The sequence below is a fragment of the Styela clava genome, chromosome 15, assembly GCF_964204865.1.
Source record: "Styela clava chromosome 15, kaStyClav1.hap1.2, whole genome shotgun sequence".
NCBI lineage: Eukaryota > Metazoa > Chordata > Ascidiacea > Stolidobranchia > Styelidae > Styela > Styela clava.
Genome location: NC_135264.1, coordinates 9,471,083 through 9,615,261, shown reverse-complemented (window position 1 = coordinate 9,615,261; position 144,179 = coordinate 9,471,083). Strand labels below are relative to the sequence as shown.

Genomic DNA, 144,179 nt, shown 5'->3' with positions numbered 1-144,179 from the left:
ACGAGGCACGTAATTTGATTCTAAAGTGAAACCGCCAATGAGGAAAAAGGGATGGTGTGGTGTTGTTATTAAAGTATATACCTAAGTTATTATCATAGTAATGTTTGTATAGTAAATTGTGGCTTTCAGTTCCAAGGAATATTACCTACTTTAAACAAAAATAGAAATAACTGCAGGAAATTCTTAGTATTAATTTTTAATTTTACAATATGTTGCTCATAAATTTCAGTAATTTATCACTCAATTGAACCTAATGATGAGATCTAATAACGAGCGTAAATTAGTTTTAATTAACATTGTAAAATTAGAGTTCTTTGCAACAATCAGGTAGTAAAGTCACCCAATCTCATAAAAATTAGTGCTCTTTGTTAGTGTTAATTTTATAATGCTTTATGGTTTGAATCCTGTCATGTATGGCCATGCGTGACCCATACATGAAATAACTGAGCCTTTTTTATTCAAATTCAAGGGCAACAGTTGATGGTGCAAATATGATATTCTAATTTATAGCCTAACTACTAAATCTTCCTAAATCTTCATTAATTAAAAAATGGATATATGTACAAATTGCAACAAAAAAGAAGCAATTAGATATTTTGAAATCATTGCTAAATAGTTGCGTGGGCTATTATATTTTGAATGCTGTACATTATGAATTATATATTAGCAAGCAAAGATGTAGTTGAATTATTCTGTATAATTTTACAACTTTCACTGAATAATGCTCTGTTCAAGCAGCACTGAAAGGTAAGGCAAGCCTACAGTTTGGCATTGCTCACCCACTTTATTCCACCCTTGGTGAGTTGGTAGGCAATTTTTTAACCCAATATTTTAACTGCTGTACCATGGTGCCCATTCACAGTTATTATGTAGTGTCATTTATTTCCTAATTTTTTTTTTTTTTTAATATTAGGGGACAATTGGTAATAGGTAATTTATTATGATGATTATTATGAAAAAATAAGAACTGTCATATTGGATTCCAAATTCATGAAATATTATGTTTTGCACTGAATTCTCAATCCAACAGATTGGCATAGCTACTGGTTTACTTATTTTTTATATCATACATCAATCACATTGCTGTTCCAGGTTGGAAACCTATCTGTCTTGTCAAACTCGCATTCTACTATATATCATCCCGAAATTTTATAAAGTAATGAAAAACAAAAAACAAAACAAACAAAAAATTTATTCCTAAGAATTGTCTATCTTGAGATATGTTCGGTCTTAGGTACAGAAATTAATGTGAAAGAAAATTAAGATTTTTGGTTTTTATAATATATGTGTATTGATTTATATTTCCCATTTTCAAGTGTTTGTTTCCATAAATTTTGCCTTTTTTGCACTAAATTTTGATTTAGGTTAGTAACTTTATCATTAAAATTTGGAATTATCATGAATATAAAATATCTTTATTTATATTTGCATACAAAAGTATTCAGATATGGACGTTTCATAGGAGACTTTTTTATTTTCATTTGAGTAAGCTATCCTATGTAGTTATTTAATCTTAGTATTATATTTAAAAAATATTATTAATCAATTTATTCATACACAGTAAATTTATCATTATTTCAAATGACAGGAACAGTTAGCACGAAGCCAGTAAAGGTGAACTAACATTTAAAGTTTCTGTTCCGTTCAATAGAACTCGAACATTCCATGTTTGCAGATTGTTTGTTGCGTATATTTGGTCAATATTTTTTGTCAAGTACTTAGAATATGCCCTACGATTATGAAAATATATTATTGACAGTAGTAGTCCCTCGAGTACCCATCTCGTGATTCATTATTATTGTATGACGCAAGTAGTTATCAAAGTGAATAATATAAGTCAATATATGATTACTAGTAGTACGGCTTATATAGAGTGGACACTTGTCATAGGAATATTTTTGTTCCTTTGTTCGCGCATCGTTACGGGTCTGTGATGCGACAATACTGAATAATAAAGTAGGCAATGCCCACAGTTGACTGTTTTCATCTCTTTGTAGTATACTTGGTCTTCATTCAGGGGGAAAAACATTAGGTTTCTCATTGTGTGTAGTGAAATGATTTTCTTTTATGTTCGTATTGGGTATCTGTCTATATAAGAATACCTACAGAGCCCTATATGGGGTTTTCAATACAAGGCTTGTTCACAAAATAAATACAGATCTTATAGTACTAGTACAGGTATATGAGGATGGTTTTTATTTAGTTGTGGTTACCGTATTTTCATTAGATATGCACTATGGATATTCAGTTTGTGATATTTTTTAAACATAAAGCAGGTCTGCGAATCGTTTTGCATACGTCATTTTATTATTGTTTTTATTGGAATTTTTAGGGTTGTATTTCTGTCCTATTCAATAATTTTGTCATTTTTTTCTGATTTTTCAGTTTCACTATTTCACACAAAAAATAATAATTATTAAAATAGAATTGTAAATATCCTTTATATATAAGTAGTGTTATTTAATATTTTGTAAAAATTCGTAAATTCGTCGTCAAATTTTTCATACAAGTTGCAACGCGTTATTACGCTTCTTTCGATAATGGTGATTATGAACAATGCTCAACTACAAGGACAGGATTATGATTCAATTTATCCACCAGACGGCGTCTCATTACAGCCGTTTCTACATCAGGTATGATAAATGTTGTCTTTAAACAAAATTGAAATTTTGAAAATAATTCTTCGGATCAAAAAAAAATGCTTGATTTTCTACAGAATTTTCGATACTAATCAAATAGCCCTCTTATTTTCAAAACATCTTTTCTGAGTGGCATTACTTTTTAATTCTATTTAAACTTACAATACTTCTTTGATTTCCCGTATTGGAAGCACAAATTAATATGGAAAGTACCAATTTGTTAGTATTGATATCCTGACAAATCTATATTATTAAAGTATGTTACCTTATACTGTTTTATTTAAAATTATATTAAAGCACTTCTATTACTTAAAGGAAATAAAAATGAAATTTCTTCCTTCCTTTCTGAAATTTTTGGAACTGATTGAAAAATATTTTAAAAACTGAACTTAAATTTTTTTGTATTTATCTCTGAAAAATCGAGAATTGAGTAACAGAAATTTTAAAATTGGCATGTATTCCAATTATACTTTTTGTACTCTCACCTACATCTGCAGCGCGATTCTTGTTTATTGATTTTCCCAATGGGGTTTAGTAAGTGCTTCATTTCTGTTTATCAATAAATGCATTTACTGTTTTAAAATGAGTTATGGTGAATATTGATCTTCTTAAATTTAATGAAAATACAGTTTTTATGGCTTTAACAGATTGACATATGAGAATTTCAATTGATTTTTTTAGGAAATTAACTCAATAAAATGAATTGCTATGTGTTAGTCAATCATTTGGCCCATTTTAACCAAAACTCTGTCCAGGGAGAGCCAAAATAGAATTTTTTAAATATGGTATTTTCTAAATTGGGTAATGTTCAACAGAAACCTGTAATATTCAATGAGAAATACAAGAAAATTACAGTAATATAAACAGTGATTTCATGGTTATTGTTATTTATAGTTTGCAGAAATTAAATGAAAGCTTTTTTGGTCATACCATTATACTGCAATTGATTATGAAAAGGATAATTTTTCAATGAAATTATTTCGACTTATTTCTAAAATCAAGATTCTAAAATATTGAATAATTTTATGTTAATTTAAATATTTGATTCAATTTTTTACATCCTCATTACATAAAACTTTTACTAAGAGAGTCTATATAGATTTTCTGTTTTAACATTCCAAAATGGGAATAAACTATTACATTATTTCATATTTGATTGATATTGGAAGGAAGAGTATTGGTTTGTGTCTATACTCAATTTCTATTCTGGCCTTTCATTTATACATTTCCTATGAGCTATGACAATTTCCTCATACGTGAAATGACTTTTATTGAACATGTCTGGATCAATGAAGTTTGATGATCCATTCGTTATCTACCATTGTCATGACCATCCGCCATGCTATGATTGGTCTGTTGTGTATACAATTATGATGTAATAATTAATTTTTTTTTAAAGAAAGGCGATAATTTGAATTTTTGAAATCCCATTTTATGCTTGCTAAAAGACTTATTCTTTGTGTTTAGGTTTCTGGTCGGGCAATCATGATGTGTTTAAATGAAACAACAGTCTGTAAACCACTCAATTTCAGAGAATATTATTTTTATCAATCACTTCCAACAGATATTCTTCAATATACTCCACAATATAAAGGTATCAAGCTAAATCATCATTTTTAATTTTTTTTCGTGACGATTTTCAAATACTAACTTGTTACAAGGCCATCGGGAGCAGACACTGTAAATATAAAAAATTTTTTTTTGAAGGAACAGGATCAGTCTGGTATGACTCCTTGTGAAGACCTTTGCTGTAGCCCCCAGAGAACTACTTCATGGCCCACTAGGTGTCTGAGGGCCCAGTTTACTAGGACAGCGACCTCTAACCATATTTTTTCCCTATTTCATCTTGACAAAGGCACCATTGCCAGCAAACTCGCGAGATGTCAAAATAATAATCTGCGTACTTTATTGACATAATAAAACAGTGTTATATTATTGTTTCCATCAAAACAAGGTTGATTCTGGTTTCATAAGAATTTTATTTCTCATTCTACATAACAAAAGCTATGTTCTGAAGCATAATACCTTTTTCATTCTTTAAACAATGACTAATTTAATTGAAATATAACCGATTGTCTGATTGTTTCTCATTGTGCAAACTGATTCAGTATTTTTGAATGCCATTGTATGAAATTCAATTCACCTTTTGATTTAGTTCAATTGAGTTCACCCTTTAATATGGTAGAATAGGGCCTGAGCTTTTATATTAATTCCTATGAATTTGTATTAATAAAATGAAATGACAAAAATTCATATGTAAAATGAGGTAATGCGTTTCAACTTTGTACTTCATCACATATAGTTTGATCCAGTGGTTTCCAAAGTTGATTGACCGGGGGCCAAACTAGAACCAGAAGAATATTCGTGGCCCGTGGGCCAGAAAAGGGGAGCACCCGCAAGAGGCAGATATCGGCATTAGTTCGTATAATTAAGATACCGGTATTATTGAATTGTCACGAATATACACATGCGTAAAACTGTGATAATGGCAACAATTGGCATTATCTAGAACGCAAAGAAAAAAAACATCAAGTTTTAAACTATTTCACTCGAGTTTGGCGGGCCATATTAAATTGTTATGCTGGGCGGCGGTTTGGGAACCACAGGTTTAATCAAATATGTTCTTGAGAATTATAGTTCAATATTTGTTAGCCTTCATTGGAATCCAACGAACTAATTATGGTATTTCTTATTAATGTTCCCAAGTATTGCTTGTTACTAATGTCATATTATTGAGTACCTTCGCGAAACTAGTTTCTTGAGAATATGGTGTTACTGAGTTATATCGTATTTAGGACGTTGTGTGGGTGTTGATAGTTAAGTCATTTAATTTAGGTCTATTATTATGTTATTTAGGTTTTCATTACTCTTCGAATCTGTGTGACTAAATGACAGTTACTGCCTTTTTATGGTATCATTATTAAAATATTCTGTAATTTTTTTTTGCTTTTTTGCTTTTGAGTAAAATCCATATGGAAAAGATAGTCTGAAACGTGACAAGTGCTTCCTTTTCTGTTTCATGTGCCCCGGCATATGATACTTATATTGAGTCATGATGGCTTAATTGGTTCTGAGTAGAATGCCCATACATGTTCTTATGTATGATAGAAGTTTATACTAAATTTATTAAAAGTTAAGGCCTTGGGAAGTACGATTTCACCATGTGATAAATATTATACTAAGTGAGTTTTGGATCACTTATGATAGTTATCTGCACTCTTGTTATAGCATCCTTGTATTATATATATACATAACTACCAGCGCAAAAGCATTGAAGAAGGATAAGTAGTTGATCCCATAGAAACCTAATTAACATCACATGCTAAAGATTAATTCATCAATTTAATTAAAATGATTCATGTTTTTTTTTCAATAGTGACGAATTTTATGAAAAATAGGATTTTTGATTTGTTTTTCTAAAATAGATCTTTTGTATATCATTAAATAAATTTTTAACTTACAGGGTTACACGTAAATTTCTTCTCGTGTATGATTAGACCTAAAAGTTTAAGTAATCGAGGACACTTTGCACAAAAGTTACAAATGAATTGGGTTTTGTTTTGTCTGGGTCACCCCTTATTTACAAACCACCGTACACGATTTACGTTACTACTATATTTTTATGTAAAGTTCAATTCGGATTAGTCGAAGTAATATTACAATATATTTCGCACAGGTGTAGTCAATGTTAACATAGAAGAAACCAAAGATGGAACAATTGCACTCACAGCATTCCCTTCTCATAATGACGAAAATGACCAAATTGATAAAAAAGAAGAAAATTCTCAACTTTCGTTAAGCAAAATAACAACGACAAATAAAAATAATAAAAACGTATCCAATGATTCATGTAAAAGATTAATTACGCAAGTACATTCTGCGGGAGAACGAAGTTCACGAAAAAGGTGTGTATATTAATAACGAAGGAATGAATTTTTTCTTACATATTCAAATAGTAAATATGACATTCTATATTCAGATTCGTTATTTTATAAAAAAAAATTGCAAATTAGACTGTTACGATCTGAGAAACTCAAACTTTTGTCCAAGACTATGCAGCCTTGCTAGTAATCAAAGTATTGAAATAAATTTTGATTTGTGATTCTTCATGTCTACAATTCTTGTAGAATTAAACAAAAGCAAACTCTTCATTTGTGTTTCAAGCCCCGGGCAAAAAATTATACTTTCGATTCTGATTTTATAGAAGATTATTTTTTATTATTATTATAGAATTCGACTAAAACGTACTGGAAGTCTCTGCATTGAACGTAGTGATGGAAGTCTTGATAACGATATTGAAAAATCAACTCAAAAACCAAGATTTAACCCATGGACGTTAAAAGTATATAAAGAAGGCCTGACAAGACATCTGCATAGCACAAATAAAGTAGTACAAAGTATGGACCACATTTTTTTTCTTCATCTGACGTTAGTCTTATGAACTGTTTTTTTATAAGCAACATACCAATGATAATGGCTGATTGGCTGTTGCCTGTTACCCTTACAACTGGTTAGATTCTCATTTTTAAATTCCTGTACACCTGTACCTGCGAAATGGCTGTTAATGCTCAGTTTAAATTATGGATAAATTGCCTGATAAAACAAAGTAAGTTTATCTGCCCCAGGTACATGTAAAATTATACCCTTTTAAAATACCAGGGTGTCACTCACAAATTATTTTTCTACATGATACAGAATAGTTTTGTTAAAAATATAGAATATGATTTCTATTATCAATACCTTGACAGTGGAAAGATAACTAAATCATGTGGCAAACCACAGCTTACAGTTGGTAACAGCTTATTAGTTCTGGTATAGGAATACCATGTAATTGTTAAGTTGATTGTACCTGGTTGCTAGAGAAATGAACCAGCAGTTGCATGAACCACTCCGCTAACTAATTAATTCAAGAATCCTCTCACACATGGGATTCAAACCTGCAAATCCTGGCAAGATATAAAATAGTGTGATGAAAAATATAAACTCAATGCCCAATGTCTAATAATTGCTCATTTGCAGAATGTATTTTACTGGAAAATGTGGCAAGTCGATTCAAATGTCCATGTATTTTGGATTTGAAGATGGGAACGAGGGTGCATGGTGATTTTGATGATGATGCCAAACGACAAAGACATCTGGAAAAATGTGCAAAAAGTACAACACAATCTCTGGGTGTCAGGCTTGCAGGAATGCAGGTACGATAATGCAGACGCATCATAGGTGGTGACATTATTACATACTGTTCACTGGGCTGTAGCTCATTGTTATTGTCCTGTAAAATTATGAGCCTACCAGCACTAATTACCTCAAATTTTGTGCCCATCCGATTTTACTGATGACCACCATGCAGAGGTGAATCCGTGTGTTTATCTTTGAGTAATATCTACACCTTCAATAATAATGGTTTTTGTCCGACCAATGTTCTACCATGCTTGTAGTTGTGTTGGTGTTTCTGGTTTAAATTGTTTCAGTTTGCTAAAAGTTGAAATGCAGTTAATTTTTCGGATTTCACAGCCCTGTCAATTAGTCTTCAATGGTTTCTCATACATATCTCTTCCATCAATAATATTAATTTTTATACAAAGGTAAGTAGTGCTTTATGCATTTCTTCTGAATAAGAACTGTTGTATTATCTAGTTTCGGTTTCAGGACACAAAGTTATGTTTCCTCATTAATTATTCCAATTTCATTTCCAGGTTTACAGACATGAATCTGGAACTTTCCTTTGTCGGAACAAATATTTCGGCCGATCTTTGACTGTCGAAGGTTTTGGAAAAACATTACGAGAATTTTTTTACAACGGATATAAGATGCGAATCGACCTTATTCAGCCAATTATTAACAATTTACGTTCCCTCATCAAAAAATTGAATAAACTTCCGTCCTATCGTTTCTATTCAAGCTCTCTCTTAGTAATGTATGATGGAATGAGTGAAGATGTGCAAAATTGTGGTAGCGATAAAATATCAGAAAAATCAAACAAAGATTTCAGCACCAAAGTAAGCATCATAGGTGACACTAACATAAACTTTTTCCAAAGAAATTAAGCCATATTGAGCTCACTATAGCTTATCTGTTTTCCTGATGCTATCGACTCTAACTGGATTGAATATCGAGTCAATCTTTATTTGCTGGCGAGTACCAGGGTTGGATGCAAGTCATGAAACGTCAATCACAGGTCAAAGGTTATTTGAGACCACTTGTTCAAGTCGATCATTCACTCATAAGTCAAATCGAGTTGCTGTTCTTTAGAGTACGGGTAATTGTAACAATCATAAACAATAAGGAAAGGATAAATATGAATGATATGACACTAAGAAATCAACCTTGTGTTATACCAATGTTATTTTGAAAGTCAAACTAGGATTTAATATTTTATTTATAATATTTACTTTACATTGGCATCAACACGGCCTATTTTGAGGTATTGCTGCAAAACTTTAAAATTTTTCCAATATAGCATTTAAAAAGGAGACTCAAATCAATTGACTGACTCGTCATGAGTATAAATCTGTATATGTAAGTAGCTCTTACTGTGATGGGTGTATTTTTACTATTGAGTGAGTATTCGTAGCTTTGCTTTGGGCAAAAAAGTTGATTGTCATCTGTTCATTTTTAAATTTTTCCTCCAGGCTTCTGACCAAGACGAAACTCTATCATCTAGAGAAGATGATGATAATATACAATCAACAGAAAATGAAGAAATTGTTTCAGGATCAGAATCTGTAGACGTTCGGATGATAGATTTTGCAAAATCGACGCATGGGAACATGGATGCCAGTATCATCCACAAAGGACCAGACAAAGGATACATATTTGGACTAGAGAGCCTCATAGAAGTTTTAAACAACATAATAATTGAAGATTTGCAGTAAATAATGTCCGCTTGCCATAGTGATTTAGACATTTTTGGTTGAACAAGTGTATAGAATGGTGTGCAACCTTTCTTGCTTGGTTGATCTGTTGCCTAAAATTGAAATATCTATATTATTATATTTGTATTGCATTCGTTTAAGCATGTAGTCAAGTGCAATATACGTTTCTGACCAAATTTGTGTGTTCCATCTAATAACTGAGTTTTGAGGGAGATTTCATATCAAAATCTTATTTGCTATTATAACTGATATTATGCATGTTATATTGTAGTTACTGCGAGTGAGGAAGGAATGATTTTAAGGAAGGTTACCGAGCTATCAAAACAACGTCATGCATCCAGAACCATGTAATGCATCTGAGCATACCAGTTCGCCGATTTCCCATATGGCTAAGTAATCTGAAAATCCTGTCCCACTGGTAATTTGGCTTTTGTGTGCTCGTGGCACTCTCATCTTTGATTTGATGCCATTGCGCTTAGTGTTCGGTACTCGTTTTCAATCGCACTCTGGTTTGTATCGGATGAGATTTCATATTCATCCCGGGTAAATGGAAAGCTCGTAACCACGGCGTCTCGTCCAGTTACCAGTTCGTGTCGGATATTGGATTAGTTAGCCAGTTATCTGTATCAGGTGGAACTGATAATATGGTTTAGTTGGAAGCATCAGCTTTGTTGGAAAGTATTTTTCTAGTTTCTGTAATGTAGTTTTGGTATTTTCCATTTCCGACTGTTTTGTAAGTTTATACCGTGAAAACGGAATTAACTGCTTGGTTGAATTGTTGGTACAGAGCGTGTTTATCTACAAAAAGCTATAAAAATTTAATCATACTGTGAACACAGTTATTTTATATAGGCGGAGGATGAGGTTAATTGAAGAATGATGAATACCTTACAGCAACTGATCTTACTCAAAAAAGCTCATTTTAGCCGTTCAAGATACAGCTTCGGTTCGCCATTTCATTATCTCTTGATTACATGCGGGTCCATGGCCCCTCTCAAAAATTTCAACGTTTTTTCAAGTGCAATATTGCGGCATTTGCAGTAAGACATAAATTTTTATGCCTTTTCCAACACCATTTTGCTCTATTTTTGAACGATCAAATAAACCAACGGAGATAGGTAAACATGCGCGCTTTTATAGCTTGGATAACTTCGAAGTCTAAAGAGAGATTCTTTAAGATTTTATTAGATCTTCTATCTGGCTTTGTTCGGAGCAGAAGGCACGAGTAAGCGTCGTATTACGTTATTATAAAAAAACATTTTGGAGGGATGGATACGCTTTTGGTTCGCGCCAACCCCCAAATTCCACCACTGTGGAAAATTTTGACACTGGTAGAAGGAGTCCAAAAGGAATTACGAGACAATATTTGCAATTTCAATTGCCTGAATTATCTTGCAACATATGGTCATGTTTATGTTACATTTGAATAATTCCTCTATTCAGTAGTCGTCAGAAGCAAATATATAATTGTTGAAACGTTTCGAACCGGCGGCCTTGGCCGTTGTCATCTTGCCCGGCCATAGCGTTTCATCCTTTTTCATGAAGAACACGATTAGTACATCTTATATTGAAATTTCAGTTCCGATACATTATCCTAGGCCAGGGGTTGCGACGGGCACCAAGTCACCCGTGAAGACCAGATGAGTCGTCCGCAGGTATTTTCCAAAAAAGGTCAATAGCGGCACCTATAAATAAGCTACATCAATTTAATTTTTTGGAACCTGGGAATAACACTATGTTAATTATTGTAACGATCATCCTGATTTGTATTTGACCACAGTAATGTGAGGGTCACATATGAGGGTTATTTATTACTCTCCCAATTATGACATCACTCAGATGTCACCTTTCACGAACCCGCGTTTTTTTGTCCGTTAGTTTGTGGAGCCGCAATAATATAATTATTGATACCAAAGAAAAATGACAGAAAAGCGAAAGAAAACCTACCATTTTCACGATGAATAGGAGATGGATTTAGAAAAACGAAAGAAAACCTACCATATTCACGGTGAATGGGAGATGGATTTATTTTTACCATCGTGAAAACAGCCTGCGTATGTCTCATTTGCAGGGCGATTGTAGCGACGACAAAGCGGAGAGATATTTCACATCTTGCCACACAATCTATTACGCTAACTATTCACTGGTCAGCGCAGTACAGGTAAGCATAAAAAGCTCGCGGTTTGAATCAAACTGCAATCCTATTTTACGAGATCAGTTTTTGGTTCAACCTATCTTTGTAAATCAACATTTTTTGACATGAACTTCACCAGGAACAAACACGGAACACGCCTCACTGATGAAAATCTGCAAGACTCGCTCAGAGTTACAATGTCAAGTTACACGCCAGAGTACAACGCACTGGCGAAGAGCATTAGACCATATTTGTCCGATTTTGGATTGCTCCCAGTTAAAAATAAGACATTCATAATTTGTTAAATGTGTTTGTAAATGTAACATTCGATAGTACAAGTCAAGTTCATTTTTTCTTAGGCTTGTGCAGGGTGTTTGTAAAAAAGCTTGTACATTGTGTACCTGTGGTTTCCTAGGATATTATTGTAGTGATAACTACATTTGAAAAAATCAATTCCTAAAATGGAAGTGCCATAGATAGTAAGTAATTTATTTGCTACGTTTGATTTTCTGAATAATCCTAAAGTTTATCTCAGTGTTTCTAATTGACTAAATACCAGTAATGATCAATATTTGAAGCTTAATTGAGCTAATTGACTTTTTTAGAAATGTGCATTGAACTAGTGGCCCTCGGCTTAATCTGTACCCAGAAAGTAGCCTCGGCTTTGAAAAGGATTGTGACCTTTATCCTAGGCCATGTGTTTTTTGATTGATGGAAGAATAAATTCTATTTATATCTCTGTATTATATAATTTATCATTTTGAGTATATGCAACAGATTTATACATAGTTTCATTCAATTAAATTATACCTTGATTAGGGCGAAAACCGCAGAAAAATGGATGTACTATTTTCAAATTTAGATCAGCGGTTATGGAACCGAGGTTCAACTTTGTGCAAAGTGGCTACTGTATTTTTGATTAGAATGACGTCTGGGACCTGCCCCTCCTGTGACATTCGGAAATACAACAAAAAAAATTACTTCTGCGTGCTCAGTTTAATATTAACAGAAGATGTATAATATAAAATCATGTGTGTATTTTTAACTATATTTATTTAAATATAAAAAAGAAAATAAAAATTATGTGAAATAATGTTCTGATACTGGTGGTGAATTCTCCAAAATGTATTTACCCGAGTGTCATGATCATTTTTTCACTTCTATGAAAATTGAACCTATCGATTAGGGGATTTGGCTTCGGCTTGCGATTGCAGGGCCTCGCGGTGTTGAATTACAAAATTAGAATGTTTTCTTTGCGCTTTTCAGCTTTTGATCGGTCAGATGATTTATATATTTACGTATTAGTGTAGAATTCGACGATAGGACTGATATAGTTTAGTTGACTTATCATTTCGATGTTTGTGCAGACACACTAGATAGGTTTCCTTCGTTTATTTGCCGACATTATCTGCCCATACCGGCACCGGTAAAATTTTTATTATCCCGTATTTCGGTATTTACCGCAAGATTAATAAGAAACTTACATTTTGGCAGAAGTTAGGAAAATAAGTGAATACATGAATATATTTACATTTATGTTATCAGGTTATCACCAAATCTTGAAAATCAACAAAATTCGGTCTTTAAAAAATATTTTTTATAAATGAACATTGTCATTTGTTTCTTGAATTTGTTTCATTCTTTTATATCAGTTATCAAGATAAGAGTGAGTAGATATGAAATAATTTATCACAAGGTTATCTTTTGTTTGTAAAACGGAGAAGATACATTTTTGTATCGAAACATATATCGATTTCTGGATTTCTAGTCTTTGTTAGACTACCGGTACATAACAAAATATTAAATTAATCATATTAAAATGTATTTTTAGGCGATGCTAAAATCTGAAATTGGTTATTACCTACAGACATAGCTGCATAGACTTGTTCATTCAAATTCATAGGGTCATCACTGCTTGAATAAAGATAAAAACAATTGGTTAAACTTGGAACTAAACTTACTGACTTGAGTTAAGCCAGTCATTACTGAATGACATTACCATTGAAGGCTTTTTTAGTTGAGAAACTATTTCCATTCTCCGATTCCAAGAATAGCCCCACATTGAAAGACGTTAATTATAAGTGTGAATGCAAATCCCTCATTTACGAAACTGCCTGGGCTGGTATGAAGCAACAAAATGCAAAAATGGCACTGCGCAATAAACTAAATGGAAGCACAATCTAAAAACGTCACCACTGGATTTTTGCATGAATATAGTTCGATTTATCGAAGGAAAAAGGTTTACTGATGCATTCGAAAGTATTGTTAAAAAATATGTTTGTGCAAAAAAATTTTGGTCACATGTGATGATTCATATATTTACCACAACAAACATGGTACGATCTTACGTGTCTGCTGTTGTGCCACACATGATAATCTTTTGCGGGATTCCAGCCGCCAGCAGATCCATGTTGTGTAATCAGCATTGTCATAGCACCCCATTCTCAGCAGGATATTTTCTGGAATAGAATATTGCAGTATTGATTAGGCAAATCAAGATACAGAAAGCGGTATTCAAATGGATTTATATAATTTTGGCTTGCTTTTCAGATACATATGCGCATATATATATAAATATTTCCCAGTTGTTTCACATTATTCCAGGAATATAAGTTTTATATATCTTCCCCGCCTATTTTGAAATTAATTTCCCGCTTGTGGATTAAAAATCTGTTTCTAATTGTTGTTTCGTATTCAATCAATAGGTAGTGTTACACACAATTTATACTCTTGTGTTTTCCAAATTTGAAGGTTTTATATTGTGAGCATAATTATGTAAGATATAAGTAGGGCTGGATATTTTTGAATAGCCGACGATTTCAGAATCGAATCGACTACTGTTGTATTGACTCTTTTAATGTAATGGGTCCTTGAGACACATAAATAAATGAAAACACATAATCTATCACTCAGACAGAGTGCTAAGTGTAAACACTCAGAAACTTTTTTCATCAATAACTCCTCGGAATAAAGAAAGAAGTCATATGTTGGAATTGCATCATAAAAATTTGACACAAAAAAAATGAAGGATTCAATTCAACCTGTGGGTGAAAAAAAAGATGGTGTTTCAAAATTCCCATCTGAATTGATTCGAATAACTTGATTGATAACTTGATAATTTGAGTTGGAAATTCCAAGCTCTACTAATCAGTAGTACTACAAATCTAAAATAGTTAAAATTCTTCCGCTCTTGCAAGAAATTCCTTCTCGGTTTGAATACCCTGCCCTGGATTATAATTTCATACCAATAATAGCCCTTTTCATACAGGATAATATGCCAAATTTCTGGGTCATTGACTATAAATAATAAGATAATAGTTCTAATTTATGCTAATCTTTTATTTCTGTTACATTATCCATCATAGGATTGTAGATATTTACTATCATTGATTGATTGATTGAAAAAACATCTGTCATTTTATGAAATCGCTTGTAGAGACAATAATTTCGTCATTATTAGAAAGTAGTCATACTGTTTTTTACTGTACTGAGTATGAGAAGACTAAATTAAGGGAATAGTTAGTCCTAATCCAAATAACTATGGACCTAGTCAAGTTGGACCACAGTCTTGGAATAAAGAATATAACTGAATATACAGGATGCGAAGTTAAAAAATTTAACACTTGAACTTCTGTTTGTGTATGATTGTCCTCAAAAGTTTCAGTTATCTAGGGCGCTTTGCACACAAGTTATGTTTTCTTCAGAATGTGTTCAAAATGACCAGGTGTCTGTTTTTGGGGTCACATCTTGTATATTTCTTCCTATAATCTTAATTTTATAAATTATATTATATTATTATGGTATATTGTTCTTTATGTATCCTATAAATGATCATCTCATGACTATAATATTTATAAAAAGACATATGGTGGTCTTAAACTATAAAAATAGGCACTTGAGTTTCAACTGTTCGTGATGGATATGTAACAAGTTTGGCGTTGCTATTCTAATATCAATATATTTATATTCGAGAGTCAGTATCTCAAGTTTTGAATGTGTGGAATTTGGAGTTTTAACTGAACAGGAGCTTTTTTAAACGAAAATTCTTTTCAAGAAAATTTCGTTTGAATCTTGAGATGGTGTTGTGTTGTATTTGTTATTAAACACTGGGAACCGAGTAACATAGAAATTTTTAACAACCAGTACTCCAGAAGTCTGATCTGGAGTTTGGTTTCTGAATCACTTGAAGTGCAAACTAAAATGAGCATTTAAATTACATTTATATAAATTCTGATTATGATTTGAGTATTTATATAATTCAATGCGTCTTTGTATCGGAATGATATGCTGCAGCATTTTCTATAGCTATAGTCTATCAATATTTAGAATTCAAAGTATGTGGCTATCATTCTAAATGTCGGTCAGGATTATGTATTGCTACATGTAAATCCCCTACAGAGAACAATTATTTGGCACACGCTTAATTTCCCTAGAGATCTTTTTCTGAACATTGTTCTAAATTAAAGGGATTGGACTGTATGGTATTTTATTGATGTTTGTACTAAACAACCATTTTGAAATTTTACTCTAGCTTGAACTATGATAATTTTGAATAAACGTGTCAATGAGAATCAGCTTGTTAGTGAAGCAAATAATAATTGCAATTTTTCTTTAATTAAGGTAAAAATTGTTTCAAAATGTCAACAATTTATGGTGGAAAGCTTTTACTCTTTCACTTGTTCTATGGGGCAATGGTCTAGGGCAGGTGTGTGCAACCTGTGGCCCGTGAGCCAAATGCGGCCCCAAGAGGGAAAATTGTGCGGCCCGCGAAACGAGTTTATAATTTTGTTTAATCTGGTACGTGGGAGTAATATCAAGTCTATACCGGAGTCCAATTTATTATCTATGTCCATGACGTTACGATGCCCTAACCGCTAGCTTGTGCGAAGCGAACAACCCATGTCATAAGATCAATGACCAAAATTTTTGTGCCTGCAACTACTAGAGAGCCTATGTTAAATAAAAGTGAGGCCCGCTGTTTCATCCAGTTATGATGACACCCCTGGGCTAGGGGGGGTGGAGCGATTCGTCAATAATCGCGGTATAAAAAATTGTTGATTGAAAATCGAAATTTATAGACTGGTTTGTTTTTTAGCAAATTATACGAATTTTAAAAAAAAAGGATGGATATCCAATGTTTTTGAGAGTGAGGGCTTTGTGTAAGCTTCTATTCACAATAGCGTGGTCATGCACTTGTCCATGTATTCAACCATTGATCAAATTGTTTCATCCTGATTTTTAGAGGAAAAAACAGGATATTTTCCTAAGTTTCTTAAATCGAAATGAAATTAGTCTTTGATTAATGAGATCCGATTTCTTTTAATGAGTCACTATTAGTACAATGTTTTTGGTTTTACCACATAATTATATTACTATTATTGCGGTTATTTGATATTAAATCTGAGTAATTGGGCCAAATTTTTATGTCCTTGATATTTGATATAACGTAATTACCCAGCTATGTAAATACTTTTTGGTAGGAAATGAGAAAAGAACTAATCATAGTGTGCCCACATAATTATTGGTGATAAATTGATAGGGATTAAAAATTTACTATGAATTGATTATAACATAATTAGGAAAATACAAATTTATTTGCTATGGGGTTATTTATTGCTATAACCATATCGCGTTTCTCAAAAAAGTTGCATTTAAAAGAAAAGTGGTCATAGGAATTTTAGTACTCCTACTGTGACTACCACACTATACCAATCATGCTCAAGCTTTATCATCGGCATACCGCTGCATATTCTATTCGCAACGGTATCACTTATTTCTATATATTGAAGTTAATGTTAATTAACACTTAGTTTCTAAAGCATGACCCCCAAAAAGAACCTTTAAATTTTTTAATTACTGATCAAAAAAGAAAAAATGATTTAACACTTAGTTTGTACATATTGTTCGATTAGGGATTAGAAATAGACCTCAGACTGCACCTGGGTAGGTGACATTATGGCCGTGTACTCGATGGCATGGTAACACCCAATTTCCTCATCCAGTAAAATTAGTTTGGGTTTAAAATAGAACCCAGTATCAGTCAGTAATTCTGATAATTTTTGTTCTATTTTAAGTATTCTATGATATGGAATTCTGTTTACAACTCAATCAGATATCCCTATTCTAATTAAAGACTAATTTTAATGAAATATGATATCTTTCTTTATATTTAGGGATCCTTTGTTTCATGTATGTAGTATACTACTACTCGCTGTTTACTGTTTTGATTTATGCAATACCGTACCATGTATGTTGCTTCAAAATAAACATATTGATAGCGATTACTAATTCTAATACATCAATCCCTTTTTTCAGTTTTATTTAAAATATTTTTAAACTTCTCTGTACTTTATTTCATCATAATTGTCTGTCATCAAAACAGTTTCCTCTAATTTCAATCTTGTTATAATCCCTCATAAATTACAAAATTCATAACTTCAAAGCTTTTATTACAAAACCCCCCAGGGGTAGTTATTACTGCATTTCATTGTGTCATCAATTTGTGACTTATGTTGTTGAAATCTCAAGAACGACATAATAGTTATTGTCTCGGTTTGAGTGAGTTGTGATAGAGTTAATAGTGATTCGGCATAATAGTTATCGACTCATTTTGAGTAAGATGTAATGAGTTAATAAAGATTTAAAATAGAGTTGAAAATTTTAGTAACCCACTTTTTTCAGGTTTCAATACAATCAAATAAACTTTTTTTTTGCCATTATCTCAAGTTAAGGTAGGATAATTTAAGTTAGATTTAATTATCAGAAAATGGTTGGACAATAACCCAAACCGATTTCTCATAATCGAGCCTGAGGAAGTCGAAACTAAAAAAAAAACAGTAGCAATGGCACCTTATTTTTTATTCATTTTGTCATGTTTTTTTCAAATTTTTTTCCTGATTTCCAGGTATTCAAAAATATTGATTAGGTTATTATTAGGCTATGAAAGTGATACTTGTGTGAAACAAAAGTTTTCAAATTGTAATTAATTACATTTTATTTGTAGCCTTTTATGGTTGTGCATTTGTGTCTTATGTGTTACTTAGAATGTAGTAAATTTGCCATAAGGTTGACTGGATTAGTATTAGCCCTGTTTATTCATCCTCAATATGTTACTAGATAGACATGCTACTCCAGATGTTGTTTTCTATCCTTTCATTGTTAAAGATTATAACCGTACATTGGAATCAAATTTCATTTCTGAGTCGATTGTATTGATTAGAATAGCAACTAGTCTCTTGAAATATGAACTACTGTTGCCTTTCGGTGTTCATGAATCGAGGTTGAAATTATTGTTACCGAGCAAAGAATGAACTGATTTAGTGTTAATCAGATAAAATCCCATTGTGATATTGTAAAGAGTCTATAAATATTGATATGCGACCAAATATGCACTTGTTCAATTTTTGAAGAGCTACTCTGAATTTCTGATTATGAACTCGAGCTCGCAAACTTTTCATTTCTGTATTCAAATCCCTAGCAGACTCAGATAATTTTCAAGGTATTTTATTTTGTATATTTTGTTTTATTTTTTCAAATTAAAGATTGTGGAAGATGAATTTGTGACAATGTGACAAATAGTTTTTTATGGAGTGAATGTTGTTACAGAAAAATGGTATTCAATGATAACAATTATCTGTCGAAATGAATTGTAATTTGCCATTTATGATCTGGATAAACCTGATATGAGCAAACTACGGCCTGCGGGCCTAATCCAACCTGTTGAGTAATTCAATCTGGCCCGCCAGATGCTGTCACAACTAAACTGAAACCAAATTTTGATGTTTTGGTTAAAAAAATAGCTCAAGAAATTTGTTGAGACTGTGATTAAATTTAGTTTTGGCACGAGGCGCATTCTTTTCCACTTTTGCTTTTGTAACAATATAAATATTGTTCATACAATGTAACTTTTTACGTCACACTCGCATTGCCCGCCAGTCTAGGTGGGCAAAATTTTTGGCAATTTGTTTAAAATCGTGCCCACCCCTGGTATGAACTTGTTAAACAATGCTTAGTCCACCACTTCAAATGTCAAAACAAATATTTCATTCATGAGTACTGTCAGATTTCAGATATAATAAATTGATACAAATAAAAATGAAACAGAGAATGTAAAAATTCATATTATTTATATAACATGATATTGATAGCATAATCTATTTTTTCACATTGTCTGCTTTCAATGTGTAGAGTGTAAATATTTTGATTCCTTATTTTTATTTTGATGCGTTGTTTGTTATAGTCTGAGACAAGCACCCATTTATGACTCAGCGCCTTGAAACCTTTTATAGTCATCATTATCGAAATATTCTCGAATTACGCATGTCTGAACACCAGGAAACATTACCTTCCTGTCCATCTGTGACGGTGTCAAGTTTTTAAGGTCTGCCATAATGACATCATATATTATTTCACCTTCTACGAAATTAGGAAGTAGAAATTTGATCAAATTTCTTTCAATACTGACTGTAATTACGCAAAAAGATTTGTAATGATTCTTATTTTTTTTGTAATCGAATTAAGCATTATGGAGTTGGAGATACCGAGAGATTAAAAAAATTAGGAAAATGTTTATGAAAATTGCCATTTATATAATGTCTATTTCCTCACCAGTAAAATGTTACTTATAATAAGGGACTGTTAGATGGTCATAATAATCTATTATTTTAAGTACATTCTGAAATAGGAATTTAATAAATTTTCTAAATTGGATCATGCTTAACACAGAACACATAGTATTAATTATATATTATTTGAATTTGAAATTACAGGAAAGCTGAAATAAACAATGTTTTCTATTTTTTTACAGTTTAACAAATTACATAAAGATCTTTTTTGCCATACTGTGTGAAACAATTGATCATTTTTTCAAATAAACTCAGTTTACTGCAAAATAAAATCTTATCAGAAAATAAAAATTAAAATCAGTTACAAGTCAAAATTTTGGGCTATCAAATTATGGATAAATAAACTTTTCGTAAACACCATATACTATTGTAGCTTTATACTCATATTATTGGAATGAAAAAAAGTTTGTACAGTATTTTTTGTTTTCACAAATATTATTTTTTCGAGGAAATATGTCAATAAACTATCTTAAAAATACTGAGTAGGAATATTTTAAAATCTTATAGTAGGCTATTACTGTAAGTTTAAATTTCTTGATGTGTAATTTTTGCAACTATGCTTGAAAAGTAGGCCTACTTGGTCAGTCTGAAAGAAGATAACTTACTGAATTATTCATTAAGTTATCCCTTTGAGACTATGAGTACATTTGACTAAAATTGCACCAAGAAATTGATTGTTCAATCTGAATCACGTCATTGAAATAATTGTATGCACCATGCACGGAACAAAATTGGTGGTTCTAATTTGGACGGATAATAAAGGACAATCTGGGTTATCAAAATGCTTTTGAATTTGGGAAAGGAAAATTTATTCTCATAAAGTACATTAAAATCGATTAAAAAGGGGACTTTAGGAAACTTTAAAAATGGAAAAAAAATATTGATTTTTTTTATTTGAGATTAGCATGTCCCATATTGTATTAGGCGTTTTTTGTTTGGTTTACTTGTAAATGTTTATTTTGGATTATTCAATAAGCGTGGGCTACTATTCTACCTGTAGTGATTCCCTTGCTCAATGGTGAATGATATGAGTCAGAAACCTGAAATAAACCTTATTAACATCAAATGTTCACAAATTTGAATTTGGATTAAAAAATCATTTCAAATCTATATTTTTATATAACAAATATGATGACACTCCAAACCAGAATTGTCAAAAGTAGCAGTAATAATTAGAAAATGTTATTAGAATTTACCATACTTAGGTAAAGTGTCCAATTCTGTTTGCAGTGCCTAAATTGTAAGGAACAGTTTCGGAACACTAAATAAATGTAATTATCATTTAAATTGGGTATTGATCTCTACAATATTATGCTCAAATTGGTGCTCATAATATAAGTAGCCTAATATTGGAATTGGAGTATGTGAACCTCTGAAAAATCTATAAATCAAATCAATGAGGTAATAGCAAGGTTGTTCTTTCCTAGCAAAAGATTGATCTAGGTCTGGGAGTGAAGCTCTATTATATTTTATTTTACATTAGTTAAATATCATATTTCAGGCAGTGAAAGCTGATCATAGATAGTTTGATGATAGGACAGGATTTACATATTTATCCCATGGGAGAGGAAAGTCGATGAGACAGTTTAGTCATATGGCAAACCACAGGCACTCGTCCGGTTACCAGTCCATGTCGGTATGTGATTGGTTAACCAGTTTTGTTTCAGATGCAAGGACTTGCATTCACAGCATGTTCATGAAGTCTTGTTATATGAAAATTCTGTTATAAAGTCAGTTCTCAATTTATCTTAATCAGGTCTGCTTTATTTCAATCAGAGTTCTTCCTGTATGCTTTTGTGCTCCTGGATTCGTATTCTATTCATTTAACGCAAGTGGGAAGATGACTAACCTATCTTATTTAAAAGTCTTGCTAGGTGTGATTTGTGTTAGTGTGCAGCAAATTACTCTTTCAAATTACCTATTATTTTATGCTGTGATATCAGAACGTTTAATATTTATGGATTCAAAATACAGGGTGACTGATAATGACGTTGTACTCTATTTTAGTTAAAAGTAGGCGGGAAAAGCAAAAGCAATTTTGTATAATGACAAATTGTAAATTGCCAAGCCATGCGGTGGCAACAGTATAATGTAGTATTTTATATATAATTAATATTCAACTACATATATTAATAAATCAGCATTGGGAAATATCCATTTTGCAGATTTAATATAGGAATACAGAATATTTTTCGATCTTAATGCTATAAATATTCAATATCGTTGATGCGACAAAAATGAAAAGCACCGTTTCATATGCATTGTGGTATTCTCCCCCTATTCATACAGTATATACAGGAAAGAGACATCCATAATGCCAACATAATGTTTTCATTCAATGTTAACCTCGGTAACCGTCGATGACGTTTTTGTTTCAACACTATAAGGGTAACAGTAACAGACTGTGGTTTACAACCTTCGCCATATGTTTTTGTTAAATTTTAGGATAAGCTTATATTATAGGATGAAAATTAAAAGGTAGCACTATTATTTGACAAGTCAATATATGATATAAAACTGTACATCGACTTAATTTTAGAAATTTAAAATCAAATGATTTCATAGCAGCATCCTAGTGTACCTAATAATTCTGAGATATCTTTGCTTGTGGACTATGACCTACTTGAAAATAGACTTTGCTAATACTATATATACAAAGCATATATGTATTACATTTCCAGACTTTGCATTCTTGAGAGTCTGGTGAACTATATTTATAGATATAAATACACACTGTAAGCAGGAGGCTTGCCAGTTGAAGTGATTAGATTTATATGGGTATCATGAAAATTTATATCCATCCCTATACAGAATCAGTGGTTTTCAAACGGTGGGGCGCGCCCCACAAGGGGCAGTTTTTTGAGGGGACGTGAAGCTCATTGAAAATAAAAATATTTGGTAGATTTGACTTGTCCACCTTATTTTGGATATTTACATTTCTTTATTTTAAATATTTACAATCCGTCTACGTATTTCCAAAATGTTTTTGAATAAAACATACTTTCACCTGACTATCTATTTTTGTAGCTTATTGTTATGTAGTTATTTTTGAAGTGGGTGCGAGACTTGACAAATTTTGGAAAGGGGGCGCGGCACGGTTAAAAACTTTGAAAACTAATGTGCTGAATCATATGAAGTACCGGTAATGAATTGATCAAAAAAGTCGAATTGTTACAAAAAAAGATTTTGGCATCACAAGTTTTAGGTAGAGTTGTTTGTCATAATAATGTATATTTTTTACGTATCTTTACTCCGAACAAGGCTCTGTATAAGCAGCCACTTGTAAGCGTAATGATCTACTATTTTTCTTTCAAGAGTATTAACTTAAATTAGAATAAAACAATTTCTGAAATACCATAATTTTTTCCTTTCAAACACCTGTGTGATACCAAATTAAAGCATTTAATATTTTCTCTTTTTTTAATGTTTAATTATTAATATATTATGCAACAGTACTAATCAATGAGCCACCATTTGTAACCCACTTCACTTGGTAATTGATTATTACCAATCAATAAAGCAGACTGACTTCTAAACAAAGGAAATAAGCTAACTAGTATATTAATGAGAGGAAATGGGCTCTTGCAATTAGGTCATGAATATTTGATCAAGATGACAATCATTTGTGAAAATCTATAATGTGGTACATGTTCAATTATTCACGATATGGGCCATCCACATCTATCGTATTGTTGCGCAATATTTATGTGAGGTCATAGGTCAGCATTAGATTGAATTTATGAATGACCATAGGTACTGTGAGTTCATGTGGAAAATATACTAAAATAGAAAATAAAATATTGAAGTATGTTTTATGATGATACATAGTTTATTTTAGATAGTCGGCCATATTTATTTAACTGTCTTATTGTAGGTTCAACTATAGAATAAGTTATTTATATAAGAAATCTTGTAATCACATTTTGTCTTTGTAAGATTGCATGGGTCTAGTTTAGTAAAATAGCACAGTTGTTCATATCATGGCGGAATATTTTTGGCTTAACTTAAATTTGATAATTCTGTCAGCTTAGTAGCCTACCTGTACCACAATTGTGTATTTACTTAAAGCTAGTTGGAAGATTAATCTTTGCTTAATCAGAGTGGAATTAATCTGTCAATTTATTTGCTTACCCTGCTTCTGCTACTTGTAGTTGTAATAGAATTGGCCATCAGTGCAATGAAACTGTATTTTATTTTCAAATAAATTGGTATAAAGACACATAAGAACAGAACAGATAAATATACTGTAGATTTGAGCTGCGCTGTTGATATTTTAGCCTGATAGCCAGCCCTCTGACATAGAAATCATTCAAATTAGGACTACATATCCATCCACATTCCTAATTGTTTTGGTATGATTTTGTATGTTGCATCCTAATAGCTCTGTACAAAAAATGCCATTTAGATAGCGTTTGGGGCCATATCCGTCTTTTTAAGTGTTTTGGTATGATTGTGTCTATGTTTGCCCCCATCTCCATACAAAAAAGCCATTCAAATAGCAATGGAGACCATAATATAAGATTGAATTTTATATTATTCGTTGTTTAATATGATACCCAAACATATAATATAAATTCATTTTTTTCGCAGATTTTGTATACATAGTCCGACAGTGAAATACTTTATATTAATGGTATTTTGAGATTCGTAACATCAAAGAGCGTGCGTACGCCTCGTACTTGTTGTAACACAACAATCTTGCATTAAACGGATACTACACTTGTATTTTTGGAGAACCCTGACAAGGGTTATTAATAAGAGAAAAGGTAATATTGTTTGTTCCATTTTTGTCTGTATTTTTATTATTTATTATAATTAATTAGTTAATTTGAATATTAATTTTGGCAGGCAAACCTTTTAAATTATGGTTTGAGTGGCTTTAAAAAATGCTAACACTGATTAATACATTTTAATGCGATTCTTATTAAAATTTAATGACTGTTTTAGTAGAAAAATGCCCCTTTGGACCTTGGTATAATGGCCAACCATGCTATTTGTGTCATTCTCCATTGTTTGCAATTTCAAAAGTACTACCTTAGGCAGGTATGACAGAATTTAAATAATTAATTATTACAAGTTTCAAAGCTGCAATATTATAAAGTATATTTAAAGTAAACAGTATGTACAAGGGCGAAATTCGATTTATGTATATTATGCCTGATGCCAATTTTGATTTAAAATGAATTTATTTGAAAAAAAAATTTAAATATCTTATTATAAAAGGAATATTTTGAATGAATACATTTTTGACAATAGTCGTTTCATTTTTGAAATCCATGTAACTCAGTACAAATTTTGTCAAATTGTACTTTTCATGCTATGTGATATCATTCAACTATTTCTATTTCCCCCCAAAATAAGCCATTATTCTCAAGGTTCAATGTTGAATTATTTATTGTTATGAATGTGTTTGTAGTATGAGCAGAATCAAAATCGGTATCCATAGCATTTCTATTTATGATTCATCCATTAAAATATCAATAACAAAAAAGCAAAACGTTATATTTTGTTGTGATAAAAGTTCTTTCATTTCAAAGTTATTTTCTGAATGCAATTGGATTTGAATTGGTTATAAATAATTCATTTGATGTTGAATGGATTACCTGACTACCTAACAAACCTACGTTTTGTTATTGTTACGGCTTATAAATCTGAATATAGCCAGATTGTTTAGAAATGCTTTGTTCAAAGGACGGTGTCAAATTTTGACGTTCACATTTACATTTATATAAAAAGAATGTAAAATGTAACTAATAAAATTTAAGAAGCCTTCATTTTATAACTCATCCTATGGTACTCTCGTAGTGTATGTACCGGGTTAGGCTTCCGTCCCTTTACACAACTTGATGTAAAGTAGGCGAACAAAATTAGTTACCTCCATATTGGTACACACACTTCTGGAGCGCCCATTCGACCGTCCATCATCATCGATTTGGGATTGATGAAAAATGACTCCTTTTATAATACACAAGAATACTCAGCTTTAAGAGGGTGTTTAGAATTACTGTTATTGAGTATAAATTTGAATTTGAATTCCATGATTGGCGATGCCGTACCAGAAATGTTTGTCCTAACAAAAATGGAAGCGCCTCCTAATTTAACGGGGTATACTGGTGGATGCTTATTCGGGGCCTGTATCGGAATGGGGAGTGTGATAAGCGTCAGATAAAAAAATAAAAAAAATTTTCATTGAGAAAAATCAAATTTAATTGTATTATGAGTTAAACTCAAATTTTTAATTTTTGAAATTCAGTCGATTTTGTCTTAAAATCACAATACCTACCCTACTAAAAGAAATCTTATTTTATACATTTTTGAGTCTATAACTCGTCATCGAAGAGTTTCAACACGTTTATTTCCATTTCATTATATGTATAGGAAATCTTGGTAATCAATAAAAAAAAAAATTTTCAGGAGAGCAAAATGGGGTGCGCTGTATCATCAGAAGATAAGGCCGCCAATGAGCGGTCCAGAGCTATCGATCGTAATTTACGAATGGATGGAGAAAAAGCGTCAAGAGAAGTCAAGTTATTACTTTTAGGTAAAATATGTTTTTTGCTGTATACCAGTAAAATGACCCATATTATCCAAGTATATTAAATTGTGTGATTTTTCAGAATTTTATTTCCGAAATTACATTTTAGCCTACCATATTTTATGGACTATAGGGCACACTTTAAATCATTTTTCAAAGCTCCATTGTGCGCCTAATGTATGGATCAAGTACCGCAATATGTTTTATTGCCTACATTTGAAACCAGTACAGGTACTGCTGTTTTATAATCAAACCACAGTTTTCTTTGAATAAAATACAATAACCATAAAAAATAGTATTAGAGTATTTTTTTGTTCAATGAGCTTGATACAGTAACCCGATACTCTTTAAAAAACCACTGTGTCTTATGGCCTGGTGCGTCTTATGTGTGTACAAAAAACAATCTAAGCAACATATTGCCTTGTTGGAGTGTATTATTAAGAATTTCAATATTTCGAAAATATTACGGCCTTCTATATATAAGTGGCTAAAGCCCTTTTTCGATGATTGGCTCTTGTTTAGTCCTTTGTTTAGATTAAACATGCAAAAATACTTTTTTTTCCAAATTTGTGAATTTTCTAAATTCAGTTTTGCCAAAAAAAAAGTGATCAATTCCTAGTGCCTTGTTTAGAAAAAATTGTAAAATGAATAAATTGGTAAATTATCACAAATTTCATTTTTCTAGAACAGAATTTTGGTGACTGAAAATAGGAAAAATGTCCATAAAACGAATTGATTGAAAATTTCTATCTATATTTATATTAATAGTAATCTTCTCAAACATTCGAAAAGGCTGGTATTTTTTTCCGATGACGTCACTTGAAATTTAATATTAACAATTTCATGCTGCATACGGACTTACAAGTTAATACCTCACATTGATCAAAACAGATTGTGCGTCCATGATGCGTATCTAATATGTACATGAATACCCAATGCACTAATCTATCTTTACAGATATGGATAAAGCTCTTTTGATTTATCACCGATCATAGATAAACTGTATATAAAAGAAGGATAATATCTAATGACCATGGTTGATAAAACATCAATTTTATTAATCAATATTTCCATTGCTTTAAAATGATTGGGGATTTGAAAATCAATATAGTATAAAAGGTTTTAAGGTATTGAATTTCATCAACCATAATAAAAGGGCATTACTGTTATTTCTCGACACTGATATAGATTATAAATGATCATGCTAAATGAGATTTAATAAAAAGGAAATAGGCTATTGATAAATTATTGGAAAAATACAGACAATTGCATATGTTTGATTTTTTTATTTTTAAGCTTGGAAAATCTACTTTTTATAGTACAAAATCTTGATTCACATAATAAACTTATAAAAATGACTGTAATTTTTAAAAATACCTGTCTGGTATGTAAATAAAGAATTGCTTCAACTTTTCAAGACTGTTGCGAAATTTAGTCAAATTTACGATCAAATACTATCACGAAGAACAACTTTGTAGCCTAAATTCACATGTAATTTAACAATATATAACCACAATTATGTTATGTTATCACAGAATATAATATCACAATTTAAGGAACACGGACTGGTATACCAAAATAAAATATTTTAGTTGCATACCATGAAATATATACTTATTCTGCGAATACGTTCTAAAATAAGGAAATAATTACGGTTTAATTTTTTTTTTTGCATTTGACAGCAATCAATACCTACTTTCCATATCTAATTGTGCCGTCTAATTTTTTTTGGCTCCAGGCAACTGATATTGATTACCGACAGTCACTAATCAATACTATTCGTCTTTCTTTTTAGGTGCTGGTGAATCTGGAAAAAGTACAATTGTTAAACAAATGAAGTAAGTTAGTTTGAAATGTAAATTTTCTGGGAATTCCCATTTGTATATTATTAATAACATGCACTGCTGTGAACCTCATTGTAAGGTTGTACTTTCTTGAACTATTTAAGTTAATATTTCATCATTAGATATCTTTCGATATATAATAGTACATTCAATCCTGAAAAAATAATTAATGAATTATACGAAATTTAAAAAAAAATTATGGTGCTCCTGAAGTATGCGCACCAAGATCTCGCATAACCTGAACCTTAACCTGGTACACAACCTGAGTTTTTTTAATTTTTTCGAGGACCATTAAGGTTTCAATTTTTTCAAATGACTTATATTACGTATATCATTATGCATCAGATATCGTGTTTCTAATTGACGTAGTTATTAAACGTCATCAAATTTTTCCCGATTATCAAAATGGTAACATATCAGTTTTCACTGAGATTATTTTGTTTGCTGATCAGTTGACAGGAATTTGAAATTCTCAATTCTTTATACTTTTTTGATGATAAGTACCGTAACTTATTTTAATCTATCTAGAAAAAAATTTCAAAAAATTTTGTTTTGAGAATATGAAAAAAAAATTGTGATTTTATGATGATTTTACTATCAATTATGGTTTTCATACAAAAACTGCTTTTGATTCAGGAAATGATAAATAAAATATAAAATCTTAGTGCAAATGTTGAAATTAAAAAAAAAATACTAAAAAACTACAAAGCTTTCTTTTGAACTGATTTTTTGATCAAAGTTTAAAAGTTAAAAATATATTCTTTCATCATTTTCTAAATATGTTTTTTTTTCAAGTTTTGTTCTTTTTACCTAAAGCCCTTGCTTTTGTGCTTCATTATTATTTTTGTCTCTAAAAATTTTGACTCGTCTTTTTCATACTCCTAACTCAAACACTTCACATTTTTCAGAATTATTCACGAAGATGGTTATTCTGAAGAAGAATGTATTCAATATAAAGCAGTGGTATACAGCAATACATTACAATCCCTTATTACAATTGTACGAGCTATGGGAAACCTTAAAATAGACTTCGGTCATTCAGATAGAGCGGTAAGTGTCATCAGTCAGTATGAGTAATTGTGTATTTTTATCTCAATCTTTCTTTAATTGGAATTAGATTGTGTGTGCTATCACTCATCAGGTTATCTTAGTTCAATTACACGATCTAGTCTCCCCTGTCTCTTAGATAATGCACGATCAGACCATGGTTAAACGAGGTTAATTTGCAGTGCTTTTTATACGCGAACGACTGCGTAATCTTAACTTAAATAATTTTGTTTAGGTCGTTTCCAAAAATATATAAATTTGGGATTCCAAAATCGTTCCAAGTTGTGCCATGCTCAACTTAATGTACGATTAGAATATTTAAATACAAAGTAGGCTGATTAAAAAACGTGTCATTCTGACTGTTTTTTTCACAGTGTTTTGTCCTCAATGAGATATGCTTTATTACTCTGACTCCGGCAAAATGAGTTCTGTGTCTGTCGTTTTTAAAAATTAGTGTTAGGTATGCTTTTATGGAGGCAATCTAAATTGAAAACGAAGCACAATTTCTATGTTATCTTCAGGATGATGCACGCCAGCTCTTTTCATTAGCAAGTTCACTTGAAGATGGTGAAATGACAATAGAACTCGGAGATTGCATGAAGCGACTCTGGACAGATAAAGGAGTCCAAGTTTGTTTCAGTCGGTCGAGAGAATACCAACTTAACGACTCAGCACAATAGTGAGTTATGGTTTTGCTTATGTCATGATCGTATATGTTTTCTGTCAAGTTTATTGTAGATCAAACATGGGTTATGAATAAATCTTGATTTTAATAAGCTTCATTCAGAACTAGGCTTGCACGTAATTGACAAAAATCAATTCCGTAATTACGGCCAATTCGATTACGTAATGACCCCGTAATTGCGATATTTTTTTCACACATTTAAATCCTATCATAACAACAAATTTAATCCACTTCTATTCCGAATGGGACATCGAAGTTTGGTTTTCATATTCCCGGCAGTACTACACGCCGGCGACAGATGTCAAAGACAAATATCAAGGAGTGAATTCAAAATAATTTTATTCTGATTTTTATCTTTTGTATTAGCTTTGATTTTTTTATCCACTTCATCACCAAATTTTATGCGATCAATTTTATCATTACCAACACTGGTAATATATTTAAGAAACGATAGTTCACTTTTTTAAAATCGTATTAACGTATTGATACGACTCTCGTGGTTGCTAATTTATTAATCAACTACAAGCGTATTCTCTCGTTTGATTATACTTTCGCTTGCCTCGCGACGAAGACTTGTTATTTCACCGTTTTTTACAATATCCGACTTTACTACTTAGTTAGCATTTTATAATAATTATTGATGCCGACTTATTGACGATATTCCGAATTCCATGCTTCATTTTACATTAAATCATTTCGCGGCCTAAAAGTTATAACATCATTTGCGATAAATTTAGATCAAATATTAATTATTTGCGCATAATTTAAATACCGTACTTATATGACATGCCTTCTCCGAAAATACAAAGTTATATCGCAAAACAATGCATTTTGTGACATTTATTTTGCACTCATGAAAATATTAATTTATGTTTCTAACTCAAGTCGACAATCCTATTTGCCAAGATTGACACAAGTTTGGTCGAGTGCCGGTGGTATTCGAGTCGACGATAAATCAAATTAAGTTGCCGCATTTGGTAAAGACAGGTAATCATATATTTGGCCGACATATTGCGAGGCATTGTGAAAAACATATTGAGCAATGCCAAGTCCGGACAGATATATAACGATAAAATCGGTAACAGAACATCAAGATTTTGTAATAGAAAATGGATCTCGCGCAGATTAAACACTGGAAATCCCGTCGTATTGTTGTTTCTCTGTCGTCTCAATCGCTTTACCAATGCCGAAAAGACTAAGTTGCGTTGGTTCATTACGCAATTTCTCTTCCGTCTTTATATTGCTGTTTGATAAGCGCGACATTAATTATCACGGCATTTACAAATAGACCATGTTTTATAAGATCTCTTACATTCTTTAGTCATTTCACCCGAAGAAGTTGAAACCAGGTGTGTTGACGTCCATCGGTCTCAACACAATTCTATTCCTTATCTACGGTTAATATGTACATTGGCCATCCTAGATAAGTTGATAATAGGTTAGTAAATGACGCGTTATGCCTTCCCCATCTGCCTAGCAAGAGAGAGAAAAACGGCTGCGAATACCGGAACTTCTTTAACTTAAACTTTAATTTTTTACAATCGACGAAATTGACTGCTCTGAAGAGAGCTCGTTTTAATCGCGAAAGCGCTCGACCAATAATTACGACTTTACGTAATTCGTAACTTCGCTTCCGTAACTCGAAATAATTCCGTAATTCCGTAAATCCGTAAATTACGTGCAAGCCTATTCAGAACCCATGTATATACGTAGTATAACGATTAGAAAATTTTTTGAATTATTTAGATCGAGTTACATAAATTTTGAAATTAACATTCTGGATAAATAAGCAATTTCATAAGAAAATACCTTTAATTTGGCTGTAGTTTTGGTATTAGATGAAAAAATATTGGGAAAAAATTATAGTCAAATTTTGGAATATGAAAAAGAAAATTTCTACTGTAATATGGTCAAAATATACAAGGTGTTCTCAATATATCTTAACCAGGTTTGTTTTATTTTAGTCAGTGTTTATTTAGGTAATTTCATTTCACTTATTATATTTGCAAGGGACAACAACCTGTATTATCGTCTAGATAAATTCCCTTCACAATATAAATAAATTCCAAGACTTCATGTATTAGCATGCATATTGCGTTGAAATTAATACTGTTTTATTTGACTCTGTAGCTACTTAGACGCGTTAGAACGTCTGGTGGCGCAAGACTACATCCCGACAGAACAGGACGTCCTGCGATCTCGTGTAAAAACAACTGGTATCGTCGAGACGCATTTCGAATTTAAAGACTTGCATTTTAAGTGAGGCCTTTGTCGTAAACGTATTTGCAAGCGGAATGGTTATGTTTCGAGTGATTGTTCGTCCTTTTTTACGATTCGTCTTGCATGGTGTCATGTATTAAAGAAATTTTTCATTCACAAAAAATGTCATATCTAGACTCCGCCTATCGCCGGGATTTTTCGAAGCCATTTTTTTTTGTTAGTCAACGTCCATCTTGCATGTTTTTTTTGTCGTTTTTTCATGTTCAATTTATTTGTTGTTATTGTTTTTTACTTGCATGTCGTCATGTTTTTTTGCATGGTTGTAGTTATCTCGATTCTCTCGAACGACTCACAATGAGACAGTACGTACCTACTCAACAAGACGTACTCAGAACGAGAGTCAAAACTACGGGCATTGTAGAAGTCCACTTCAGTTTTAAGGGACTCAATTTCAAGTGAGTACATGGTAAGAGGGAAACATGGGGCCGAGAGAAATATGAAAGACTAAAAAATTTTTTTTTGATGATTTTTTTATAATCCAAAACTTGAATTGCGAATTCTTATGGAAGCATTTATCAAAGCGTAATTCTGCGCTCAAACACTTCCTAGCCACCATAGTTTTTGGCACTTTATTGGTTACCTGTAACTGTAAGTAACTACACTCAGAGATTGATCTCATTTCTTTCTGAGTGAGTGCGACCTTGAGAAATTTTTTCAAAAAAAGTAAATGAATTACTAATAAATCGATAGTATTTTTAAATCCACAAAAGCAAAATTCAAAACTGGTCTTGTTCAATATCAAAATCACTCAATGGAAAATAAGCTCTTAAAATGGTTGAGTTGTGCATCGTCATTCAGTTTTACAGTTTATTACACTGTAATATTAGATAGGTATTTTACATATAAAAATAACCATAACAAGCAATCATCTTTTCTGAGGAATGTTAATTGGAATTGTGACGCAAGGGAGTTAAGTGAAATTGAAAATAAGTTTTTAGTTGGGATTTTAAACAATCGAATATATAATTTTTTTTTAGTTCTCTATTTTGGCAGTTAAATTAAATTTATTAAATTTTTTCTAATGTTTCCTCTCTGAACAGGGCTCTTACACAAGCCGAATTCTAGAATATGTTGCTGTTTTTTTTAAAAGAAACAGATAACTATTGTTATTAATTATTCAGCACCCACTTTTTATCTTAAAATTATGGATTATTTTTATGATAGTTTCCTAAATTTTCATCATAGCGTAAGATGCACTTGAAATTTGGGAAACTGAATTCCAAAAATGCACAACAGATTTTGAATTTTCGGGTATTTTTAATGTGTGGCAGTAATGTCACAGTTAAAAATCTTAAGATTTTTTTTAATATACATAATTTTTTTTACAATAGTATAGTAGTATGCTAAACTTCCTAATAAAGTACTTTTCCAAATACGTCCCAATGATGGACCGCACCTTATCGGTGCGTTCCATCATTGGCACATATTTGGTTGTCCATTAAAATCTGAGATACAAATAATTTTGATTTATTATTCCACCGGTGGTTTGCTTTACCAATACCCATGTAAACACTGATATATTTGTTCACTAAATTTTTAATCACGGCATTCCACTTTAGTTGTCTTAGTACTCATCCATATGCACAGTCATCTTTGCTGCCGTGCGGCAGTAAATTTTAATAATTGATCATAGGTGTAGTTAAATTTTGTTGTTTTGTAGTTAAAACTGTGAAACATGGGTAATCCCGAAGTATGTGAACCAATATGGCAGACACCGAAACGTAGTATGTGTACCAGGTTAGGGTTAGGACATAATTTTATTCCAATTTTCCCTATTTTAGTTCTATTACGAGTTCGGGGACAAGCCAAGTGACTCCCGTAGTATTTGTACCTGAAATTATTGCCTATCCCTAGCCTGGTACACATACTATGTTCCGGTTTTCGCCATCTTGGTTCACATACTTCGGAAGTACCGAATGTTCGGGAGTACATGTTATTACGAACTATAAGATTATCAATGTATAATATCTTTTGGTATGCTAAAGTTTTGATTTTTAATAAGTTTTTCAATTTTCAATATTTTGGGTCTTTGTTTTTAAAGAAATCATGATAAGGTTTCGAAATGGATTGATTTGAAATATTCAAAAATAAGTGGCCTAATGGTTAAAGCGTTAGACTTAACTGTGATGGTGTTGTACGGTGTAATCTCGGGTTCAAATCCCAAGCCCACCACGTCACCCATGTGTAATAAATTGGTGTTACAGTCCTTCCAAAATATAGTAATGGCTTATATATATCAGTGGCCGCTAGTGCATATTGCCTTGTTTGGAGCAAAAGGCGTATAAATACGTCACATGGAGGAAAAATGCAAAAAAATTCAGTCCTTCTGATAAAATTGTTTATATAGCATAGTTTATTTCTAAAATATTGATCGTAAGAAAATCAATAAAACCTTGAAGCAATTATCCACCCAGTAATTAATTTCAAAACTGTGTATTAGGTCTTCATTAGAACATTTTCATGGCCTATAATAATATACAAGAGACAATTTTGGATATGAAAATATATATTTTTGTTTATACTATACTAAACATCCGAATTCTAAATTTCAAAAATTTAAAGCAATCCAAATATGGAATTCAAATTTTCGTTCGATTGCTAGTATTATACCATATTTGCTATAATGAAAAACAACAAAAAAGCTAATTAATTTCCTTTTGGCAGTCAATTCTGCATTTGGTAATTATCTCGTTTTATTAAGGCTACTGTATTCCGATGTAGACCCAGGAAATAAGATCCTGTGAAATATAAAACAAAGCTTGGCTTTCTGTAATCCAATACCGTAGGGAATCGAAAACTGAGAGAAAACGTAACGCAGCTATCTGATAACCTAAACACAGTCCATGTATGTGACATTGGAATTCAGAGGAAAAAAAATCCCACTTTTTCGAGACTTCATAAATAATATATAAGTCTATCAGAAAATGGAGCTTACATAAGTGAGCAGCTGCTGCTTTATATTGTTGCAATACTTTACGGCCTTTTTGAGTAATTGTGGGACTACATGGTGTATTTGAAACAATATTAGAGACTAAGCATGTGCCGAACATTGCCCATGTATTAAGTATGTCTTAATAACATGATTTATCTACAAATCATGATTGGTAGTATCTCAACAAAATAATTTTTCCTTATTTGCAAAGAAGCTGTTTGCTTACGTTTCACCTGAATATTTGAGTATTTATTTAACGTTTTATGTTGACAAATATATTTTGGAGTAGCTAACAAGGCACAAGACATATTAAAACTATATAAATGTATCGTAAAATTTCTAATATTAGGCTAGGAACCCAATCGATGAATATAATAATGCTAAATATATAGATCGGTCTGGTCTAAACATCATACTATTTAGATGGTACAGGAATAAGGTAAAATATTCATTTTCTACTAAATTTTTGTAGTTTCAAAATTGATCTGAAAGAATCTACGTTTGTTTACGTACGTTAAAAATTACTATTTTATACATTTCTGAAGATTTTTTAAAAAATTTCTCTTTATTTTAATAATAGTGAACATATAAAAATATATGTTATTTTTTATCACAGTGTATATTGATTGGTACAGTAATGATCTATACGTTCTCCCGCAACATAAAATTACGCATTTGCCTCGAATTTTATTACTTCTAAAATGGAACATCCATTGCCCTCAGGGTATCCTTTGATTTAAAAATACTCTCCTTTTCAATTTTATGAAACCCTTTATGATTTGATTATATAAATACAAGTGGCAATCTTCTATTATATCCTCATGATTCCCTTGGTATATGAAGTTATTATTAACTGAAAAAGGACTATAGCCGTGTAATTAGTGACTTTGTTATTAATTTTACAACTCGAGAAAGATTATTTTCGTTTTTAATTTTTGTGTGGTCGTCTGTGTGGGTGTAATTTTGAGATTTTATTATTGTGGTCTCGTTTTAGTCTGGTGTTTTGATGTTTTTTTTTTTAAGTTTATTCGAGGGATTTTAAGTGTGAATATATAAAAATAAATTTCCTAAAATACAACTATAGTTAAATATTTCGCAATCTTCCGTGAAATTTATATTATCATAAATTTTAAATTTCATGCTGTTCCTCAATTGAGTATACATTAGAGATCACGAATCTGCCTTTTCAGAATTTTTTCCTATTTTGACGGGTGACAATTCCTAAAATTCTTCGATAACCAAACTTGCCTTTATAATAATACAACAACATGTTTCCATATATATTAAGCATTATCCCAACCTTATCATAAACTTGAGGCAATTTTCAAGTATAATGAAGCAACATTGCATCTAGAACTCGAGTTATTCATATAAATTTCTGAAAATTCTGAAAAATTTTTGAGCTCAAATATACCATACATGAGTATAACAAAGTCAAGATAACCTGCAAATGAAATATTGATACTGTACTTTGAAATTCTCAAATCTTTGAATAATATTTGAAACACAAATCTCCAGTTCTACGTAATACAAATTTAAACTGTAAAAGTAACTTTAAATTTCTGAACTCATTTTGAAATGCCATGTCTCGAGCTATCCAGAATCTGAACATTGCTTTTTCTTTACCCAATCATTCCTCTGCCCAAGGCCTGATGAATCAGGGATATAGAGTCGAACGTTTAAAATTTGATGTTGATGATAATTGCAGAGAACATTTTTTACAGAACGAAAGCATTTAAGTGTTTATTATTAAGTATTCCAAGCAGATAATTAGAAAAAGCTTGCATGTACCAAAAGTCTTCGTTCTTATTTTTTTTTCATGAGTCAAAATTTATGTCTGAGCTGAGTGTGAGTCAATTTAAGATCCCTCAAGATGAGTTAAATTTTGCAGCAAACCTAGAAGAAGCATGTCTTTTACAACTTGGATCAAATAATAGAAGCAAAACACAACAATTACTTTTAGTCTTCTGTTTAATTACTAAATTATTGACTTGAATTTAATCATTATACTTAAATATATTCCATGTCATAAATGCATGAATCAGTATTATTTTTTACCACTCTTATTCAAATTATTTATCATGGCGGAAGAAGCATCTTGTTTTTATTGTTTTTGTCATATTTATGTAACTAAAATTTTCATAATTGAGTCAATGATGGTCTACCATCGTCTTTCTAAGGTAAAGTAAAATATAGGTAGTTTATTAGGTCCATCGTTCCTATGAATATTCTCAAATTCGGATGTAAATGAAATTTCATTTAGTACAAATTTTAAAATAACTTTAAATTTGCCACATAATTTTTAAACCAAAAAAATTGAGACCATAGAAATAGAATGTTTCATGTAACAAAATATATTTGAGTTTATTTGACTTTCACATATAAAAATATAACAAAAATCGATGGTTAAAATGAATAGAACGAGCTTTGAATTTTCTAAGACAAATTGGTATTTCTAAATCGCGATTATTATATTATTTGCATAAAAAAAATTAATTTATCGTTTCCAGAATGTTCGACGTCGGTGGTCAGCGATCAGAAAGAAAAAAATGGATTCATTGTTTCGAAGGCGTCACTGCAATTATTTTTTGCGTTGCCCTTTCAGCGTACGATCTCGTCCTGGCTGAGGATGAAGAAATGGTAAGATATGAATTGCAGGATATTTTATTAGAAAAATTATAGTTATTCGAAATCATATTTATATGGTTTTATTTGAAATTAATTCTCTTTTTACAAAATAACAAATATATTTGCGAACTTTCGTTAGATCATATTTAACATAAATTTTTTCAGACAAGACAATATATTGGGTAATTTAATCAAGCAGTAAGTACTTCATGTTTTATGCATTCCAAGTTGTATAAAGATATCAGCTTGTTCATGGTCTTGTTCAGAGCAAAAACTGTGTAACAACCGTTTGGAAAAAATTTCATTTCTTGCCTTATTTCCTACTGAAAGCATAATTTGCTGATGGAGCAGGCCGATTTACTACGCAATCTAGGATGTTTTAATGATGCATTCTCAGTAAATATATAGGCTGTAGTAAGTAGGTGTATGCAGATGCTCGTTTATTTCCATTTATATGCCAGATGTTTTTGGAATATCTTTATCGTTCTAGGCATACGGTTATGAGTAACCACAGTCTGGTGGGTATTTCAGCTACCATAATTGAATCAGAGTTTCTAATTCCAATGCCCTACTAATCTACGGTCTTTATTCATCCTCAAATACACCATATTATGTAAAATTAAAATGTAATTACCTATACTATACTAGGGTGTTCTAAGTACAATGTCTGGGTAATTTGACCCAGAAATTGCTGAAATTGATCTAAAAATATCACATTATATAAAAAATCAATTCCATGAAGGACGTTTTCCGTTGGTGAAATTTCCTAAGTACCCTTGCAAAATGTGAATTTTGAATATTAAAGAGTTTTTAAACAGGGATGTCTTCTACTTGTTATGAATACATTGGTGAAAGGTTATTTTATAAATGGAATATTGTTAAAATTTTAGAGATTTTAGAAAATTTTCATTTTAAAAATTGTTAAATCAGCAATTTAAATATGATATTCGAATAGGAATAAAACATGGATTCATTAAATTTCTAAACCATCAAAACTCATAGCCTGGAAATTCAATCAAAATAATTTTTGTTTTCATATTAATTTGGGAAAATTGACATCAATTTGCATATCCGATCAAATTTAGGATGTTCATGAAGTCTTTTATATTGCAAAGGAAATCGATCGATACCATATATAAGATTTGTTATCCCTCACAGGTGTAATAAATAAAAAAAAATTTAAATAAATTAACATTGATTAAAATTAAACAAACCTGGTTAACATATATTGAGAACTGACTTCATAACAAAATTAAAATTGTAACAGGACTGAATCTTAGAGAATCTGAATCATCCTATACATGACCCTTGTTGAACCCGCATGACATATTTCAGGATTTTATTCATCCCATTGACGTAGTTTCAGATATTAATGGCATTGTATGTTTGCATAAACTCAATTCCATATTTGTCAACAATGTAGTATGCTTTGGTATCAAATACCATTCTCTCGTATTTAGAACCGAATGCACGAGTCTATGAAGCTCTTCGACTCGATCTGCAACAACAAATGGTTCACAGAAACCTCGATTATTCTTTTCCTCAACAAGAAAGATTTGTTCGAAAGCAAAATCTCGAAGTCACCTCTCACCATCTGCTTCCCAGAATATCAAGGTATGTATCGTTGTTGAAGGAATAAAAATCGGAGATGTTAGTACAATTTACTGATTATTTTTGAGTTTGTTCGAAATTTGTATGATAGTTTTATTAGTAAGGAGAAATGGATCATAATATTTTTGAAAATTCCATTTTCAGTAGTTTACTTAAGTTCAATTTTTTTTTTTGGGGGGGTAGTTTACCTAAATATTATCAATCTCTATCTGAGCTGATTATATAATAATAAAATTCAGTCAAGTCTTAATAAAGATATAAACATAATGTTGGATAAAATACTCTACCGCCTTCAATTCCATTTTCAATAGTTTTATTTAAGTTCAAATTTTTTTTTTGGGGGGGGGTAGTTTACTTAATATTATCAATCTCTATTTTAGCTGATTATATAATAATAAAATTCAGTCAAGTCTTAATAAAGATATAAACATAATGTTGGATAAAATGTTCTACCGCTTATTATGTTAATTCTAATTGAGGACCGTGTTGCCTATCCTATGTATCATACTGTATTATGGATTAACTTACTATAACGACTTCCTGCTGGATTATATTCACTATGTTGATACTTGATGGCTAAACTCTGGTTAATTTCCCGGATAACCTACTGAGTAAAATGATCCCAGTTGAAATAGGAATTTATATTTATGAGACTGATTAATCAAATGAAAAGCCACAATTTTTTGACCTATTATCAGTTAGTGCTGGGTATTGGAATAATTACCCAGTTATTTTTTCCGGATCCAGAAATTTCTTTACGACTAAAATGTGTTTTTGTGTAATTTTATGGATTAAAATTTAGTTTTTATAAGGAATTGTTATAAATTACATAATGCCAATTTTGTCAGTGTGACTGTATTTCTATGCAAGTATGTTTCATGGTTGGCATTGAGTATAATTGATTGCTATACCAGGGGTGTGCAACATTTTTTGTCGGTGGGCTTTATAACTAACTTCAGATATCTATTGGGCTACACATAAAATTTAGTTTGTCCATGCGAGAATGGAAAAAGGAGAGAATGCGGCTATTGCTTAGCCTTGCAGATATAATGACACCGGGCAAAACGGTGAAAGATTTAACGCAGCTACAAATTTATTATTTTTATTTTTACCCACGTGAGGGACTTTTTAAACAAACTGTCGAATTCGGATTTTATGCTTGGTGGGGATAAATCTGAGTTTTGACACGGCTACACTAAATGGCTTGGTGGGCCGGGTTGTGGCTCGCGGGCCAGCTGTGACACCCCGTGCTATATGGTAGGGAAGTTGATATACGAGTAGCTCGGTGGAATGGAATTAAGCCTGCAGAAGGACTCAGCAGATAATTGAATACTTGAAAGGAAGCTATCAAGATACATGCCAAATTTTAATTGGTTATTTCAAAACTGACAAATTTAAAAAAAAATTGTATTTCCGAATGAGAAAAATTAAAAAATAAATTTTGTTTTCAAATATTATAGCCTATGCTGTTAAATTTTTAATCTTACTGAAATCAAGTTGTTGCTACCGGTTCTTAATAAATTCGGAATTTTTTCAAACTTATTAATGACAAAGAAATTAAATCATATCACGCCTTTCTGACACCTTTTACAAGACTAATGTCTTAAGCGGAAGTTTGTCCATGCAGGTTATTATTAGATATTTAAGTCATGTGTCATGATATACCATAATAATACTCAGTTATGGTTATTATTAGCAAATTACGTGTCTTTAATATGGTCCAGGCACTGTGGTTTGTTGTGATAGGCTTCTACAAGCAGACCATACTATGACAAATTGGTTTTCACTTGTGCTTTTTATTATTTATAATAACAAAATTGCCTAGAGAATTCTGTTCGTAATTTATAAAATATCATTCAATCTAAGAAGCTTTTTCTGCAACAAAATCACAAAATATGACAAAAATTCCGATTTTATGCAAAAATGGTAAAATTGATAGAAAAGTCATAATTTTGATTTTTTTAATCTCCGAAACAGCAGTCATTTTGAATTTTGTTAATAAAAATGAATTTGTGGGACATTTTTAATAAGACAAGTTAGACATTTAGTATTCTGTATTTCATGCGGAATATTATTGTAATTTTAATTACTGATTTAACGACATAATTTTAAGACTAACTAGTAATTAGGAATATCCATGTCAAAATAATCAAGTCTGGAATTTTCTAATTTAGGTGGAACTGCAAAGTAAAATTTGTTGCAGCATATAATTATTTGCAAAAAATAAAAACTATAATTAGGATTATTTAAATTGTTCTGAAACATTTTTCTCCTAAATTCTGTCTTTGACAATTAAAATAATGCTTCAATCCAATTTCTGTAAAAGTGATGGAAAACCTGAACTTTTAAATTATTGATCGAGCGTCTGGAATGTAACTAAAGTAGTAGCGACAACATCTTTAGCGTTATACAATTATTTTGTTATCAAGTGTAGATTTGTGAAAAAACAAACTTGTTCAACAATAACGTTCAAATCTTGGCTGAAAAGATATAAATCAATCTTCAGTTCTCGATTACGTCAATTTGAGAATAAGATGAATGTAGATAAATTACCAATTTGCATATTACATGTCGTTTTAATGTTAGTGTAGCTACCAGACTTAAAAAAAACTTTTCCGCCAAAATTGTTCTCCAAATACCTACCGTATGTATGGAATTCACTGCTTTATATCTGTTTTCCTTATCGCATATTGACTCACCGGTAAGCTGTTTCAAATTTCGCAATATTCAGTATTTATGAACGCATATTGCGCAATCATAATTTCAGTATTATTTGGCCCTTCATTGGAGTCCATAGGTTCTGCCAAAAATCAGTCTTCTTCATGAATGTGTATTACTTTGCTCAAGTGAAAATTTCTTGATAAAAAAAAAAAATTGTGAAAAAATAAAATTCGTGCTATATTCCTGAACACAATTGGTGTATGCATTTTTCGATTGTACATAATTATATGCTGGCCCTGCTTCATTGGTCATGTTAAATTTGATGGCGTTTGACTGTGTAAGTTTTAATTTCGTCTTTGCATGGGGCGATCTGACAATACCACTAAACTTCTATATATTAATTTATCGGTAGTTCTTTCCACTCCTTAATGATCTGATCGTGAAGTTAAAAATATAGATTGTTAAAAAGTGTTGTTCATTAGATGTTTCATAAATTGACACCAACCCGGTGATTAGTAGCAATATCCTCTTTACAAATTGATTTTTAATATCCTGCTATGGTTCTTGATTATTGATATAAAATTGACTTTCAAATGATAAGGTTTCACTGTGTTACGTTTATTGTGATCATGCTTGAATTATGATAAAAACAGTATTGATCCATGCTTGCTCAGAATCTGTTCGATAAAAAATAGATTTGGATGTAGATTACTTATGGCCAGAAAAATCATTTGATATGGCAACTGTTTCTGGGTATTACAAATTACTGTTTTTCATTTCATTAACACAAAGGTAAATTTTACTGATAGAACAAAATTTGAATTATGTAAGGGTATAAAATTGTTTCCTACCTCTCGCAGGGTGAATTAATGCTGAATAGGGAGATAGGGGTGATCAGAGCGAAAGACGCAAATAATTGTATTAAAAATATTTTTTTTCATTTTGTATACGTGTTGCATTTAAAATGAATAGTATTCATTCTTAATCCCTTTTATCTCTTTTTATTGATTTTTGCAAATGTTCGATCTCTCATAATAAATTATAATATATCAAGAGGTTGTATGACCTTTATTGATAGGATTATTGCATTCAGATGCTGTTCTGTTCAATAGACAAATCTATAATGTTTGAAATTTGAAATGCTATTTGAATATGCAAATATGAGGTAGTCTGATATAATCATTGAACTTCTTTTAGTGACTTGTATTTTCAATATATGTAACTGCTTTATTTTTACTGTATTTATCTCCGAATATCATTCGTGCTTAAATTCCCCAGACATTTCTGTCAATATTCATTGATTATTGTCTGCTGTGTAATAGAATTTCCACATTTCTGGCTGACTTATACTTGACGTCAGAATGATTTAATGAAAACTATTGAATTTGAATTTATAATACTTGGATGTTTATATCATTTTCGGAAATTTCACTCAAATTTGCTACTCAACACTCACTCAAAAATTGAGGAACTTACTCAAAGGCAAGTTTGCAAAACAAATCGAGTTTCTTACTAAAATCTCAAATTTCCCGCTCAAAACTTGCTCAAAATTTGACGAACTGGTAAATCAAATGTAAAAAGACAAGACAGCTCAGGTTTATTTCTCAAATTTTGAAATTTTTTGCTCGAAACTTACTCAAAAATTGACTCTAGAATTATACGTATTTAATGTATATATCTTATTGCATAACTCCCTCAAAAATTTTACCAACAAACGCAGATGCAAGGAGGCAAAACAAACCAGGTTTATCTCGAATTCTCAAATTTTTTGCTCAAAACTCACTCAAACAGATTCTAAAATTGAGCGTAATTAATGTATATCGGTAGGTCTAATTAAAAAGTAGTTCTTAGATTCGAGTTATACAAAATAATAATATTCATAATTACATTTCACAGGATCTAACACATACGAAGAGGCAGCCGCTTACATCCAGCTCAAGTTTGAGGATCTCAACAAACGCAAGGACACCAAGGAAATCTACACACATTTCACATGTGCTACCGACACAAACAACATTCAGTTTGTATTCGACGCTGTCACTGACGTCATCATCAAAAACAACTTGAAGGATTGTGGGCTTTTCTGAAAAGTTTTGATAAGTAAATACTATTTTTCTTTTTGATATTTGATAAAATTTATTTAAAAATATTATTTCAAAATTACTTCTGATTAGCAAATTATTCACTGCTGGTGATTCCTGCTTGTCAGTTTCATTAATATGACCATTCTCAAGATAATTTTCTGATATTGTTTTTCCCCGTGTTCAACTCTAAATCTATTAGGTTTTCTCATATTTCCTTCTCTTTTTCAGGTAATTGTTGCCCTGTGTTGAAATGTTTCCACCTGTATGTAAGAACGGGTAGTTCACTCAACCAACAATATGTACTACAAGTCCGTTACTACTGCCTATATATTTTTTGCAGCAAAGATATTTTTCGATGTTGACATAATAAGAATTGAAGTGAATCGAGAATTCTGCTCAATTCAAACCCTTTATTTTTCTCAACATTTTTAAGTAAATTACATCATAGTCATTCTCCAGTCGAGCGAGTTTTAGAGAAGTTACTCATGCTCAAATCGAGTGAGTTTTAAAGAAGTTACTCACTTCCTTTCGAGTGAGTTTTAGGGAAGTTACTCATATTCCACTTGAGTGAGTTTTAGGGTAATTAATTACTCACTCTTCATTCAAGTGGGTTTTAGGCAAGTTACTTATCTCTACTTCAGTGAGTTTTAGGAAAATTATTCATTCTAGAGAAGTTACTCTTTCTCTACTCGAGTGAGTTCAGGAAAGTTGTCATCATACAACAAGCAAATTTGTGTCCACATTTTGACTGGATTTATTATATTTCGGATTCATTATTCTCATAAACAACTATTTTTTTTGTAAATACCATTGGATATTTTTTGCTTTTTTCTCCATTTTGTACTGTTGCATTATTATATGTGTCTCTCTCGCTATTCTCGCACGTTGTTGTCATCATTGTCGTTATTATCGTTATTCCCCTACCTGGCAGGAATTTATTTTTGTAGCTGATGCTGTATAAACGTCATCCACGTATTTGTACTTACTTATTTTTTACTTTTTTTTACTCTATTTGGAAGTCTACCCACAAATAGAATTTACGATATGATGCTAAAAAACCATTGGCCATAAAATCATGATAATACACGGACTATTCAATGCATAAAATCTTACTTCCTCAATTGAAAAAAAAAACATTGAAACATGGGTCGTATAATTTGATTGTCTTCATAAACATTTCGACTATTTTCTCGAAGTCTAGAATAAACAGATATTCAAAATAAGGAAAACCTCCATTTTTCAATTCAAGTGTTATTGTTTTTCAAGGTTTTTCCCTATTTTATTTCAGAGATCATGCCCATTAGAACGTACCAGTGTGTTGATATTTTAAGGCCTGTTATTTCTCTAGCCTTATATGAATTAATCTACTAATGGCAATAATGGCAATAATTAATTATTATGCTAACCTCTTTTTTTTCAAAAATGAGTTTTTGTCATGCTTCAATAGGCACTCACTCTATTGGTTAATCAAAACCAAGTTTCGTCTTGCTTCAATGAGCAATTGTCCTATTGGTTGTTAAAAATTCAAATTTCTGTTATGCTTCAGTAGGCACTCATCCTATTGGTTGATATATTCATGTTCCATATTCTTGTCTTTGTGGTATAGGACGGTGTGTAATTTAGTGTTTAGTACTCGTTTGGTGGTCAATCACTCCTTCAATGCTAAATTGACTAATTATCATTTCCCAAAAATTCCCTTTTTATTATCTGAAAGTTATCACATTATGACAATTTTATTTTCAAATTCAAAATTAATATGATGCACAAAAAATGGCAGAAAAAAAGTTTTTTTTTTTCGATATGGGTGCATGAGTTCGGCATTTTTGAATGAATTGGCCTTGAAACAAATAATTTTTAAATTGTTCGAAATTGTATTTAGTTGGGAATAGTTAGAAAGAAAATGAGCACCCCTGTCTCACCCAGATTTGAATTATTACCGTATGCATTGGACTGTATGGTAATGCCACGACTATTGCTCTCTACTAATTTACTAACACCTTTAATTAACCCAATATATCGTCTGTCATCTGCTTTTCGAGTTGCACCATGTTTATTCGTTCATGTCATTTCATTGATATGGTACGATTATTGTACAAAATTATTTGATTGATATATGTGCTTTTTCTGTAGCGTTGTTTCATAGTTAACTCGACCACCTGGTTTACAAGCACTTTAATATGGTGTGTGTTGCCATTCGTCGCACATTATAGGGAATAATGTTGGTTAAATACCTTTATCAGTACCATTGCTTTGTTGATCGAAAAAATTTCATATTGGCCGTATTGAGATTTTTATCTCTAATGTGTGAATATATTCGTTTTCTTGCCTTTGTTGCATAGAATTACTATAAATTTCACTAAATTATTCAATAATTTCAACAGTATAGATTTTGTCCAATGTTCTTAATCCTCTTGTCAATGTTAATGGGCAGGCTCTGTAATGCTGTGCGACTGGTTGTATGGATGGCTCTAACTTTATCATTTTATATGTCTACGAAGAAAATTGAAGAATACTTCATATTATGCTAATTTTTTTCTTGTTTTTACTCTCTTTCCGCTGTACCTTTTTGTCCCCCAAAATAGACAGAAAAAAAATTTAAAAAATATTCGTCCAGTTAATAATCTCCTAAAGGATTTGGCTCCTTAATCGATGTTTGTTATGGCTTATACTTCATTTATACTACCACTCATGGTTAAGGATACTTTTAAATATTTTTTCTCAATTTGAGATTGGTTTAAAATGAAATGAGTTTATCTTTGTTTTTGTTGAGGTTATATCAATTTAAGATATGTTTTTATTGAAAAACAAATGGTTATGGTAAAGAAAATCGCCGTTTGGAACTTTATTATAAAGTACTACACTCTCTACATCATGTATTGTTTGACCCACGTTCATCATCTTTTTTATTTATTCGTTGTGATTGTATAAATACACCAAGTGATAACCATATTTGTGTCTGGTTATGGTAATTTTGGTTCCGGGTCTGGTATTTTCCTGACCAGTTGATAGAATATGATAGCTGCTTTGAAAATGTTGAGAATTTGTGTCTGGTATTGGTTGTTGGTTTGGTTATAGTTGAACCAGTTAAGTCTGGTTTTGCATCAACCATTCCAGAAGGTTATTATGCTGAATATGAATAGATGCTAAGCACCCATTATACCAAGAAATTTGTCTGATTTGTCGCGAATGGTTGTTGGGTTGGGTTTATGCTGAACCAGTTTATTGGTCAAGAGATCTGGGATTGTTTTGAAAATTTATAAGTTAGGATATACTGAATATCGACAGGTGCTTAGATGCAGAGATACCGGTAATAAACTTTAACCAAATTTGTCTCTGGTATGACACGGCACGATTGGTTGTTAGGTTTGCGTCTGGTTTCGTATTATCCAATCAGGAGCTGGCAAGCGTAAAGTGGTATATGTGCACGCACAACTATATTGTTATCACAATTCTGAATATCGACATATGCTTGGTGTAATATGTCATGGATTACAAGATTGTTTGGTATTACTAGTCGAGAGCTTATGATGAACGGTTGAGGTGGACATAGGAAATCAATAATTGATTGGAGAGTTTATATATAATTTAAATTCTAAAATTCACGGGGTGGACAAATGCACGTAATCAGTGTTTAAATCCGGTTAACTATCCTATTTCGTCATGGAATGGTATTCCACCGCTAACAACAACGATCTCACAGGATAGCATTAGAGGATGTGGTTCAGGTTTTTGCCAGACGGTTATGTAGATTTCAATTTAGATGAAGGCCCATATATGAAATGCGTCTCACGTGTAGATTATCTACGGGGTTTATGTGGTACGATAGTAATCGTTCATCGATTTTTTCTAACGTTCAGAACCCGATCGATATTTTTTGAATAAAATTAGGTCAAAAATTTAGTCCTTCCCCCATGGGAATTTAATAAAACACCACATGCGCTGTCGCAGATGACTGAAATTTGAAATGGATGTTTATAAAAAGATATAAAGTTCATTGGTTTTATATTATTGGTGGTTGGGCTACTTGATAATACTTTTAAGAGGGGAACCACTTCTCTGGGGTAAAGAAACGAGTGACTGACTGCCTGTCTCTTTTTCTGTTCTTCGCTACATATCATGTGTGTTTATTTGCCTCAAAATTTAACAACATCTGCATAATAATAAATGAATTAAATAAACAAGATAACAGAGGCAATATACATGTGAAAGACCTGGCCTGAGCTGACCTAAGACGCAGTTGTGTGATACGTAGGCTACTATTCACATTATAACAGTAGTTCAAGACTAATGTTACATTATAATTGTACAATATGCACGAAATATCAAAGACATACGGTTAAAACTCAACTACGATATGTACAAATTAATAAAATAATCAAATAATGACAGGTCCTTGTCCCAGGTTCTGTGAAAGAAAGTAAGTATGGATATCTTCAATAAGTCCCACGAAATGGATTTGGCGCTAGATTTGCTAAAGGCCAAAATATGTCAACAATCTTATAAGTTTTGCCCAGATAAAAGTTCATATAGAACTTTTAACGTTGGGCTGTGGTATAAGATATATATAACCAATTTGGATGTTTGATTTGTATACAAGGGTTGTTACATTGTTCAATTTGGCTCCGCATCTATAGTAGAATGCACAAATAAAGAGAAAATAATGATTCGAAGTTTGTTATCATTACTAATCATTACGACCTTAAGGAGATCACGATAAACGATTGATTGGCAATCAGAAAAGAGTTAATTTTGTTGGTGCTTTATTTTATTTGTTTGGGTCGAAGAGACAAGACTGTTCAAAACACTGGAATCGTTCCACAATAGGATTGGCGTATGGTAGTAGTTGTATTACGTAGATGCGGTTAAACCTCATATTCCAGTCGAGGGTTCCCAGCTGCCTAATACTTGCAGAAGTGTTTCAGTTACTGGCACATGTATCCTGATGGCAAAATACCAAGCCCTCGGGTCAACATGTTCTCTCCCTCCCAACTCTTTTCTTTGTGGTTGTTGTTTGTATTATTATTTTTAATTACCGATTGTGCGCATCCAAGTTTCACTAATCCTTTTATATTTCAGTGTTTTTTTTTCCCTTGCAATATTATTCTAAGTTCCTAGCACCTATTCTAATGCAGTTAGATTAAGATCATCAATTTTTGGTTTTAATGTTTACGGAGTGAATTGGATCGCAGGTGTCGGAGTTGTGAAAGAAAACGGGAAATGTAATATACTAGTTAAAGATAATTACTTATGCAGTTAGGCCATAATATAGTATTAAAATACTGATTGGTGACAGCTGAACACGAAGGCGTAAATAAATGGATTGGATTGAGAACAAGAATATGTAAAAGCTAAAACAATTAAGAATCGTAAGTACAATGCATATGCATTATTATAATATATAACCGTATATCGGAGGTAAATATTGAAGTTTGGATCGTATTTATTCAAACTGATTAGACGCAAACAAGATTTTGACTTTGGAAACTATCGGGGTGGAACATTGACTTGTAGCTTGATGGATGTTGTATTAGGAACTCAGTTAAGCCATAGTAATGTAGTATAAGATTGGATGGGCATCGACTGCTGCCGGTATATCGGTACCGTTATGTGTTGAAATGATGACTTGTGAAGATCCAGACGGGGCTTCCACCACCATCAAGTCCATGCCTCTGAAATCAAGGAGTAATAAGGTAGCCTAGAGTGACACAGTCTAATATAGAATACATAATCACATATATATATTTGTTTCCAGGGACTCTCTATGTTAAATAATGCGAGCATTATGATTAAATCACTGTGTATCACCTTTTATATATCTTACAATATCAGAGTTTTTGGACGCGAAATTTTTATATGGATCGTTTTATTAGGTTGTTGATCTTGTTGGAATTTTTCTTTTTATTGTTATTGAAAATAACTACTAGACCAATTGCTTTGAAAGTTTCAGTTGCTGAAGATTCCCTAGAAGGCTATTACTTCTTATTTCAAAAATTTTTGTGGGCCCTATGGGATACGTGTTTTGTGTGCGATGATGTCATCAAAAATTTTGCACTTCGCGTTGCCGATAGTCTACTGTGGCAAATTGCATAACCGTACTATTTCATTTTGATATTCGTGTCCATATATTTGAGCATCGCTCTCTTGTACTTAGATATGGCAGTGTGGCATCAGTGGTTCTACTGCAACAGTGATTCCCAACGTTTAAAATCATCAACCAATTTTCACATCCCGTTTAAAATAATTACCGACATCGCACATTATTATATGATCCCCCAAATTCAAGACGGATAAAAGTATTTACTAATTTTGATTAAAGGGGATCCACAAAGTCCATGTATATCCTCAGAAGTGTCAATAGCACTGAAAGGTTGGGAACCACTACTAGAAGGTTCAATGTGCAGAACAACATCTATTGATGTAAATGCATTTAAATTCATATATTGAATAGTTGAATATGATAATATATACGTTTTTGCTTTTTCCTTTTCAGTGTTTTATTTAGCTTTATATTATATCTTAACTAAATATTAGTTTTGGCTACAATTTTCATTTATGCGGAGTGCGAACTGTTTTGGGATGCAAGCAAACAGACAATGTTGAACATTGAGAATTACAGCGATGGAGCAGGGAAGGCGATTTGGTGGCTATTAAATTAAGAATTCAGTTAGGCCATACTATAATATAAGATTAATGCCTGTGCCTCTGTGGTAAATCAAAGACATTGACGAAGATCCCATTTTGCATGTCCAGACGACCATACTGTTTTACAGGTATGCAATTTCTTGTGCAGCGTTTTTCCATGATTTTAATTCTGTTACTAAACTAAACAGCTATTTTGAAACGACCAGAATCTTTTTGGATCAGCATTTCAATTCAATTTATTACATCATGAGTGAGGTTGTCAGAATGAAATTTTTGTTTCCATTCGGGCTGAATTACTTAGTCTTAATATCAATATGTGTTATAATAGAAAAATCATTTTAAAATATATTCGGAATAATTAGCTGCAGAACCATCATGCTGAATCAGATATATAATAAATATAAAACAGTGAATATTAAGTCTCAATTCCTTATCATGCTGAATCAGATATATAATAAATATAAAACAGTGAATATTAAGTCTCAATTCCTTTTGTAGGCCCTAGTGCAAATGGAAGATAATGAATCAAACGAAAATTGGAAGTATGCATTGGAGAAATGAAAGACGACTGGTTGAAATTTTAAAGAACCCATCAGTTTGCACGGGGACCTGCATGGGCGAATTTAAAGATAAACCACAAGGAACGGCTATCAATGGTAAGCTTTTTGTATAACAAAATCATTGCAGTTCAGTCGTATATAAATATAGATACCTATCTTGCACTATTACTTGAGTAACGTTTACTCAACTCAAGCTAAAAGAACCATAATGATTAAATTATAGCATGTATTATTTGTAAATGGATGTGATGTTACCATATATTGCTATTTCGTAGATTGTCTCTGACTTGCAAGTCACCCGTTCACCCTTCAGCTTCAACGCCCACGTGAATGAAGATGCGTTAAAAATCTCTATGTGTTTTTATTCGTAAATTTCCACAACACACAGAATATAAATCTTATAACATTTATCCACACTCGCTTTGAATGGTTTACATCGTCTTCTATCTCCCTATCGAAAGATATCGGAGTCGTATTTATACGTCCATCATAAATCTTATTAAAATACTGTAAACGTGAGCTCGTGATTCACGTTATAAACAGAAACTCCTATTATCTCAATAAGGGTAATTATGTACATCGTACTGATGGGAACTTGGATGTAATTATTTCAATCAGTGTCAAAGGTCTTGAGAATATAAATTTTAATTTGATAATGAATGGATGGAACCTGTTATGTTCTTAAACCTGGTGTAATTTGATTCCTACGAAAGTCTTTGTTTGAATTTTGGGAAAAATTAACTTTGTTTTCATATTTTCAACATGAAATGGGGTACATTTGGGGGTTAGTTGCTATATTATCTCCCCATCTTACTAACTGGAAGTTTAAAGATTTGGCACCCTCTAATAAATTGAAAATATATAGAAAAATACAATACACAATGCTAAAATTAATGATATAGGTCAAAAAAAATATTTAAATGTATATGATCTATAATGAGACGAGACATTGAAGTAAAGAAGAATTTATAGAAAGGGTAAAGGTTGTAAAGTAGAATTACAGAAGGATGGCGTATTTTTATTTTAAAAATTTGGTTTGAACGGTTAAAACATATTTTCAATTTAATGTATTCCGCTACGCTAAAATACTCAATGCTCACATTATCGCATTGTTACGATTTTGTAGACCTAGTTGGTCAATATATGCTTGTCCCATGTCGGGATGAAAAAAACGCATTTTTAAGTTTATGCCATCTCAGGGCTTTTTTGAAAAAATAACGCTTTTGGATACAATTTTTGTTTAACGAGCTTATTATTTAACCGTTCTATATGACGGCTTTGTAAATAATTAAAAGTATGACTCGCTCGAATCTACTTTTAGAAAGCATTTTAATCCCAATGAAATCTATTAATCGAAAAAGGAATGCTAACCGCAAATTTTCAATAATATAAATATCTTGAAAGGTATTTGAAATTAGAATATTCAAAGTTTTACCATTAATTAATTTATAAAAATTGAAAGTCGAATGAAACGCCATGTATATATAAGAAGAAAAAGAAGTACTTTACCTTAGTATTAGTGGAAGAATGAAAAATGTCTGTCTCAATGAGAAGAAAAACCTGCAAATCATGAAACAAATTGTAGAATTACATGCTCCTGATCTGTATATCCATTAGGTATGCGCGAAAATATCTCTATTGTTTGGAATAGAGCGCGTAATTTACCGTAAAACAGTCCATAGAGTTCATTGTTTTCAACAGTTCGTTTTTGATTAGGTTTTTCACCTCGAACATATATCATGTTCTAAAAGAGTTCATTTCGATCGATGTTCAATACAGTCCATATTCATGATTTTAACGTTTCCAGAGTCCGTTACCATAGTTCAACTGTTTTCAATTGAGATTATTGTCTTTTCATAATGTTTCTGATTATTTCGGCTTGTCAGCAATTTGCTACTTCAATCGTTGTTCCAGGCAATTTGAATCTCCCCGACGTTCGTAAGTTGGTCGAATTTGATTTTCGCACGTTTTGTATAGACGGTTTCTGGGCAATTGTTGATAGCTTTCGCTTGGTCTGTTTTTTGGTTGATTCCTTCCAATTGTTGCTTGTTGTCCGTACTTGTGGTTGAACCCTGTTGATCTGCTCCGTTTCAGAAGGTTAATTCAAGTCGGTTTTGTCACCATTTATAGCATAGATATTGGGTAAATGAATGGATGGAACCTGTTATGTTCTTAAACCTGGTGTAATTTGATTCCTACGAAAGTCTTTGTTTGAATTTTGGGAAAAATTAACTTTGTTTTCATATTTTCAACATGAAATGGGGTACATTTGGGGGTTAGTTGCTATAAAATCACTGACAATTCAAACTTTTTCCGACGATATAATACTAATGATGAAATCACAGCAAATCCCTTCTTGATAGTGAGGCTCTAGTAGGAATCGTATTTCCAAACTTCCCATAGTGAATTCTTCGGAGACTGGATTTCAGACACTTGATGGTGATAATCGAAGTCAGAACTCAAGCATTTAAATTGCCTGAGCAGAGCATTCTGAAAACACTTAGTCCATTTTTTGGCCCAACTTGTAATCGATTTCAAATTTCCCGTACTTAAATGTGATTGAAGCATCTAGAATACCATTACTTTGTAGCTTTTCGGCACAGTGTACGATCTTTTCGACAAGCTGTGTTAGTGTGTTCAGCTAAGGAATTATATTACTTCTGATTTGCACCTTGGTGTCCATATGCTATAGCATTTCTCTATAGTCAAATACACTCCACTCAACTTGTAATCGATTTCAAATTTCTCGTACTTAAATGTGATTGAAGCATCTAGAACAGTGGTTCCCAAACTTTTTTGATCATCGCCCCCCTACAGTAGTTTATATAACTTCATCGCCCCCCTGCACTACAAAAAAATGTATAAAGTCAGAAACGAATATATTACAAACCAAAAAAGAAGACAATTCATAGTTTATAGTAAATTTTAATGAGATGGATGAGCTTGGTGTTTTTTATTATATCTAAAATTACCCCGTTTACTGATAAAAAGGCGATTTCGTTGTTTTGATAGCAATAGTAGCACGGCTGAAAACCCCTTTTTCACCATATAATAGGTCGGAAATGAAAAAATTCGGGGTTTTACCTCCTCAAAAACCGCCGTGTACTCTTGTCTTATAGCATTTTACTCCCTAAATTCACCCCATTTCACATTAAAATAATGAAAACAATGTTAATTTTCCATAACTTATAATAATGATTTTCGTACATCTAATCTATCTTTACGATATAATTCATTCCTACAGCCTGATGACCTGCACCAAAATATTTCGGTAAAATTCATTCCCGATTCCTCATCCTACCACGATCTCCAGTCCACAGAATTAATCAGCCATTTGTTTTTGAATTTATGGACTCGGATGTGGAAGAAGTCGTGACCGACTATAGGCTACGGCCCAGTTGTCGGCAAATTTTATGTCGCTCGCGGGACAAAATTCAGGGTTGCTAGTTTTTTGCGTGTCGCTTGTATTTTTTCAAAGTTAAAAACGGAACAGTGCGCAAAAACTGCGACAATTTGGGAATTCAACTCAGTCGTCTTATTAAAAAGTTATTACAATGACATTTAAGGTGACACGGTCTTGTTGCTGCATCACGCTTGACAGCTTTACGACGCCAAGATTGGAACATTTTCGAAAAAGGCATCCTAGTCCTAGTTCTAATCCTAGTTCTTTGCTTGTTCTTTGTAATGTTCATTTTCGGAAATATTTGTTCGCACAAGATACATTCTTAGAAAAATTAAGCATTGATGAATCTCTCGAATAGAATATGAATTTTATTTCCTTTTTGCATTGCAATATATTCGAATATTTACTGCGCAATTGAACCCCTGCCATCAGCCAGGGATGGCCATTACCGAATAATTCACTATTTCGAATACATTCGAAAATATTTTTTTCGAATGAGAAATTTCGAATACTTCGAAAATAAATTCAAGCTTATCTTATTGTATGGCGTAATTAGCATAGAATAATCAACGGGATAACCGTTACCTACAAGCTGGCTACCAGAAAATTTATATTCGCCAATTGCCGTGATATTTTATAGTAGTATGCCCTTTTTATTTTCGTAAGTACGAGAGTGCGAATCAACAGATTGTTGAAAGGTATGAATTAGAATGATAGTTTGAAACAAATACCCCATTTTACAGGTACCAACTCGCGAAACACTCTTAAACTAAGCACCGACAATTTTGAAATGGTAAAGTATAGAAAGAATTTTCCGCGGTAAAAGGTCGGGGAAAGGTTCATTCAGTGAATCGTCCCAGGCCAGATTATTTTACTCCGGCCGTATTTTGCTGAGCAATACGCAAACTACCGTACCTTACTGCGAAGACAAGTCCGGCAATCCTTTCGCGTGTGATAATTGCCCACGTGATTCAAGCCTGCGAATGCACACAAAGTTCAGAATTAAGTGCACCATGCTCCAAACAAAAACAGGTTTCGTGAAATCGCCCCCCTATCGCCCCCTTCGACTTTTTCGCCCCCCTCTGTATCGTTTTCGCCCACCGGGGGGCGATATCGCCCACTTTGGGAATCACTGGATTCTAGAATACCATTACTTTGTAGCTTTCCGGCACAGTGTACAATCTCTTCGACAAGCTGTGTTAGTGTGTTCAGCTAAGGAATTATATTACTTCTGATTTGCACCTTGGTGTCCATATGCTATAGCATTTCTCTCTAGTCAAATACACTCTAATTTATATTTAGGCAACTGGAATGGCGGTGCCTGTGTTGATTTAAGACTGAAGAGAAATGTCCAATATAAGAGTTTGATTTGTCTTCTTTGCTAGTATATTAATTATGAATTAATAACAAATGGCAGAATTGCAGTAATATTTTATGACTGGGGTCGCCATTTTTTGTAATGATGAGAATTAAAATAGTGTTAAACATCACGGTTCTAAGCATTGCTGTGGAGTAGCTTGACTTAGATTAAAATATATTTTGGCTGGTTACGGGAAATTTTGATGCGAACGCTGAGAAAACTCATTGCTTTTGATATCAACCACCATTGCTAGTCGAAACTCAAAATTCTTACCGCCAACTTTGGAAAGTTTGACCCTGGCTCCAGTGATAAATAAAATCAACTATAAATCAACTATCTTCGTTTTTGGCTGGACCGAGATTCGGACTTTCATCCGGGGCCCTGTTTTCAAATTTTTGCAAATTTTAAAGTTTTAAACGTAGTTGTTTTTTGTCCGCGGGCTACATTTCGTCGAGCTTTCTTTGAGTTGATGCGTTCTAATATTACCAGAAAGTTTAAACTGGGTCCCATCAGATTTGTTAAGAATTAAAATTGTGGTCTAACATACGATGGACCTTTCCCCGAGCATCGACTTTTTTGTTTACTTAGTGACCTTGGCCAATCAGCAAGATTCAAAAAATGACTTAACAATGCTCCTTTTTCGCATCCGCTCAGACACTTTTCTCACCCAGACAAGATTTTCAGGCGTGGTCGTAAACATCACCTCGTTTTCGTTTTTTTTTTAACTCTCTTCATTAGTTTTCGGTTGTGTTTGTTGTTGTATACGATGAATTTATATTGATGGTTTGAAACAAATACCCCATTTTACAGGCGCCAACTCGCGAAACCACTCTTAAAATAAGCCCCGATAATTTTGCAAAGGTAAAGTCAACGACTGGGTAAAGTATATGAAGATTTTTTGGGGGTCAAAGGTCGGGGAAAGGTCAATCGCGAACTTCTGTCTCATTCAGGTACTGGTTCATATGAGGAATGACGATAATCATCAATATGCTTCATGTGTCTGCTGTTCGACTTGCAGAGCTTTAAGACTATGAAACTGAGGATATCGAGACAGCACTTTCGGACGGAATTAATACCATTATCGGGTAGGTTTTTCGTGTTTTTCACCGAGGAAAAGAAATTTGGCTTAATCATATAGCGCACCACTTCCAGTTACCAATACATATATATCGACTGTAGGTGTAATTCCAATCTCCCTATACAAGGACATTATGGTAGTGAAACCCTTTGACGATGAGAGGTTACATAAACCAACCTAAGGCTAAGTGGCGTCCAGCACTCCTCTTACATAATTACGACTTTCAGATTCGCCCAAAGTTCCAGACTTTTAATAGTAACAGAGTCTAAATACTGATAGAAACCTGGGAAAGCTTACTGACTAATCACTAACTACTAAACTATTCATAAAATCTGGGGTTCTCCTCGGTAGAGCCGTAGTAAACATCAATTAGAACCTCGTCTAAGACTTGTCATCCCTGGTTTAGTGTTCGATAACGAATAACATGCTCGTCGTGTTTCAGGTGACGGTCTCAGATCGGAAAGCTCCATTTCTTCATTAGATTCTGTAAAAGAAATAGCAGCATGAGATGTGAAATTACGGATTTGTGTTGTAGAAAGTAAAATAGTGAAGTGAGTGGTGGCTTTATTTTTTGGCATGCCGGGCTTTCGTGCAATTATCAAATATATATATTGATGTTTCTCCATAGCCTACCCTTGATTACAGTAAAATTCTTGCCACTTGGGGTTCAAATGTTTTCCAATATTCCCTTTGAACGTCGTGCTAAGTTAATGCTCATGGTAAAAAATCCATGTGAAAAGCACCACTTATGACGCTAATTTTATGTGTTTATTTTGTTATGTCGTTATGTGTACAATAAACAACAGAAAATTTGGGATTTGTGTCTTGTTCCACTATTTCAAGAGCAAGGAGTTTACAAACCGCGGTTTTAAAAAAGGTGGGATAGGATGGGATTGGAATAGAGATGCGCTTAGCACGATGCGCCACACCGCCGAGCTAGGGCTGAGAGATGGTGTGCTCGAGTTAGAAGAATGGGACTTATCTAATGCCACGTAGCAAGTAGACACTTGGTGGGCAAGCACGTGGTAACCAGTAAAGTGTAATCTGCGGTTGATCAAATGGCGCCCGCTATTCCGTTGTTATTGAGGGTAGCCGGTCTCCCGGATAAAAAATTCGCGTCTCCTCATATTATCGACTCTTTTCCTCGTCCCGTAATTATTAATTACCGGATATCTTTTCTAAACCGGATAACGGCGGCACTCTTTCTTGGATTTTATTTGCTTTTCTCGTCCAATAAATAATTACGACTCAACATTTGAGATTTGAGTGATAAGTGAGTGTACAGAGTCGAAGGTTCAGAATCCGGTATCGCATTTTGAGATATATATATATATATATGTTGCAATCTGGGGCGTCAGAGATAGAGAAGGAAGAGTTTAGTTAGTTTTTGGTCCATAAAAATGGCGAAAAATGCCAGAAATCTGCAAAAATCTCAGGTCAAACTCTTCAAAATATCAAAATCTCGAAATTATCATCGATCAAGCATGATCAAGCATGACCATAGATAAATCTAACCACAAAAGTGTCATTTATCATCGGCCCATACATGGCCACACATAATATTTTTTTTTTTTTTGCCCGGCGATAAAAAATTTTTGGGCCGCGGCCCTGGGCTAGCCAGCTGCACGGCCCCCCGCCCCCACGCGCTCTTCCTGGCTGTCCACCCCGCCTAGCGCCTGCAGTCATCCACCGATATACTACTGCCTGTCTAACTATCCCAGCCACGTAAAAAGCTTTTGAAATTGTAGAGTTTGAAACATTTTATTTCGAAAATATTAAAGTTAAAGTTCACTCGGAAGTTATATTCACGAAACAAGAGAAAAAAAATATATCAAAAATTACACTTTACGTACGTAGATTGGCAAAGACAGTAAATTTATTAATAATAATAAAAAAATGTTAGCAACCAATATTTATTAAAAAATTAATGAAAAAGCACACATAGAACGTTTATCGCACAATAAACATAGTTGAATCAAATAATCAATAGCAGCTGGTGAGAGGGAATATTCATTTCAGTTAATACTTATCTCCATATTTCTGTTACTCACCCCGGAAAGTGCATGGGTAAAATTTATCTCACGCTAACAGACCGAATAAAATTTGTTGCGAGCTAGGCGGTGGAGTCTTAAACAAATTTAACATTGAAAAAACAAAGAGTCGGATAAGACTCCCGGACTTCGGCTTGAATTTTTGCTTGGCACATTCAAGTTTGTCACAAATTTCAGACCATCCGGAATTATTAAAATTAGACCAAGCTTCCAAATATAGGTTGTAAGGGAAAATGATTTGAATTTGTTTTCAACCCCACTGCACACAAAACATGCCTACATAACGTTATGCTGGGAAAAGCATAAATACAGTCGCATGGCCGTTAACCAACAGATGGAACGATCTGTAGTAAAATCAATATAAGAACATACAAGGTCATACTAAAGTAAGTTTGAGAAATCCCTGTATCCGAAACAATTAAACTGGTTTATGCCACACTCGAAACGTACTTGGACCGGACGAGAAGGCGTGGTTCGTCATATCTGCTATAAAAATCCTATCCGAAACGCACGATAATTTTTAAATATTGCAAACACATTTTAAATTTGAATCAGCAGCATCTTTCATCACTAAGCTCTGTTCACGTTTCTTCATGGGCACCTGAAATAAATGAATTTATTAGTTAATAATAAAATTGTATATGCTATAACAATATAAAAAAAAAACAGTACATGTAGACTGATGGCTCAGCATGTACGAAGTCGGGGTTTTTGTATTTATTGAGTGCGGGGGTAATATGGCGATAAATCTCGAGCTTCAACTGATCTAAGAAGACTTCATAAACAGTGAAATTGGTTAATATTATTCGCATTAAAATTCTATCTTGCGTTAATCCAACGTTATTTTCTGAAGTCAACATATGATTTAATGGCAGAGTCAAGTCGTGGGCGGGGTGATCAACTGGAGATAATATCATAATTAAACACTTTTTTGATATCTTGATAGAAATAAGTAAAACAAAGGATTCATTAATGTCACGGATGTATCTGCGCCGGAGAAGAACGTCGTTTTTTAAGATAGGGAATTTTACTTTGTTTCAAATCACTATATTATGATCCCTTAAAATTTGCACAACATGTGAAAGCAAGTTTATGTCAGAGCGACGCAACAAAATAGTTTTTACAATCGCTTTGGATTTTTTGTTCGAGAACTAAACGTTGAAAAGTTGACGAATAGACGAAACAAAGTTGTATTACATTGAAGATGAAGGATAACATACCGCCGGCTACCGGACAAAAAAAAATATGCATAAATGTTATTCTCAAGAACCTAAAAGTTATAGGGACATTATCATCTGGTAGCTGTTTTCCTGATCGTATTAAAATTAACAACTACGTGTCTCGCGTACATCAATATTTACTCACGCACAAATCTGCGGTCTCCGTAGCTCATGGCCAGTGTGTCCCTGCTTTTGATTTTGAAATTTCCTATATAATAGATAATAGAATGCAAGGCAAGGGTTATTACTAATTTGAGGAGAAAATTTATGTACTGAACTGTTAATTTTGGAGGAGAAAATTTATAACTGAATTCTGATTCTTGTGGCCCATTAGGTCAACATGGAAAATCACCCACAAGGTTATGAATCCGTGCAAAAGTATCTTAAGCAGAGATAAACATCTGCTAATTAACTTACTTTTTGTAATATTATTCGTAATGTAGCATTCCATCTAAAATACGCCTCTTTCATACTTTCATGGTTCTGCAAAAAATATAATTTTGGTAATTTAGTCATGGAAATGACCGTACCAAGTGAGCAATTTAAGTCCGTACATCGGTACCGGTAAGGCCAGACCTTGAGCGCCTAGCTCATCACCCTAGTTTGTTTGTTGAAAAATTCGATGGAAAAAGGTTCTACCGTACGCAATAAAAGATCTTGGTTGAAATATCGTGTGTCAAGAAGATTTGACAAAATAATTGAGCTTTTTTGCGACTTTTTACTAAGGAATTAAATTGTTGCGGAAAAAGCCAACACGGGCAGCAATATTTAGGCAGAACTACTCACAGACCCACTTCACGTCTAATTATAGCATTAGTATAACAACTTTGGAATAATATTACTCTATCTGGTATTGCCTCATGAGCCACCGGTACCAGGGCTGTAGCATTGAGAAAATTTCATTTTAATTTGGCCAGCTCCGAGTCATTTAAAAAAACGTATTATGGCTCCGATTTTGATAAAAAAATTTGACTCTGGCGCCATCTTCGATATTCGATAAAAGTCAATTCTTGATAACAAAATTGTGGTAAAAGCCAGTTTTCCAACTAACACACAAAACAACGAACTAAGATGAATATCCGGGTAGTTGACAAAAATCCAATTTAAGTATGAACAATCTCGTCATAACTCACCAAACGTAGTTTTGTCCAGAACAAGTGATCATTTAGCAGCCTTCTTAGATCTTGCATGTTCTCTTGATATGCCTTAAATATAAATGAAGCGTTTTAGACGAGTGTTCTACTAGTAAAAATCAATCATACACAAATTGAGCGAAAAAAACACATCTAAGTTAACTTGAAGTTAAGCAGTACTGATATTATCACCCTGAAACCAGGTGCACGACGGTTGACGCTTTGTGGAAGCGTTAGTAACATCACGTCCGTAACCTAGGTAAAGTAGAAATTTGGTTAGGTAGAAAAATTTAACTCCCAAAACTGGACACCCGCGAGGGGATCGCTGGACTCCCCGGCGTCGCGAGGGGATCGCTGGACTCCCAGCGTCGCGAGGGGATCGCTTGACTCCCAGCGTCGCGAGGGGATCGGTGGACTCCAAGCGTCGCGAGGGGATCGCTGGACTCCCAGCGTCGTGAGGGGATCGCTGGACTCCCAGCGTCGTGAGGGGATCGCTGGACTCCCAGCGTCGCGAAGGGATCGCTGGACTCCCGGCGTCGCGAAGGGATCGCTGGACTCCCGGCGTCGCGAAGGGGTCGCTAGACTCCCGGCGTCGCGAAGGGATCGCTGGACTCCCCGGCGTCGCGAAGGGATCGCTGGACTCCCCGGCGTCGCGAGGGGATCGCTGGCTTCCCCGGCATCGCGGGGGGATCGCTGATTTCCCGCGGCGTGGCGTAGCGAGAGGATCGCTGATTTCCCGCGGCGTGGCGTAGTGAGAGGATCGCTGGATTTCCCGCGGCGTGGCGTAGCGAGAGGATCGCTGGATTTCCCGCAGCGTAGCGATGGGATCGCTGGACTCCTCGGCATCGTGGGAGAATCGCTAGATTACGCGACTTAAAACAAAAGATTCCATTTACAGAACCGCGTTAGTGCCGTGTGTTTCGTGGTCCCTGTCAGAAATTGAGCAGAAAAGATTGGAAATTGGAAACAAACAACACCTCTTCACCCACTTCGATCAGTCGCCACCATCAGCTTTGGCATTCAAAACATCCATTTATCTTCACTTTTTTTCCCGTCGTTAGAGTTCTGTAATTAGATTTAAAAAATTATAAGACATCTGAGTTTATTTGCTTAACTTTTATGCTTTGCTAAGCAAAATATAGCAAGGTAGATGGAACGTGAATATCCAAGATAAAGAAATGCGAATACCCAAAATACGACGGGAAAGATCAAATCTAATAAATATTTATTTTTCACTTAGCTGCACGCCCTCTAAAAAATTGTCTACCAACCTTTGTGGGCGCGCCCCACCTATTGAGAACCACTACTAGAGAAACACCCCAAACCATTAAGCAATGCAATGGTACAGTTCATGAAAATTTTTAACAAAAATAATCAATAAAATAATATTCAGTTTAATTCAATAAACAACGAACCTGTCCAGCAGTTACAAAGATCAGTCGCGATCCTCAGCGGTGGTATTGCGAATAATCAACAGTTATTTTTCACTCTTTTCGTCGCTCTTGATACCTGTGATTAGATAAAAATGTTACAAAGTATATATTGTGTTTACCATGCAAAATAATCTCAAAAACTCACCGAGTAGTTCGAAATGAGAAAATTACCAATCAGTCGCGATCCTCAGCGATGGTATTGCGAATAATCAACAGTTGTTTTTCACTCTTTTCGTCACTCTTTATACCTGTGATTAGATAAAAATGTTACAAAGTATATATTGTGTTTACCATGCAAAATAATTTCAAAAACTTGCCGAGTAGTACGAAATAAGAAAATTACCAGTACCACCTCACTTCGACCTGGATTACAGGTTTCTTGTTGTTCAGCGTCAGACCTTGTGGTCGTCGCATCTTGATGCGCGATAGGAACACGCTTGTCGCTGCACCGCTGATTACCCTGCGCGGATAAAAACCCCGTGTGGGGTAATTATGATTGCTGGACTTCGATTGATTAAAAAAAAACTACATAACCCAATTGAATCATTACCGAATTTGTTATTTTCAGCCTTGGCGGGGGCATTGTACAAAAGATCCGATTATTGTCCCCCCAATATCTATGAAGTTTATACATCCGAAACAAAAAACCAATTAACTATTACCACACCGGATACGACCAGGTGACCGGCTCCAAGCCAAGGCTTGCCATATCTACCTCCATTTCACGGGATAAATATGAAAAAATTATGCTCTTCTAAACAAATGAAAAGGGTAACAAATCATACCGCGAAATTTGATTCGCAGATACCCGATGCCATGTGTATACACAAAGATTAACGTCACGAAAGACACGTAGCAAAACAACATTAATCACAAAATTAAATAGCATAGGAAGCAATACTTGAACATATATATATACACACAAACATATTACACACACATGGTGGCGAAAAAGTAGATAGATTAATAAATAAATTAAAATTTGTTCAAAAGACTAGTCTTTAGTTCTGAGCGGATGCGCGTAGCTTTGCTTCAAGCAAATCTCCTTAAAAAAATAATCTATTCGGTGGAATTATTATCTAAGATATTTAAAGGTAGGTTTTTCCATAGAAGAGATCTTGTCCACTGAATACGAAATATTTGGCAACGGTACAATAATAACAAACAAGAAATACTGCCGATAACACACTAATAAAGGCGGAGTTGACTAGTAATAACGTATAACTGGACCTCCGCCGACTGAAAACTGTGCTACTACCTGGTACAGACCAACGCAGAAACGACCTGAAGCTACCACGCCCTAAGTCTAAATGGACCACGCGCGCCAATATTTTTCCGAAGTCACAAGCGAAGAAAAAAGAGCATGTCAAAAAGAAACAACAGAAAATGAGCTGTTGGAACATAATAAAGAGACAACAGAACTGTATCTCACCCTGATAACTGAAAATAAAAGCGTGTTTCAATTATTATCAAATTGATCATTTTGTTTGTTTACTGAAGATCTGCCGGAGTAAATGAAATGCGGAATCGGAAGGATATCGTGAATTGTATTTACCCATATCATTATATTTTTCTATATAATTATGTCTACTGGAAGTTGTATTGAATATACCTTCAAAAACAAAATGTACACTTATAAGTGTTATTAATATCCGTATTATTAGACCTCCGTCGCAAAAACATGTAAGGATAAATAGTCTGTACCGCAGAAATCCAACTGATACTCTATGTATTTGTGCAGTTTTTGAGTGTTCAGTTCGATTGCAATTATTATACATAAATGTTAACTGTGTCTCAGTCAAAGTAAAAAGCAACAAATGGGTTACAAGTTACAACAAATTAATTTATAACATTAAAGACTTAAGATCAGGCACAGAACGGCAAAATACCTCTAACAAGAGGTCGGCCACTTATCCACCCTTGCGGAACAAGATTTTCGCTTACCAGCTTTCAAAAAACATTTTTACTCAAGTTGCTAATCATATCTAACTCATTACGAAAACAAATCCAATTGTTTGCTTTTGATTGAATATAAATTTTAATCATAATTACTAAATGATATTCAAAATCTTTGTGTTCATTTCAGCGTGTGAAACTAGAAGTGCTCCGAGAATACGGGACATGTAGGAATCAAAACACGGATTTTTCCACGTCGTCATTAGTTTGATGATTTCCAGTATCTTTCCACGGAAAACCGTTACAAACTCGCTGTGATATTCGATATAGCCACTGGTACTTCTCTCTAGGCGTCTCAAATTTGAACAGATGTGATCGTTGCATGCGAAGGTGTAAGCTAAAACAGATGAGAATTAGGAGATGAATTCACATTTTGCCAAACGCTCGACATTATAACGTGACCATTGTAGTAATCCAGCATTCACAGTAACTTCCAACTGCATAGCTCATGTCCGTTGCATGTACCACTACTAGTCTTGTTCTGCTTTCAAGGTACCTAGGCACAATACACACAAATGGTGGTGATACAATTTATTGAAATTTCTGTGTTAATAAACATAATAAGCACAAAAACGCAATCCTATATTACATGATATTTCATTTGATACCTTTCTATTTGAATAAGTTTTCGAATATGTAATGATTGATCTCCATTAAACACATAATGCATATTATATTTAAGGGGTAGCACGGGTACATGTCATCGACCAACATTCAAAAGGCATTATCACGTCATATCCTCACTCTGTGATGTCATAATATCTTACCATGGAAGATTTATGTTTTCAATGGTCATTTCCAAACTATTGGTTTTCATCCCGTGAATAATAAAAAAGGTAAATACAAAAAAATGAATACTAAAAAACTGCATCGAATCAGATTGACATTTTAAATCTTGATTCAAAATTATAAGAATAAACTTCCAATGCCTTTGCAATTTCGTAAAAAAAAAAATAGTATAAACACGGAAACTGGAAGACTGGCGTATATTATGTACAATTGGGCTAATACTGATTAAATACTGAGGCAAGGCAACACGAACAGAATAGAAATTCTTTTTTTTTTTTGAAGTCCATTGATAATATTCATGTTTCTTCATGCTATGGATTGATTATACAAATTATCTCCAGTATGATATGATCTAATTGAAAATAACTTGAAATCGTAGTTAATTTTACACATTTTTTACCTATAACACACCCTACACATGAGTAACAAAAATATGGAATTTTGTGTGTAGTGCGCTATACAAAAAAATGTATTATTCACTAACATTCAACTGTAATTTAGGGGATTGGAATCATTTCAACAGTCTATTCCTGAATAACAATATGACACAGCTTAAGCAAAAAATTGCATGACATAGCATCTATTGAGATGATTAATCAAAATTTACATTTATCTCAATTTTCCTTTTTCTCCGAACTTGACGGCGATGATGTTAACGTTGAATTATCAGTTAAATTTCCAGTATCTTTTGATTTAGTTTCAGTCGCTGGAGGTGAAGTTTTTGAAGACATTTCACGCCTTGGCATAATAGGTGAATCAGGTACTAGGGAATCTTGAATGGCAGATTTATAGCTGTTTCTGGAAGCACTGTTACGTGGGGCAAAATTGGGCTCTTGAGTATCGCTTTGTGTAACTTGCTCTCTAGGTTGGGCGGGTAAAGATTTTGTTTTCGATTCATAATCGTCACTAGGCTGTATGAAGCTAGGAGGTCGCCACATGGATTGAAGATTCGGAAATGATAGCCTGTCATTATTCAAAGGAGGTCTTTCAACTCCTTTTAGACTCAATCGACGTTTTACTACCGGGATTTTGGTTTCTACCGAAGTATTCGCTGTATCATTCGAATCGGTGTCATTATCGCTTGGTTGACTAGAAGAAGATAAACTTCGTTCATGTTTCTTCTTAATCGTGGATCCTTTTCGTGTGAACGAAAAAGCGTCTGTTATTCTATCTTTTCTTGGTTTAGGAACAACAGGTTTAGGGGTTGTTTCGTTGCTCGTTTCGCCACCTTGTGATACAATAAAACCAGGTAATGCTACGCCACCTACTGGAGAAACCGCAGGTTGATAGAAACTCGTATTCGATAAATTGCGACTGTGTAATACAGATGGCTGTCGACGTAAATTAGTCGTGTCAGAGGATTCTATAGATGGCTTGCTAGAACCAACTGGAGTGGAGACTGTCCGTTGCCGCATAGTGGAAGGTGTAGGAATGTTTTCAACTCTTGAAGATTGTACAGGAATATTACCCATTGCAACGTCCAATTTCTGGTCCTCACTACTTGGTTCTCTAGGTCTATAGAACAGAAAAGAACAGTAATGTTAAAATATGAAACTTTGAAAAAAATAAAATATCCCATGAAAGTCCGGCTTTCACGAGATTTCGAGTTTGAACCCAAACTCAAGAAGTGAATGGAAGCAAATATTCACATACTTATCATGTTCTGACGTTAATGTATTAGTGCTATTAAGACTTGTGTTTGAACTTCTTAATAACAATCTGTCCAATAATGAAGCAGCAGGACTCATGGAAGGTGATGCTGATCTACTGAGATCACAATGGTTTAGAAGTTTCAGAATTTCTTGCTCGGTTGGTCCATGAGATCCTGAAAGAATAAAATGATAGAAAAATATATATTAATTTTGCTGCAATTACGAAATTCGAGAGCATTTTATACTATTGCTGTAAACAATTAAACAAACTAATTATGATTGATTGAATGATGAAATTGTAAAGTTGAGGAAAAACATGAAATAAATAAACAAATACATGAACAAACAAATTAACAGAATACCTAAAAATTACAGAATATAAACAAATATTGATGATAAAAGAATATACAGTAGTTACACAGTATACGAAAGTTAAGGGCATTTCATCAATAGAGAGTTTTATAGCTTTGAATTGAAAAAAGGTCCAGATACACTATTCCGACGATACTAAATATCCAAGATATTCAAAATGGACACAATTTCCTCAAAATACTACAAACTACAACAGTGAATACTGCGGTAGTTGAACGACTTGATACTCGAACAATTCGATAGTCCACCAAAAAATTTTAGTCGAATATGCTGCGGTACCCAAACGCCTGAGCCTACCCCCGCGTGAAATGAACCACCCAAACCAGGAACCACGCATCTCAGCTGCCCCTGGAGCATGCAACAAGAAAGCGATGCTCAAATAATTGGACACAAAGACACAAAATCTGAAACTAAGTAGTACGAGTATGCAATCTGTCACAGTAGACTATCGGCATGGAAATCTTCACAACTAATGTGAAATCGAAATGCAACAGGGTGCGCAATTTTTGATAATGTCATCGTGCACAAAAACACATGCCATAGAATCCACGTTTTGCTAATATTTTGGGGTATTTTGGAATGAGTGAGAACGAATTAAAACAATTATCATTATTTCTTATGGAAAATAAGTTTTGGTAGTCGAACAATGTGGTAGTTGAACACTAATCTTGAGGGAATTATGTTCGACCACCGAGGTATCACTGAACAAACTATTCAAAGACCAACAGCTCAAACCATAGGTAGGCAATGCAATCCACAAATTCCATTCCTTCAGCAAAAGCAGCCCTTTATGTATTAGTGCCTCCCCCACGACTTGCCCATTGCCTGTTTCACATCAAATTAAAAAAAAACTTACTTGGTCCTTTTTCTGCAGAATGTTCAAGCGCAGTTGTCATATCCCATATTTGAATTGCACCATTGCTATGCCCAGTAAAGAGATATCTACGGGGTCGTGAACCCATTCTTGTTGATGACTCACATTCGTGAAGACAATAACAAGTTATCATAGATCCATCCACTGATTCAACTTCAGTTACTCTGTAAAGAAAGTTGATATTGTATCAGGGTTGCGGAATCGAGAGTTTGTCTTTTTTTTTTAATGAATTGTAGTTGTATTTTCAAACTACCAGGATCTGGGTGACAGAGACAAATTATGGGGGTGACCTCCGCTCCCCAAAAAAGAACAGAACAAAGTTGAAGTTGGAACAAGTTCTGGTGGAAACATACTTTTTGAGCAAAGTCTCCTAAATTACGGAAACTTTTGGGTACCATCATTAACAAGCAAAAATTTGAGTGTAAATAAATTTTCTTCATTCCATAGAATTAAGAAATTTACGGGTTCTATTCTTCGGGGTCAAAAAAATATTTAGTATTTTATTATCAAAATTGGGTGTATATTTTCAACAAAATATTTGTCCATACCTTTGTCCAGAGGAAGATAGTCTGACAAAGAGACGATCAGACACAGGAACAACCTTTTGTATAAACACTTGTTCTTCTTCTCGTTCTCCGTGAGGTCCAATGTCATTACCAGTACTATAACTTGCTGTCAACAAGAAAGGAATGATTGAAGATATGGGCATGAAGCTCAAAAATACAGCTAGATGTTAACAAAATTGTACTGGATATCATACAAAATTGTACCGAATGTCATATGAAGGTGTTCCCATGAATCAAGCAAAATTTGGGGCTAAATATTGGGCCTCATAGGGTCCACAGGGACCAAAAATTTTGCCCACTCAGACCGGCGGGTCATCGGGCCCGTAAGTGTGATGTCAAAAGTTATGAACAATATTTACAGTGTTACAAAAGCAGAAGTGTAAAACAATAAGCCTCGTGTCAAAACTAAATTCAATTGCAATCTCAACAAATTCCTTGAGCTATTTTTTAAGTGAAACATCAAAATTTGGTTGTGGCAGCATCAGGCGGGTCAGATTGAATTGCCCAACGGGCCGGATTTGGCCTGAGGCCGTACTTTGTCCATGTCAGGTATAATGTTTGGCCCCAAGACATGGAAATGGTTGCCGACCCCTTGTGAAAAAGTGTAAGAAACGACAATATGGGCCTACTTACAAAGCAGGTGATCAGCGTCCAGTGATATTACTTTGAAAGAAGCAAGCGGTGTGGATCCAGGTTGTGTTGATATCATTCCACGGAATCGTGTTACTTTCCATGTTCGTACATGATTGTTATCAGAACAAACTAGAAATAATAGACAAGCTGATAAACCAAAATCACACTCAGTCAGTTGATAATATGGGTATCTTATCAAGTATGTCATGTTGAGAATTTAAAATTACCAAAAGCTTTTTATTCATCAAGTTTGGACTAGAGGTTGGCGCATTGTGTTAGGAATACACTTGCACAACTGCACTTCTGATTACACTACAGGGGTTCACCGGTTCAAACCCTACAGAGATAATTATGTGCGAGAGAATTGCTGCCTTTTCGCTGCAGTAGGGTAGTTCATATAACCCTATTTCGGCTACGCCTTACTCCAGCATCAAGTGCATGCATCTGAAATGGCTAACTAATCCCATACCCGACTGGTAGCTGGGCGAGAAGCCGTGGTTCGCCATAAGATATCGAAATGAATATGTAAGCAGAGGTATAGATCATTCATATTCTATTGGACAATCTATCTAATGCGAATTATAATCTCTTGTCACGAACCAACTAAAATTAATCTAATTCATCTAAAAGCAAACCTATCAAATATTTAGGCTAAGATTGATTAGGCTAAGATTCAGATTGATTATGCCTAGTAATATTCAATGAAAGTAGAGTAAATCAAATTTTGAATTATATACAAAAAAAATATTTATCAAAAATTTCGCATAATCTAAATTGATGTATTTTTACTGAGCGGTGCAGCATACAATCCTGTGGATTCTGGCAAAACTGAAAACCGACTCCAAGACACTTCAAAACTAATTTCTCTGACTAGGGGATTGAAAAAAATTGGGTGCATGCAGGTATGGCCAAAACCGAATACTTCACTATTCCGAATACATTCTGAAAAAATATTTAGGTGCATGTGGAAAATTACTTAAATCACTATATCTTCATGCTGATCATATTTAAAACGACATACATACAAAAGTGATTGTTTTCTCTGTGTGTATGCCTGCCTTTTTTAATTGTCTACTGAGAATGCCCAGTCATCCAAATGCTTTTCAAGTTTCCGTTGAAAATTTTGACTTCTATAATCACAATAAAAATCTGAATCTGGCATCAACTCCAACTCAAATTTCCATTTGAACTCCAACAAAATTCTGCATTCAGAAATAAGATATTTACCTGAGACTAAGTGTTTTTCTGACAACATAACTCTTGTAACAGGACTTAGATGCACAGTGAAGGTTTGAAACAGTTGAAATCCTTGTCCCACTAGTTCAGGATGTTGAACTATGACCCTTACTACTCCAGATGCTGTTCCATATGCAACTTCTATCCAATTTCCTACAAATGCAGCTGTGAAGAATATACAAGTTTGTTCAATGTCAATTGTGAGTAATAATTATGCACATTTAGCACATAAAAAAAAAATTGAAGAAAAGATGGATACTGGGAGAGATGATGGGAGAATGAGAAACAAACTGGTCAAGGATTTGGTCATCACTATTGACACTCATTGAGAGGGCTGACTTTTTCAGTTGAAATTCATTTTTATATCACAGAAAATCACGAAACCAGTAAAATATCTCTAGAATGTGATGTTATAAAAGCGATGATTGTATTCAAAGTTAGTGTTTACATTGAAATTTTAGGATGTTTCCAAATTTTAGCTGCTTTTAAAATACAACACAGACCATGCTCTATAGCAGTGCTGCCCTTCATATATTTTATGCAATAAAAAATCAAATCAAATTTCAATCTCCCAATGGTGGGTAAAAGGACCACTTGTAAAATAGGAAGAACTGTAACAGGCAATCAGGGACGAAGTTGGGGGGTTGAGGGTCGTTTAAATTCTGGATGGTTATCGTCGCGCAACGTGCTATTTAGGCTGTGAACATCTTTATGGCGGTTTTTATTCTCCCGAATCACATATCATCAACATATGCATGTCTTGTTCTACAAGGATGATTATAATTAAGTTTTGGTCTGTGCACAGAATTGATAATATTTGATGCTCGTGAAACGTGATTCGTGATACTATATATCCCCAAGATGAAGAAAAATCACAGATAAAATGGGTATGAGAAGATACAGTATAATCAAACGGTGATGGTAATTAGAACAAAATCAAAATCAAAGTACAATAATTAAATAGTCATAACTGTCTCTTACTCTGACTTTTTGGTGTTAAATAAACACTAAGAGCTGTTATTGCATCGTTTGAAGAATCATGATAGAGTTCTGTTATCAATAAATCATTGTCTTTGAGACGAAGGGGAAACTTTTGCATATCTGAAACATAAAAAAAAAATATGAATTAATTTCAGTGATAGCCAAAATTGAATAAATATTATTTTTAAATAAAATGAGGAGTATATTGTAAATTGGTTCATGTTCAATAGAGAAATCAATAAAAATCATGGGAAAATTGAAAAATAGTAATAATGCAGGATATATATATCTTAATAACTGCTTCTACGTTTATGTATAATACAGCTGATAAACAATGCCTCTTTATTCTTTATAGTTCCAGAGGTCAAAGTATCATCAGTGCTTAAAATGACAAATTTCAGATAGAACTATTCTAAGTTATCCCTAAAATTAAGAAAGTGCTATACCAAATGAAGCCATTTCCTGAATGATTCATATAAGCAATTGTGGTACCTTTGGTTGGCTGCAGGGGAGTGTCTAGAGGTGGACCAAAGGTGCAACTGCCCCAGGCAGCACATCATTGTGGGTAAGTTTGTTGCTTAGTTTGATGATTTAAATAATAATCATGCAAACATTTCACTCTTACTTGACCTTCAATTTATTTATTTTTTCATGTATAACAACATCTATAATTTGTTTAAGCTAGGTATAAGGGGCATAATTATCAGAAAATCACCACGGACATCACAAACTTTCTCCAGGCAGAAAAAAAGTTTGACACACCCCATGCTGGATGATGTACTATGGGTTTAAGACTTTTTACAGAGTTGCCAACTACAAACGATGACTAGTAGAAATTTTGTACCTAGAATTTCAAAACTTCAAATACAAAACTTTCTCCAAATTCAAATTTTGGAAGAACACTAAAACAAAAAATGTTTATTTAGGCAGACACTGGTAGTTTTAAACTATATATGTTCAATCTTCCACAAACCTATATAATAAATGCTTCCATTTTCACCACCAAGCAATAAGAAAGATCCTGCAGTATCATGACTTGTGATAGGAACAACATCTTGAGCTTGCCAATGTTGAGAAACTGCATTCCAAACTCCTACTCGACCGCCACGCCCACTCAGAGCAACCAATTGGCTCCCAATAAAAAACAATGAATCCACAGTTGATTGTAAATTGAAGATACCTAAAACAACAATATTTTTGGGTTAGATTTGAATATCTTTTCATCTGGTGATAGAGTGACAAAACAGCTAAAGTCTTGTGCAAAATTAAAGCAATATTTTAATTCTGTAATTCAATATTCAAATTCTAATTTTAATTTTATTATATCACTCATATTTCTGAGAAAGATATACAAATTGCCTGTTATATTTCAATATTGTTTAAATTTGAGCATTCCAAATATTCATTGCATTATTTTATATTTAAATAAATTCTAATACTTTATTATAAAAAAAAAAAACATTTTTTCTATTTCCAATTTCTTCTATATTTCCTGATAACAGAAATACCCAAAATGCCATTATCTGATTTATTTATAGAATAAACTTTTCTTTTTGAAAATGTTATTTTCTTGCACAAAATGTGTAGCCGGTAGAATATGAGTTCCCTTATTAATAGTAAATATTACTATGTCAGCTTTAGGTAATAATAATAGATAATATCTGTATAGTCAGTTGTGATAGTTTCCCACTTCAGTGCATACTATTATTTTTGAAATAATTTTATTCCCATACCTATTTCATTTGAAGTTAATTCATCTTGGAAACTCCATAATCGTATATGGCACGAGTAACCAACGGCAACCATTCTGGCTTTTGAATCAGGAGCCATTCCTTGTACTTTAGCATTAATGGCGACACGCTCAACGATAGAATCAAGATACGGACTGACAAACACCTGAATAAATTTTCAATCTGGTCAATGGAAGATTTTTTTCTATGGCATATTCTACTCCAAACTAGTCTCTGCACAAGCAGCTATGGGTATAGAAGGATCTATTGAAGTTTGGAAGAAAAAATTTCAGACTCACCCAATTTATTACACCCAGAGTGAGGTGCTGGGCATTGGGTTTTAACCCGAGATTTTACCCTGCGAGAACAGCATAGATCAGTCCTATTGTATAATTCAATGCTACCACAACCAAACTAAATTATACTTTGATGTTTTAGCTAAAAAATAGCTCAAGGAATTTGTTGAGATTGTGATTAATAAATTTAGTTTTCCACTTTTGCTTCACTTTTTACGTCACACTTACATCACCCGCCAGTCTAGGTGGGTAAAATTTTTGGCCCCTGGTTGCCTACATGGTTCAAGTTACTGGTACTTATTGTATATATTTTGTGTTGAATTGATCACTACTGTGCCAGATTTCCCGACAGAATGATTGATGAAGATGATTTCAGTTTTAATAATTTGACAAATACTTTAGTATTCCTTAACTTTGTTCATTAAGTGTTCAAATTATTTGATTACCTGCGTTCTCCGAAATTTTAATGATTTTTGCATGCAAGAAAAAGGAATTTTAAGTAAGCTTAATACAATACCACTTAAAAATTGTTTTGTTCATATTTTCTGAATACAAAATAATCCAAATTACAATCAAAGACCATTCATTAATTAGGCATATTTGGAAAAATGGATATACAAAAATGATCAAAATAATAACAATACTGTATAGAACATACCTGATGCCAGCCGCAATTATCTTTCACTTTATAACAAACAACACAGTGAGTATAAGCGACTGCTATCCAACTATTATGTCCTGTGACAATAAGTACTTTGCGTGGATCTTGGATAAGTTGGTCTGCAATGAAATATTTTTTTATCAAAGAATGAAAATTTTTATGACAATAAAAAAAAAGATGGATGAACAAGGCAAAAGCGGATTTCTGAAATTTTCGGAGTTTCGAGCTTCAAGCACCAAAGTTCTTGTTGTTAAATCTGATATTCTTGGAGTCAAAACACCCATCAAAGTTGGGAGCTGAAGTCACTATTTTCGTTAACTATGATGTAGTCTCATGTCATGATGCAGTCTATTTATTTTCTCTGTATCAAATCCACAGTCCTGTGTTAATCGAACCTAAGGTCGGAGCAACTGTAAAGGGTCATTGTCTTATTGTTTGTATGAATTTAGAAGAATCATTACAAACCTGGGTCCACGTCTCTCCTTCCATGGGAATGGATTTGTGACTGGGTTTCACTGGGTGCACTGATCACAGGTGGTTTCAATCTAGAATTGGGAGTTGGAAAAGCTGGTTTCTCAATCATTCCATGGAAAAGTACGTTCCCACATCCAGAATGATCCAATTCAGCACATACCGACAGACGAGATACTGAAGAATAAAAAGCAAGAATATATTAAGGATAAAATAATATTTTCTATTGTAAACCCTAAATCAAACATGACGCCTAAGACCTAATAGCCAACCTTTAGCTTCACAAGCTGCACAAAATACAAGAAATGCGTTCTAAATGATGACAATTACAGGACAAATCAGTATAAACTTTTATTCTGGCTGTATTCAAAAAAGAATATCAAAAGAGTAAAATCAAAATAGATTTTGAATTGGGCCGTACTCACCAAAAACCCCATGAATAATGCCTGTCAATACATGAGCAATGCGATAAAAATTTTAGAATATTTAATTTTTTATTTTCAGAAATCAACATACCTAACGGTACAATTCCATAATATTCGGCTTCGTGTCTGAGTGATTCAACATCAATTCCCCGAACGTCAAGTTCTTTTGATCTCAAAAAATTTAAAATATGTCGGAAATGTCCTGGATCCCGATCGATGAAAATCTAAAAAATGACAAGATAGATAATAATTAATCAAACTTTATATAAAAGAAACAAACAAAGTATAAAATGATTACAAACTGACCGCTCCTGTTTTATCTTTGTATGATGATATTCTTCCACTTAGCAAGCTGGAAATACAAAAAAATTTTTTACAAGACAAAAAATTTCCAAAGTACAAAAAAATTCTAGTTATTGATTTGATTCAATGGGCAAATACGTTAAATTGCATCATGTGCAAAATGATGAATATAACTTTCCATTCAGGACATGTCAGGTATTCTAGACAGTCACTAACCATTGTTGATTGGGCTGAATTACAAGAACATGAAGAGTAAATTCTTGGGTTCAACCTCAAGTACACTACTTTGGACGGAGTGTAATATAATCGACTAAATAATGCATAACTGAAAAAGATGAGTCCTTTCATGAACAAAGTAATTTAGAGGGAAGTTGTACAAACACATGCCTCAAAATATTTTTCTGTAGAATGGATTACATTGAAGTATATTAGTAAGCATGTGAACAGCTTTGTGAAATGAAAAGTGGAAATTCATATATTATGAACAAGTAGACAAAACGATCATAAGAAAGTAGCTTGACCATTTCATGTTGTTCGATGGAAAAAATGTGACTAAACACTAGTATAACGGCTAAGGCTGTCTTGTTGAGGTTTGGGATATTTCCACTGAAAGCGGAAATTCTCACATCCATTACCTTATGTCAACTTTTTAATGGTCTAAAGATACACAAAAAGCATTAAAAATCGTGCATTTAAGTTTATTAGGCCTTCTTTAACACCTATTAAAGAAGACTTGCATGCTAAAATTTTTGTAATATATTTCCTGACTCCACATCCACAATAACAGCTGAAATAATAAAAATTAAACAAGTTACCTGCAGAAGAATGAATCTGGTATCCATGTCAGTGTCTCCCTTGATGTACAAAATCTGAAACAATTAAAACTAAAATGTATTCTTTTCTTTTTAGCTGACACATGAAACTGTGAAAAGGGCAGAGTAGCATGCAAAAAAATCACAATATTGCTGTTAAGTGAAATGCCAAATCCAAGTATCTGAAAAAGTTCATAAGTTTGCATTGATACTTTTTGTTAAAACGTCACAATGCTGTAATGTACCAGTCAGTATATCACTGCACTGGTGTTCAATCTAGATTTTATCAAAGCAGTGCATCTGAACATTATATATCTGGGGGTTAGTTTACTAAACGTCGTTAAGTACTTCTAGTTGGCGTGGCATAACCAGTTTTGCATATGTCATTTCTAACCCCCACCTGACTACATCGCTAGAGTTAGCGAGTTCGTCATTGTCGACGGAGATGCCATTTCGATTGATCATAGCTTTTCTTTGGCAAGCTCTATGACGTGATTGTGGCGTCGTAGTGACATAGTTTTTGGACAACATATTCAGATGGGGGTTAGAAATAACATATGCAGAAATGTTTGTGCCACACCAACTAGAAGTACTTATGGCATTTAGTGAACATGCACCTATATCTGACTATGACAGTAGCGGTATACCAATTAGTTCTGCAGTCACTGTGAGATTTTATCTTTCAGTATTGTTTTGAATTTGCGTTAGTGATAACCTTGTTTATGTGAATGAAATTACTTGCACCAAAGTCCGGAAGTCAATTAAAAGTTCAATAGAGCATTAGTAGACTAGAGCAAAATATTTTCACTCACCTTGTTCCACCAACATTAAGCGTTACGATCGGTGATACATCCGCAGTTTCCATTTTTGTAAATTAATATTTGGAATAAGCACTTGGAAATGGGCTAATTCTGTTTTTAATACATCCTCGCCTACGTAAAAGACCTTCCAAAAATCCAGGAAATTGACAACTGACTTCAGCCAATCCTTTACTATAAATACCAACACCTCAATGATAAATACATGTAGAAAGGGAGCCATCTTCCGGCCAATAAATAGGGCTCAAAGTATGCTGTAAATTTGTTTTTAGTTTGAGTAAAATTATAAATTTGGAACTTTAAATATGTATTTTAAAGTAAAATTAAATAAATTTTTAAATTTGATAAACAAACTGGCGATATTTCACAAAAACGAAAACGTCTTGTTGTGCCGTTGAATTCATGTTGTATCGTAGTACAGTAGTATATATTTACGGTTGTATTCATCGTGAATCGAATCAGCTGACCGTAGTAAACATACGTATCATTTGTAAGTGGACGTCGTTTCGGGCGGGTGTTTTGTCCTTCTTTACGTTGAGAAGCTCAAGCAATGGGGGGTTCTCAAAGCGTTTTCAGTGATGATGAACTACAAGAATATTCTGTGAGTCCTATGTTGTTATGACTTTTAATTTTATGTTGTATATGAAAGTTCAATGCAATAATTCATCTGTTTAGCATCTGGGATAATGCCTTGAGCTGGTATATTCGAGTTATAGAGTATAAGAGGGAAATAAATCTCACTCAATTTGTAGTGTTCACTGAATTATCATTTAATATGGTATTTGCTAGCTTTCCTATTACTTGGCAAACTTAGTTTGGCAGTACAGTTAATAGGACTTTTGTGCTCAGTAATTATTATATAAATTAGTCAAGTGGATGCAAAAAATTTTTTGTAGGTAAAGCACAGAATAATTCTTTTTTGAAAACTAGGAAATGTGCCGAAAGCAAATTATATACAATTTTAACAATTCAATTCCCAAGTCATGCCTTTTTTGTATAAATCTTTATGTTGTAAAAATATCCAACTATTTGTAAGCTATTGCATTGCATGCTTTCATTTCACATTGCTAAGTTATGTTATTGCATGATTCATCGTCAGTCACTTCAATGTCATGAATATTTTGGTTGCAGGACCTCACTTTTTTCAGCAAAAAAGAGATTCTGCAGTAAGTTTCATATTTTTTGTTATTGTAAATGTTAATATTATGTGTTCATCTCGTTCGCTACTTTGTGGCTGCATGGCAGAGGCTAAAGCAGATAGAATGAAATATTCATTGCTATAAAATAAAATACAAAATCCTCTTTTTTTTTGGAAAGGCTTGTATGCTTTCTCCATACCAGAATTGTATATGGTTTTCTATATTATAGATTTGAATACCTAATTTTTAAAGAATAGGAAATTATTGTGCCCAGCCAGGGCTTCAAAAAAAAATTGGGCCATTTGGTCACAAAAAGAGTCCCTAGCACTAGAACTTTGAAGTACCACTCATGATTATTATTTCTATAAGCTGGATTATACAATGATTTAGTCAATATATCAGTCAACATTTTTTTTAAATCACTTTGCAAAGTTTTCAACCTGACATTCAGATTTGATTAAACGGTACTCTTACTCCTGAAGTATGCACACCAAGATGTCGCATAACCTGAACCCTAACCTGGTACACAACCTGAGTTCAGGTTGTGCGCCATCTTGGTGGGCATACTTCAGGAGGTCCGATTAAACACCTTTTCTGAATATCAGCTAACATTTATTCATATCAAGTTTTGTTGTCATATCACTTATTTGTATAAATTATAAGTTTAACCAAACAATACTTTTAAATCCTCCATTTGGGATAATCTCACATTATTCATGGATCTTTGTTTAGTGTGTTCAAAAGGTTTGCAGAAGTTGACCCAGATGCTGTAAATCAAGATAGATTTGCAAGAATACCACTAGAAAAAGTTTGTCAAATACCAGAATTGAAAGTTAATCCGTTCAAGTGAGTATTAATTATGCAGTGATTCTTTTTATACTGAAATTTTCCCACTTTCTCTAACTGTTGTTTCTCTTGAGTAAACAGGCATTATTCTTAGCCAAGGCGAATATAGTATAAGCATCAAAAGGAAATAGCCAGAATGTTTGTTGAAACTATATGCTAAGTCACTAAATGGAAAGTTTCTGTAGTTTAAACTTATATGAAAATAAAGTAGTAGGGATTTAAATGAAGCATTTAGCCTGTTCCAAACCATATATTAGAGCCACTAAAATTTAAGTTTCTGAATTTCTAATTATGGGTAGGCATAGTTAATTTTTTTAATGGGGGAACGAGCTTGACCCACCACTGATTTTACAAAATATTTGAACAACAACAAGGCAGTGGGTGGATCCATGCGAGGTAAGACTCAAAATGCTGAGTTTTGGATATACAACTTCAATTAATGTTATTATCAAATCTCTATTGTAATAAGAAATTAGCCCATGACAAAATCTTTATCACAAAGTTTTTTTTTTACCTCATACAGTGATAGAATATGCAAAGTATTTTCAACAGCATTGAATGGAGATGGGAGTTTAATGTTTGAAGATTTTCTTGACATGATGAGTGCATTTAGTGATCTTGCCCCAAGAAATGTAAAGGCGGAATGGGCATTCAAAATTTATGGTAAGAAATTTATTGCCTATTGTATTGCTGTGGATGGTTTTTTAAATTTACTGAAATTCACAGAGATCGCATAGCTCAAGTAAACATGTTTGTTTCCATAATAAAAATGCGCTTGTGAGGCTGCTTCTCACACAAATAATTTAAAAGAATAAGAAAACATGTATATAATATGCCTTGCAAGGTTACTAATTCATGAAAGGTAGTTGATGTCAGGTCAGGCCAAATTTTCTTAATGTAAAAAGCCTACCGTAATTTTTTTCATGTTTTTTAAAGCAACTTTTTTGAGAATGGTACTAATTTTGTTAGGTGATATATGAATTTTGAAAATTCAAACACTCTTGTTTATGTCCAGAGCCTTGTTCAGAGTAAAGATGTTAAAACATCATGATTGTGGCATGTCAAGTCATACTGACCAGTGTTCAAAGGAAACCATACATTTATAGACACACACTCTTATATAGCAGTTTAGTTCGTCACTAAACCCCATGATTATGTGTCATCAACAGTTAAGTCAACATTGTGGACATAACATAATAGACTTGTTTTCTGGAGCATAGCGATGGTTTTATTGTCCGTTTCCGCACAGTTGGTGAAAAGGTTCAGCAAACATTGCCTAGCTTTAGAATTATTTAATGGGAAACCTATGTCTGTTTGTTCAATATCGGCTAAAAGTTTAAGCATTTTGAAGAGAAGTATCTGCTTTATATTGCTCACGCAGATGACAAAAACCAGACCGATTACCATTCGAAATAAATTATTTAAAACATTGAATATTTAAGTTGCAGAAGCTTTAGTAATATCATTGAATAGAATTGTTTGATTGTTGAAAATTTCGCATTTCCCTTGTAAATATATAAAGTTTCCATAATTCAAACAAATTTTCTGAATTTTACATATTATGTCACTAAGTTACACTTTAATAATCAGCAAAACTTATTTTTCAGATTTTAATGGAGATGACTTATTGGATTCTGACGATCTTCAGAATGTTGTCAATCGTCTGACAGGTTCTGATGATAATTTAACGGAAGAGGAGATGGATCAACTGATAAATAATGTAGGTGTTTAGTATGTTACATCAAAAATATTGACCTATTGACGATAAATAAATATTTAATTTTGTTTCATTAGAAATTGATAACATATTAAACAAAGAGTTTGTCTAGACTTGAGCAATAAAAAACATTCCTGTACATTGTATTGAGCATTATATAGAAAAGCTTATACTGGAATATTTGCAAAATTCAGTTTATAAAAAATGTCAACATATGTATGAAATAACGAATAAAATTTTAATAATAATCCTTTAGATTATTTGCTAAATGCAAATAGCATGTAATTTATATATGTACATGTGTACCCAATTATGAATGTTGATGGCTTGGTGTGATCATGTATGGTTTATTTATAGATCATGTTCAATATACGATAATTTTGATTTTGTCGACAGCATGGAAATTTGTGTACTATTTTTGGCTGTGCTTTATTAAACATCTGGTACACACAAGCTATTAATATGAGTAACAAAGGAGAAATATTAATGAGTTTCCTGTCTCTGTATATAACCATGATCTAACATCCTCTTCTATTTTGTATGTATTATAACATGTTGTAGTCAAGGTGGCATTAAATATACAGGTTTCGTAAAAGATCTTTATCATGTAAATTGACTTTGAATGTGTGAAAGCAATAATATTCTTATTATTTTATGTAGAGGGTACTTTTTTATTTCCTTCTCTAATCCTCAGATTGGAAATCTTATGTTGTTGGACATTATGCCATGATGCTTCCACTTGTTGCTTTGAAGTGGCTCATTGAAGCCATTAATCTATTGTCACTATATATTAAAGTGGCTTGGTCGGTAATTTTTGAAACCAGATTATGATGAGAATTTCACTCTTGTGGTGTTCAAGTGTTCTTTGAATTCTATTTTCATGCTATTTCATTCTTGTGATGCAAGTAGGATTAATGTTTAACCAGTTCTCATATCATACAAAATTTGTGAAAGTTGTTTTCAATACCAAGTTTATGACCAAACAATGGTTGTATCAGTGTAAAATGAGACTTCCGGCAGTAATTATATAGTGAACACTCCAATAAAATATGTCCACTGAAAAATATTCATGATTCATAAGTGTTTTCATGGACTCAAATTATAGTTTTTATAATTCCCTCAAAACAAGGTCACACAGACTCACTCAGAAGTAAAAGAGACTTATCTTTAAGTGAAGTTATCGGTAATCACTGAGGTGAAAAATATCATTCCAACTGGTGTATATATTGTTTCACAGATTGAATTATACATTAAAAAAAAAAATTGTTCAATTAAAGATCATACATACCCAGAAGTGAAGGAGTTCCAAGAGCTACCAGTATCATATAGAATTATATTTATAGTGGAGCCTCACATGGCAGTGAATGAGGATTGGCTTAAGATTTGAGCGTTTTAGTTGATACAATCAGAAAAACAGCTATGCCAGGTCATCATGCGAAAGGCTGATTACCTTTTCACTCATTATAAGCTAATAATACAAATTAAAAAAATATATATTATATCTACAGGTAATGATAGAAGCAGATCTTGATGATGATAATCAGTTATCATTTGCTGAATTTGAACATGTAATATCGAAATGTCCTGATTTTATGAAGTAAGTGTTAAATATTACAACAGGTACTTGTTTCCAAACAGACACATATCGATTTTCCATCATACAAAATTGTTTATAGAATATGGAAAAATTCATATTGACATTCGCCACTCATAAAGGCGTACATCAAGGTAGATTGTTATTTCCTCCATTACTTTTTGTGCATGCATGCATTTTGTGATGCATGATGGTATAACAAATAAATGGAATGTACCATGGCAGGAAGTCATCATTAATGCCTAGCAAATATAATCAAAAGACAGTGCATGCAACAAAGCGGTGATGAGGTCATATGACCCATTTCATTTCCTTGTTACCTTTTATGTATAAATAATAAAAAATATATATGGTGGGCTGAACATGTTTTAGCTTTGTATGACAATATATGTTTAAGCATACAACTATTATTGCATACTACTATGTTTTTTCTGCCTTTGATCTGATTGAGGTGGGAGAAATAATTCAATTCAAACTGGTTAACAAAGTAATTGGCTACGAGAGTATTCCTGTGACATATTTTCAAATAGTCCATTGCCTTTGATGTTTTTATATACCCACAAAGAGAAAACCAGTTTTATGAATAAATTTTGACAGTCTCGATAATAAGCAATTGCTTGTAACAATTAATTATAATCATGCAATTACAGAAATGTTAGAAAGTATTGGAAAATATTCCACTCTAGATATTGAATTTTTTTTTGAATTAGAAGTTTTCAATAAAAATTTCGATAACATTTGTTCAATGTGCTTTTATTTTAGTTCATTTCGAATTCGTCTCTGATGATACTTATTTATCATGGTCACCACTGTATAATGAAAGCACTTTATGCAGTAACAGAAGACAATCCACTTTCAATGCCGATTCCGCACATTCTTCAATTAACGGTGCCTTATACATAATAATTATGCAGTATAAATATATTTTTGTATATATTGTATCTCTCTTCAATACTTATTGCTGAATATGTATGTAGGTTTTTATCTCAAATCAAAAAAGTTTGTTGCATTATCTCAAAAATGAAAAAAAGTGTTGGCTTACTGTTAATTCTATTGGTTTGCTCAATGTTGTTTTAAAAATGTGCGTTGTATGATATTAAAAGGTAAATTGCAGCAAAGACTTTCAATAGAAACATACCCTATTTAAATATATAGCTATATATAATTGTTTGGGTAATTCATTCATATTTGTATCCTTGCTTATTCAATGGAAATCCTAACTCCCCGTCACAAAAAGCTGAATATAAATATTTTACTACCACTATAAAATAACTTGGCCATCTAAACATCAATAGCCTTCCTGAGATAATCAATTCATAAGAATACTTACTTCCATATAAAATAACAATCATCACTTCTATTAAATTTCAATTTAATTTACCTTTGTCAGTATAAGAGTAGCCTTAATATTATTTTCTTGTAGTTTTTTGCACATGTCCAAGACAAGTAAAGCGTACTCAAATGTTAATTTACCGTACATCTTTTACAATCCAATAACATAAGTGACAAATCGACTAATTATCCACTATCTACAATTCATTATTCTCTGATTTAGCTATTAATAATTTACTTCTATTTATGTACCTCACTGCTTATTTTGCACACTTCCATCATAGTAATTAAACCAGGGTAATTTTTCATTTATGCTCAAATTCTATTTGACAAATTTTACTTCTGAAAACTTTATCGCTTATAAATTTGTTTCCATAATCAGAATATTTTATATATTGCATGTTTGTCCAAATTTTATGAAAAAGGCTATGGTAGTGTCATTTTGATATTTGAAGAAAAACCGACTTTTAAATTAAAGAGGATTTCTAAGTAATTTTTAAAGGACGCGATGTGCACCGATTTCTTGTACTGTTCTACCATAATTACAGATAATATATAGACAGTTTTATGTCTGTCTATATTTGCGCAATACAGTTACCCGATTTTTCGCCTGTCACCTGATTTTTCAAATGATTCTGCGATAATATATATATTCATATATCGGCCGAGATTTTTTGCAATACATGACACAATAATTTACTTTAGTGGTTCCAACATAATTCTTGATATTGTAAAACTGTTTTATTTTGTGAGAAAAGTTTCATCAGCACTTTGTATTATATTTCTTCACCGTTAATAAATATTTATATTGCTTCCATATTGGTCACCTTTGATTTTCTTCACTAAATGTTTCTTGAAATATAATTTAGTTGCTATATTGTTTTATTCATAACAGGGACTTCTGAATGTGTTGTTTTAGCAGCTATCGTTTAGTCTTTACTGGTAGGCACACTAATTAAATAATGCCAGCGCGGCGAGATATTTCACAGCTTCAGAATGGTTATTTTCATCAGCCTATCGAGTTAGGATAGGATTTAGGATAGGATACATATTTATTGCGAGGTAGTGAAAAGCTGTTAAGACGGCTTAACCATATGGCGAACCACGGCCTCTCGTCCGGTTACCATTCCATGTCGGGTATGAGATTACAGTAGTTATTTGTGTTCGGAAGCATGGACTTGACTAGTATTCACTCGAATTCGGGTCTCACTGGAGTTTTGTGAATAAATATTACGTAGCGGGTAATGAGATTTATTGTAGCGCGAAAAGTCTAAATGGGTTCCAATGAAGAAAGATACTGGGAGATTTCAACAGACAACGTTCCACATAACGAAGCTCAGCATATAGGATCTCGTTATTCTTAAATTTTTTATAGAATCGATCAAACAGAGTTCTCGTGAATCTCCGGTTCAATAAAATTACCAAACTACTATTATGAATTACTAACTTATTGTTTATATTCCGGATTCCATTTTTGTATGGCACTGCCTAATAAACTGAGATAAAGATTTGGATGTTCTCCATAAAGAGCCATTTGCTGATTCAGATAACTCAGTATTTAATGCGTACAGAATCCCGTCATAATTACAAAAATGTAAGAAGGGTTAACAGCGATTTCGGACAAGATTTTCATATGGCGTGCCACGGCCCTCGTCCGGTACGCGATTAGTTAGTCGCCCATTATTTGTTGAAGAGGCATGGTCTTGACACCATGAAAGTTTAATAAAAATTACATCGAATAATCTTCAAACGGCTTAATTTGAAGAGGTGCCTATTGCTGTATTCCACAGAAATTCAATTTAAAACGAAGAGAAATTACAAGACAAGCTATCCGAGAGTTATTTCAGTTGGCATCGACGTACTTTCAGACATGCGACAGCTTTCAGACCTACGCGTTGTTAAAGTTGTTATTTTTCTATAACAAACCTTCAATTAACAAAAAACATTAAAGATTTCATGTCAACTTACAGGATTTCGAAAATGGTTTATCAACTCGTTATCTATGGCGACCAATCAGGACCGGGCATAGTCATACCGGGTGATATCGGTCGGAAACGAAACGATATTTTCTTGGCAACACTGGGCGGAGTCTATCTAAACCTGCGATGTAGTATAAAATGTAAGAGTAGGCCTCAACGAATATCATTTATCCTTACAGAGACCCAATCATCATCGAAAATGTCTGGACGTGGAAAAGGCGGTAAATCTGCTGGACGCAATCGTAAGTCGCGCTCTACAAGAGCGGGACTACAATTTCCTGTCGGAAGAGTTCACCGTCTTCTTCGCAAAGGCAATTACAGCGAACGAGTAGGTGCTGGGGCGCCTGTATACTTAGCCGCTGTCTTAGAATACCTGAGCGCCGAAGTTCTTGAGCTCGCGGGAAATGCAGCGAGAGATAACAAGAAAAGCCGAATCATCCCGCGCCATCTTCAGCTGGCCGTGCGCAATGATGAAGAATTGAACAAATTGCTCGACGGTGTCACTATTGCCCAGGGCGGCGTTTTGCCAAACATACAATCTTCTCTTCTGCCAAAAAAGAAATTGTCTCAGTCTCAACAGTAATAAATACTACGAGCAGCGTTATCAAACGGCACTTTTCAGTGCCACCCAATTTTGTTTCTTCCGAGTTTTCATTAGCACTATGGTGTAATGGTCCGGACTCTGGTTGGCTTCGTCCGTGTATGGAGTAGTTTTGCATATATTAAGATTTAGTGCCTAATTGCGTCTTGCCTCGTCGCAGATATTATAAAAAAACCTTTGTTCTTCTGAACATGTTCCTCATTTCGCTTATAATCTGTGAACCAGTTTGATAGGCTAACAAAGTTAATGCCGAGCGCTTTCGACGAAGAATTTCAGTCATGTGGAATTTACTACCTCGCGTGGCTGGCTTCCCTTGGTAGTTTGGGCGGCTTATTTCAGTGTTTGCCTGCGGCTTGGTCACAGCTCGAGCATACATAAGAAAAACTCTCGCCAAACGTCCTCCGATTGGTCAATCGATATGCCACTCTTGTCTCTTGCGCGGACGTCAACGTGACTATATCATCTTGTTCGTAGTTGGCAGTTCGTTAGTAACATTTTCTAGTACTGTATTTAACGGGCCATAAGGCACTTTATATATATTTCCATCAAAAATAGATCCTAGGTAATGTTTCCTAGCCAGTACCTCAACCAGAATCGGTCCTATTGTTTAATGAACAAACCTCTTACGCACGCAATAAACTACGTTGCGCCATATGTATAAATAGAAACCCAGTCAAGCTAATTTATTGACCGTGTGCCTTATGGTCCTTAAAATACGGTACTACCGCACACGGTTAGTTGTGAAAACAAATTGAGCGATGATCGCATACCCGACGTTCATGTACTTTAATGTTTATTCAACATAGCCTACCATTAAACAATTATAAAACATGAACAATGCTCAAATAGACGGCAACGAAAGTCGTACATTGGTACCGACAAGGCCTAACTAATTTTGCTGAAAAAATACTGGCGGCCAAGCAACACAGATGCGGTCTAGCAGCAAATATTTGATAAAATACCGGACCACATAGCAATCGAGAGAAAATTTGAAAAATAAAAGCAACGTCCCTCGAAGGACATCTTCCATCTTGAGCAGACCGACTGAAAATTTGAATTCGATTACGCTAACAACAGGAATTTAGCTAAAATATCCACAAACAACACTTCCTAACCAATTACACATTGTTGCAGTTTGAGGCATGATCATAAGTTTATAACATCTTACCGAACCATTAAAGTAAACGTAACCTTCGTACCATATATAACTTCATTCTTTAGCGCATTATTTCAAATAATGCTATTTGCTTTGGTTGCTATGAAACTGTATTACGTCATAAAATGGGTTGCCCGGTAGTAAGATGTTTGGGTAACGTACTGGAAAAGCCTGCTAGTTGCTAGTTCACAAATTTTACCCCATGGAGTATCGTTACTTCGTTATATTCATTTTCTGTACGAATGTCAAAGCGAAGGTATGCATATAACTTGTCCAGACAAAAACTAAATGCTCCGACTTCAATTAATATAAACCTCTTTTTGAGTGGTCATGTTGCTCAAGATACTGGCAAAGTACATAAATATATAATTCAACGCAGTAGTTGCGTGGGCATTATTTTTCTTGAGCTTCCACATTGTTACATGGATGACCTTTTAGCAACTGTAGGCTACGCAAAATGTTTCTGACTTCCACTTATTAATAAAAGGAAAAATGTATTTCACTATTTTTTGGTTTCAAAATGAAGAATTTATTCGCATTGTAAGGATTGTGGTTCATTTCTAGACAATTTTTGATGAGTGTACGAATCCACGTGTGGCGATTGTTTGTGTAGAGTTTGGTCCTCTGGATCAAGTTTTAGGTATTTAGATCAACCGACTCAGATGTAGAAAAAACCAAGTCTTGTATTATGACAAATTTAAATTGATTCATGTGTCCCATACTTTTAATTTGCAAAGTTTCTTTTTGATGTTACAAATTGCTAGTACGCCGAGCGTAGATGAACCACTTGGCGAGGTTAAACGTCAAGCATACTAAAACCCTTGGATTCATATCAAAAGGATTCAAATGAATCAATTATTTTGCTTATCGATGTATTTTTCAAATAAAACTATTTAGCTTTACATATTAAGGCGAAAGAGTCATTTTCATTAACAATTCGAATGTGAAGAAATTGGTAAAACCAAAACCAACCAAAAATTTCAATTGTTTTATAAACCGTTCGTTCTTGTCCTCAATAAAAGGGCCGAATTTTTGACGGCAAAAGCCTTAATTTCCGTCACGGTTTTATAGTGGCAAACTGATATCCATTCTCTTTCTTGCAAGTACCTTTTAATGTGAGACGTAAATTAGATTTTTATATATAGCTTTGGAAAGATAGGCATGATAGCAAAAATAATTTAACATTTTGCCTACCAATTTTCTGATGTGAGATTTCTACTCTCAAATTAGAATATATAGAACTGGAATTAGATATGAAAAATTAAGCAATTGATTTGTTCATAAGTACACTTTTTGAAATATTACAGAAATCTAACTTTACCGGTAGTACTTTTCAGCATAAATACGTCAAAATAGATAAGTGCAAAAACATTTTATAGAAAAAAAATTTATCAGGGTACTTTCGGCAGTCATCGTTTGATTTGCGTGTCGTGGACGTCCGCCCATAAAAAATATGTTGCCCACCAGGGCTTTTATCCGGTAAATCTACATCATGGAAGAACAACAAAAGGAAACTACAAAGGCTCCGGCCCCGTCCGGAACATCAAAACCTGCGCGAAAGCCAAGGGTGAAGCGTGATCATCCAAGATATTCGGAGATGATCGTAGCTGCTTTGAAGGAGTTGAAACAGCCCCGTGGAGCGTCTCGACAGGCGATTTCTGGCTACATTGCGGACAAGTTTCCGGTACCATCGAATTCTAATCGATACGTATCGGTTGCATTGAAGTCTATGTTAGCCAAGAATTCTCTAATTCAAACCAAGGGCAGTGGTGCTTCTGGATCTTTCAAGATTAACAAGGAAGTCGTAGCCGACAAAACGAAGAAGGCAGGCGGAAAGAAAAAGAAGGCAACAAAGAAACGCCGATCACCTGCCAAAAAGAAGCGCAAGGTTACCAAGAAGCGTGGCGGCAAAAAGAAGAGAAAGAGTCCGGCGAAAAGACGAAAGCCTGCCAAGAAAGCTAAACGTAGGCCCGCGAAAAAAGCTGGAAAAAGAAAAGCAAAGAAGAAGCCAGCGAAGAGGAGGTTGTAAACATGTCGTACTATATTCAAAGGCTCTTTTTAGAGCCACCCAATATTTTATAAAGAGTTTTCTGAACAAATCGGGAATATACGGTATATTTTGTGAGTGAGCTCTAACTTTTGCAAAAGTACAAAAAAAAATTGAAATTTTTGTTCCGAGACGAGTGAGACATTCGCAATAACGTATATCCTAAAAATATTTTAATCTTTGTGAGCCTAGTGATTTTATAACACAATAAATGGTTAGGTCGTTTCTTATGAAGCAAATGACTAATATAAGAGATGGTAATCAGAAAACGTACGCCTGGATTACATTTTTTACTGTAGTATGCATAAAGGAAAAGAACAATCATTCTAGTCCAGATATATGAAGAAAAATTGGACCTAATCATCATTAGGATTCTGACATTTAAAGAGACTTGTGATAAGTAAAAGCGTAGGCCTTGAAGCCGCAACACAGGGCAGGGATTCAATCCACTGTCATGTTTTATAGGTGTTAGGTGATCCTTAAAATCACAAATTATTACGGAGATAAAATCCTCAGTGAAAAATTTGTAATGCGGCCGATGTTAATTTAATCTAACTTGAGAGATCAATGCTACGAGTTTTCGAATTTAACACAGGGATTAATAGCGTCGGTGCACAATGCATCTAAATCATAAACATCAATTTTTCATGTTTTGTAATATATTTTATAATGGGCACTATGAATAACGTTCACAGACTATTGTTTGAACCCGTCCGTCCTGCACACTTATTGTAATAATTACATAGTATATGGATATCGGCTTTTTGAAATATCGGAGTATCGATATCGCGTTTTTTCGTTGGTATCGGTATCGGCGACAAAAGTGGTATCGGTACATCTCTAATTCAATCAAACACGTGCCGCTCACGGGTACTGATTTCTCATTCAAGTCTGCCACAGCGTTTGCGGGGATAATTTTTGGATATTACGACTAAACTAAAGCTGACAAGTAAATTATTCGATTTACAACTAATTTTCGAAAATACAACCGAAAACTGACAAATAACACGCAAAACTGAAAATGAGGCAATGTTTACATCCGTACTTAAATATTTGTCTGATTAAATTTCAATTGTTACATCAATGTTGACTTACTGCCGATTGGATCATTCTTACGAAAAAAAAACAAGGAAATCAACGCTTGGGGTACCACTCATGGGTGAACTGATACATTAGTTCCAGAATGTAGCTTATGGCCATAATGCTGTTTCAACGTTTATTTATGACATGATTCTGTTTTTCTGCTACATAGTTCCGGCAACTTCAGATTATATTCATCTAGTAGCGTACAGAAAATTTTGGGGAATATCCAATATTGTACTCATCCACGATAGTTAGCTCTACCCTGCTAGAAAATATATATAATATGTGTCCCATCCAGTAAAAAATTCAACGAGCTAGCTAATTCACTAACTTCTTTCAGTTCAAATATAATCATCAAATCAGGATCTAGTAACTTTGCTAAAAACAGGATGGAAAGTCTACTTCTAGTGCCAAGAGTACAGTGAATAATACATATTTCTACTGAGGCGAATTTCTACATGAAGCTACAAAAAATATATTATCGTAATGTGTTTTCACAGTTGATTTTTCTGTTAATGCTTCGTTCGCTAGTCTTGATCGCGGAACGTTTCGCTTTTTAGCACAGGGGGCGGTGGACCACCCTTATTTACTGCATACATTCCTTTGGCACCAAAAATCGCCCTCATTATATTAGTGGAATTAGCACCTCCACCCTGAATGAATGTAAAGTCAAAACATTAACAGATTATTGAAGATTTGTATATTGTACCTGCGCGACAGTGTATTGCACAAATACTAGTACTTGGTGGTTCCCAACCGGAGGCCCATGGCCTACCAAGGGGGCCACAGAGCAGTTTGAGGGGGCCAACAATGCCAGACGAAGAATCAACAAGGGTGCGTGAGTGCTAAAAGCCTTCAAAAGAGGGCCAAGAGCCATGAAAGGTTGGGAACCATTGAACTAGCCAGGTATTTTTTATGTTCACTCCAGTTGAGATAAGCCGATATAAGGGGGAGGTAATGTGGACAGTCATGTCCCGTGGTTATATTCCACGCCGGACTCGGTATTAGGCACCTATTGCATAGTTAAAAAAATACATGGTAAAGGAGCAGGCTTGTCCATGGGACGTAGTTTTCTGTCACTTCTCATCCAATAACAATTTATGCCTGTAACATCTCACGGGATGTTTCTTATAGATAAGCCTATGAAAGGGTCTGAGAGAAAAAAAACTTCGCGCAAAGGGTTGTGACATAGCAACAAGATATTAGTTAAACCTTCGAAATCACGATATGAGTTAACGGAGCAATAAGGAACCCATAGATTATTGCAGTGGTTACCTGGTACAATTAATTTTCGTTAATGTTCAATATAATATTCATGTACCGTTTTTTTGTAAACCAAACATAAAAACAAAAACAAACTAGAATTAGTACACCGCATTACTGAATAAAAACGTATAAATTTGTTATAAAAATTCGTAATCATAATGCTTTAATTTTACTCACCGCACCACCTGCAGCAGCTCCACCCATTGCAACATTGACTGCAATTGCAATTATAGCCATCAAAAGTATTGCTCCAAGTCCAATCAGCAACCAGTGCCACCATTCTAAATTATCAAGGATGGAAATATGATTATTCATAGAACTAACATAGGGTTCTTCAGGTACCTGTGGATTATGGGCAGATTATGCAGCGAATGCGGTGTCTTAAAAATATCGTGTCCCATTTTTGAAACACCCTGTTCTTGCCCCCTGTTATGAGTTGGGGGATATATATATATATATTGTGGCACAAATTATTATTAGGTATGCATATGATGTGAGATTCGTACAATTGGGACAAATGGGAGACATTTGAGTAGAGTCTAGTCAGTCGAGAGTACATCATAGTGTAGTAGTAAATCAAAAGAATTCATAACATCTGCAAAGTTGAAATTTGAGTTTGACTTTTGAGTAAGTTTTTTCTGGACAAGAAAAATCAAAAATATAGTCTGAAAACATAGAAATCCAACAAGAAATAAAATAATTCGTACCTAATTGTAGTCCTTCTGCAGGTGGCAAACCTGTTGAATTCAAAATATTTTCAGATTCAAGTTCTCGCTCAAAAAATAAATATGTATATATTCTGAAATATAATTAACATTCTATTTTATTACTGCACTGAAACTATTCAAAGGCGCTCATTTCATCAAACAGTTACCAATGGTCTGCTGCTAATATATATATATATATATTAAACATAATTCCATCGGTTTCACACTTGGATATATATCACTTAGCGTCATCAGTTAATTAATTCTGCAAATTTGCAAACACTTTGGCTTTTGTACATAATATGATAGGAGCGGCAACGTCTTACGCACCTACTGTACCAGTCACACTTTCTTCTGTGCTATTGTTGATGTTAGACGATGTATTACTAGACATGGTTGAGTTGTCATCTGTTGAAAAGAGAATAAAAATTTAGAAAGTGGCCTTATACTGTTGTACACACTAAAATCTTTCCATATATTTTTAATTTTATGCGATAAACCTGGAAATACAACGTGACGAACAAAGTTTGCAGTCAAATTTTCTTATCTACACATTATTTTTTCAAAACGGAATAGTACAAAACTAAGTTCAAGGAAGAGTAGCATACTAAGCAAGTCTTGAGTGAAAATTTAAATTAAATTTATTTTGTAATTCCTGGGCTTGAATATTCCAGTTTCATAATCAAAATATGTCCATAGTCAATATTTTTATATAGTCGGAAGCTGGAGAAGGAGACAAAATATTTGTCAACCCGCAGTCGGGGGTCATTTTTTTTTAAATTGTTTAGAGTCGGTTGTATATTATTCGCGACTTATCCCGCTTAGAGTTTATACGCGCTGGACTCTGACAAAGCCTGACATTCAAATATTTTGTTGATAATGTCTTTTCAAGGCCGCAATTTGGGGATTTGAGCTCAAGGAATACTGGATTTCATAACATAACGCTATTATTTAGATTAGAACTCTAACTTAAATATCCTACCTTCAGAAGTTACATTGGGCATCGTGAATGTCGTAGATGAGTTTGATGTTGGCTCTGCTGAAATTTGAGAAAAAAAATCTAAACTGATGTGCAAAATTTCATAATTAGATATTATATATAGATAGGTAGAACGTTTATATCAACATTGTACCAAACAGCATATTCTGTTGATTCTAACTCCCTTTATTGTTAAAGCAAGTCGCCAATAATAATAGCAGGAAGATATTTAAACGAACTGACGACGGTACACGATGAACCGACAAACCTTTAGGTGTGGTTTATATAAAAAACCGAATTATCAAAAAAAAAAGAATATATTATTGCGAGAATTCCTCAGTAAAAAATTGTTGCCAGAAGAGTCTCTAAGTGAGAAAAAGTTGTAAAGAATTCTCATTTGAAAATTTCAATGATATTCTGCATGCGGACAGTGGAATTCAGTATTTGGAGTAAAAATTTAGTAACAATATATAGTTAGTCACTTAATCCACGTTTGATATATATTTTATTTTCGCGTGACTTTTTATCTCGACATCTTCAATTCGCGATATATAATCCGCCAACATATTAAGTAAACTCTTTAACCAATGTGTTTAAAAAAACGAACAGTTATGTTACCTGTGGTGGCAAGCGATTCATCTATTGTCGTGTTTTCATCGCTTGCCGTTGTTGGTGTATTATTATCTGGAGAGATCAATACATGGGTTTATATGAGCACAGAAATAATCATTTTTAATAACAGATGCTTAGGTCGTGTTCGTACTACATACATCGGTACATCATTGTGACATCGGTACATTTAGAAATATGACAGGTTGCCAATTGCAAGCAAAGTACCATTGATTCCATTCATAACTTTTAGCGTGACATTGTGTGTCTCTATTGACATTGTCTCTATAACAAAAACATGCCTCACAGAGGACGCAGAAATATTTATATTATTTTCTACTTTCCCAAAAATTAATAGTCGCCAAAGCGCAATAGACTCATTAATTTCACTGTGTTGATTTAGAATGCCCAATGTGCAAAACAATCATTTTTTAAATGATCAGTGTCATACATATATTCTTTGTATATGTCATTACATTTATATTGAGTCAAAGGTGCAGGTTATATCATACTGACGAGTGGGGTTGGTAACGTGATATACATATACAGCCAAAAATACACGTAGCGCCAACTAAATATACATATAGCGCAAACTAGACGACATGCTTATAAAGTCAATGTCATATACATATACAGTCAATTAATATGGCAGTATATGTACATTTGGTTGGCTGTATATGTATATGAGTTGGCGGTGTAAGCATATTCTTGGCAGTATATGTATGGCACGTTACCAACCCTATCGAGACTATAGCTGCAAGAAAGTCCTACCTGTAGTTTCAAACGTCGAGGTTGAAGTTTGGTCTGAAAAATAGAATGAACCATAGAATTCAGTATTTAGTAATAGCAAAAAGTCATTATTCCAAATCAAATTAATTCTTATTTATGAATTTGATTAAAATGAAGAATGCTTTATTGCATAAATTGTTTTCAAGGCATAAATGAAAACAGCTGCCTACCTGTAGTTTCGAAAGTTGTTTGGTCTGAAAAATAGAATGAATCATTTAATTCAGTATTTAGTAATAGCAACAAGTCATTATCCCAAATCAAATTAATTACTATTTATGAATTTTGTTAAAATGAAGAATGTTTCATTGCATAAATTGTTTTCAAGGTATAAATAAAAACAGCTGCCTACCTGTAGTTTCAAAAGCTGTTTGGTCTGAAAAAAAATAAAAATAATTGATAAGGTAAAATTGTGTCCTGATTTAATATACCATATGGAATAGAAATTTATTTTTATTGAGAGAAGAATATGACAAATTGTGTGAGTCTGTAAGACAATTTAAGCGACTTAACACAAGACTAAATAATGTCTAGGCGCAGGTTTAGCAATAAATGACGGTATACACAAATACAAATACTAGTGTCCCACCTAAATAAAGATTCTAAAATTTGATTTTCAAAGAATTTATTGCTTTATCACTAAGTTACATTTCCACGTATTGGTAATTCTGGTTTATCTATGAAATAAGTAAGCTTATGATTATTTCATATTCACTAATATCATACCATCTTCAGCTGTGGTGGTCATTACTACATCGGCCGTTGTGGTGTCGATTTCTAAAATATATTTACTTTGAAACTGAGGATAAAAGACATTTGCATTATATTTATTCTGCATACGAATTTTAATATCACAGAAATCAGAACTCAAATTTAGACTACAAAGATTTCTCTGGCGCTCCAGAAGTGTGTGTACCAATATGGAGGTATCGCCTTCTTTACATCAAGTTGTGTAAAGGAACTGAAACATATGGGCAGGGGGTTTATTCACTTGGTTAACACAGACAGTCCTCGAACTCGTAATAGAAGTGGAATAAGGAACATCGGAATAAAATTATGGTTTAACCCTAACCTGGTACACACACTACGAGAGTACTTAATTTTTAACATAATTAACAAGCAATAAGAAGTATTATACACATATATTTTGTGCTATTCAACTACTGATTACAGTAGTTTCCCATTCGCTAAATCCTGTTCACATAGCTGGAGCGTCTTGTTGTTCATTACGAGTGTTTGGCAGATGGTTAGGTCTTGATAATTCCTAATACACTCTTTCACGCAACAGGAGTTTGTGGTGATTTGGTTGAAAGTCGATTATATACAGAAAAAAAAAAAAAATCGTTTTTACAAGTGTACCTGACGTAGTAGTTTCCTCGGGTAATGGCGTGGTGGTTTCTGTAATAAAATACATAAGAGAAATAAACAAAATGTGACCACGGAAAGTCAATCAAGATTTTAATACATCCAGATATATCTCTTATGCTGTACTAACTGTCTACATAAGATAATAATCCACATACAAATTCTAGAACGCGGACAAACTAATATATTGTATTATGTCAAATTTTTTTTATTTGAAGACTAAAAACACTGGAAATATATGACAAGCTCGCTCACCATCTGCAGTCGTATCTTCCATCGTCGTAGTAATATACGGATCTTTGTAAAAAAAAAAATTGAATAATTTCATTCACACATTTTGAGGAGATGTTTATTCATTTTATTCTAAATAAATCGCTTTTGTAAAAACATTCTAAAGAATGGTTTTGAACTTCAGGACTAAATACAGAGAGATACCGAAGTTTTGATGTTACGGCCATTAGGCTGGAAATAAGGCCAGATACAAGATCCCCCGGTCATTTGAATGCGTACTTCCGTAGTGTGTGTACCAGGTAAGGGTTATGGCATAATTTTATTCCGATTTTCCTTATTTTAGTTCTATTACGAGTTCAGGAACTGCCTGTGTTAGCCAAGTGAGTATACCCCCTGCTCATAGGTTACAGTCCCTTTACACAACTTGATGTAAAGTAGGCGAACAAAATTAGTTACCCCAATTTAGTGGACATTTTCACCAATGGAGAAGGTGTATTAATTTATGTGGGTTGTGTTTTCAACTCATCGTACAGTTATCCATATACATATATATATATATATACAACATCTTTTTACTGAGAATATTTGTGCGCATGGCGTTTGCTCACATTTACCTGTTTGAAAAATTTCATAAGTAGTTTGCGTCACTCCTGTGTCATACGTGGCAACAATTGTTACGTTATATTCGGTATCCGGTTGCAGACCTTCCATTTTGTAAGGTGACGTGACGTTAACAGTGACGTCAAATTTCACGGTTGATGTGCTATTTGTGTCGTTGCCTTGACCTGTTCCGAAGATGGCTTGAATTTCCAAAAGGTTTGCCTCCTTACCGCCAGTCCACTCAATTGTAATGTAATTGTAACTGACGTTTACAGCATCACGGAAAAGAAAAGGGTCGTCTTTATCTAAAAATTAGGCTCAAATTAAACGAAGTATTTTGAGGTACACAAATCTAAAGATTACTTTATTACAGTGATTTAAAATATTTTGCTTTTATAGTTTGGACATGCTAACACTAGGTTTCGTGAATTTTTTTTTCTCAAAATGCAGCAGCGATTGAATATATGAGGACAGAAATGCTCAAAAAATTAGTGTTGAACGAAATTAAATAATTAAATTAAAATATTGTTAAGTTGTGGTAAAATGCTTATTTGTCCTATTAAATCTCTCCAAGAAAAATCTGAAATATATCATCAGTTTGCAAATAAATAAGCGCTGCTGTAGTTCGCAAACAGTTTATTCGTGCTGTATTCATGTGGCTAATATCAAATCAAACTTTATAACCTTTTTTATTTATTTTATTTATTAAACGTGTAACTATACTACATCGACAAATTTAGAGTTATTTGAAATTCAGATACAGTGTAGTGTAAGGATGTAATATTGGTCCTAATTACACGAAGTGGTACAGACATTTATGTATAATTTCACATTTTCACCTGTGTGTAGTTGAAATCCTGCTCTATCACTTGAAGCGTTTCCAGCGTGATTGTAAGGAATAACTTTCACCAAGTAAAATCTTCCGGGTTTCAAATCTCCAACTTTTGCTTCCGGGTCAGGGGTCTCGTACTCTTGAATCATTTCTAGAGGCGTATCTCGATTGCTTCGTACTAGGATATAATAACCGACCGCACCCTCGTCTTTATCCCACTGTAAGGTCAAATTATTCTGATCGCGATAGGGCCAAGTGACACCCGTTGGCAATGAAGGCACTATAAGTTTATAAAAATAATCAATAGTATTAATTTATTAAATTAATTAAAAAAATGGCAAGAATCAATGAGTATACAAACCCATATGAAAATCGTGCTGTATCATTGCAATCAGGGCGGCCATAATTATGTAAGAAAAAACCGGAAAGTTAGATTTCAATTGCAGTAGCCTAACCTAAGGTATAATATGCCTTGAGTGCAATGTATTATGTATATACATGATTGATATCATAGAGAAGAATGTGGAAGTTCACTGTTGGTTTGGTTGATCAGTTTTGAGAAGGAGTTCGTTTATCATATAAAAGCAGTCTGAGAATATAACATTGTAATTTAAATGCTAGTAATTTCACTTTACGAATATATGATCAGAAGAACTCACTCAGCGAAGAAGAAACTGGCTTGAAAGTGAAATCACGAAGGACTACGGAAACATTTACAAAGTCTATACTCTATATACTTACATGTATTTAAAGATATTGGATTAGTTTTATCTTTTGGGTCGTCGTAAGGTTTGGTTGTTATTTGCAATGACGCTCCGATGTCCTCTCCGGCTTCGATTGGTGAAATTCGTACCTGTATTACCGTATAATATACAATGAAATCATCATGTACCTAAAAATGCCCATCCCTCAACCAACCTCAAACTCAGTGCTTGAATCGATCCCTGTTTCATCCAACGTTGCAGTTGTTCCACCAGATGTAATGAAATATTTCACAGCGTTCGATACACGTTTAAATGTTATCAATGATCCGTTTCCCTGCATAATTCCAGTCGAGCGGACTCCCGGGAATGAAAATAAATCTGAAAAGCGGATTTATACAACTGACTAGAAACTTAGTTAACGATCGTCAAATAGAGGCTCAAAAATACATGAAATATACAAGAAAATTAGAACTTCACGACAGACATTTTTTGCAGCTGGAAGTTCACGCTAATAGTTGTTATCACAATTTTCAAAGGAAACTATAAAACTATTAAACTAACTAAGCATTCTCAACAGACAAGTAGGAAGCTTGCATACAAGTTTAGATGTTCAAATTTTTTTTTTGGAGTTGAAAGTCGAGTCGGAGTCAAGAATTTTTCTCAACTATAATTCAGGAGTCGGAAATTTAAAGTCCGGTGTCAGTGACGGAGAGTTTTATTAACGGCTTACAGTTAGAAATTTGCTGTAATTGTCCCCCACTTCACGTCTCTATGTGCGACTTAGTAAAATCAATAAATCTCAAAATGAATAACTTCCAATGAAATTTTTGTGTTGGAAGTCTGAATCAAGTTCCATCGACGACAGCTCTCAGTTTTTTAAAGAGAAACGAAATGAAAAACTTACCGGTAGTATGTACAAATACATCTTCGTATCCAGGTGTCGTCGATGAAGCTTTTGAACTCAAGTATCGCGAATAAAGCTGGTTTTCTGATCCTGTCGGACACGATTTCAACAAATATTTTTGACTGATTGCACTTGCCGAATTATTTTCAAAGAAATATATATTTGATGACCCGATGCTTAAACCTGTAAACGATAAGCCCCATACGGAATAGGATATTTCAAGTAATAAATTAAAAGCACTTTACGCCTTAGATACCCTATGTTTTGTACGTGGGCCCATATATACAGTTTTCGTACGATCAATGTTTTATTTGAAGACATGAAGAAGGCTAGGTACAAAAGTTAAAATAGCAGCCAGGGTTACAACTTAATTGATGTAATTCCTATTTTACATCGGGGCCTAAAACAAGCTTTTTCTGATGTTATATCTTTTATTCAAAATTTCCAACGCGAACCCAGAACGATTAAAACAGTCGCTATTAAGACTACCGGCCAAGCAACGCATGGGGATATGGATTGTTACATCGGATCAGTGTACGAAAATACGAAAAAATTTAGAAATTTCACATGAAAGAAGCCTAGTTACAATTTAGTCGGCGATGAACGCAAATTACATAAATTATAACATCGCTGCATGCCCTCGACTATAAATCTACTCCTAATGCTTCGCCGCCAGCTAACTTGCAACTTCATTCATTCATTGAACAGTTGTATATTCAAAACTCCAACTCACCACTTCCAACGATCGAGAATTGTAAAGTTGTTTGCGGTGAAAATCCTTGTAGCGTCGCTGTTCTACTCATTTCATCTATTGAGTTACTAATAACGAACTGACGAGCGTCAAAAGATGGGCAAGAAGTTGTATTTGCAACGTCGTTGTACTGCAGCTGATAATTATCACCAGTCCTAATCAACGAGTACGCGTTCGCTTTCACTGTACAAAAAAGCGGGATTTATTGGCGGGAAAACTTGAGTGCTGTTCGGAGTTTGTCTGGGAATTTGATCTTAAAGATTGATGGATGTTCCCGAAGAACCGTCTTGCTGTTAGAGTTAAACGCTAAAAATTGTTAAATGCGTCTAGTAGGATTTGATCTATTAGTTTAAATAGCTTTCGAAGCATTCGAAATCAAACACAAGGCGCGGTGGTGTGGCTCATCGTGCTAAGCGTTAGGAATACGCTCGCCACCGCACGCACCTCTGATTACTCTGCGTGGGTTCGCAAACTAAGAGGCCGTGGTTCGCCATATGGTTAAGCCTTCTTATCGACTTTCCTCTCCCCCGGGATGAATATGTAAATCGTATCAAAACCTAATCTTATTATTTTGTGCTCATCAGGCAGAATTTGGGGAGTAATCCCAAATTAAACCAGGATAGATTTTTACCTCGATTTAATTAGAATCAAAATTCTGAATTATCCTAGTTTTAAAATGCGCCTCTTTTGAGACTTGTACTAAAACAATAAATATATGTTGCAAATATATTCGTTTTAGGAGTCCGTCGAAGTTCATAACTATGTTTCCAAAGACTCGACTATAGCACACAAACCTTGTATTTTCAAGGCACTTTGCCATTTCAATGATATTAAACCAAGGTTTCAAAAAATTATGGCTTACCGGAAGAAGTGACATCTACAAGGACAAATTCCCCAGAACCGTCTGTGAATTTGTAAGGCGCGAGCGATGGAACTGTTGATGAACTGATCAATATTTCGTGATGAACAACTGTTATTGATCCTGAATCTTTAGACTCAAATTGGAGGACGTTCAACTCTGAAACGTCTGCACCGTTTGATTGATAAAGGCCTTGCAAGGTACCAATGACACTGGATTCTCTGCTGATGTATGTTGCTGAAGTCGGATCGCTCAAGTCAACATTATACTGGACATTTTGATCAACTCGTGCAAACAGAGACAATTTCGCTAGGAATTGAAATAATGTATGCAAAATCGTTTGTTTAACGGTATGATTACTATTTTAAAGTTTATTCGATTTCAACTCTGCATAGCTAACAACCAGACAGCCAAATGCCGAATTGAGTAGGAAAAATCAATGATGAACTTCGAAAAAAAGTTTACGTTTTTTTATATCCTTTTAGTTGATTGTGTTAAATTATATAGTTTCTCAAATCATGGTTGTCATTTTCAACAACACAATAAATTGACCATCTGATTGAGGTTCCGATTCCGGGCCAATAGTTCATACTGTATGATTCGCAAAGCCTAACGGAAAAATTTTAAACCCCAATCTAGCTCCAGGCTGCTGACAACAAAATTTTTGAAACAAAAACTCTGCCATTTGTAAACCCATTTATTTTTCAATTTCTCGCAATTTGAAACTTGTTTCGAAATTAACTCCGACTTTGAGAGATTTGAATCAAAATTAATTCCAGTTGAAACCCAGTCCATTAATTCCAGTCGACACAGACTCCAGTTCGCATTGTCAATAATATATCCACAATAAAGCTTATTGACTACACAACGTTTAACAGCATGACGTACCAGTAGTTATTGTGAATGCTGAGCCATAATCATTATCCGGATAGCTGTATCCACCTGCAGCTATAACTCTTCCTCGTACTTCATATTGGGTATTTGCATCTAATTCACGAATTCTAATTCACAAAAATGAAAATCTTAGGTTGAACTACAATATAAAATTTATTGATCACTTTATCATCTTTTTTGCTACTCCAAAACCCTCAAACATTTTTATGCGAAGTTGTCTCAAGTTCGATTTCAAAAGTGGGTCTGCTGGTTTTATTCAATTTAGCTCAGAGTATGCTTAATAAAGTGTGAATTTAAAACTGGAAGGCTTATTAATAAATTACTGGGAAAAATATTGAAATAGATTCTTTTGGGCAACGTGGTCAAACGGATTCAGTAACTAAGAAAATCCGTAATTTTGTTCAGCTCCAAACAAAATGCCACTGGTTATATTGGTACATGCTTATTTGTGATGCTGACAATAGTGATGTAACGTTGTCTATCGTTACGTGGTTCTCGATAAAATTTTAGTTATGCTGATTTATAAATAAATCTGGTCTCGAAATCACCATACTCAATTATGCCAGTAAAGTTATTTATTGATAATATCTTACATGACTACTCTGCAGGCTTCTTCCGATTGAATGAATTGCTCATTTTCGGCCGGGTCTCCCGCCTTTTTATAGCCAATCTGGCATAGTGTAGAACCAGGAGTTTCGGTCACGTAAAGAACAGCTATCGTCGGTAATATCTGAGCTGGGCTGAGAATTAAACCCGAGGCCGCTATAACAGAAATGGGTCTTATAAGATATATATTTTTGAAGGCTTGAAAAAACATTTCAATTTTTGTCTCAATTTTTTTCCCAAGGATTCAAATAAACTATGGCCTTTGGGTTGTTAATATTTACAAAGAATTGGGATCTTAGAAATTGCATACAGTTTTAGGCACGTAATCATTGTATATTTGAATGAGAGGCGCAAATTGTCTTTACATGAAGCCTGTCGCTACAGTTAGGCAAGTTACTACGCAATATGATCAGTAAATAATTTGGTAAGTCCGTTACAACAATAGATATGATTTATCGTCGATAGATCTAAACTATGAATTATATGATAGCCTGGTTAGAATCCAAACGACGTGAAGTGACTCGTGATCAACGCGTCAGATTTGCGTCAGGAATTTTACGTCAACGGCTATTGTTACGTTAGAATATAATTATTGACGCTATATATGAGTCATTGAGTCCCTTTGTTCAAAAAGAAGAAATTAAAATTACTTTTCGTGACTAGAGGAATTTTCTGATGTATTAGTGTTTTGAGAAACCTCAGCGGCCAAATATGTATCAACATTGAAATTATACTCATTAGAAATGATTCATTGTTGAACTCCAGTCACATATAAGCAACTATACCATTCGTGTCATAAAATGAAGTGTACCTGTTCTTGCGACAACTTCACTTTGGTTTCCCACAATCTCGTTCAAAACTCCAGCAACCTTTACTTTATATAGGATGTTGGGTCGAAATCCATTCAGCTGAAATAAAAATAGAATTCGTACTACCATAGACTTACTACCATAGGTTTACTTTTGATAGAATATGTGGTCCATCAATGTTATTGCACCTTCGAACGCCCGACGGGTAGCAAAAATAAAACATACTGTGTATAGGCTATGGACATCGAGGATACTATAGTAAACAGCTGGTAATGCAGGCCTTTGTCAATGATAGGGTGAATAATCAAACGTGCTGTAAAATATGCCAGCGGAAACCATTCAAATGACGATTGACGTGGCGGGTTGCATAGTGACGGCCCACGGGCCAGTGGTTCGCCATCCTTGGTATATTTATAGTTTGTAATATCCAAAGAATCTGAATTATTTATGGTCAAACAAAAATTACTATGATACGTTTTGATTCTGTCGTTTTTAGTCTTTGATACGTGGTTTGATCGGCATGAGCCGTTTAAATTGACTGAAATGAAAATTTAACTGTCATGTTAACAAAAAATTTCAACCTGATTTAATGTTAACGTTGACGTTGTAGGTCCCCCAGCTAGTGACAAAATCCATCCGTTTGAATCGGTCTCATCATAAACAGCGTGAACACTAACTTCATATTTTGGTACATTTGCAATTCCTTTGAAAGTGACCGTAAGCCTTGTTTGTTCTCCTTTTGTAAACTGTAAATTTTCAGGAGCTGGGGGAGGTTCTAGACATTAAAATATTGAAAATAATAACATTATGAAATATTAACATGATATTCATTTGTGAAAATTTAACTCCGCATGACTATTTCGTATATATAATATATATTTTCTTTACGATCAATCCAATGCATTTTAGATGTGATTTTACTCGGTTGCTAAATTTAAACTGTGGCCATCGTAAACGTAGCTTACTTAGTTCTCTGTTAGAACAATGCTACCATTCACTTGATTCACAATGCTACGTTAAGGGCTTGCCATATAGTAGGTATTTTAAAACGTACGGACTAATAAAATATAGTCACCGACGCAGATGTATTTGAAGCAAGCATAAAACAGCGTATCCATTCAGTATTTTATTTGATTTTGAAAGTTGAAATTGGATTGAATTAGATCTTATTAGAATCCTTTTACTCATAGTTTGAAAGAAAATGTACCAAGTTAATTCTTCGTGTTTTATAATATTTTATGCAAACAGCTGTAAATTGTACCAACAATATATTTAACAGAACAATAAATACTCTTACCTTGACCAATAGTTAATTTTGCATAAACAAAAATCACGAAAATTCGCAAACTTGCAGATATCCAATCCATAGAATTGTTATTCTTCCTTGTAACTGGAAAAAGCTTTATTCTTTTTTTTTTTTGATTTATTTCAATCTTATATACAGTTTCAACGATTCGTTAGTCCGGAAAAAATTTTATTTCTCAATGCAACTGTTCTTCAAGAATATGAATAAATTTCAATATCTACAATAAAATGAATGCCGAATAAAAAATCTAGAATATTTAAATGTAGCTTCACAACAACTTTTATTCTCATGTTATGGGTTTCTATCAATCTCCAACTGTTTTCACCAACCAGATCATGTTCAAATATTGAATATGATTTAGAAATGGAAACTCTCATAAACAAACTTTTTAGCAAGCAAGAGAGGAGACAACTGCATCACAACAGCAATGCAAAATATACATTGCTGGCAAGTTACAGAATCCATAGCGACACTACTTCAAAATTCGTAAACTCCAAAATAAACGAACATTCCTAAAAGCTATTTCTTGACTAATATAGAAGTGTGATGTTGCGATTGTATTTATTCGAGAGCCTGAGATAGAAATATCACCATTGTTTATCTTTTTCTTTGAAATACAATCTATTGGTAAATCTCGGTCTCATTATAATCCCGTAATTATTACTTGGACATGTGACGTCGTTATTCCGGGAGAATCAAAAAAATTTCACACAACTCATAAAAGGTGCGTCCATCTTATTATAAGTTGGACAATAGAATGGAGTTACGAAATAAACTTTCTCAGAAATTTTATGAAGTACTAGTGCAATTGCCCCAACTTTCAATTTAGCGAGAACGCACGAGGTCATCAGGCAATGAGGCCATCAGGCCACTTCGAACGAGTTCCCTAGCCGGTTATAGTCGCGGTTGCGCATTATGTTCCAACGATTTTTAATTTTAGTTCAAATGGAATTTGAGTATTTTTCTATACGAAAATGTCAAGAGAGTTCGGGGTTGAAAAAAGCTGGTTTGACATCATCACTCATCACGCTAAGCCAAATATTTCATTAAGTTCACTTACGTTCCTTGATTGCCAAAAAATCTTCAGCGAAAGTTAGCTTTTCTGTCTTAGACTGACCAGCACTTGTCCCAAATGCATATATCCTAAATTTCACCAACTAGAAGTATAACGCTGTAATCATATATTTTACTCAGCTTGCTTTTAAAGGAAATACTATTATGATCCCTTGAAACATTGCTTATTTTTTCTACTCTTCATCAATTTCACCATTCTGTTCTTGTAAGGTTTCCCGGACGGTTTTAAAACTAACTGTATCAAATCTATGGGTATTCCATATAAATACAAACATAGATAGCCCATGGAGTCTCAATGATAGAAAGTTTTATAATTCATCATCTTCAAAAAATACAATTTTTAAAACAATAAGTGCTTGGATTTTCACATACTCATTTTTTATTTCCTCTTCTTGTCGTGAGGGGGATTTCCACAACAAGGCGAACTCTATAAATATTGTTTTAATTTATAATTGTTTTAAACGCATACCACACAAGAAGGAAAAATGTTTAATGAATAAATACACGCACACACACACGTTTAAAAACGTATTAGATCTAAGAAGCATATACTGTAATTTCGAGTCCGGCAACTGACTCTCGTCATCAACTTTTAAAAAAAAAATATTGATAATATACGATGATAACATACTTACTGTTTTCTGAAATCAAATATAAAGTAGAAGCTGACTGGCACACAATTGCCTCGATTATTGTTGTAGGATAAAAAGCGCAACATAGACTGATAATTCATGCACAAGGGGATAAAAATCAGTCTTGTGGAAGAATGTAAAAACAAAATACCCGTAGATAGTAGATACTGAACATATATATCATGGCCAGCTATCTTACCAAGATGACGTTTAGTTAGTTTGTTCTTGAAATTGAGATATTAACAAATACATGCATAAATATGACTCTTTGCCAATCGAATACAAAATCAAAAACCAATTTTTCTTATATACTGTATTAGGATTTCTGTTTTTCGACAGAAGGCTCATTTACTGTAGCGTAATCGCCTATAATTTAATCATCATTGTAATCTTTTGACTTATCATCGCTAACGACAGTGTCTTTAAATGTTCTAGTTGAAGGCTTATTCACTGTGGCATATGCAACTGTGGCATCATCCTCTGTGGCACCTTGTGCATTATCTCTATTTGCGGTGCCATCTTTTTCATCCTCCCCACCACTGACAAAGACAGGATTTTCTCTGCCTTGTTTGCCGTCTGCATTATTTTCAGGACTTCTAAATGTTGACGTTTTGTTTTTTCTTTTGAATTTTGAAGAATTTTTATTTACACTGGCATACGCCGGTTCATCCTGGTTTTCAGTCGAATTGTTAGCATGTTCAACCACATCTTGTCGTTCTTGTTTTGCTATTTCTTTGTTCATAGCTTCGGCATAAACATGCTCGGCATCAGACTCTTTGGTTACGGCTTCGGATGTGTCATCCACGTTAGCATAAACGTTGCAAGTCTCGTCAGTATTGGATTCGGGAGGCGGGGACGTAGGGGCATCTTGAAAAAAATTAATTTCTTTCTTTGGTATTTAATATTAATTTTCAGATTCATATTTAAAATTCATATAATTAAATAGTTGCTGCAAATATTTGTTGCAGAGCGCATGTCTTTTCAGTGTGATTGTTAATGCAAAACCGTTTTATCAAAAAACACAACAAATTTAAACCTCTTAACAAATCGTAATAAAATGTTTTCATTGGTAAATTTCCTATCATAGGTGAGTGTATCTTGAAGTGACCATAGCTAAATCTAGTGACGCACGCTTAAATACCACACACGAGTATCCATCTCGTGTTTGACTTGTGGGTCAGAAATATTTTTTAAGTCAATCGGTTCACTTGATGAAAAATAAGTTTTGTAAAAGATAAAATTCTAAAAAAAAAATTTTCCTCGTTAAATCTTCAGCAGACGATGATAATATTTACCTTGGGCTGATCCGTCAGAAAACGTACTTAAAATTGGAGCATTGTCTGAACTGGTCACAATGGGCATGTGGTCAAAATTTGAAGTTTGAGGCTCATCTCTTTCTTCCTGTGAATTGGGAATACAAAATATTTTATTATAATTCGAATATTTAACTAAAAAATTACAAAAATTATAGCTGGCATAGTTAGATTAAGATTATTCATAATCATGGCCCAGGTTTCACAAGTAACGAAAATTATATAAAATATTAAAAAAATCTATTTGTATTGGCATTGAAAAAACAGGAAATACACGTTATTTAGCACAAAATTCACCTGTTTTACTTCAATCCACAAATCGAACAAAAATCGACTTACGTCATCGCTTTCCGATTTGTTCATGTCGAGTCTTACAATTGGTATCTCGTAATTAACATTTCCGCCATTACCATTTTGAACATCGTAGAATCTAGAGAATATATTACTTTGTTTATATATCAATATGGTAAATGTACTAATTATAACTAAATACCAATATAGCTGTCTTACATTAACTGAATTTAAATGGTAAAATAGTAATATATATATATTTGAAACGAAAATTAAAATACAATCTATATACTATATATTGTGTGCTCGAAGGGAATTTTTGATGCATTTTTTCTCAGAAATAATTACGGATATGTGTATACGGAAATCAGCATTCTATAAACAAAATGAATATTGTTCTTGGTTGTCGCTATATTTGATATTCTTCAAATAGAGGCATGTTAAAATATTGAAAATGGCTCACCCAGTATGTTCACTAGATTTCTGTCTTTTTCTAGCAATCATAAAAATTAAAAGTGGAATTATTATTATGAGAAATCCGACACAGACAATCAACCACACCCACCATGGTATCTGAGATTGCGAATCGGGTGATTCTTCGTCAACTGAATAAAACATGATAACATTGTAACAGTCAGTCAGTCAGTAATTTATTTTTTCACATACCGAAAATACGAAAGTATACAAACAGTGAGGTAAAATAAAAATAATGTAACATTAAATCATACAAAAAAAAAAGAAAGCTGAATAAAATTACTAACAGAAATCAGCTTTTTAGGTACGTTTTAGCGACCTGGTGTTTTTATTATATATCACTCGTGGTGATGGAAGAGAATGACTCCTCGCACGCCTGGCGAGGTAACCACGGTAACGATCATACAGCGAGGATTTTCGTGTGATCTAACAGTTTGTCAGTAACGTTGTGGCAGGTGACTTTATAAGCATATACAACCAAAAACTACTTCATTTCAACATCATGTATTTGTTGGTAATATTCCTATTTTTCTTTGTTTAAACGCCTTTGTATATGTAAATGATTTTATTGGCTATATAGGCATAGTCGACTAATTATTAATGGGCGGTTACAAAATGAATTGACTGTATGTCCATATAATTTAATGACTTATAAATTTTTATATTTGCAAATATTTTGTCTGAACAACTTTCATACAAACCTTTGTAAATAACAGGTTCTGACGTCGAGCTGAATCTTCCTTGACTGTTTACAGCGCTGACTGTAAATAAGTATTGAACGTTTTTCTCTATTTCCATTGTTATATTCAATGAGTTGCCTGTAAAAATACATTATATATTCATATTTGATAAATGTCTAGTATAGAAGTAAATTATATGGTATACAGGCAATAGAGATTAGGAATTAGAGATAATCAACATTCGAGAATAGTCAACTATCATCAATTGTAGTATTTTAGCGTGTATCATATCGATGAATTCAATAATATTAAAGAATTATACATACCTGTTGTATTATACGTAGAGTTTGAAAGACTCCATTTTACATGAACAAAATATAAAACTCCCCCGACAGATTTTTCCCATATAACTTTTACTGCTTTTATTGATTTGGAGACAGCCAGCCCAATCGGGGGTTGAGGAACTTGAAATTAAAAAAAAAAGTTTTATAGCTCGTTTGTGGATGTACTACTCGGATTTTATAAATGGGTAAATGAAATAAACAAAAAGTGTTTAACCAAACACATTCCATAGATTTAATAGAGCATTACGACATTTATTGCATTGAAATATAAACTGTGTTCTTCCCAAATAAGACGTGAGTGTGATTTATACAAGAATAACATGGCAAAAATTAATTGATGTAGCTTGCTTATAAGCGCCGTTATTAAGCTTATTTTGGAACAGACCTGCGAGCAACGGGTTGGTGATCTCTGTTTTAATTGGTTACCTGTGATAACTGTAACGTTAGGAGTATCAGCGGTGTTCAAAAAAATTTTTGCTCCTGGTTGAATAACGGATACGGTGGCGAGAGAAAATTCGTATGATATTCCAGATTTGAGTGACTCTATTTTGCGGCTAACTACTGTACCGGCTGATATCGCAGTTGTGTTTCCAAATCCGCTTTCTCGATAATAAACCCTGATATATGAAAGATTAGGCGGTTTTATGTTCAGGTGACCTCAATAAACAGAATTTAGAACATATCCTAGACAGAGAAAAAAAATAACTTTTGCGCATAGTGCCGTAGACTGTCAGGTGCAATCATATATACACAAAAACAAGTTCAAGTATTAAATTTTTTTTTTCATTTACGTATAATAAATTGAGAAATTTATGGGTTCAGAATTGTTTGAACCCGTTCTTTATCGGGAATTCTTGAATAAGAATATCCAATTCGTTAATCGTGGACGCTGTCAAATTATTATTGTCGAGGTTAACGGTTCCAGTAGCATATTCCTTCCATGTAGGCTACTTATGACACATTAAACATTTATTAGCAACATTTAATAATGTGGATACTATTTCAGAACGTACATGTATCTGGTTGCTCCATGTTGTGCAGCCCATTCAAGCATAACGGATGAGGTAGTGACGTCATTGGATAACAATTTGGCGGGATTGCCTGCACCTGCAACGAAAACGCTTGGTTGTGTCGGTATTTCGGATGAAAGTAATAATGTGTTCATGATTGAAAGATTCAAAGTCTTTTTTTCATGAGATATGGGCCAAAATAACCAAAATATGCAGGTAAGCTGATCCTTTATATTATATCATATTACCAATAATGTGAATGCCGTAGCAAATACAGCGTCTCGACACTCCGTCAGTTTGTCGGTCTCGATAAAAATCCAACCCATTGAGACTACCGGTACGGTACCTTACTATTAGGGTGGGTTACATTACAGGACAAAGAAAGAATTAATAAATGTGTCAGAAAGGAAATCATAACAACTGTGCATAATAAATTGGATCATACCAAAGTTAGTAAAGTAATTAGTTTCATTTAATTGATTAGTTGGAGTGAAGCAATTTACAAAATGCGCAATCTGTCTTGGTTGGTATACTTATTAGTTACCTGTTTTTATCGATATTCCCGGACTGACACTCCGACCTGCTGAATTAACAGCTACCACTGAAATACTATAATCAGATCCCGGATAAAGATTTGATACTTTGGCTGATGTTGACCCAATCTCGATCTGTGTAGTAAATTTTATGATCATATCCATTTTCCATGAAAGATACGTATTTCGATTTGGCGATATAAGTTGTGCTAATTGCTAGACTGAGATATAGGATTTGGTTAAGACCAAGTTAAAAATTTAGCATACTCGAATTTTTTTTCAATGGTAATTACCGGTTAGCATCTCTGAATAATAACATCACATTTTTTGAAAAATTTTACTTCATAATATATATATGCCAATTAATAATTTTCTAAACCTATAGTATTTTCCGATAAACTTTAGAATGCCGAATAATTGGGACATGCTGCGACCCTATCCCAAAGGCGTCTAGCCGGCCTTCCATAAAAGCAAATGAATAATACCTATTCCTTTACCAAAAAAATGCGGAAGATATATATCTGTATTTAGTAGGCTACCTATTAGATGAATGGGTTTGTTTTGTGTATTCGTTACCTTTGGACCACCAGATGTTGAGCGACGACGTCTTTGCTTTGAAACTTCTAATTTCACCACAATAATATTGTACTCTGATGCACCTTGTGATGGGTTCCACTCAATTGAGAGGGAATTGTGGGTTACTGAAGTAACATTTACTCCACTTGGAGGCAAGCATACTAATAGAAAGATATACAAAAATGAAGGTTAAGAATTATACATATACGTTGTTTCTGTACTTTGCAAACTATTTATGACGACGCCAGTAGCATATCCAGTATTTGGTTGACAATGCCTGGCTGGGAAAGTTAATTCCGTTGCAGAGGTTCGCCATATCTATCCACCAAATGCATAAATAGATAATCGGATGTCCGGAACTCAAAAAATCTGAAAGTTTTTTACCTATAATCTAAATTAAAATGCTTTCAAAAGGTACCGACAAGCATTGCATCATTTTAGTGTTAAAAATATAACAGATAGCATGTTGACTAGTATATTGAAAACGGGATCGGACATCGACAATGTCAATTTAGCTTTGTTCAAATTCAAAAAAATGAAACATCTGAATAACAGATGCTTACGTGTTGCTGCTTGAATGGATTTCCATGGACTACTGGTCTCAGTTCCCAATACAGAAGTGCAGTTGATGGTATATTGTGTACCGGGCATCAAGTTTCCTATCTGAAGCGCTGTTTCGTTGGTTATCAGGTCTGTATATAAGCAACCATTAACAAGCGTTATTTCCAATTCGTTGAAAATATTACGTATTAGCTATGAGCTTCGGGACTGAGGTGTACAGAAAGAGTGTGCCGCTCTTATGGCACAATATCAGAAAAACAAAGATAAATTTAAAGTTGAGTACACATATTGATGAATTGCACATTGCTGACGTCACCTAATGTAATTTATGACGAAAAATATTTTAATTTCTAAATGTTTTGAAAGATCGCATTCAAGGGAGATGTTTCATACTAGGACGCCTAACACTAAATCCTAAAGATATTGTTTAGTATGGATTTAATGTCCCATAATTAAAGAGGTTTAATATTTTTTTTACTGACAAAATGATAAACTAATTAAAACCTTTACTACACGAAATGTCAGTATTAGTCGTAAATATTTTCTGAATTATAACCGTTATCTACAATTAACACCTACAGTAGGTAGGTTTCAAGTATTGTATCGATGCGTATCATTAGACAAACCTGGTTGAATTTTCCCGGGAGAAGTAACTTTTATCTTGTACATTTCCGCGCCCTTCATCGATTTCCAAGATACTCTTATTGAAGTTGTCGTAACTGCGCCTGTTTCTGGTGTTGGGGACGAGGGAACTATAACAGTATGAAAGTAAAAGAAATAGGGATGAAACAAAAGTAAGGCTTTATGAAAGGGTTTCTAAACCTCAAGGCTGCAGAGTCTAAAGTATTTAATAAAACCTTGACACCGATTTTCTGGGTACACCGAATCTGGTGTATTAACAATGACTCCGGATTCGGAATCTAGAATAACGAAATTTTGACAACCAAAATTTTATTTGTGACTTTCGTTTGGAATCGGAAAATTCTTACTCCCCACTAGTAGGAATTCAACTTTTTTACTACAACTCTGAGAAATTTTAAAATAGAAATCAGACTACATCCCTCAGAAAGAAATGATGAATTCCTAATTTTCCTCGTAAAAATAAAATAAAAACAATAATCACGTGTTTGAAATTCCACAACGGTGGAGTTGCTTCTTCGACCACCAGAGCCCATGGCTATCAGTACAATTAAATATTTCGTTCCTGGCACTAAATCATTGAAGTTTCCCGTGTTTGTTGTAAAGACCTTTACTTGGCCTGAACAGAAATAACATTTTTAAGAGAGCGCTTTAGTTGTTCAATGCGCTGCAACTGTTTTCCGTCGTTTTACTTTACTTCAAAAAATAAGAACACAGAAAGTCTATATGGCCTTTTTAGTATGTGTTTATGATGTTGTTGTATAGCAAATTGTATGATTCTTGTTTCGTTTATCAAAATACGTATGCTTAATTTATAGAAATAAAGTGCAGATTATTACCGTTCATTGTGATTTCACATCTAGTTGCCTTTGCATCAATATCCCACATCATTTTAAGGGATGTAGAGGTTCTTCCAAGTAGGATAACGTTACTGGGTGGCGGTGGTGCTGAAATGTAATTTATTATTATATAAAATAGTTATTATTTGTTTGATATTAGTTATTTCCAGTCCATGAATTTGAAAATGTTTAAAAGACATTGCTGTATGTTGGAAGTTTGCGTATGAACAGGCGAGATTTTGGACAAATTTAGTCTTTTCCTGAGTTGTTCGGATTAGCAATTTAACCACCTACCATAGGAAAGAACCAAATCCGCAGGGTGTTTGGAATACACTACACACTAAAGAATGTGTGCATATAACATGTTATTTGGTACGTGTAACCGATTTTGTGTACCAGTATTAGAGCAATCTGAAAATTTCAATTGATGGAAGTGGAGATTTGTATTACAAGTATAAACAACATGGACATGGGCAACATACCTGGATCTACAGTAAGTGGTTGACTGGTGGGACTTTCTCCGGCGCTAGATATTGCAGACACTCGGACGACATATTTTAGGTTCGGATTCAAACCTCCTATTACGGCATAGATATTGGAGACAATCCCGGCACCGGTGATTCCTTCATAGTAATACAATAGTTAGTTTAATGTGCGCGGTGACATAATTACGGATTTAGAAATAGCGAACTCGGTTCTTATTGAATTAAACTTAAGAAATGAAAGAGAATCCAAATTTTATATTGGAACGCGTTGTAATTATAGTCGATGCTTATGCTATGAGTATAATATTTGCATAATATTCTTTTGCTTATATTTTTTGCATTTGCGCTTTACAACTTAAACATTATGATTAAAGCATACATCAGTATATAATATTGAGTTATTTATTCCTATTTTAACATTTGTTTTCTGACTTACCAGTTACGGGACTACCACCAGTCAAAGTTACCTCCACCCTGTATTGCGTAGCACCTTTTGGTGCGCTCCACGAGATATATAAATGTGTGTTATTAGCGGAACTAGTTTCAATAATAGGATTGCTCGGAACTGCAAATGAAAGAAGGATAATTGTATTTATATTATATATATGTAATGACATTTATACTTAATAATTTTTGAGATTTTTTTTTAGTTCAACTCCCATTCATGGTATGTAATTGAGTACTAAGTCGAAGGGCACAAAAAAAGTAATATAGGCGAGGAAATTTTATTTAATTTCTTTTCAATCGCACTCATGTATCGTTAGTTATTGATATATATATACTTAACCAGACTTTGATAACAGGCTATATTCTGAAACAATGGACACGCAATAATACAAAATCCTAACAACGAAGCGAGCAAATGATTTTTAAATCTCAAAAGATGAAGTGAAATTTCCATTCTGAGGATTGCAAACAATGTTAAAGAATGTTATATTCCAGCAGTAGGTGTGTTTACAAAAAAAAAACAAAAAAAAACGTGAACATTCTAATCCAAACCAATGGCTTCATGTGAGAAGAGCAGACTATACTATACTTGTTTCGAATGTAGTCTTGGCGATTCCACTGAAACCAGCTTGATTGTGAGCTCTTACTGACACATTGTATTTTGTTCCGGCCGTTAGATTGAAAAAAGTAGTGTCGGTTCCGGTTTTCATAACTGTTGTGTTGTGTCCTAAACATGTATACTATCTATGAATTACATGTTTATGCATGTATCATAAAAATATATCATGAATATGTAGTCTTCTGCAACACGGCTCTTTACAAACATACACTCGTACGTAAGGATCAAATACATTCGTGAGTATTGTGACTATACAGTATATGAGAGATAGTTCAACTACTATTTATTTTTGTTTTAAAAATAATACGCAAAAAATTTATTCAAAACTCGAAATATTCTAGGTATTTTACTACTTTTATTTTCCTATAAAAAACATCTTACCTTCTAAATTTACCATGTAGTAATCGGCTCCAAAAGTCAAATTCCAGCCAATTTTTAACGAATTTTGTGCGACATGTAAATATCGCAGATTTGTTGGCGTACCAGGTGCTGAAAATGTTCATATTTGTATTTACCACTATTAAACCTAAACGGATGGTTTTACATTTGAATATTGCCAGACCGATTCTGCGTGATCTTAATTTTTTGTGGTAGTTTGTCTAGGTATATGTTCGCTTTGAACAAGAACACGAGCAGACAACACGTAAATGTTACTTTAGCTTATCTTATAATATCCATGTCAATCAAATTGTTCCACATTAAGAAAGAATAATATGAACTACCGTGCTTCTCCAAAAATAGGACGTAGTTACCCTGAAGATAAGACCTAGCCTGAATTTTGAAAATAATTTTAATATAAGCCTTCCCCATAAAATAGGACCTTTGATCGAGTATATAGCAAGAAATCTCTCCTACACGTATTAAATGATTAATAACCTATGTTTTGTAGTTATTTTGACTAAAAACGTCTTATTTTTTTTAAGTAAATGGATACCGGTTTTCCTATTTTGTATATTTAAAATCTCGTAATTTTCTACTTCATAATTTTGTTTTTGATAAATGGAAATATGAGGCCATTCCACGAAACTAAGAATCATTGTTATTTTTCGGAAAAAAATTGAAATAAGACCCAGTCTTACGTTCGGGAAAACACGGTATTGAAGATTATTTGAACCAAATTTCCCCAAGGATCGCTTTGTCGATTTTTTCCTAAATAAATGTGGGACTAGTAATGTTATCTAGCCATTTGCATACTGCATAATTTTAGCACTGATATACCTACCAGTTAGCTGGTAAATTGTTTTCGTTGGACCGCTTTCTCCTTCTGAATATATTGCATAGACGATAATGGATTGATTTGATCCTGGTTTTAACCCGGTAGCCAGCAAGTGCGTAGTGTTGCTTTCTAACTTTGCTGAAGTCATTGTCACCTGTAATGTTATGTAGCTAATTATTATTGCAAATTATGAAACGAGAAAAATATTGTAAGCAAGTTAAAAGACTGTAAAAAAATTAAAATTAATTCAAATTCCGGCTCGACAAACGAACGTTTACAAGGGTTGTTTCATGCCGACATGAACTGGACATATAGACTGTTTTAGTAAACTGATGTTCATGTCGTTGTTTTTGGGCAGAAAATCAGTTCAATTTTGAAATTACTAGATCGATATCTTTCAAACTTTCAATAATTAAAAGATGAAAAAAGTGTATTTCAAACGGATATAGCTTCCATATTTGACCCAACGGTCTGGGCCCAGTTGTTTTGCCCAATTTTGATATTGTATTTTCGAAATTATCCCACATTGTGAATTTTGGGTTCATCTGTTTCAGCAAGTAAACTAACCTCAGACTAAAGTTGAGGGGTGTGTCATAGTTATGACACGTTATAACAGTACTTACTATGAATTTGATCGCATCTGTACTCCCGCTCCAGCTGATGAGAAATGATTCGCTTTGTACTGAAGTTACGGTAACGTTCTCGGGAGTCTGGAACACTGAAAATATGAGGAGTTTTGACTTTTCAGATCACTAGAGAAAGACACCACCGTAAACGCGGAACCACCCACCTAGTGAAATCGAAATGATGTCGTATGATGCTAAAAATCTAGCCATATATATATATATATTGCAAATAAGAGTTGTAACTTGGTATAGACCAAAACATGCCTCAAGAATATTGCATTTACAATCAAATTTTAAATCAACAGTTTCGTATTGTTTGTTTGCAGTTGCAAAAGATCATTGATCAAAAAAAGCGTGCAACTCAAAAGTAATCTTTTTCGCGCGGAATGGTCATTGCCTATGTGCATGTCTTCCTCACCAACTGTGGTCTTCTGCGGTGTGTCATGTTTGAAATTTGACAAGAGAGTGGACATATACCCCCGAATATATGAATTAATTCGAACCTACCCGTAAAATATTTATATTTATCTTGTCCACCAATGCTTTGTCCTGCTGAATTTACTGCAAAAACTTTGACAGTGTATCCTCTATTAGGAAGTAGATTTTGAAATACCATCGATTTATTCGTAGTAGTTTGAGAACGTTGAACTGCACCTGATAAGATAAATATTATAATAAAAGTATGGACATTATTTACCCGTAGGGTCATAGATATTTCAGTGATGCACATGTATAGCCAATCTTGTCGCCCTAATGTTTGAAATGCACATGCCGAATTTATTTCTATTTATTAGAAAAAAAAGATATAATCAGTGGTGGGAATTTTTTTGTCAGCCGGTTCCATCACACAAATGTCATATTTTTCAGCCGGTTCTGTTACAAACGTCATGTTTTTTTCAGTAATGCCAACCGGTTCGCTGATCTCATAAAGTTGCGTGAGACGGTTCTATAGAACCGGTGCGAACCGGTTGAATCCCACTACTGGATATAATCAAATAATAGCGCATTCTAAAGTAATATTGTAGTTTCTGTATTCCAACATACTTGGCTTGTACTTCATATTAGACAACAAATTCAATATCTTAATTTGATATGTATATATATATATATATATATATATACGTATAACTTTATTAAAAAATTCGCCAACCTTCCAGCGTAACTTTGTAAAATTCTGCACCAGTAGTTGAATTCCAAGCAATAGTAATCGAGGTTTCCTCTTTCGCTACCAAACGCAAGTTTGTGGGGGCATCAGGAACTGGAAAAAGCAATATTTGTGTATTAAAAGTTTTGGTCTACAAATATATAAATAGAGTATTCCTTGTAAATTAAAGGTGTTAACATGGGATTACTGTGGTTAAATATTAAAGCGTAATCATTATCATTGCTACTACAGGTATCTAGGTTTCCGAATCAGAAATTTTAGCTATTATTATTTTGGACACTGAATCTACAGGGCAATTTTTATTCCATCGTTTTTGTCTGACGATCTTTTAAGAAATCTTGGTGCTGCAAGGCGCCATTGTACCGTTACTGATACGCGACGTTCCAGTCTGTATAATTGAGCTTTGCTTTCTTGGTAATACAGAGCATATCATAAAAATCACGGATGTTTCTGTCATAGGGAAAATATACTATATTCAAAAATAATATAGCAATTCTTGCTCAAAACTTAGGTCGTTGAATCCACAAAATGGTGCATAGTGATAGCCGTGATACCCAGTAGTCTGCCTTAGTGATAGATAATTATACACTTCTGCTTGTCAGCTGTATGGTGGCCCATCGTTGTCACGCGTAAAATTGAAAATAAAAATAAAAAATAAAATAAAAAACCGATAATAAAAAAAATTTTGTGAAAAAACATAAAAATAATTGAAAAAAAATGAAAAAAAAAAATTAAAATTAAAAAAAAATAAATAAATGAAAACGAAAAAAAAAAAAAAAAAAAAAAAATTAAAAAAAAAAAAATTAAAAAAAAAAAATTGAATAAAAAGAAAATAAAAAGGTTGACAACGATGGTCCGCCTCGTGGCCCATCGTTGTCACGCGTTTTTATTTTTAGAAAATTTGCTTCTGCTTGGGACCAACGTTGTCAGGCATAATCCTACGCGCACAAATGTGTTCCCTGGGTTTCAAACTCACTACTGATTTTCTTGAGCAATATTCAATATGAAAATGTTCTATAAATTCTCCATGCTACAAGTTCAACAAGAAGTAATATATTTATAATAATGATAAGAGAATATAGAATTGAATACGAAAATTCGGAAAATTTGTTTTTACGTGTATAAGGTAATTTGGAGAATGCTGCTTAACTACTCAGTTGTCTGGACACTCGCGATGCCGGTACCGTACCGTCTTACCAAATACCGGTAGTCGGTTATAGTCGCTTTGCGTCTGACCGTACCGGTAGCCATACAATCACTCATCATCTCCCATTCTTTCACGAGTGATTGCATGGGTACCGGTACGGTCAGACGATACCGTACCGGCATCGCACGAGTGTCTGAGCAGTTAAGCAGCATTTTTCAATTAAATTACCTTCTACACGTAAAAACAAATTTTCGTATCCAATTCTATATTCTCTTATCCTTATTATAAATATATTGCTTGTGGTTGAACTTGTAGCATGGAGAATTTGTAGAACATTTTCATGTTGAATTTATTGGATATTGGTCATGAAAATCAGTAGTGAGTTAGAAACCCAGGAAACACATTTGTGCGTGTAGGATTAAGTCTGACAACGTTGGTCCCAAGCAGCATCAAATTTTCTAAAAATAAAAACGCGTGACAACGATGGGCCACGAGGCGGACCATCGTTGTCAACCTTTTTATTTTCTTTTTATCCAATTTTTTTTTCAACTTTTTTTTTTTTTTTTTAATTTTTTTTTTTTAATTTTAATTTTTTTTTAAATTTTTTTGTTTGTTTTATTTTTCAATTTTTTTTTTTAATTTAAATTTTTTTTTATTTCTTTTTTTTTTCAATTATTTTTATGTTTTTTCACAACTATTTTTTTATTTTCGCTTTTTCATTTTATTTTTTCATTTTTTTTTAAATTTTACACGTGACAACGATGGGCCACCATACAGCTGTTATACCTGTTATTTGTTGAACTGTTTCAGAAGGTTCACTTTTTCCTTCTTCATATATTGCAACTACGCTGAAATTGTATAGAGTGCCGGACGTTAGTCCAGTTACATTAACAGGTGAAGTAATTGAAGTAGCGTTGGCGAGAAAGCTTCCGTATGCGCTTGTGACCTCAAATAGGAAAGACAGAAGTTAATTTCTGAGAAATGACAAGGCAAATTGATGACTGTATTCAATCAGCTGTCAATTAACCATGGCTGTGGCGTCGGAGTTTGAGAAATTGATTTCGGAATCGCCAATTATATATATATATCTCGGAACCGAAGTCAAACATAAGTTCCTCTGAATTTGAGTCTTTCAATGCTGAACAACAAAAGTCAATATTTTTGATAGAAATTTGGTTTACAGTGTTCGGAGCTGGAATTATAGTCTAAAATTTTTATCAATCCTCAGGATTCGGAGTCAGGTTTAAATATTTTGCCACTCCGACCGACCCTTGCAATCAACTTAACTGCTTACCACAAAATTTTTTGCGTCTGTGCTTCCAATCCAATTAACCAAAAATGAGTTGGTTGTTACATTGCTCGTCGTTAGGTTGAGTGGACTTTGGAATACTGAACACAAATTAAACCAAAATAAAAGAAAGTAGTGACGAAGTCGTCGGTATGAATCACTTGACTCTCGTTATATTTTAAAGTTTGTTCAAATAAATATATTGCGTGTATATATGGCTTTATAGTACAGCATAGCGCTCGGGGTTCTGCTTTGGACCTCCAGGCTTTTTATTTCATTGATTTGTATTTTCGATTCAAGCCTCCGCCAATAAAGACTCACAACCTTTGTGGCGGAAGTAGGTTGAGTTTTTATGAACAGCGTAGGTTTGGTTTCATTTATCAGTCGAAAGAGTAATTTCCTGTTTTATGAACAAATATGCTATTCCCACTCAATTGTATTCAGATGAAAGAAGAAAGATTTATCAAATATGCAGTTTCCTGGTTTACCTTATTTGAAAAATTACGAATTATATAAAATGAAACTATAGTGTATACTGCCAAATAGGCCTTTTTGTTGATTTCTGACTAAGAATTGTATGCGATATATCGTTTATAAACATTCCAACTATAAACTGGAAAATTATTAACAAACTTTGCTAAAATTTAACACTTATTGGTAACTAATGACATTATTGACAATTGAATTGCAACATACAGATCTGAAATATACCAGTTGATTTATAAATATCGAATAAGGCAGTAGTTTTACTGGTCAGTAAACATTTTGAAATCACGGTAGAAATGCTACGATGGACGAGAAATGGTGATTTCTTTTCACACTAAAGAGCTTATATTCCCATCGTTTACGTCAGAATACTATTGCCGATAATTTGGTATAACATCATCGAAAGTTACAGAAGTCAAAGTGCCAAACGTTAGTCACGAATTTACGATATTGTTGCATGAGCTAACTAACTTTGGCAGAAGGGTATTACCGGTAAAATGACGCAAAACCCTCTCGTTACATAGTTTTGACTAAGATTTTTTTTGAAAAATGTAAATATTCCAAGCAGTGTGTAGCTCAAATAAGAAAAATACGGCCTTAAGTCCCTAACAGTCAATAGAATGAACAAACTTGCTATAGAGTGAACCAACCTGTGAAAAATTTTCTGCTAAATCCAGATCCTTGCCCCGCGGAGTTGATTGCGTATATTTCTACATCGTATCCCTTGTTTGGAAGCAAATTAGGAAACAATGCTGTAGTCTGAGTTGTGTTTATGATCACACCTTAAATAAAATTTACTATTAAATTTTCATGATATCATGAACGTACTCTCCAAGGATCAGGAGAGGTACACTAATAAAAACTTCAACTTTGCAAAATATCATTTTTTCAGATTATTGGGCGAATCATTTACCAAACTTGTTGTTTAATTGTTGTGAAAAAGACGATTTCTTTGCAACTCGAGATCCTAATTACTTGAAAGATGGTTGAAACTGCTCGAGAGCTATTTATCTTATTTCCAAGTTTGCCGGGAAAGTTCATTTTGACCCGATATTCGCCCAAATTCGACTAAGTTTGCCTAAATTGCATCACCACATAGCAATTTGCCACGCTATTCTGTCATTCTTTTTGTAAATCGCGGTGTTCAGCATAATCTTTGCTCTTTTGCATAAAAATGCTAATAGAGAATAAATTCAAATGTTTGAAATTTTAAATAAGTAACCTGATATAGTAGTTCTGTAGATATCTGCTCCAACTACAGACTCCCAGGCTACTCCGAGTGAGGTTTCTTCCCTGGATATTAGTGCCAGATTGGTGGTCTTGTCAGGAACTAAAATGATGAGATAATATGAAGTATAACAACACATGGAGTCAGATTCAGTAAAACTTTGTAGCGAAAGTAACTAGTATGCGCGAAATGAATGAAAATAGAAGACCAATTTCAAAACTATTGTTTTTTTACGAATACCGTTGTGCAAATTTCCTGCAAATTTATTCATTTTAGCTGCATATTATTTCATGTTGACTTGCTGAAAACTTTATGTCAACTGAAAGTTAACGTAATAATTACCAAGCGAGGTGATTTTCGACATTTTTTTTGAATTATGCATTACTAACGAATGTACCTGTAAATTGATAGTGAGTTTCCGAGTTATTGCTATCGCCTTCGTCGTATTTTGCAAACACAGTAATGTTATATTTCAGCCCAGGCAAAAGATTCTGTATATTGACCGATGGAGTACTCGAATTAACGTCTTTAATAAAGTCAGTGCCGTTTGACATTCCAACCGCCCTAATCTGTAATAATGTATAAAAAGATATGAAATTGTTGGAAATATAATGTAAATGTAACACGCAAATATACCGTGTATGAATTGGCTCCGTTTATACCGCTCCATTTGATGTCTATCGAGGTGCTTGATACCAATGTCGTTGATAAGTTGACGGGAACAGCAAAATCTGTATACGGAACGTAAGATGTTCATGTATATTAGATAATTACCTTTTAAAATATATTAAAATTTCCAGCTAATAGCCAATTGTGTATCCAAATTGCAGACTTATATGCAAAGCATTGGTTTATTTCAAAGTTAATTAATAATAATTGTGATAAAAACACTATAAATAGTGAATATTGTGTGTGATAAATAGCCAATAAGAAGGCAGCCAACTGGGAAATTTTTGTATCGGATAGTGTGCTTAATCTGCATCGATGAAATACCATAAACGCATTTTAGTTACCCGTTATAACTTCTATCACTGCACGATCGCTTTTTCCAGCAGCGTTTCTAGTCGCAACTCCGATTGTATATTTTGCACCTGACAGAAGGCCGGTGAAGTCAGCAGACAACAATGATGTATTCAATGACTCAATGACTCCTCTTCCTGGAATATTGCAGTCAAGACTTAAAGGTAGCAGGAAGTTAATCATAATAGGCGGATATTATTCTAGAAAGAAAACTTACCGTTGATATCTACCAAATATTCTTCAACCCCGTCCATCGAATTCCATTCAATGATCGCTGTGAACTCGCTTTTAGATGAGATTCGCAAATAAGTTGGTATCGCAGGCACTAAAAACGGCAACAATAGATTACTATTTTTATTCAAATAAATACAACAATACTTTAAGGGAACCCGCCAATTCAGGTAATATATATTATATGTAAAGAAAGAATCGACTTCGTACTTCACTACTAAGCATATACGTGGCACATATTATCTAGTACAGTGGTTCTCAAACGGTGGGGCGCGCCCTACAAGGGGCGCGTAGATAATCTTTTGAGGGGACGTGAAGCTAATTGAAAATGAAAATATTTATTAGATTTGATCTTGCCCGCCTCATTGAGGATATTTGCATATCTGTATTTTAGATATTTACGTTCCATCCGCGTATTTTCATCGTGTTTTTTGAATGAAACATACTTTCGCCTTACTATCTGTTGTTAATATTATCGTTAGCTAGTCATTTTTGAGGTGGGGCGCGAGACTTGACAAATTCTAATATGAAGGCACGGCTTAAAAAGTTTGAGAATCACTGATCTAGTATGAAATCGATGAGTGGAGCGACGCCCCAGGTCTGCTCGTGAAAATGCCGAGCCAACTGGCACCCCGAGTTTATATAACCGGTTCTTTTTTATTTACTCCCAGCAATATACATATATGTTGGCGTGTTTGCTGGTTTTTAGCTTTTTTCAGACTGTCTTCAACGGGGCCAGTTCTGACTTTACTGCAAGCTCGCTAATTACCAACCTTGCATGCTTTCATCAAAACATTCGGCCGGATATAAAACAACTTCTTGACGTTAACAACTTAAAAATGAAGTTGCCGATAAAGCTATATATATATATTTTATCGTTGAACTATTTATTTACCAGTAATCTGGCTATCTGTGAACAACAACAAGGACGATTCATCTAACTGTATCGCTGTTACATTGATAGCATAAATTTTTCCAGGATCCAAACTTGAAATCAAGAAATCATTGGTGTTGCTTTGATAAATTTGTCCGGTTTCTAACACTCCTATATTATAGCTGAAATCCGTTGATTCGTTGTCCCATTTCAGCCTTATTGAATTGTTTGTAATGTCGTGGAAACTCCAGAATTCTGTAAATATTATATCATAGTTGAACCATAGCAATATAATACAAATTTAACAACAAGTCAATTTGATAATTTATTTAGTTAGCCGTAAATACACATACGGCCTGAGCTCAATTTCAATTAGATTGCATGACCAATATGAAATCTATTAGGGCCGTCGGCACGTTGAAATCGATGTTTTGCTTCCAATTCTGCCATAGTTCTCAGAGGCAGTTCCGAAACATCGCCAGAATTCCATGTTGCACATATATATATATTGTAAAATGCATTCTGACATATGGCTCATCTCTTCCTAGTAATTATTGATGAAACAAGTTTCTTAATGTGTGTGACAGCGAACTGACTGAGTGATACGTTTTCAGTAATTTATGTGTCTGGATGACCTATTGGCCATTACAATGAAAAAGTCGCATATAATAGGGTTGTTGTGTTAATTTAGACATCATCGAGATGTTCGAAATTCGATTCCAAAATAATATCCGATCCTATTCTGAAATCATCAGGTATTCGAAAATGCCCAGTCAGTACAGGCTCTACAAATCCCTACGTAACTCTGCTCGAGAGATATATATAATATGTTTATTTTACTATTACTTATTTCACGGACTTATAGTATGATTAAATTTAATGACATACGCAAAAGACAGATTTTGATGTTTATTTAGACGTTAGAGAACATTTATTCTGAATTTCAGTCAGAAATATCTTACTTGTGCTCTTAATATTTGAGAATTCTGAAACTCCGAACGGGTTCTGAGTTGCTACACTGACATTATACGTCATTCCATCTTCAATACCACTGTTGACAACAAAAAAATTTTGGTCTGTCGTGATTTTCCACAACTTTGTTTCATTGCTTAACTTGATTATGTAACTCGTTGCATATTTTTTATATCGGTACGACACCTTGAAACTGTTTGAACGAACGTCAACAATACGGATTGAAGTAGTATTGGGACTTCCTGTAAAACAATGGCGTCCATTAAATATTTCTGTTAAATCTAAAAATAGCATTAATAATGCAAGAGTACATTGCTATATGTATATGGACACGAAGGTTTAATGACTACCGCTATTTTACAAAAAATTCCAGGTATCATATAAAGGTGTGTACCAGATGTCATGTTACAATGTTCCATCCCTTGAAAAAAAAAATTTAGGGGTGGAATAGAATATACCGGTAGTTCAGAATATAGCCTTCCAGCTACTCTTTTCATTTTAAGTAATCGATCACTAGTTGCGTAGGAGTCAATGTTTCACAAATGCAGCATCCTCATCAGCAATTTAGCGAAGCAATTCATAGGTTGACATCGTGTCGATAACCTTTTTTTCACTTTGAATATATAGATGATTTGCTGGGATTTGGTGCAGCGAAACCAAAGCATATCTCAAGACTAAATTCCATGCTGTGGTGAAGTTTACCTGAATAAAACTCATAACAGGTTGGCGAACTTGTCCCTTGGGTCCAATCTGGATGGTTTATTGTATAAGAAACATCAGCACAATATTCCTTGGATGCAGAAAGTCCTTCCAGTGTGGCCTGAATAACAAAATAAAGCTTTTTATTTATTTTGAATTGGTCAAAACTTGAACACCGACATGGTGTGTTCTATTTTATACCAAAGCAAATCGCATATTCGAGTCAAAATTAAGATATTGAATGGCAATATAATTGCAAATAGAGGTATCTTGTATGGAAGCGGCTGACTTCCCTTCTAGAAAATGTATATCCTCATAATGTGTTTCAGATCAATATCTCACCTCCACATATCTTGAGCTATCCAGATTTCCTAAATTGACCTCACTAACTCCGTCAATCAAAAACTTATAAGAATGTGCTCTGTATATTGCTCTCATTTTGAGAATTATTGATTTCTTATCTCCCGATACATCGTACGTAATTTTGCTGACGTCAACCTGACTCGGGCCTGGTAAATAAAAATGTTTTTTAAAATGAAAAATCGCCAATGCCAAGGATAGTGCATGAGCTGGACTTTTTTGGTTAAAGCGGCTTGGAACTAAATTGTCATAATAAATTGAAAAATTCTTCCCACCAGCCAATGTCTATCATAGATAGCTACACAGCGTCAAATATGGCTAACGCCTATTATTTTTCAAAATGACAGACATCATGATATGACTTATTACAATTTTGTCCAACTTCCATGTGTCAAATGCACCCGCTTACAGCTTGGGTAAAAAACTTACGCCAGAGGCCTGAACCCAAGTAATTTTATATGTGTGTATTTAATAAAGAAATTATGGACAATTTAAATCTACAAATCATAACAAAACAATAAAATTTCGCCTTGCCTGTAGAATGTACAAACGTATCCTTGTATGCTAATGCGGCTTCGTTTCCCAAAAGTGCTCCATGTCGTCGAGAGTACAGATAACTGGACTTGTCGCTCGACTGACACATTTTTATCAGATAATGTTGGTCGATGCTGTATAAACTATTTGGTTGCATATTGGTATATATGCTTCCAGAGTGAGGATCAAAGAGTTCTAGAGGTAAACGTAATAGTTGATAATTTATAAACCTATTAATAAGATCTCGACAAGATAACTGTTTTCAATTATATAACAGTCGAGAAAATACTAGATTATATATATATATATATTTGTCTCGTTGACAACAACAAAAAAACGTAGCAAAACGATGACTAGATCTACTTCCAAATGATGTTTACTTTTTTATGTTGAATTTTAAAAGTATTATTAAATATAATGTAGCATATGCGGGACTGGTTAGAAATCACGATGGGTGCGAAAAAATGCCACGGCTCCCGCTCACAAGCCCGCCATAACACCATACACTTGATAATAAAAAATAATTTTGATAATAAACAAGAGAGTAATGCTCAAATATATGAACACGTCCATCAGAGCGAGGCAGTCCGTACTTTTGACGCTACCGGTACCTACGGCGTTGCTCGCCAAAGCAAAGCAAGAATTTCGCTACCCACCACCGACGTTCGATGAGCACGTGATCAAAAGAACAAAAAGAAGAGTGCCAGAATAAAAACAAATCCATCACGTTTCAAAAACGAATCCCACAGTGCTATTAGGAATATTTGAAATAAATAAAAGTAATAGCCTTCTAGAAAAAAATTCATCTACAACCACTGAAAATTTTGAAGAAATTGGTCTAGTAATCAAAGAGAAAAGCGACTTTTTGAGTTTTCCACTAGGTGTCCAAAAATAATGCAAAACGATCGTTATGTCCAATGACGTGTCCAAAAATACTTATGTCGTACTTATGTCGTTAAATTTGAAAATCGTGTTGGTATCTGTGCGATGCTCCGCAGAATTAGTGATTAGATTGATAGATGATGACTTCCCATCATTTCGATTCAGGGTGAAACTTCGCCAATCGTTTGTATTTTCTGTTCCACATTTCGCTACATCATCGTGTAGATGAAGTTGTAATGCTTTTGTCAAGTCGCCGGCATCCACATATATTCCATATTGAGTGTTGTTATTCACTGAAATTGAATGGAAATTTGATGTTTTTTTTTTAAATATACAATGCCATGAGGTAAATCAGTGGTTCCGGAACTTTTTCATTAAATTTCTTCTTTCGCGTATTTGGAAACTCCTCATTCCTACCTCACCATGTATAAAAACTACTTTATTTATTTAATCATTGGTGGATTTTTAGCTAGTGTTATGCGCAAGTCGCACTTTCGCTTTTGTACAGTTCAAATAATTTATTATATGTACATAAATGAGTATTATATTAATAAAAAATGAACTAAGGATATTGAAAAACTCGGGCAAATACAAAGCCAAATTTTTAGGAGATAATACTACTCTGTATTTGTGTAGTTTTACTAATTTACTAATGTTGAATAATTATTCAATATTATTGCATTTGGTGCAAAATGTGTTAAAGTCAGAGTGCGCGTATCACTAGATATAGATTTCTTAAAATTGAACGAACAGCGGGAACGTCACACATAGTGAAAAAGAACAAAATGCTCCAAAATAGGCAAAAGGAGGGATATGTTAAAAAAGGGTTGGCAACTACTAGACTAATGGTTAGCATATGATTTGTAAGTCGGTTCACATACAGGATTTTATCACAGAGACACATACGATTCTTACCATCAGTTACCACAACCGAATTTTTAATCGTTGCAGAATTGTTCAGTTGAAACGTAGTGAGATCCGGAATTGCTGTTCCATTCACGAATATTTCATGATGGAATAAGACGTCTGAAGTGGATTTTATGTATTTTAACTGCTTCACAGAGAAGACTTGTGGTTGTATTTTAACATATTCGTCAAATAGAGTTTTTTCCCATTCTTGTAGCTTTGCTTGATCAACAGTTAAAATTGATTGTCCAAGAAGGACGACACGACCGAACAATGAAAGTTTTTCTGTAAGAGGAATGAACAACACTCGATCAGTAAACATTTATGATGCATTTTTGCTCTTGCCCTTCGCTTGAAAGATGCACAACCACAGCAAAGATTTGATTATTTGATGATGCTATAGACATCAATCTTACTATTTATAAAAACATCGGCTATATTTATTCTATTATCTGTATGATATTACAGAAATGAACATATTACTTGTAGTTGCTGTAGTCCAGTTACCATAGGGGCTTTGAGTCTCACTTAAATACGAGAAATCAAGTTTTGAAACACGAGCTCTTATTGAATATGTAGTGTCTGCGTCTAGATCTTTGTAGCTACAAGAAAACAAATATTAACTTCAAAAATTAAACGTTTCTTATATACACTATGTTGAATATTCAACATATTGGTTCGTCTCTCAACTAAAAAAATGCATATACATTATACCACTCGATGCTTGAATAGAAAAAGATTTACACAACAGCATAATTTGTCACGTTAGAATAGATTATATGCTTCAACCTGAAAAGGGTGGCTTTGGATATTTGTACACCGTCAGCTGGTATTTATCCAAAACTTACTTGGGTCGACGGTGTAAGAATGCCTATCGAATTTGTTTTTATACAATTTAGAAAACTTTGGGCCATTCTGTCAATAAAGTCAAGGCTGTAGTGTATAATATAAGCGTGTATAGTTATTGTGATTCCGTTCAACCCTATTTCTATCCGTGTTGCATCAAATTTGATCTGATATTGCTTAGCATTTTTATAAAAATACTTCAGACTAAAACTGCAAAATTTTCGTTTCATACATTTTGTAAGTAGTGTTGACAAAATCCGCTTGTGTGACATTTGTTCGTTGGTTGAGTAGCTGAATACTCCATTCTCTTGCTCCCGCGATAACTTCCAAGAATGCAGTAAATACAGTTTGAGTAGGCTCGCTTACAATCACTTGTACACCTGACGGATCTAGTAGAAAATAGTCATTTTTATTATTATACAAGCACTTTGCACATGTACAGCAAATTTATTTGTGAAAATAAGAATAATGAATGAAAGAAGATTCGTGTTTTTCAGTGAGCGCTTCGCTTCGTTCATGCGCCGGAAAGGTTAGTTATAGCTGGCTGTTTGATGAGTATTTTTACATCGATAGTTTTCATGACTTACATGTTCTTGCCTGAACTGCTTCAGTGTAGTTGCTCACTGATCCAGCGGAGTCACGAGAACGTACAGTGACGTCATATATCACGTTGCTCTGGAGCCCAGTTATCTGAATAAGGATTTTTAAATATTTTGATGAGATTGTGTTGTAGTATATTGTATTGTTATATCCAAAATGCCCTGAAATTTTTTTACTTCCGCCTATTCATTTCAATGATACCATTGACTCAAAGTATGAGGTTAATTAAAGCCTTTTTTATTTGCATATGAAAATGTAGCTAACAGAGAACAGATTCATTGTCGGACGTTTACACAAAAATTCGGATACATTTCATTCAACTGAAATATTATAATTCATTTTGATGCTCAATTATGAGTTTTTCGATGTATCGGGTGGGCCAAATATTGGTAACAGTTAATAAAGATTCAAGTTGATTTCCGTATAAATAATTAAATAGTATTTTCATATTTTTCCGTTAATTACAAGTCATCATTGTTGACGCGATATATCATTATGTCGAAAGACGAGGAAATATGTATCTAGCCAATAACTCAGATTGCTTAAAGTGTGGTGGCTTCATTGACCTAATTAGGTAAACACTTCCCAACAATCTGCTAAAAAGTTTATAATATTGCATTCATCATAAGACATCCCAAATTTGGCGCCACCAAAAATCACATCAAATACCAAATTTGAGCATAAGAAGTAGCTTACATATATTTCCAAAGCGGTTGAATATCATCAGCGATTGAGTCATTTATCAGTTCATTTACTAAATCTATTCTGCAAATATCATATATATGAAAATGGCTTTAGACTTTAAAAAAAGTGAACGGATGATGCCGTGATGAGTCATTGATTGAATTTAACGGATTGGATTGAATAATGGGAGTATTTCAAAAATTGTAGCATATTTTACAGTTTTCTCTAAACTAAATTATGTCTCGTGTAGTTTTGTACCACAGTAACTACTGAACGAAATCCAAGACTGATTACCTGAACGGCATTATCCGATGAATTGACAAGGTGAATATCTTCCGATAACAGCTTTGCTTGAACTTTGACTTCGTGGGAAATCGCAGTTGTTGATTGGTTGAAATGAACACGGAAGGTGTCGGTGGTTATAGATGTCACGGTAACATTAGAAGGAGGGTCTGTTAAATGCCAAAAAGTAACGAAATACACGTAAAAAATTTAGAAGCATGTTGTATGCTTCAGGAATATTCATGTTTGAATTCAAGAATCTATGCATCTGCATACGTGAATTAAATTTAGCCTGCCAGTCATTTGGGATCAAATCTTCGCAAAAGATTCTAATTTAGAGCTTTTTATTTCTGAATTTCTCCATCAATTTTTATTCGCTTTATCGGAATGTTTCTGAAGTTGATGTTTATAATTTTCGTTCGAAGATATGCACCGTAAAGTACCGCATGACTACCGTTATTATTTTGGTCAGAATTTATAGTATATATAAATTGAAGCTTCATTGTAAAAAAATCAACGCCACTATATAATGCCGGAAAAATTTCAAAAACAGACATTAATTTACTAAATCAAAAAATGTTTGAATTTGTAGCTGGAGATTACACGTTTTGGATGCGAGACCACGCCATAAGGAAGGGTAATATCGTCAAACCGTGGCAGGTCATAAGAACATTTTTTTAAGAAAAAAAATTCTGTGAAGCCTCTGCTCTACATATTAATGAAGCATTAGGCCTATAGAACAAAGTTTTCGAGATGACGAATAAAGATGAGCGTTTCAACTTTGTGAATCACATTACAATAATAACAACTTGTGATCTGCTAATGTGATGACAACGTGGGCGCAGTTCCTGCTTTTTTGTATATATCGAGATGTATATATGGTGTTAAAAATCTTAGTTATATTTTCTGTGCTTTACCAGTGTTTTGTGAAGCCCATATTGGGATAACACACATCATGTGGGCTCAATATAACACTATCTCAGTAATATTATATATGAATGAATAACTGCAGTGAATTGGACCAAGTCTGGAGAATATCACCATATCAAAGACTTCCGATCACACCGTTATATTGCTGAGTATACTGATTCATTTTACGATATTCATATTGTTTTGCCCAAGTTTGAACGAATTCGCCCACTCTCAGCATTGTATCTTTGATATACTCAGCAGCGGCATCAAATACATAATACAATGTCAGTATGATCTAAACGGCAAAACCTGAACTCGTACGGCACTCCCGTTCTTATGCTATTGTTATTAACTGCCTATACTGTTGTGTGATGTGTCCAACCTAACATTTTCATATCGCGGCTCATAATTCTGGCAAATCTGGCCTCACATGGCCTGTTAAGGTAGTGTTAGTTCCTTCCGCTAGCACTTTCAAAAAACACCTTTGATAGAATATTTGGCGCTCCAGAAGTATGTGTACCAATATGGAGGTAACTAATTTTGTTCGCCTACTTTAAATCAAGTTGTGTAAGGGGGCGGAAGCCTATGGACAGGGGGTATATTCACTTGGCTAACATAGACAGTCCCCGAACTCGTAATAGAACCAAAATAAGAAAAATCGGAATAAAATTATGGCCTGGTATACATACTACGGGAGTTCCGAATATTAAGCTAGATCATCGACTCACATGTACCAATACAGGAATGACTGTTATTTGTGTCTAATCGCACTATAGCAGTTGTTCCAGATTTGTGGCGAGCAGAAAAAAGATTACCATTTTTCTTCACGAATTATTCAGCTGCAAATATGGTTTACATTCCACCGCGAATAAAAGTGCTCACAAACTTCGTAATGATTAATTTACACTGTTGCGACTGTGTATGTCGATATAACATAAATAAACTAGCTATCTGGATAATAAACCTTCCTAATGCATTTACTGTGTGTCCAAAGTGAGCCGACGTTAAATACTATGCTTCAAAATAGGCTACACTCTTATCACAGATGGAAACAATATTTTCTACTGTATATTAAAACATAAACGTATTATTTTAGAAATTAAAAAACAAATAAACTTACCTAAAGCGAAAGTAATGCTTGTAAATATCAAAACTTGAAGAAAAAATTCATGTAGAACCATTTTTCCGCCGTCTATATAGTCGCTTCATACATAACTAAATGCCACAATATTGATGACACTGTTTCCTTATTGCACATATGACTTCAAATTTATGCAATTACCTTTCTGCATATTGCTGAATACAGCTGCACGAATGAGATTTTCAAACCGCCCACCATCGTTTATATTCAACTTATCCGTTATCAATCTATTTCCTCATGCCAGATTTAACATATTGTCTAACTGAAGGCTGTTAGTTATATACAGTAATTTACGTTTCTAGTAATTACCACAATAGGTGTATATTATACGCCTGTCCTATGAAATACCTGACCAATGGCGCATGCTTGGACGACATAAATTTTCACATTTATATCATCAAAAATCTAAAACTTTGCATTATTTGATCCACAAATCACCTGCGAATGGGTATTAGTCACATCAGGATACCATCATAACTCGATTTATATGATGATATGTCGCTTCCTGAAAGGTGTTCTTGAAAGTACATTCAAGTTCCCAAGCTTAGACCGATATTGCCTTGTGTATTAATTTCGATGGCCCAATGAATCCAAACATGGGCATGAATAAGCTTGTGTATGCATGAGTATGTTTGTGAGGGCGACTGCGAATCACGGGCATGTTGTTTACTTCAACTCGCTTTTACGCCTTTATTATATTGTGCTTTTTCAGTATAATAATGCGTGGTAATTTATCGAACTGAAATCGTCTTGAAGTCTTCATATTAGGTTTGATCGATAATAGGGTACCAAAACAGTACTATAACATTACTAATCATTGCGTCAGCCAGTGGCGTAGCAAGACTCTCGTAAACGCAAAAATATGTGGAAATGGCACTAAAAACTCTCGGACATAAGCTAAAACAACGCTTTTTTTTTATTTCGTCAAAGAGCATAACATGTCGCTATTAAATGGCAATGGTAACCTAAAATTTGCCGTTTATCTTGGTTACTTCAATTTTTATCATACGGGCTTCTTCTTCTGCCCCTTTTCTGCGTTTCTGTGCCTCACTGAGAGGTTTTGCTTTCGACATCATTATGACAGCCTTCGTAATTTTACCGGTGCGATCAAACCACAGGACGCGGAAAATCGACTCCCTGACATTGTTACGTAACAAAACTATTTGAGCAGAAGTAACATCAACGTTATAAGATGTGCATTACTGGTTTTGCAATGCAGCTTTTGGTTTTGCGGCTTAAATTTCTAAATTCTAACCGCTTGGGCCCCTTTGTGCTGTGGGCCCTCCCGCGACCGCGGGGGTTGCGGGGGTGGATGCTACGCCACTGGCGTCAGCAAAATAATAATAATTCTAAATGTACTGGAATAATATTGCTGATTTAAGCCATGGTTTTCAGGCCGGGCTTGGGATTATATTAAGCAAACGTTGTTTAAAAGTCATCACTCAGTAAAATAGGTCTATATAGGCTACTTAACTATGATTCATACCTTTATTGCTTAAGAGGAAAAAATGATGTACCGATGATACATACCTGTTGGAGTCACATTTGTGAGTCAGAGCCGAATTTTTATATCGGGCTTGAGTTTATGTAAAGCAAACGTTCAAAAGTCTATTCTTTGTATCCCACTGACGTTAATATGTTCATAAATACGTTTTATTTTTTCCATTTCCAGTCAGTTTAACGTAATGTGCTTGTGTCAAGTTTAAGATTTTAATGATATGTAGAACAATGCCTCTCCACATTTCACTGGTTTCATATAAGGTAAAATGCGTGATGAATGTATAAAATGCAACTGTTTGTTCGAATATAATTCAGTGAAAAAGAGAGACATCCGTGCTTCGATGTTTTAAATTTCTGATATCTATCACCCACTAGCGATTTCTTTTGAATCGACCATTGGTTCCGTTTTGCAGCTTCGCCATGACTGACCATACGATGGGTTTTCACATGCTAAGCCCAGATAATTGTTGCGATCACTGAAACGACTCGGTTTCTCCAATAAACAATGAGTTTAGTTTGGATTTGATTTATTGATATTTGAGGTGTATAGAAATTCCTAAACATCTCGATCTATAGCAGGAGTGGCCAACCCGCGGCTCGCGAGCAGCATGCGGCTCCTGCGTCGGTTTTATGCGGCTCTTTTCGCCTAGGTTATTTTGAGGGAAAATATTTTGCAAGCTACGATTTATCTTACTCCGATTAAATATATTATAATTTTTCGTGCATTGTTCTTTTAGGCCGAAGATACATGAACGGCTTCATTCCCGCAATTGTCCATTATTATGCCACAATCAAATTCTTTGTTGTGAGAACGTTTATTGCACTACAAAACTGTCGTAATCGTATCGAAAAAGAAGTTGGGTGACAAGTGCGCAGTTTATCGTTCGAGTGAAATAATTGGAGTGCAGATGAAACGTCACAGACTACGTCGTCGACTATTCAGTTAATTCTGAGACGGATCGTTTGAAGTTCCCATCTAGTCTCAGATGAGGCTGCAACTGAGTGGAAAATGATCGATCTTTATGGAGAACACCAACTGAAATGCGTTTTATGGGAAGGGATCATTGACCTATGGCAAAGCAAGCCAATTTCACATGAAATCAAACAATTGATCTGTTCTGACTGACGCATATGTGAAAGAACTGCTTCGATTAGCTACTACGTCACACGCCAAGCCATATATAAAAAGCATTGTTCAATCCAAGTAGCGCCAGAAGTCCCACTAAGAAGCATGCATGACAACAAATGGCTTGTAAATTTCTGTCCTAATCATGTTGGTTAGTGACATTCACAATAAACTAGCATTCTACCTTACTGACCTCACTTCTACCTGAATAAAGGTATATCTGATGTTCATGTGTGGTCTCGTTTACAATGTGGCTCTTCGTGGTAATAAAGTACGAAATGCGGCTCTCGGTCTCTGACTGGTTGGCCAACCCGATCTATAGGTTCAGCCGCGGATTGCCTGATGTGTGGATCACTACAATAATAACGCCAGTCATAAACAGCATTAAGGGGTTCAAATAATAGTAGGCCTATATAAAACATAAAAATATATATACTACATCGTTAACACGATCTTTGAAAAAGGTTATTTGCATACTTCATCAAATTGCTCAAAATGCCGCTAAGAAATATGTGTAACAATACGTCGTCAATTCTTGGTTTTGTGTAGTTTTAAAATTATTTGGTGGTTTTATCTCGTTTTCCATTTAATGCCCATAGAGGAATTATGACGTCATAATATATACCGTATTGATCGCAAACTGAGGTACGAGAGTATTGCTGCCCGATGTAACACAATCATCTTTGCTATTATTTCATTCAATAATTAATTACCAAATGCCTTGCAATAAAAAAAATAATCTAAGCCAGGTTATCATTAAATATTTAAGGTACATGCAATTTGCGGAATTATTTAATTTTATCCGGATGTCATAAAATAAAAATATTAAAGCAATATCAGTATTTCAGGAAAATTTAATTCCATCAAAACGTACAACGTTTCATCTTTGTTCTCATATAAACCGTGGATACATATACAGTTTGGCATAGGAAGGTTTAGATTGGTGGTGATCGAATTACTTTGCACTGTTCCATAATTTACTGATTTTTTCTTATTGTATCGGTTATCTGCAATGACATTGGGCAGGGCATTCGCTTCGGAGTGTTGTCAATAATAGTTTGAAGATTGACATGGAATATATTGCCTGGTTTGCAGGAGTGCTGATGACATCATCAGCATTTGACAAGCAAAAGTTTTAGGAGTTTATAAATATAGATTTAATTAAGATATTCTAACAGTTTTATTGTTTAAAAAGGGAGTAAGTAGAATTCAAGACGATATTATATTTGAAATGCCTATTTATTATTGTGTTGTGTATATGTGTAGCATGAAGTATATTGCACTTTTAACAATTTGAGTATTTTGCGCTAGGCAATTTAAACAAACAATCCTGAATCCGCATAAAATAGGCATTTAGTTATTCTAATGGACTTGGTAAAATCAAGTAGTGAAGGGAATATGCGAGGGATTGGTTAAAATAGCGAAAATCAATGCCATAATATTGATATTTCAGCTTGAACATTTGTCTTCTTCCGCTACTACACGGACGGTAGTTTATTAGAAATTATTCCACAGTCTCTTAAACATTACAAATTTCACAAAGGCGCTAGTATTATGACACTCTATTCTGTGACCAACCCGAGTCGTTTCTGAGCAAATTGTTATCGATATTTCTCCGAACTATTCTCAGCATCATGATTCACATTGGCGATTAAATTGATGGCAAAGATTCCAGTATTAAAGTTTCTTATTCTTAATACTTGTCATTCTCAACAACAATATAACCTGGTATTAATATTTTTTTCGCAAAATAAATACATTTTCATTTGCCTCTCGGCAAGAATACTTTTAATATTAAATTGAATATTTTTGTCAGACAATCGCGCAAAGTTACAGTAGCAGTATTAAAATAAAAACATGGATTAAATATTTGTAATATTTGAGCATTATTTCAATCATGTCTTAATTTATGACGATAGTGATTATATCAGTTGAAATATTTCACAAACAAAATTCAGCTATTATTTTCATTTATATAAATTACATAATTCCAATTTTGATTGAATGTATTCTAGTATTTAATCACATTGTGAAAGGCTTCGGGGTATGATATTATGACGACTTATTTGTGAAATCATATTTTCTCCATATATTGAAAGTATCCAGTTTCACGTGTTGACATCAACGTCAGTCACAAGTAAATTTAGTTGTGATATTCATTGCTACTTCGACAATAAAGTCGAAACCACAAAAATATGATTACCTCAATTACCAATCACTGATAAATCTATATAAAGTCTTAGCTTGTCAATCTAATGGTACTTGAAAATCTCTTTCAAGAGCACTCGAAGAACCTCGACTTTGCTTTAAGCAAATTTGTATTAAATATAATATTTTAAAGTTGTGTAAATCGGTCAGAGAGTGTTGTATTGAATCGTATTTTAAGCTTGAGATGAAGTGAAAGCTTTCTATGCTCGTAGAAAGGAATAGATTCACCGAATACATTGTTTCACAAACGAGAAATGCACAAATATATGGACGCGATAATCGGCGAACAAGAAACAACAATAAGTAAATACGACAATTCAAGTAAAGGAAATTTAAAGTCGATTGGGCCATTATTTAGTAAAAGGCGTCCCAACAACAATAACAACAAGATAAGCCCCAAGAACAACAATAAGAATTTAGCAATATACAATTCGAGTGTAATAAAGTATTTAATCATTGGTATCTTCATTAACCATAACTTCTCATTTCCTATAAGCATCCTACGGTTGATGGCTGATATCGTGAAGTGCCATAGTTACCAGTAAATTGATTCAGAATTTCTGACCTGCATAGCACAGCAAGCCCCGGGAAACCTAAGAAAAGATAGCAATCCTGTAAAAATAAACGTGAGGTTATTGAAAATAGCAGTAACTGTGCCTGTTATTGTTTACGAGATGAGTGGATCACAATGTTCTGACTACACTAAAGTTAGTCACGAATTTATCACGTCCCGCGTAAAACTTACAAAAATTCGGATTTCTCATGCTTTTTTCATTTGTATCGATTACTGAAAATTGCCTGCGGAGCGTAATTCTTAAGCTGTGGTTTTAATTTTGACCTTCATTTAGAAGTAGAAGAATGGTATTTCGGAATCGTTTGTCACGTACAAATGTACGCCTACTGTATTATTAATAGTAGAACATCATATTATTATTACCAACATCTATTCCAACCTGGATTATGGGCGTTTTCGTCATATTAATAGTTTTCTTTATGTATAATATATACATTTACTTTCCGCTACGGAATCCTAATTTAATATCTGGTTCTGTTGATCTTATTACGGTGGATTTATTCCCGTTGTGTTGCGTACGGATAATCTGACTCCGGTAGAATGTCGACTCCGAATTGACGAATAATTTGACTCCCATTTAACATTAGCAACCATACACACTTTCTCCCTATTAACTCAAAATTGTCATGCCTCACCATTTGTGCCGCGCCTCTGAGTTTTCTCGCAAGAAGATTTGTGAAGAAAATCATGTCGAAAGTATAAAAATAGAAACTCATAGTAGCCTTCACTGTTAAATCATAATCGGTAAATTCATCCCGATTTCTAAAAAAAATATCTTATCTTAGTTTAATTTTTCAAAATGAATAAGCGAGTATTCAAGTACGTCATTTACAATTGATAATATAAATGATCAACAATATTTGTTTATTATAGTTAGAACTTTACTTGTTTTTTTACTTATTTTGTGATGGATTTAATTTGAAAAAATTGTTTCAACTCCTGAGACAAATTTCCATCACAAATACTCATTTTCTAGAATATAGGTCGTAAACAATGATTTTTGGAATCACCAAGACAAACCGCAAAAGTCTGGAAAGCGTCTCGTGGTTCTGAATAGTATAACGAAGCATATGATCTTTGTATTACAATGTTCTTGATTGTGATTTGAATATAGAAATCCAAGCATTAAAAATTATGATATTTTGAACGTGATTTAAAACTATTGTAAAAGATCAACTTTATGTATGAATAGATATACACCTTAAAATGATACTTTTTCAATATTTATCATTTCATAGTTTGTTGCTGAATAAATATCATATGACATGCTTTGTAAAATTTCCAAAGTCCAAATTTGTAAAATTTCCAAAGTCGTCAGTTTACTTCGTACCTAAAAGGGTGGAATAAAACAAACGTTAGTAGACTGTGTTTAGCTTGTTGTTGAATAAATATCATATATATGATATATATGCTTTGTAAAATTTCCAAATTCCAGTTTACTTCGTACCACGAAGGGTGGAATAAAAAGTTATTAAACGAATTCCATAGAGCCCATAGAAATGTTTGATGTGAATAAAATTAATGGCCTCTAAATAGCAAACACAATCTTCAACCACTGAAAATTCTTAAGTAATTGGTTTAGTATAGTTAATTAAGGTAGCGATTTTTTTCATAACATTAAGAAAAAAATACGTAATGGCAAAATCATAGGTCCGTTTCCTGTTTAAAAACGATGAACAAACAGTAACATTTATGTGTAAACATACTTTGTGAATATTCGCATTCATATCTTAGAAATTCTCTAATATAAGCGTTCACGTTGAAACTTCAGACATGTTTTTCAATCACGACTTAATGTGTGTAACACTATTGAGAGTTTTTACTTTGGGCGTGTTCTTGGGTATTCTTGGTATTTCAGATAAAAATAAGTTTGTATAATCATTAAAAGAATGTGTAGCAACACATTTTCTCGGAATTTAGAGTGAAAAACTTCAATCATTCTTGTGATACATTTCCTTTTAATTAAAGCAAAATTATATAGTCTGCGAATATGTATTCAGTTGGATATCAAATAAGTCACAACTCACAATTACAGAAAATGAAAGTGTATACTAAGGAGGGATTATTATCTATATTTAGTTGGTTACGGCGAATCAGCTCAATACAGTATTATTGCAGCAGCTTATCGCTTAGGATTTGGAGTCAAGATTTGGACTAGAGCAAAAAATGCGATGCTGAATGCTAGATTTTGTGTGATTGAATAATAAAATTAGAGTAATATTGGAAATGCATCTTGGGTATTTAAAAAAATTATTTAAAAATAATGATTTGAAAGAAAATATAAGCAAAAGCAACAAGTTGTCATTCAAACGTTTAAAAAAAATTACTTAAATCCGTTAAAAAACATAAATTAAATCCGCAATTGGAATGTTATGTTCCGAGCATATAATTTGAACCAGAAAAGTCGATAGGTCACAGGAAAAAACTAAAATTTGGCTTTAAATAGCACATTATAAACATTATGAGGCACTAATCAGTATTATAGTCTTACCAATTCATGTTCCAATTCAGCTAAAAATTCCATCAAGTTTAGAAAGGTATAAACACAAAATTTTCTATTATGGAAAACGTTTAGCATTCTTCAAATCACCATGATATGTAGTAATCTTCAGTCTGTAAAGGAAATGGTCATCCATATTAAGTCTGGACACATCACGCTTATGACGTCACATCATGCCGGCCACTCGTGCAGGAACCCTGATTTCGTATTAAACCTTGAGTGACTTGAGCATGCATTTAAGTTCGTGACGCAATTTCTCGCAATCATTCGATGTGATATTAACAAGGTTAAAAATAAATAACATAACCGTTGTCCGACATTATTCCGCCCTATAATTAGCAACGTGAAAGCTTATATTCTTAAACAAGATTAGATTCACGTTGAGAGCTGTTACAGTTTAGGGCTTTAAGAAAAAGGTATTTAGTCGGGAAAACGGGTTTGAGTCGTCAAGAAGTGGACTAATAGATCGCATTGATTAGTTGTTGTTGGGGATTTTGTTGTTGTTGCTATGGTTGAGAAAGTATTGACCGTTCTTCGCATATACTGGAACAATCTATTGAAACAAAACGAACAAAATTTTTAAAAATTACACCGATTTTTCACCCAAAGAAAATTCTGTTCTAACGTTTATTTTTATTTTTTTTATAAAATATGGGAACACTATATTCCGTTACGCTGTGGTCTGCATTCGTCTCACTAATCCACCGATATTTTCAGAAAAATCGGTGTTCAGGTGAGGTCTCATTTCACAGGTACCACCTATTTGCTACATTTGTGCCAATATTATTGACAATGCTCTCTTTGTTTGGAGTTTGAATTGCCAAGATGTGAAACTTACACAATACGTTTTGTTTATTTTTAATATAGGCGCGGTGTGTAATGTGCTCAGTTTAGAAAATATCAAGCATGATTCAATTCATACTTATCCATTCTTTGTTTATGTGTTTTGATCCTGCGATAAACAAAAACGTGTCTTTGTAAATAAAATATTTTGAGATGATTTTATAAATATACAATAAGCTAAAATAAGTTTTGTCAAACAAAAATTATTACTGTACGAATTAACTTGATATTAGAAGCAAAATTTACCAACCTAACCCTCTTTAATAATATTAATTGTAAGTTAATTGAAATATTCCATTAAACAATATTTGGGTGTCACGTCAACCGCAATCTGCCGTCATTCGCTTTTAGATAGTCAGTGGTATAACTTGCATCACTTCTACCGTAAAGGATTTGGGGCCTTTATCTGAGCAACCTTGTATGAAGAAAATGTTGAATACAATTCAATTCATATATGATTACCGGTCAAACGTTACTCATTTTTTAATCCGTAAACCCCATTGATTAAATACGGTCACTGTCAGGTGTTTCGCAATACCAAAAAAATCCTATGCCGTATGCCTTTGCCGGAAACATCATAAAATTCCGTATAATTTCGTATACATTGGTATGAATTTCTGTATCCAGTTACCAATTACCAATTGTGCTTTATTGATCGACTCGATGCAACGGTTTTATATTTCAGCATCACGAATTAAGCTGTCAAAGCGTGATGTAAGCGTGCAACGAAGATGACCAAATCATGACGTCCTTTGTTTCGTAACAAATGATTGAATTTTAAGGTCAAGGGTGACATAAGCTGTCTTTAGATCAGTTCAAATCGTCGCTTCGCTTTCTCATTATTATCTGTATCTCTTATTATAAATTATTCGATACAAATCAAGTGGATAATATTGGATTTCGGAAACCAATTTTGATGTAATTATTACTGTATTATTTCCATAAAAATCTTCATTTTCGGGCCGCCGGCATTATTCGAAAAACGTTCAAAGAGTGAGTGAAAATGACAATATATAAATGAGAATTGGGAAAGAAAGATTTAAAGTCATTTTACAGTATTTTAAGGTATGCTAAGA

At 33.6% G+C, this 144,179-nt stretch overlaps 8 protein-coding genes and 2 long non-coding RNA genes across 16 annotated transcripts; 6 read left to right on the top strand and 4 right to left on the bottom strand.

Moving 5' to 3' along the window:
- Window positions 1-2,369: 2,369 nt before the first annotated feature.
- On the top strand, window positions 2,370-9,690 carry LOC120334103 (inositol hexakisphosphate kinase 1-like). The gene is made up of 7 exons (XM_039401555.2): window positions 2,370-2,633; window positions 4,107-4,233; window positions 6,316-6,544; window positions 6,870-7,036; window positions 7,659-7,834; window positions 8,336-8,638; window positions 9,272-9,690. The coding sequence occupies exons 1-7, from the start codon at window positions 2,541-2,543 to the stop codon at window positions 9,512-9,514; spliced, it is 1,338 nt and encodes a 445-aa protein (XP_039257489.2). The 5' UTR covers window positions 2,370-2,540; the 3' UTR covers window positions 9,515-9,690.
- Window positions 9,691-24,851: 15,161 nt separating this feature from the next.
- LOC120334104 (guanine nucleotide-binding protein G(i) subunit alpha) lies at window positions 24,852-47,528 on the top strand. 2 transcript variants are annotated; one of them, XM_039401557.2, is made up of 10 exons: window positions 24,852-25,038; window positions 26,687-26,813; window positions 28,603-28,645; window positions 29,560-29,701; window positions 30,220-30,377; window positions 32,930-33,058; window positions 38,106-38,235; window positions 39,684-39,837; window positions 44,392-44,595; window positions 44,808-47,528. In XM_039401557.2, the coding sequence occupies exons 2-9, from the start codon at window positions 26,696-26,698 to the stop codon at window positions 44,580-44,582; spliced, it is 1,065 nt and encodes a 354-aa protein (XP_039257491.1). In that variant the 5' UTR covers window positions 24,852-25,038; window positions 26,687-26,695; the 3' UTR covers window positions 44,583-44,595; window positions 44,808-47,528. The 2 variants fall into 2 exon arrangements, with proteins under 2 accessions (XP_039257491.1, XP_039257490.1); XM_039401556.2 differs by lacking the exon at window positions 32,930-33,058 and adding an exon at window positions 32,514-32,642.
- A 2,241-nt stretch (window positions 47,529-49,769) lies between these two features.
- Window positions 49,770-58,439, top strand: LOC120334154 (uncharacterized). Of its 3 annotated transcripts, XR_013468999.1 has the most exons (7): window positions 49,770-49,945; window positions 51,070-51,349; window positions 51,720-51,764; window positions 51,808-51,877; window positions 57,355-57,405; window positions 57,495-57,629; window positions 58,065-58,439. It is a non-coding gene; the product is annotated as an uncharacterized LOC120334154 (long non-coding RNA). The 3 variants fall into 3 exon arrangements; XR_013469000.1 differs by lacking the exons at window positions 57,355-57,405; window positions 57,495-57,629; window positions 58,065-58,439 and adding an exon at window positions 56,487-57,212 and having other exon boundaries at window positions 51,720-51,877; XR_005568419.2 differs by lacking the exons at window positions 49,770-49,945; window positions 57,355-57,405 and having other exon boundaries at window positions 51,071-51,349; window positions 51,720-51,877.
- A 938-nt stretch (window positions 58,440-59,377) lies between these two features.
- On the bottom strand, window positions 59,378-64,917 carry LOC120334657 (uncharacterized). 3 transcript variants are annotated; one of them, XR_013480610.1, is made up of 8 exons: window positions 63,803-64,915; window positions 63,605-63,707; window positions 63,442-63,535; window positions 63,016-63,091; window positions 62,027-62,098; window positions 61,311-61,376; window positions 61,039-61,101; window positions 59,378-60,274 (listed from the first exon to the last, which is right to left on the bottom strand). It is a non-coding gene; the product is annotated as an uncharacterized LOC120334657 (long non-coding RNA). The 3 variants fall into 3 exon arrangements; XR_013480611.1 differs by having other exon boundaries at window positions 63,004-63,091; window positions 63,605-64,917; XR_013480609.1 differs by having other exon boundaries at window positions 63,605-64,916.
- Window positions 64,918-65,931: 1,014 nt separating this feature from the next.
- LOC120333753 (SH3KBP1-binding protein 1-like) lies at window positions 65,932-78,220 on the bottom strand. Its single transcript, XM_039401108.2, has 15 exons — window positions 78,029-78,220; window positions 77,220-77,273; window positions 76,408-76,453; window positions 76,193-76,325; window positions 75,671-75,853; window positions 75,203-75,324; window positions 74,252-74,414; window positions 73,492-73,698; window positions 72,519-72,638; window positions 71,529-71,702; window positions 70,302-70,430; window positions 69,651-69,774; window positions 69,085-69,266; window positions 67,858-68,029; window positions 65,932-67,719 (listed from the first exon to the last, which is right to left on the bottom strand). Exons 1-15 carry the CDS (start codon window positions 78,079-78,081, stop codon window positions 66,819-66,821), a joined length of 2,763 nt encoding a protein of 920 aa, XP_039257042.2. The 5' UTR covers window positions 78,082-78,220; the 3' UTR covers window positions 65,932-66,818.
- Window positions 78,221-78,313: 93 nt separating this feature from the next.
- LOC120333754 (calcium and integrin-binding protein 1-like) lies at window positions 78,314-85,526 on the top strand. Its single transcript, XM_039401110.2, has 7 exons — window positions 78,314-78,635; window positions 79,166-79,200; window positions 79,906-80,019; window positions 80,543-80,682; window positions 81,627-81,739; window positions 83,245-83,333; window positions 84,093-85,526. Exons 1-7 carry the CDS (start codon window positions 78,585-78,587, stop codon window positions 84,112-84,114), a joined length of 564 nt encoding a protein of 187 aa, XP_039257044.2. The 5' UTR covers window positions 78,314-78,584; the 3' UTR covers window positions 84,115-85,526.
- Window positions 85,527-86,840: 1,314 nt separating this feature from the next.
- Window positions 86,841-87,224, top strand: LOC120334567 (histone H2A-like). Its single transcript, XM_039402072.2, has one exon. The coding sequence runs from the start codon at window positions 86,841-86,843 to the stop codon at window positions 87,222-87,224; it is 384 nt and encodes a 127-aa protein (XP_039258006.2).
- Window positions 87,225-89,870: 2,646 nt separating this feature from the next.
- On the top strand, window positions 89,871-90,523 carry LOC120334337 (histone H5-like). The gene has a single exon (XM_039401821.2). The coding sequence runs from the start codon at window positions 89,891-89,893 to the stop codon at window positions 90,425-90,427; it is 537 nt and encodes a 178-aa protein (XP_039257755.1). The 5' UTR covers window positions 89,871-89,890; the 3' UTR covers window positions 90,428-90,523.
- An 836-nt stretch (window positions 90,524-91,359) lies between these two features.
- On the bottom strand, window positions 91,360-105,896 carry LOC120334568 (uncharacterized). Its single transcript, XM_078109440.1, has 24 exons — window positions 105,728-105,896; window positions 105,012-105,205; window positions 104,433-104,529; window positions 103,609-103,777; window positions 103,010-103,122; window positions 102,125-102,430; window positions 101,245-101,445; window positions 100,512-100,694; window positions 99,822-99,985; window positions 99,645-99,756; window positions 98,911-99,183; window positions 98,086-98,376; window positions 97,496-97,537; window positions 97,235-97,273; window positions 96,602-96,652; window positions 96,228-96,251; window positions 96,049-96,072; window positions 95,861-95,893; window positions 95,099-95,164; window positions 94,484-94,540; window positions 93,832-93,909; window positions 93,502-93,531; window positions 92,972-93,075; window positions 91,360-92,181 (listed from the first exon to the last, which is right to left on the bottom strand). Exons 1-24 carry the CDS (start codon window positions 105,795-105,797, stop codon window positions 92,056-92,058), a joined length of 2,847 nt encoding a protein of 948 aa, XP_077965566.1. The 5' UTR covers window positions 105,798-105,896; the 3' UTR covers window positions 91,360-92,055.
- Window positions 105,897-107,100: 1,204 nt separating this feature from the next.
- On the bottom strand, window positions 107,101-134,699 carry LOC120334360 (fibronectin-like). Of its 2 annotated transcripts, none has more exons than XM_039401861.2 (42): window positions 134,332-134,699; window positions 132,312-132,469; window positions 131,321-131,423; window positions 130,966-131,122; window positions 130,371-130,489; window positions 129,897-130,172; window positions 129,047-129,274; window positions 128,100-128,294; window positions 127,548-127,714; window positions 127,209-127,326; window positions 126,497-126,748; window positions 125,556-125,789; window positions 124,647-124,754; window positions 124,423-124,566; window positions 124,046-124,140; window positions 123,807-123,978; window positions 123,404-123,511; window positions 122,832-122,963; window positions 121,702-121,796; window positions 121,194-121,353; window positions 119,246-119,353; window positions 118,603-118,749; window positions 118,093-118,187; window positions 117,476-117,623; window positions 116,635-116,742; window positions 116,224-116,361; window positions 115,624-115,752; window positions 115,185-115,325; window positions 114,703-114,810; window positions 114,348-114,482; window positions 113,851-113,976; window positions 113,227-113,355; window positions 112,664-112,824; window positions 112,099-112,222; window positions 111,558-111,651; window positions 110,971-111,161; window positions 110,527-110,664; window positions 110,222-110,338; window positions 109,510-109,651; window positions 109,053-109,185; window positions 108,738-108,843; window positions 107,101-108,309 (listed from the first exon to the last, which is right to left on the bottom strand). In XM_039401861.2, the coding sequence occupies exons 1-42, from the start codon at window positions 134,390-134,392 to the stop codon at window positions 107,816-107,818; spliced, it is 6,294 nt and encodes a 2,097-aa protein (XP_039257795.2). In that variant the 5' UTR covers window positions 134,393-134,699; the 3' UTR covers window positions 107,101-107,815. The 2 variants fall into 2 exon arrangements, with proteins under 2 accessions (XP_039257795.2, XP_077976645.1); XM_078120519.1 differs by having other exon boundaries at window positions 109,095-109,185; window positions 134,332-134,697.
- Between the last annotated feature and the right edge of the window lie 9,480 nt (window positions 134,700-144,179).

Bases quoted from the DNA above. Each gene is read 5' to 3' on its own strand.
- LOC120334103 (XM_039401555.2), top strand. From the start codon at position 2,541: ATGGTGATTATGAACAATGCTCAACTACAAGGACAGGATTATGATTCA. The intron at 2,634-4,106 runs GTATGATAAATG...CTTTGTGTTTAG, and splicing joins TACAGCCGTTTCTACATCAG to GTTTCTGGTCGGGCAATCAT. The intron at 7,037-7,658 runs GTATGGACCACA...GCTCATTTGCAG, and splicing joins CACAAATAAAGTAGTACAAA to AATGTATTTTACTGGAAAAT.
- LOC120334104 (XM_039401557.2), top strand. From the start codon at position 26,696: ATGGGGTGCGCTGTATCATCAGAAGATAAGGCCGCCAATGAGCGGTCC. The intron at 29,702-30,219 runs GTAAGTGTCATC...TGTTATCTTCAG, and splicing joins TCGGTCATTCAGATAGAGCG to GATGATGCACGCCAGCTCTT. The intron at 39,838-44,391 runs GTATGTATCGTT...TACATTTCACAG, and splicing joins CTGCTTCCCAGAATATCAAG to GATCTAACACATACGAAGAG.
- LOC120333753 (XM_039401108.2), bottom strand. From the start codon at position 78,081: ATGGAAACTGCGGATGTATCACCGATCGTAACGCTTAATGTTGGTGGA. The intron at 75,854-76,192 runs GTATGTTGATTT...TTTATTCTTCAG, and splicing joins TTATGGAATTGTACCGTTAG to TATCTCGTCTGTCGGTATGT. The intron at 68,030-69,084 runs GTAAGTTTTTTT...TTATTCTTTCAG, and splicing joins TTCTGCAGAAAAAGGACCAA to GATCTCATGGACCAACCGAG.
- LOC120333754 (XM_039401110.2), top strand. From the start codon at position 78,585: ATGGGGGGTTCTCAAAGCGTTTTCAGTGATGATGAACTACAAGAATAT. The intron at 79,201-79,905 runs GTAAGTTTCATA...ATCTTTGTTTAG, and splicing joins AGCAAAAAAGAGATTCTGCA to TGTGTTCAAAAGGTTTGCAG. The intron at 81,740-83,244 runs GTAGGTGTTTAG...TTATATCTACAG, and splicing joins TGGATCAACTGATAAATAAT to GTAATGATAGAAGCAGATCT.
- LOC120334567 (XM_039402072.2), top strand. From the start codon at position 86,841: ATGTCTGGACGTGGAAAAGGCGGTAAATCTGCTGGACGCAATCGTAAG.
- LOC120334337 (XM_039401821.2), top strand. From the start codon at position 89,891: ATGGAAGAACAACAAAAGGAAACTACAAAGGCTCCGGCCCCGTCCGGA.
- LOC120334568 (XM_078109440.1), bottom strand. From the start codon at position 105,797: ATGGATTGGATATCTGCAAGTTTGCGAATTTTCGTGATTTTTGTTTAT. The intron at 100,695-101,244 runs GTGAGTTGGAGT...TATCGTTTACAG, and splicing joins ATTCTCGATCGTTGGAAGTG to GTTTAAGCATCGGGTCATCA. The intron at 92,182-92,971 runs GTGAGTAAAATT...ACATTCATTCAG, and splicing joins GAGCTGCTGCAGGTGGTGCG to GGTGGAGGTGCTAATTCCAC.
- LOC120334360 (XM_039401861.2), bottom strand. From the start codon at position 134,392: ATGGTTCTACATGAATTTTTTCTTCAAGTTTTGATATTTACAAGCATT. The intron at 113,356-113,850 runs GTTTGTCTAATG...GCTTATATACAG, and splicing joins TCCCGGGAAAATTCAACCAG to ACCTGATAACCAACGAAACA. The intron at 111,162-111,557 runs GTACGTTCTGAA...TTCATATATCAG, and splicing joins CATGGAGCAACCAGATACAT to GGTTTATTATCGAGAAAGCG.